The sequence below is a fragment of the Buteo buteo genome, chromosome 25, assembly GCF_964188355.1.
Source record: "Buteo buteo chromosome 25, bButBut1.hap1.1, whole genome shotgun sequence".
Classification (NCBI taxonomy): Eukaryota; Metazoa; Chordata; class Aves; order Accipitriformes; family Accipitridae; genus Buteo; species Buteo buteo.
The window spans coordinates 12,975,850-13,098,634 of record NC_134195.1 but is presented as its reverse complement, the minus strand read 5'-3'; the positions used below and the strand labels follow the sequence as shown (position 1 = coordinate 13,098,634).

Genomic DNA, 122,785 nt, shown 5'->3' with positions numbered 1-122,785 from the left:
ACAGATTTTAAAAGCAGCAATATTTGAATGAGATGTTGGCTAACTTGGAATTCTTCTCCTTGCCAAACGGGTGCACCAAATAGAGATATTTTTAAATTTTAATGAATTTCTGAAGGGGCATGGCAGCCAGGGCCCGTCCCACCCCCCAGGAGCCGGGGGCACCGGGGCGGCCCCAGCCCCGGGCATCGGGCACCGCCATGGGGACGGGACAGGCCGAGGCCGGGCTGGGGCCTGCGTGTAGGCCCGGCTCGGAGGGGCCCATGGCCGGGCAGGGCAGGGCTGTGGGGAGCCGGAGTGTTGCTGGGGCAGGGGCTGACGGCCCCTGACATGGGGTCCTGGGCCCGGGGCAGGGTGGGGGGAGCCCCGGGGGGCTGGCGGGGACAGTCAGCGTTGGTAGCGCCTTGATGAACATTCCCTAGACTGACTGTGCTCCATTTTGGGTTCAGCATCTGTTTGGCTACATCTATGCTGATACATGAGAGGGTCAGAGATCATCCTAAAGTCACTCGATCGTTTTTTGCTGGTTTTTTTTCAGTTTAAAGTGTTTAAAATAACATGAGGTCCACATTGATACCCACCAGAGTGGTGTTTCTCTAAGGAGATGCTTAGTGTATACGCTACATACCCAAAGGTGTGCATGATAGCATGAATGTCTGAGGGTGAAATTCAGCGTTGGTAAGTGTGAAGTCATGCACATGGGGAAATCCAGTCATAGCTTTGTGTCAAAATGATGTTGCTCAGCAGTAAGCACTATGAATCATAGTACATAATTCCATGCATCAACTCAGCATTGTAGAAATCCACACTTTGTTTACTTTGTGCACTTCTGGTCTCTTCATCACAGATAGGATACACAAGAGCAGGAAAAGGTCAAGAGAAGGGCATGTGGGATGATCTACGGTATGAATTTAAAACCTTAAGAGTTCAATAGTTTAGGACTCTTCAGCTTAGAAAAGAGACAAAGTAAAGTAGGTAGGAAAGAGGTCTACAAAATCCTCAATGGAGTGCAGAAGCTGATTGGGATGAGTTTCACTGCCTTTGCCCAGGCAAGAACTGGGGAATAACATATTAAGCTAATGAGATCCAGACTCAAAACCAGGAAAAGTTAGTATCTCTTCTCATAACACATAGTATAATTGGGGAACACCTTGCCAAGGATGTTGTGGATGCACATAGCACATGGGTCCACAGAGAGACTGAAAAAGCACTTGGAAAAAGAAATCCATTGTAGGTTACTAAATAGGCAAAGCGCAACAGACTCAGGAAAACCCCTAAGATTAAAATTGTCAGAGCTTGGAGGCGTATTAAGGGGAAGTGACTTTATGTGATTGCCCTGTTCTTCCTTTTCTTTAAATGCCAGTGCTTGAGGCAGGACACCGTAAGCTAGGCAGCCCCTTGCCCACTTGAGCCAGTCTCACGCTCTCACATGAGGCCTGCCAGAGCTGCCCTGGAGCCCACCCTCTCCCACCCTGCCGGCTGGGGTGCTGCCAGTGGGGATCCAGTGGGGAGCTTTGCCTGCTGCTGTCCCAGAAGAGGCTACCCCAGAGTCAGGGGGGAGCTGAGGGGACCTTGGGGGGAGCCTCGGGCACAAGCTTGGCCCTCTGTTATGTAGCCCTGTTGACAAGTCACAGAATCACAGGGTGGTTGAGGTTGGAAGAGACCTCTGGAGGTCACCTTGGCTGACCCCCCCCTCATCAAGCAGTCCCTCACGTTCAGGTAAAGATGAACTCGTGTATCGCCGCCCTTCAACAAACCCCTCTGGCTGCTGGTAACAGTTAACCCATTTTGCTTCGCAGCATATCATTAATTCCATTTCTAACATCTTTTCTCACCTCTGTTCTCATTTTTTCCAACACCCTACCCTCTTGAAGGCTGCTGCCGTTGGAGCTGACTAGCAGGAGACCTCATTGTCCTCTTGAAGCAGGGCCACTCGCGGTTGCTGGCTCTCTTTCAACTTCTCACACAGCAGCCTGGTCTACTCTTAAAAGCTGTCATCACTGCATTACTGAAGAGTATGATTCCCTGGCCTGAACTGTCTCAAACACACTGGCAAATACACTCCAGTGCTTCCCTTTCCTGAAAGAGCATGTAACAAAGTCTTTTTTAATGACCTGACAAGTTCCTCTAGAGAAGCTGATTTAAGATATTCGGACAGTATCTTGTCCTGGCAAAATCCATTAGGAGAATCAGTTTTATTGGCAAAACTTTTAGATGCATCTAAAGCTGTAGTTCTTTTAAGTGCTCAAAATAAAAATTTTTATATAAAATGACTCTCACCAGAATGATTAGGATATAAGCCTTGGGTATTGTACTTAGTAATTAAATCCATCCTGGAAAAAAGAGGGACTCATTATTAGAATAAATCTTGTACTGTCTTTCCTCATTTATGCTGCAGTTCATAGTCTTAAAAGGAGTCACTGAGAACAAAATTTCAATCATACTATTCATCTTGATATATTTGGATTACTTTGATTCTGGATTAAATTTTTGCAAGTAAGTGTTCTCTTGTCAAATCTATAAAGTGTAATTATGGAGCGCATAATAGAATAGAGCATAATGCTTAGTTGAAATATCTTTTTTAAAGCTTTGGTTTTTATTTGACAAAAAGACCCTGCCTGTCTGAAGTCTGGACTCCTACTGAACTCCTTGTCTTTCACTACTTGGTTGCAAGTCTTATGACTTCTAGTATTTTTCCTTAAAGTCTAAACAGCTGGAGTATGTTATCAAATGAGGAGACTCTCAGGCCTCTTTAATTATAAAGCAAGAAGTTCAGAGCTGCCAGGCAGAATACCTTTCTAGCTTTTAGCATAAATAAATACCTCAAACGCCTGCTTGACTGTCTTGACTCATGCTGATGTCCTGCAGACAGTCTTTTTCTTTTCCTTCTGCAGAAATTTTCAGCACTGGGACACTGATGGTTCTCCTTCCCCAGTTTCCACACCACTGCCCACATGACGCGGCTCTGGCATGCCACAATTACTCAGATGCAGAAAGTAATGTGCGCGTGTTGTCCTGCTGGTAGCTACCTAGGCTAATTGTCCTTTGAAGCTTTTCTCAATATCTTCCACACCCTTAACTGCTGTTGTTGGATACAGTGAGGTACAAGAAAAATGTGGAAGAGTTTAGTTGAGTGCCTTAAATCTGAGGAAATGTAAAGGTTTGGCTCCTCTGCTTAGCCAGGCTTTTCAAAGAAGAAAGGACAACAGACTTAAGGGAGGTATAAACAGATTCAAGCTAGAGATGGGAGAGGGTTGAAGAAGCAACCTCTGTGGCAGCTGTGGGGAGAAATACAGTAAGTGAGAGTTTGGAGAAAGATCCAGAAAGTTAGTCTCTGCACGAGGCCATCTGCAGTTAGAGAGTGTCTGTAAATAGTTTTCTTCATAAACACCCAGTTTCATTTTAGAAACACAGAGCCTTTTCAGCGTGAAAGCTGGAAGCAGCAGCAAATCTCCAGATCTCTGCTGTAAGGAAAGGAATGCGATTAACAGACAAATAAACCACTACCTAGATACAGAGCAAACATCTCACAGAGGGACTTAGATCTCTGGAAATGTGGTCTTGCACAAAAGGTGCAACTTATCTGATCAAAAGTAGATATTAAGTGTTGCTCTAGGCAACTTATTGCTTGGCAACATTCATGTTGACTGTCTCCTCTGTTTCCAAAACCTACATGATAGCTGCTTTGGCTATTGGTTGCATTCAGACATCCAGATGTTGGTAGATGTCTGTGTTACCATGGACCCACACCACAAAAGCAATGTTGGTATCCTGGGACTGTTACCACCTTCTTCTTGACAGCTGTCTTCAGATTTTGCCATCTTAATGCTTGTAACAGCAGTTTGTTCATCTAACGGAAAGCCATGTAGGCTCATGACCTGGGAAATAATATTCCTGGGGACCTCAGAAAACAGATAGGCTGCAGGTCTTTCTCACCTCTCCAAACTCCTATGGCTTCAGAAAATAAAGGAAAACATGTAAGTTAAATGGCTGGAGGCCTCTTCCCATCATTTACCTCTACAAAGAGTCTGTCCACCTTCTCAATTAGAAACTCTCTATGTAGGTGCAATGGCTTTTTCTCATTCAAAAAGTTTCAGCTGTGCAACACTGATGGTTTGGTGTCCCCAGCTCCTCATTATTGTCCACAGGCTGACATTTTTCCTTTCCCTATTTCACCTTGCATTCCATAGTATATGCAGAATGCATCAGTATCTCACCCCATTCTGATGAATAATGCAAACTACTCTGTACACTTTCACCTAAAATGTCCATATATTTGAGCTTTTTTAACAAGGCAAGTGTTCCCACATATTGCTGCTAAAAGTAAACTTTGAAAGGAGTACAAAAATAAGACAAAATACAACAGATAGCTTTTCTTCAATTGATAAATCTGATCAGACTGAGACGGTAGAAAACAAAAATAAAGCCTTTAGTCTGATGGTATTGAAGTTTTTATTTTCATATTCAACGAAGGTATTTGGGTCACAGGGTGGAATTATTCCTGTTCTTACAACCATGCAAATTTGCTGGATGGGCCTTAAGCTCTGTTACAAACATATCTTAGCACCTGTTAATGTGTTTATGATTCTTTATAGCTCCAATGTCAATGCAGCTCTTTCAAGATATTGCTAGACCTACTGACATTAACTTTGATTGTCCCTATATGTACACAGATGCATGCATACCCAGTTATATTAAGTAATCCTTATACTTAAAACTAGGACTCCGAATGTCTGTGGTGCGTCGTCTTTAGTCCTTAAAAGTTACAGTGCTCTATAGCTACTTGAAAGTTGAAGCCTGCGAGCAAATACGTAGAAAAATTATGGGATGCACTGCCCTCTTGTGGAGATTTAAATAATGAACAGAAGAGCTCCACTGATGTTCTTGACCTTGGAGCGGCGGAAGTCATTCTCTGGAAGAGCTGGGGTCCCAGCTGAGCCAAAAAACCTTATCTTCTCTGCTCTCATCTTCATTTTCTCTAACTTTATACCGTTGTGTCTGCACTAATCATTATACTGTACAAGTAGAAGGAAGACTTGTTTTTCATACTTAGGCAAATATTATTTGTATCTTACATTATATACGTGTACACGTGTTTTATATAAATACACACACGTACATAGCATGTGCGTGTTGTGTGGATAATATACACATTATGTAAATACACACACATTTTTTGAAGATATTTTATGAACTTGTTTATGTGTTTTTCAAATATAAACAATTCAGGAACAGTGGTCTGTATAGTCCGATAACACTATTTTTCTCTATAGATTATGTAAGTGTTAACAGGAGTGAGACCAGGGCAATGCTGAGATTAGAGGTGGAACTACCTGTGCAGCACAAGCCAGCCATGTGACTTTGATAGAGGCTCGCGGATTCGATATAATCCACTGCCCCTCAAAAACACAAACACCCAGATAACTAGTGGTGTTGTCAGCAAACACTTACCCTCCTGTCCCAGTCATTACAGGGTTATTAAGCACTGACAGGTCTTCTCTTCTGAGGCTGATTGTTGGCAAGCTGCAGATTGGAAGTTGCTTTCAGCAGGAGACACTGGGCTGTGGCAACAGCTGAGAAAGACAGCAATGGAACCATATGTAACTGTGATGCTGCTTCTGTATCATGTAAATTAGGATGTGCTTGCAGCACATTTCATCCCAGAAAGGGCTATAGCACACATTTGATATCAGGTGGAAACTAGCAGGAAGGAAGAATTCCTTTCTTTTTTCTGCCCTCTGTTGCTGCTGTGGACCTGGCAGCTCATCCTTTTGGACAATGCTGGGACAAAAACCTGTCATTCTGTGCTCCTCTCACTAGGACTTAGTTGTGTTCACAGTGAGATTTTTTTTTTTCAAGGCTCTAGGCTTCTCCACCTTGCAATACCTTCTCTGTGGCAGAGGCCAAAAGCAAATCCCTGACATCCCTTCTTTAATTATTCTTGGAAGGAAACTCTTTGCACTAATTAAATATGCTGGCCAAGGATGCTTCACCGGGGCTTGGATAATGATTTCTCTGTTGCTAAAAGATGTTTTGTGAATGGCCACGTTCTCCTCCCGGGCCTTGCTACATCCATGTTTAATGTAGCTGCTTCTCCTTGTGCCATGAGATGGACATGGATGGAGCTGCCCGAGAGGCAGGCTGATATTCCTCTGGTACTAGATAAACTGCACTCCCTCAGCAGTTGTGAATTTTCCTTACAGGCAAGGTATAATTTCATTTGATAGCTATGTGGGATAAACATCTTCAAATTAAGTATATGTAAAAACATTTACAGCGACTTTACATACGATGCAGCCCACATATTTAACTTAAAACGACTTCCTGTGGTTTCCCCAAATACCTCTATACGGTTGTAAGACCGCTCTACTACACATAGAAAGGAAATTCTGGGAAGTGATCATGCAGACACACTGAGCTATCGCAGGCCTTCCAAGTTGGGTAGAAGGGGAGGAAGGAGCATTTAGATCTGAGCTGAAGAAAACTGAATTGATAGGAGTTCTTAAAAATGGGCTATGAGAACACAGAGCTAAACAACAAGACTGGTGAAAGAAATCTAGGGTACCCACTCTGAAAGCACTCCCTGAGTCTGGAAAAATGGTTCTTGAAAGTCTTATTTTCCAGAAAAACTTCAGCAGTACTGTGCAAGAAGCAATGACAAAATAATTTGAGAGCCAACATGTACCTCTGTTTTATACACCTTGAAATTTATTAAAACATCTGGAATACCCCTTTATAACCCACAATCTAGTTGAACATGTAAAGCAATCTTAAAAGGTCAAGGAGATAGAGCGTTACATGAAGCAGGTAACTCTTTGCTCAAAAGACTGCTAGTGAAATACCAGTTGTACATAAAAGAGAAAAATAAAACATAGCACAGGTAATGTTAAATGAGACAATGATGTTTTTAAACATCATTTTAAACAGGGTTCCTGATGATCAGCTGGTGAAATAGAATCCATGTGTAAACCACTAATGCTCTTTTCCCTATAGTAATAAAACCAAGAGATATTAATTACTTCATGAACTGTGCAGACACGTTGGACTATGGCAAGGGTTTCAATGGCAGAAAGAGGCGCCTTGAAAAATGTAAGTCTGAGCTCTTGGAATTAATGACATCATCCTAGAAAAGCCAAGCTGTCTTGTGAAAAGTGAAACGTTCATTCCTTTCATAGCAATGTCACTGGAATTCACTAATTTCTTTGCAATGGAAATGCATTGTTCCCCGAAGAATTTGATCTTGCGCTTGCACAGGTGACTCAGCCAAATAGTACATGCAGGTTGAAATACATACACTCATTGTGATATACATAAAAGTAGGCACAAGAATTTGATTATCATAGTGTTCTTTACAAGTTTGAAGGCATTACTGTGATGGCCATAGCATAATTACATAGGCAGAAAAGCAGAGAAGTCCAGAACGAAAATATTGAGGAAAGATCTCTGCAGTTCAGAGCTGTAACTGCTATTTTGCTTTTGTTCAAAATACCTCGGATATTTGAAAAAGTCAACAGTTTCACAACCAACCTTGGACAAGCTAATCTTTGACTAGCACAGTCAGCCAAGACAGAAACTTTTCTGATAACTGCTGGTGTCATTGATCTTCACCTCGGTCAGCTTGCTGCAGCCTCACACTTGTTCTGTCTGACTCTTGCAAGGCTGCTATGGAGCAGTTAATAATGATTACTAGTCAAACCTCTCCTGACTGTGGTAGCTTATGTGATGTGGTTTAGCTTTTCTCATAGGGTTCTTTGGATTGGCATTTAGACCAGCATAAATAAGATAAAGGAAAATGAAAACATGTATTTCAACAGCTTCATGGCTTTGTCTTTTAAATAAACTGAATCACTCTTTGTCACGTAAGTTTATCAGAATAACAGATTTAGTAATTACCACTCCTTAAAAATAATAATCAAAAAGCCACATCTCATTTTCTTCACATAAAGAATACTTTTAGTGACCTCCATTTTTGGACATTGTCTGAAATTTCATGGAAAAAAATCTATAGAAATACCACATATTTCTTCTATTTATTTATTTATTTTACCTTGAAGAAGTCTGTTGTGCAAATCAGAGGAGTAGTATACAAGCAGAATTCAGCCAAGGGAGGTAAGTCATGCTTGTCTTACTCTGAAGTTAATGGGACGCCACATGTAAGAAGGCTCTACAGATGACTAGAGACAGATCTGTGTTCCGTTATTGTCTGTCAAAACAAGCTGGCTGGAACAGAAGGTTTCTTTCTTGTCAGATCTGCTCTTCATACATATACACACATTGGGTTGGAGTCACAACTTCATTGCTTTGTTTCTATGCCAGTGAAACTATACTGGAAGACTGAATAAAATGAGACTAAGAAGAAAATCAGGCCCGTTGGTTTGAGATGGAAAACTCTGCATTATCATCTTACTCCTCTGGAGTATCTGAATTTAGTTTATCAAGCTTGCTTACATCCCACACAAAGCAAGGCATGGTATAGAAAGATGACTCTGGGTAAGAAGTGTGTCCCAAATTCTAGGAGCATCCATACAATTGCAGTTTACTTTTCTTTGGTTGGTATTGCAGTCATGTTGAAGATGTACATGTATCAGGATTTACAACTGTGTCAAACTTGCAGGCATTAGAGGTAGGGATGCAATATTCTTCCAAGAGGAATAACTCCGTGTCTTTGTCTTATGTGTGCCAGGAAACATATGTTTCTGTTGGTTGTCCTTTTATTCAGTCAAAAATTATATTAGTATCATATGAGAGATACTCTGGTTTCCATTTCTGTAGTATCTTTCAAACCTCCTTGTTTGCCAGGAGCAGTGTCAGTGCACAGCCCTGAAAAAAGAGCAGTGAATTTGTTCTGACAAGCTCTATGACAAGCACAGACTCCTCCTCGCTCTGTTTCACACAGGCCCTTTTTTCCTAGTTGGCTCTCCAGCTATCCCAGAACTATTTTCAGCAGTATGGATTTGCAGAGGACAGCTGTCTACATTCACAGTAGTATTTTATCTAAGCATTTTATTTCCATTTTCAATTCAGTATAATTTCCCTAGGTTCTTAGTATTTTTTAATTATTTGAGCAAAAATGTCTTCAAATTCTCAATTCTGCTCTCAGGTCACTGAAACCCATAAAAAAATCTAGCTTCAAAACTTAAATTCTGATACTTAGGATGGTGTAAAACCTGTTAGGTTATGGTGCCAAAAGGCTGATTGATCCCTGTGCACTGACAGAAGCAGGAGGCTCAGGGGTGGGGAGAGCCCCCGGAGCCCCACAGGGGCAACAGAGCCCCTTCCCCAGCCCTTCCTGGTGCCACCAGAGCCCTCTCCAAGCTCTCCTCCTGGAGGGGTCCACACTGCAGATAAGTAGGTGTCTGTGTGTGTCTATTTTCCACTAACAGACCTTCATCCTGATCAGCCAGCGAGGGGAACAGCAAGAGACCTTCGGCACCGTTTGTGTCTGCGTGAGCGCTGAGCGTGCCTGCCCGTGTTGCTCGCCATGTGTCCACATACGCGTGTTGCACCGTGTGTGCACACGTGCCGTTGCATCGTGCCTGCTGGCAATACACGCTCGGCCCCACTGCGGGCAGCACCTGGGGGCACGGAGCTGCGTCAGGCTGCCCTCGATGGGGCTGCCAGGTTCGGCAACCCCTAACACAACCCACCCGACATGCGGTCCGCGAGATAGATGTCCGGAGAGCCGACTGTTCAATGCAAACTGCTATTTTAATGACTGGATATATCTTTCAATGCGAGAGCACCTATTTCACTTTCTTCCTAGCCAACTGAGAGAACACATAGCGTGACACTAGTTGCAAGTTATTGGGAATAAATTTGAGGTTTTATGTTGAACTTTTTCTACTTGCTTAGAAGGCCAATATCTAGGATTTGCATCAAGTCAGGTGACGGTAACAGCTCCTTCTGACCGAAAACCAGAGACTGATACGGCCTCTTTTCCAAATATTTCATTCAAGAACGACTGGCGCAGGGCAGGCGCGGTGTTAAACGTGGCTCCCAGCACGGACACCTGCCGGCGGTGCCCAGTCCCCCTCATTCAAGCCCGCCCTCAGGCTGATTTCTGGTACAGCTGCACCTCCCCAGACGCCAGCCGAGGCCCGCTCCTCACCCGCCGGGCCCGTTAGCGGCGGAGGCCCGCTCCCGCCAGGCCGCCTGGGCCCACAGGCCGAGGCGAGGCCCCAGGGCCCGGCCTACCGAACCCGAACCCGAACCCGCTCCCCTCCCCGGCCCCCAGCACTTCCCGCCCGCCTCAGCCCCGCGGGGCCTCCGCGGCTCGCTGGGACGGGCCCGGCCCGGCTCCGCCCCGCGGCCCCGGCGCCCTATAAGGCCGCCGCCACCGCCGGGCCGCCCCCGATCTGCGCCGGAGCGGGAGGCCGAGGGCCATGGTGTTGAACCCGGTGCTGGGGAAGCTGGTCAGCAAGAGGGTGGTGCTGGCCAGCGCCTCGCCGCGCCGGCAGGAGATCCTCACCAACGTGGTGAGTGCGGGCGGGCCGCTCGCCTCGCCTCGCCCGGGCAAGGGGGAGAAGGGCCGGCGGCGGGCAGGGGCCGCCAAGCGCCGGGCCGGGCCCTGCGGGTTCCCGCCGCCTCCCGCCCGTCCGCTCCCCGGGGGCGGGTGGCAGAGGGCGGGCAGAAGCCCCGCACGGGCCTCCGGCAGCGGCCCGGCTCGCTGCGCTTGCGGGCGATGGCGGCAGCGGCCTGCGGGGCCGGGGCCGTTCGGAGCTTCCCGCCCGGCTGCGGCCGCGTTTCTGCCCCCCAGCCCGAGCTGCACGGCGGCTTACCTAGGAGTAGTATTTTTATTTTTTTTTTTTCTGATCCCAGCGCTTCTTGGGTCAGGTTTCCTCTGTAAGCAAGTACGCGTGCGCCGGTTTTGTGTATGATTAATACGAGAGTGGATTAAAGTATTCTGCTGACAGGGAGGTGGCGTGATCACACGACTTAGGCTGAAAAATGCCGGCATGGTTACTTCTGGCACGTTACAGAAACGTTTGGACGGTCTTACCATGGAGTGAAGTAATTGAAAATGTACTTCCATTGCCCTTACTCCAGATACTTGCTACCAAAACTTATGAAAATTTGTACTTGGGCTTCTGAAACGTCTGAAAACTTGATGGGATTACTGTTATGAGTGGGGAGGGGCAGGGGGAATAGGGTAGCTGTCTCCTTTCTGTAAAGCACTTGTGGAGTGCAAAGGGAGCTGTAACCCATCGTTCAGACCGCTCAGCCCCTGTGGAGGAACATGTTGACCGCACTGGGCAGGCTGCAGGAGGCTTTTGAATGGCACTTGAGTATCAGAATGCATCTAATTTAGATTGCTGAGTGGGACTGTTCTTCGTGGGAGATGCTGAACTTAAATGGGAAAAAGTATATTCTCTTCAAAATGGAGAGATGGGAGAAGCACCAAGGTTCAAGCATGCACTAAGTTATTAGGAACATAATGTGTCTGCTGGGTGTAGTAGCTTTACAGGTATAACCTGCAGGCAAGAAGTAGGAAAAATACGTTTTTTTGATAAAACCATACAGCAAGTGCCTCTTCTTGTTTTCTGTTTATCACATGTATAATGACTCATAAAGTGTGGGTAGTAAAGCCATGTAAGAATGTGTACTACATAGTAAAGTACTGTGGATGAATTCAATAAGAAAGAAACCAGTAGTAGAATAGTCTGTTTATGAAGTGCATAAGTTTTATACTGTTAGATTTTTATAGGAGTAAATGGTGAAATTACTAATGCGACTAGGTTCTAATAAGTAATAAGGGTAAAATCAAGTAAGCACACCAGTTTAAGAGTTCTTTCTCATTGTTTGTTTTGTTTGGACTGCTTGCACATGATATGTATAGACCAAACACTGTAATGGAAGCACTGGTTTTAACCCTATGCATTTGGGAGGGAGGGGTGTTAAAGTGGAAAGAGCAAAAATCAAAATTTGTCGCTTGCTTAATATGTCTTGGGAGCAACCTTTAATAACAAGATCAGATTGACTGCATTGCTTTCCTTTGTTACAGGGCCTGCGGTTTGAGGTGGTTCCATCCTGGTTTAAGGAGACACTTGAAAAGTCATCTTTCGCAGCCCCTTATGAGTATGCTGTGGAAACAGCAAAACAGAAAGCTCTTGAAGTAGCAAACAGAATGCATGTAGTAAGTTACCAGCTATTTCAGCAATGAGATTTTTGTCTTTAAGTGGTGCGTGTTACTGTGACTTAATTTGCTTGTACTTCCTAGGTGCTCTCGTGAGTGCATTTTCCTCACTGAAGGCAAATGGATGTTTTTCTGTCCTTTGTGAAAGATAGTTTCCTGAAATTAATTTACCTAATCAAAAGAAGGTCTTGTGCCTGCAGTTCGGGCTTTCCACAAACAGAAGTGACTTGCATCTCTTATCAGCAGCACACCTACTGTTGCTTGGGTTATATACTTGGTAGTTCCTTCCAACAGTCAGGGGTGTGGCTGGACAGTTGTTAATTCTGGGTATTTGTTGACTGTGGAGGCAGACTCTGGAAAAACACACTGATGTGAATCCAGTGCTTTGTTGTAGCTTTCATTGAGCAGTCGTAACAGGAGAACAGCTCAGAATTTGTGAGTATAGAGGTGCTAGAGGAAAGCAGAAGACAAATCTGTTTTAAAGCATTCTGGACAAAGAAACAGGCAATTTCATTTTAACAAGGGAGAAGCTGATGTGATTTCAGGTTCAGTAGTCAGGGCATCCATTTTGTATTCTAAATATTGCCAAAACCAGTGATACAACTTAAACTATCAGTGGCATATTTGACTTCTGCCCTTGGCTGTGATCACTGTGTGTGAGCACATAAGGCTGTTCTCTGCCAGAACCTATTTTGAAGTCTAGCTGATTATATCCCACAAAAGGTACCATAATTTCTTAATAATGCAGCTCTGAAAGAGAGGAGTGTGTTTGAACCTATACTGATGGCAGAAAAGGAATGTTGAACACTTTAAACCAACAATGTTGCCAGATATCACTGTTCTTCAAAGCAAATATTGCATGATCTCCAGTGTAAATCGTTATCCAGGTTTCCGTCAACTTTTTCAGAGAATGGTACAACATTAGGACAGTTGATTTTAAACCCAACTTCACTAAGTGACTTACACTGGGCTTTCATTGCAAAACACTATGCAGGTGATAATGCTAGTTCAGTGGAGTTCAGAATGCTGCTTCATACAGCAATTTTGTTAATGATGTCTGGAACTAGTTCTCCTATCTAAAGCGCATCAACAGCCTTTCTGTAGAAGAATTACCTCCCTACCAACTTTTTAATATAATGATCACAGTTACAGACACGCTTCCTGTCTTGCTGTGTTAAATACCTATGTATCTTGTAACATGCAAGTAAATCAAAACTCAGCTATAAGGACCGATTACAGTTTAAAGCCAAGAAAAGGCTACAAGGAATCTATATACCCCTATCTCTCAGTTCCCCAAAATGGATGGTATGTGTTGCCTTATGAGATTGATAAGCAAAGTGTTAAAAGTTTGTTTTTCAGCAAAACTTGGCTTGGAAAAATGATCCTAGAGGGCTGTACTCCCTGGCTTCCATACACTGGGCACTTTAAAGGAATTCTGTCTGCCACCTTGAAGACTTTTGAGAATGCAGTTAGTTCTTTCCTGGATGCATTTGTTTATCAGTGACATATTTGAGCAGAATTGACCTCAGAATGGTCTGCTCAAGCCTCCTCACTTTTATGGCGATATAAATGTTTTGTAAACAGTGCAAAAGGGGAAACATTGTCTTGTTTTCAGGTCAGTGTAGAGCCCTACCTGTAAACCACTGAACTTAGTTTTCTTACCTTAAGTTTTAAAAATTTTTTTCTTTCTACCTCTTTTGAGAAATATCTTCTTTCTTTATGCCTTTGCAGAAACACCTGAGAACACCTGATGTTGTCATAGGAGCAGACACTATTGTGGTAAGAAGTCTTCTGTGGTTTAGCATTGTTTTAATTTATGACAAATGTAGAAAATACTTGTATCTTTAGGGTTAAAGTTTGAAAGCTGTCTTCACTGAGAAGTTACACCCACAGTATGATCTGTCTTTAGGGTTTTGTGGGTGTGGGTTTTAGGGGTTTTTTCCCAACAAGGCAATTTTTGGTATCTTGAGTGTTGGAAGCCTTGCTGCTAGTTTTGTGGAGACACTAGTGTTGCATAAGTATTGCCTTGGATCCTCTAGTATGTAATGGAAATTCTGTTCTCAGGCAACTGTTGACTGTCAAGAAGTCCAGATCATGTGAACTGTTCAATATTGTGCCTTTTAGTGGGCATCACTTCATACCTGTCATCTCCACAGAGACAGTGAATGGTTAAGGACAGAAGAAGGTGAATTACCCTTTTGTTTGAGTGCTGCAGCCACTGGAGGGTAGAGTGTTCCACTCATTATGTGCTTGACACTAAATTACCTGTTCTACCAAAGTATCTATGCTTCTTCCTTTATTCAGTAGACTCGTGTTTGAAGCCCTGGCTGAAATCATGGCTTAAATGTAATTTCTGACCTCAGTTTCTCAAGAGGAAGAAAAAACAGCATACTCACTCTGTCTTTCTGTTTTAGACTGTGGATGAGCAGATCCTGGAGAAACCAGTTGATAAGCAGGATGCATATAGGATGCTGTCAAGGTCTGTAGTTTTAAGATTCCAAATGTGTATATTAAGCTGTTTTAAAAGGAGCTGTACAGATTCCTTGATGTATATGAAGAATTCAGTAGACAGAAATTTTTCAATCATTTTTAAATAGCGTAAGCCAGTTCTGCCACTGAAGAAGTTAGACCTGCTTTTACGTTAACCAGAGCTGCTTGGTTTTGCCCCTTCACCTTAAGAAGCTGAGAGATTTAATGAACCATTTTTTTTTCTCACTTGGGTTAGTTTTCAGAATCAATTATTACAAGGCTGTATCTATGCTTCAGCTGATACAGGATGGGGAGATACAGAGAGAAATCATGATGGGAAGGAGGATAGAACCATCATAGAAGTGGTTTGAGGCTTGACATTTAATGGATAAATATTCCCTGTACAAAACAGTGCATGGTGATATGCGTTCATGGACAATTGCTTTAAATTCTATAGTTTAACTGAGGAAGAAAAACCTACTTCCATCAGAGTTCTCCATGGATAGTGGCCTGGTTTTGAGGCTTCTGTTTTTTTCCTAAAGGATACTTTTCCCTACAAGCATAATGTTGTTTTATAGCACTCTCTTTTTTTAAGAAACAACAACTAAATAACTTAGTCACCTCCTTTCTGAAGGATCACATGTGATGAATCCTCTAGTCATCCTTCTGTTTTATGGGGGAAATACAGAAAAGGTGCACTACTTGTTTCACTGGTTTACATTGTAATTCAGGTGTCTCCTAAAGAGAATACAAGTGGCTTGGTAGTTTTTGGAGTTTTGCTCTGTAAGTCTTTTAGGTTTATTTTTTTTCATTGATGACTTAGGCTGAATTTTTGATCCTTTGTAGCATGTTACTAACTTAAAAGTAGTAATCTTTAAAAAAGAAAAAAAAAAAAAAAAAAGATAGCAGCATATGTTAGTAGGAGATTCCTAAAGTCTGTCTGGCAAGAGATTTCTCACAACTGTTTTTGTTTGAAATCAAGACAAGTTTGGTTAGTTCAAATATAGGTGTTTGGTTGTTTTTTTGTTTTGTTTTGGTTTTTTTACAGTGCTTAGTCTACTTCTAATACATGCAAATATTTTGGCTTTTTTTTTTTTTTTTAAGTTCAGTAGGTCAGTCTCTTTCTTAATCATGGATATGAAATGCACTTAAATTTAGGTTTTTAGAACTCCTCTCAGTTTTGTTCCATATGAACAGAAAAAAATGCAGACAAGATACATATCTGCATATATCCAAGGTGTCAGATTAAAATTTTCACTCACTGTTTCATTTTCCAATTGATCATATGGAATGTTGTGGGGGATAGTAAGAGTGTGAGATGCTTCTGATTGCATCAAATAATAGCCTGGCTAATCTCTAGGAGACTGTTCCTTAATTAGTCTCAAGTTCTTATGCTATTTATTATACTTGCATTGTTTACACATTAGATTAATTTTGAGGGCCTTAGGTTTATTAATCGGCCACAGTGTGGTGCTCTGGAGCCACTCCAAGGGAGAGGACATGGGTCTGGGGTAAGAGGGAATATATAGGCTCTCTTCCTCTACACTCTGCATCTCTTACTCTGGTTTGCCATGGGGTCCCTGGGTGCCAGTCTGGATTAAATGTGTACAGAAGCTCTAGTTGCCTATCACTTGTTCAGTCTAAGTTGCATCACCTAGCTATTTATTGCCAGCTTTCAGTGAAGATGCCTGTAATAGTAGTGTTTATGCTGATTGTTTTTTTTCTTATGCATTTGAAATAGTCACTTCTTATGTACAGTAAATAAGCTAATACCATGGACTACTTTTCCAAATTGTGGATGTTGGTACAAGTGAGATTTTGGAGACTTGAAATGACTGAATCTCTTGATAGTGTTTTTGTTTTGACAATGTCTTTCCACCTATATTGAAATAAAAAAATAAATTAAAATGGTTTTATTTAGGATACATGTCAGAGCTATCATGTGATGTATTAATATAGTGGTCTGTTTCTCAGGCTGTAGTAACATAATCACATAGGACATTTTCGCACATAACGTATTTCATAAAACTGATGCTTAATCCATGTTTCCTCCCTGACAGGTTGAGCGGCAAAGAGCACAGTGTTTTCACAGGAGTGGCTATTATACATTGCAGTAGTAAAGGTACATGTGTCATTTTATTAAAACTCAGTATTTTCATTAAAATTATTCTTATAAGGACTTGTACAAGTGAAGAAATGAGATGGGAATTTTTCATATACAGTCTGAACTGGCTTCCTAGTCAAGATGAGAATTACCTTATCAATATATAAATTAAAAACTCCCCTTCTTACTGTATTAAGTTTTCACACAGGAAGGAAGATGACAAAATACAATAGACTTTAGAAATACTGTCTCTGGAAGCTATGGGACTAATTAAAAGACTGGTGTAAGTTGTGGGAGTATTCTAAATGAAATTCAAGTAAGGCACTACAAACTGTGGGACAGAGCAGAATCTGATCCATGTTAACTTTACTCCTGTGTTCAGTTTATACACTAGCTGATGAATACAAGCAGTTGCTGTATCTGTAGTTACTTCATTTTTCAGTAAATAAGGGAAGCTTTAGAGCCCATTTTTAGGGGATGAGTCAAGTAATGGCTTAATGCCCCAGACTGTTAATGAACTGTAGGAAGCAGTACATCAATGTTCTTTATCAGATAATTTATATAGTAAGCAAGTGGTTTTTATGAGAACTGTACTATTAATATAATTTGAGGAATGTTTAGTTTGGGGGATATCCTCTGGTAATTATGCCAATATTCTTTTAGTGGAACTTTTGCGAGGATCATTTCTCTGAAATTTCACTAGACATAGTCTTTCTGTAGACAAATTATTTAGAGCTTTTAACATTTACTGGAATGATTGCTCTTAACTCTTGTACAGAAATTAAGTCAGTGATCCAGTACCCTTACTAATATGCTAGTGCAGTAGAAAGAGCTGCTGGAAAAGAAATAAAACATGTTATCGACGGGTTCCTGTGAGCAGTCCAGCAGGAATAATAATGTCTTTAAGTGTTTGCTCTAGGAAGAAAGTGGAAGTGCATACAACTGTAGTACTGATGCTGTGACAGCATGTCTCATTTGAAGTTTACAAATTTAATCCACATTGTACTCAGATGAATAAAAATACCGTAAGTCTGCATATTCCCCAAGTGATGCAATCAATGGAAGAGTTTCCTAGAATACATTTTATGTTTTAGTTCATAATTACAATGCTGTTGTTAAGTACCACATATATGTTACAGATGGAATTTTCATCTTGAGCTGATTGGGGTTTTTTATCTATACTGAAAGACGTAGTAATCTATCTTTATGTGCAACAATTTTTTTGTTTCATTTGGGTCATTAAATGTGTTTTCAACACTAACACCATTAGCAGTTGGTTAGTATTCTTCCCTTGGTCTGTACTGCGGATCTTTCTTAGTCCTCCTCAAGAATTTCCACTGCTATCAAAACAGCAGTAACAGGAGATGCTGACCTTGGTACTTATGGAAGACAGTAGAGAGAACTAATCTGTAACGTGCACACTCATTTGTGCGAGGCCATTTCCTTTTGAACACGTTTTGGAAAAGCCTCCGTCTGCAATGATACCGGTTTCACAGTGTACCACATGCAACAGGGTCCATACCCAGGTGTGCAGTACCTTTTTGCACCTCTGGCCTTCTATCAACTGCTTCTAGTTACAGAAGTCTAAAATAATTGTGTTATTTCTTGCGAGATGATAGGAAAATGACACTGATGGTTACTGATGGGACTGCTGGATGTCTGACTCTGCAGTGTAGATGCAGCTGCACATTCACATTCAAGCATTTGTAACAGCTACATTTTTAACTATGATGTGTTGTTAAGAGTTCTTTCACAACAGTCATAAAGTTAGAAGGATGTTTGCAGCCTTTTTTGTACTCAGTGCTGGATGTGTATGCTAGCAGTCCATAAATAGCTCTGCATAAGCATTGTTCATTTAAGAGTGCATCCCACACAGGGAGAGCAACCTGTTAGCTCCAAGACAGGACTGCAGAGGTTGCAAATGCAAGCTTTTACTTTTTTGGGGAAGTTACAAGTCCACTGTCCCTAAAGAGCATTATTTGTCATTTCATACATCTGTGTAGTATCTTTAATTTTTCCCAAGCGAAAACATCAAATGAATATGAAATGAAACTGAGATGTTATGCTCTCTAAACTACAATTTCTAATAAGACCTCTTCCTTTCTGTAGATAATCAGCTAGAGACAGAAGTCACCGATTTCTATGAAGAGACTAAAGTAAAATTTTCTGACCTGTCTGAAGAGCTCTTATGGGAGTACATTCATAGTGGGGAGCCAATGTAAGTAAGACCTTGAAGCTATCACACAGTACTTGAGAATAGGCCTTAGGGTACATTAGTAGCCACCAGCATAAAACATTTTCTCCTGTGTTCTGTGAAATTTTGCTGTGGATATATGATAAATGATAGCATGGGTGATGCAAGGTGGGTATTCTGTTCTTGTCTAGAGCTATCATTCCTCCAGGGAAAGTGAGCTACCTTTTTATTGCCATAAAAAATTTGAAAAGTGAAGGCTGTTGAAATACTCTAGATTAGAGCAAGCACTCATGCAATATACAATTACCTCTCTGTTAACAGAGGCATTCAGGGAGCTTGGATACCTGAGACAATGGATAGTTCTCATTATAAAACAGGTGATTGGAGTGAGTATTGGCTAGTCAGGGTGTTGGAGAACTTTATTGAAAGAAGCTAGAACTTGGTTTATTTAGTTTATCAAAATCACACTGTGCTGATGCAAAAAACACCAATGTAATTTTCACTTATTCTTGTGGCCACCTTATATGTGTTCCTATGCCGTAATTGTCTCCTAGCATGTGTTTTTCCACTGCCTTTGTAATATACTAGTTACTTAAAGATAACATTGATTCCACAGCAGAAATAGGATGAGAACAGACTGCCTAACTACTCCTAAGATGAAGTTGCCTAGATTGCTAAAAAAAAAAAGAAAAAAAGTACTTATTTGGAGACAACAAGGGGAATATTTGTGACTTTACAGAATTTGCCTTTCCTTTGTGTTAGCTGAAGCTTAGTGAAGGCAAATCAGGCCTTAGTTAACACTATGGATTGCTTATCTGGTGGTCTGAGGTGAACTTTTGGCTCTGTAACTTCAATTCTGACTGTGTAAGAGTATCAGTCATGGTGGTTTTAAAACTCATTTGTGCTATAAAACTGTACAGTCATGTTTTACTGGGGGAAGAGGAACCACTGTAGACTTTGGATTTAACTGCTTATGTGTAAATGAGGCATTCTTTCTGAAGATGTAAGGTTCCCAGCTCATTAAAGAGGCTGAAGCTAAATTGGATTATGGAAAGAAGAATGTTTTGGTAAGAATACAGTTTGTAACAGAAATTCCTAGTTAGGTTTTTGAAAGGTGATCTTTACTATGCAGCTGATCATGAAGTTGCAGTTTGAAGGAGAAATGACCATGGATTTTTAGGAAGAATGTCAGCTTGAAAAATATTTTGGAATATTCTGATTATTTCATCTGGAAGAAAATAAGCTTTAGCAGTGCTGTGCTGCAGCAAAATGACTCATGAGCAGCACTGGGTAATTCTGTTCATTCTGCTAAACAGGGTGTGTGACAGCAAGGGTTTCTCAGGAGCCAAAGGTTCAGAGAATATATTTCATTACTCTCTGGAGCAGAAGCCAGTCAATCTTCATTCATATAATCAAGAGGATAGGAAGAATTTCCTCTGGCCTTGTGAAGGAACTATAAATTTTGCAAAACAGTAAGAAGTCTCTCATGGGGTTGGTTTTTGGTTTTTTTTTTGGTTGGTTGTTTTGGTTTTTTGTCCCCTCCTCCAAGGCCACCACTACTGGTTACGTATTTGTATGCATACAGGTTTTCCTAAACGCTACTGCAGTTCAAATGACCATTAGTTTATTTTTTAAATGGTGACTTAATTTTGTGAAACCATACAAGACTTCATGATCACATGAAAAATTAGAAGGAAATTGACTCTTTTGTGCTGTTGAGGATTGGATTGAGTTCTTACAGTAAGGACAAAATTGGCATATAGTATTTTAGAAGTCAGTCACTGGTGGCACAGGGATTTATTCTAAAAGTATATAGCTGATTTAAAGTATGAATAAGGGAGAAGGGAAGGGCACTATCTCAAGGTAGACTGTGATAAGGCTATAAAAACCCTCAAAAATTTTGGCTGCAGAAAGATGGCCTTTCCCTTTCTGTTTTATTCCTGTTCCTCTTTCCAGCCAAGGATTTTCTGCCTGCTGACAGGGTCTCTTTTCTGGCCCTCTGTAGAAAGAGGGCTGGACCATGGTAATCATAACTGGTTTGGGCTTGTGTAATGAGTAGACTTACTTTCTGCCAGTCTCTTTGACCCAGCTTTTTATCTTGTAATCTTTCCCTTGTGAACAACTTCCTCTGTCTCTCCTCACAACTTCCAGTCTGCAGATGCTGTGTGGTTTTTGGTAGCTCTGCCCTGAATGGTGGCAATGAAACCAAAGGACCCTACTGCACTCTGGGAAAGAGGTGATTACAGAAGCTGAAGCTCTACAGTTTCAGACTTAACTATGAAGTAATGTAGAATGTAAATGTCTAACTCTCTTCCTTTCTATGATTTGTCTTAAGAGTTATTTCCTTCAAAGCTATAGCAAATGTATCTTTTAGATTTGGTGAATAATTACAGTCTCACAGCACAAATTAGCTCATGGATAGCTTGAGGTTATCAGCTCTTAGAGCATAAGAGCAAAAATCTTCCAGGTGCAGGATTACAGAAGTAAGGGGAGCTGTGCTGTTCTTATACTAGAATTAACTTATTTTTAATCTATTATGTTGCTACAGTTGACTCCTATGTATGAAATAGTTGTTCTGCATTCACCAGAACTTACTAGTAAATCTTTTTCTTGTACCTGCCTATCTCTGCTCCTTTGCAAGTTCCTTTGCAAACGGAAATGCATCTCTGGTTCCATGATGTGTGTATGCTGACTGGGCGTGTAGCTGTTGCCTCTCCCAAGAGATAGGTGACCAAATTCTGCTTCTCCTTACCTCTCATGCCAGTCTCTCTGCTCTACAAAACCACTAACTTTATATTTAAAGGAACTAAAGGTGGGACTTGTCTAATTTGTATTGATATGTGAAGTGAAGATAACTAAGCTTGGATATCCAATCAACTAATAGTTGATAGAGATGCAAAAAATTAGTGTACAGCTTCTAATGTATTTTAAATGTTTGCTTCAATAAAGATGAATTTTGTCAGTGATGTACCTATATCTCTCTGACTATTAGTGAAGCCCAGTCACTATCTCAGATGGGCTCTGTCTAATGTGGCTGAAAGTTGTATTTCTGCTAATGTGACTATATGGGCCAAGACACATGTATAACTGTCATAGATGTGTTCTTGCCTTTGGAAACCCACCTAAAACCCAACCAAGCATCTCCCTTCATCTGTAGGAGCAGTAGCGCTTGTTAGTGGAACAATGGTTTATTTGATCTTTGGCTCTGTGTTGGACAATACAGATATTGTATACATGGATATACGATTTTGTGGCATGACTAAAGTTAGAGTTCTACAGCTAATAAAGGAAATGTGCTTTAATGTTGCATTTTCAAGAGTTACCTCCATTTCACCTCTTTCTTAACATTTTTTCCCTATTATATTGTGTGGGGGTTGGTTTGTTGTTTGGGGGAGGGGAGTGTTAGAAAAAATCAGTGGATGCTGCACATATTCCTGCTGTATTGTGTGTGGGTTGGTTGGTTGTGGGGTTTTTGTTGTTGTTTTTGGTTTTGTTTTTAAATCAATGTATGTTGCACACATTCCTGCTGAAATCATGTATTCTCTACAACAGTTACTGAAAAATGTTTTCGTTGCAGCAGTGATCTTACTGTTTGTCAAAAAGTCTTTAAAGTGAGTTGTATTTTTTTATTATGTTGCAAATTAACTGATGCTCTGCATAGTGTTGTAAATGAAGCCTTAAAGTTAGTGCTATGCTAATAGAAGTATCCAATTACAAAAGCCAGTCAGATTAGCCAGAGTTAGTTATGAGAGCTGCATAAATACTGACATATTCTGGGTTTTAGCATGGAAGACACTTCTTGAAAAATCAATGAAACTGTTACTAACTACATAGCCTCATGCTTTTGGACTGTACCCATAGTAGAGAATCCTACTTAGGATCCAATGCCAGAATATAAAGTTCTGTATAAAAATAAACAAGATGTGGCCAATTGTGTTAATGTCCTTGCTGGGTGTATGATACCACTGCTCTTGATGGTCAGAATGTTTTTTTTGCCTCCCTGTCAGCATACACCAGAATGACTTCATCCTACTGGACTGCCACTTCATTTAAAAATTAAAAGACTTTTTAGTCAATAGAATATTCCTAATTTAGATAGTGTAAGTCTTAAGTACGTTATAAAAGAAAAAATAATTTAAACAATGACAGCTATACAATGGTGTTTAAAATGCAAGATTAAAGGAAAAGCCCCATTCCCTAGTTTATAGCAGTTAAAAAATCCCATTTGTTGGGATACTGATGCCTCTGTTTCTCTTAAGAGACTGTCAGAAAGGGAATCCAGAAATAAGTTATAAAAATGTAAAGAGCTGGTTCTGATCAAATCTAAGAAGAAAAACCTACAGTCTTCTATGTATAGTAACCTTCTTTCACAAGTGGTTTGCATAATTCCATACTGTCTTAAGTTAATAGATCTGAGATTGACTGATCTTTGGTTTCAAAGCTTGCTGACTTAGGCTTTCAGATTCTGGTGTTATCATGTAGTAAGCATACTTCTAACTGCCTTGTTCCTTAAATGTCAACAGTAATATTGTTGGGTCTATTGCACCTTATCTGCCTGTATACGTTTCCATTCCACACAGTGAATTTGCATAGTTACACCTAAAGACAAATTAGATTTCCAAGGTTACTTCCTGTGAAAATACATTCTTGTGCCAAATTACTAGTATTACCATGACATCTAAGAGCACAGTGCTATGAACCACAACTCTACCTTTATCTCAGAGGGTTATACAACAACTGGATAGCGCTGAATGGGATAGTAGTGGATTTTGTATTTGAATAGGTTGCTCCTCCCCAAGAAAGTCCTATCTTCCTGATCCTCATTTCAGATATTCCTGTGACTGAGATCTGCAAGACACATACTACAGTCATTTGAGTTCTAAGATGTCTTCTTCAGTGTGAGCTCCTTTTGGAGCTAACGTATTGCTAAAGGCCCTTCAGCCTCTTGTGCAATACAGTGAGGGTCAGTATGCAGCTGGGTGATGACCCAGTGGCAATGTAGGTCCCAGTGACACTTGCTGCTACCTTTTTGGTAGCCAGGACTTGGAGAATGCTGGGTGACCTACAGCAACACAATCTGACTGCAGTCAGCTGATGTACCTCCTGCTTGGGTGACTATGGCACTTGGACTGTCTGAAACATAAAGACCTTAGGCTACTCACCCTTAGTAGAAATACTGATACTTATATTTATCTTGTGATTTATAAATTGGAAGTGCTGAGCCAAACTAGTAGATCTAATCCACCTCTTAACTTGAGGACGCTAGTCTTTATTCCAGACTCTGCAGTACTGGTGGATTATTTGTGTTCTGTACTACTTTTAACCTTAGTTAGATATATGTTGTTTTTGCTTTCTCTCCCCCAGGGACAAGGCTGGTGGATATGGAATCCAGGCCCTTGGTGGAATGTTAGTTGAGTATGTCCATGGAGACTTCTTGAATGTGGTGGGATTTCCTCTGAATCACTTCTGCAAAAAGCTAGCAGAATTGTACTATCCACCCTCTAAACATAATGTACAACATAAAAAGTATGACTCTATCCCTTCCGTGGACACTTTTGAGAACCTAAGTGATGGAGAAAGTGAATCTTCAAATTTCGCAGAGCACAAAGGTGCTAGTAAGTTGGACAGCAGTGGGATGTGTTCCTCAGGAGCTATTTACAATTCCGAAAACAGTTCTAGTGTCACAACTGCTTTTATGGTACCTCTGGAAAATCAGAATGGAGTGTCGGAAAGTGCAGCAAAACTTCCATCTAAAATACTAGAGCTGATGGATGGTTTTAGAGCTTCAAAGGTAAGGGGAAAAAATAAAACTACTCATTACATTGCTGACTGATACATTGTTTCATTGAATTTCAATATATAGCAGGTAATGTTAAATACTTGAGCTGAAGTAAGAATGTATTAATAATTAATATAAAAGGACCACTGAAGTACCAGAGAATGTAAGACAGCTGAAACTTCTGGTACAGTACGAACATTGGGGTTTTTTGGTGTTTGCTTTTATCTGTTCTACGAAATTTCAGTTACCCATTTGATAACAATTTTTGTCTCGAGAGGAAAAAAAGGTTGATTTTTTTTTTTAACTGATCACAAGAGCACAGTCAAGCAGGAAGTTATTTTTATATACTCTGTGAAGAAAGCATTTAATGTGGTTAACTTCTCTGAATTAAAACTGTGTCAAGAATTGTATATATTATATTTCCTTTCTAACTTTTAATGCTTAGCATTAGAATTCTGTGGAAGAGCTTAATTTTTTTTATTCCCTGTTAAGGAGATTTATTTTTTATACCCTGTTTCATGTTCCAGGTAAGTTTAGCTGATAATCTCCATGCATTATCTGATGGAGGCACACACATAACAGCTTACGAACAGAAGGTCACATGCTCTGTGTAGCAGCCAAGTGTGATGGGAAATGAGTAGCTGGACATTTTAAGTGCTGCCAAGTTTTCTACTCGCAGCTCCAGTGTAGTGAAGACAATAGTGAAGAAAGTGAAGGAGAAATATACACCAGTCGTTCTAACAGATAGCTGATCTCCAAGTCATTCATGTTTTAGGAAGAGGTGAAAAAAACTTGGAACTAATACAACAAATTTGAGGGGCGGTGGAGGGAAACATGCAAGACAGTGGACAATGGTTTTGCTGAAACAGTGGAAAGTTATACTCTGATCTGAAGGAAAACCATAGCATGGTCACTGTAGATCTGTGGGTATGCTGCCTGCAGGCATGCAAAGCAGCATTGAGAGATTTGGAATAAAGCAGCCTTGAGATTGCTGTGATTGTGAACTTTCTTGTGTAGCCATAGGGACTGAGTTTTGATGTATTTGAATGGGTGAGATGATGCTTAGCATTTCTTCAATTTAAGTAAAAAAAAAAAAGGGGGGGGAATCATCAGCATTTTGTTGCACATTATGTACGCTGTTTACAGTGATGTGATGCCAAATTTGGTTTTGTGCAGTGAAAGACAGTGGAGGCTGTAAATAGAAGCAGAAGCTTTCCTTCCCCACTAATCCAGTGTAAAGTCATATTATGAAGTGCTGAGTTTCATGTTGAGCTAGTGAGAAATTTTTTTTCCTCAGGGCTTGGATCTTTGTAAAATTAATTACCAGTTGCAATGAATGCTTCCTGTGATCTCACAAAACTCATCTCTCCACTTACAGAATAGGGATAAGAGCACAAAAGCATTTAGTTTCATGAAAGCTCTCAAGTTCTGTTTCATTTTGATCCTTGAGTGTTGTTTCAAGGACTTCATAAAGCAGAGTGAAATCTCCTGCTGGTGAAGATGTTGCCGCCTATTTTACTCTGAACAGCTGTTGTTACAGAACAGGAGGGGATCAGGGTTAAATCACACTTTCTCAAACTTAGTACGTTCTGAATTTGCATAATCTGATCTGTAGTCAGACCTTTGGGATTTTTTCTATTGATTCACATACCCGCCCCACGCCACCCACCTTGAACTGAGAATTACAGAATGGTAGGAGTGATTTGGATCAGCCAAATTTTTGACCCTATCTTCTCACCTTCTCTTTCCTGTTCTTATAGTTTCCAGGTGGTATCAGTCCAAAGATTGGGCAGGTCTTGGAAACCAAATGGTTGTAAACTAGATGCAATTGGCTCAGTATTGTGAAAGCCTGGATTATAATAAATCCCAGCTATACATTCTTATTAGAGTAACAGAGGAAACTATAAAAAGAGGATGAAGATGATAAAATACTTAGACACACAGTAGCAGGCCTTCCTCTCAAAGCTGATCTCTTTTTCTCCATTTGATTTTTATTAAACAGAATGTCAGTCCATTTTTTTTCCTTGACTGCCTTTGATTTTTGAGTACATTATAGTGGCCTGCAGTTGCAAAGAAATGGGTTCTGTGACTGCTGTGTGTGCTTCCACTCCTGTGCTCTACATTAAGTTCCTTGGTTTTAGGCGTTTTAACTATTTCAGAATACTGAAACTGCAGAATTGCAAATTAATTTCAAATGGAAGTGTATATATTATCATATCTCATTAACTTTACTCTCTGGTTTGGTTAGCGTATCTCTACAAGTTCAGTTAAGTTTTTCAACTTAGCTGCATTGCCCATGGGTTTTTCTTCACCATCAGGCACTAGCTGTTCTCTGTTCCCCATTCCATATGTACATGTGCTATTAAGGTGTGCATGTAGTATAGTTGTGCTCTGAAGTTTTATTGTGGGTTTTTTCCTTAATTTTTGTTAAACAAAGACCAGTATTACAGCAACTGAAGGTGTTACACTGCCTTAGTGGAGCTTTCCAGTTCCTTACGGTTTGGGTAACTCCAGTTTAATTTGATCTTTTGGCAGTGTTGAGGTGCTTAAGACTGTTTGACCTTGTGGAACAATCTTATAGATGGGAATATGCTAAATATCTGAATAAAGACGTGGTCTTCGTACAAAATCTGTTGGCTGTGTTCCAGAATATTTTGAGTTCCTTCCCTCCTAAACAACTCTGTTCAAAATTCTGTTACTTGGCTAAGATAGTGGAACCCTCTGAAAGGGAAGGAAATGTATCATAGCAATTTTTAGGAGTTTTGTTAAACTGTGTTGCACTTCTTAAAGAACAGTAGTTGTGTAGAATAATTGTAGGCAAAAGGTACAGTTCTCTTGTTTCTTGATTGCAGTCTTTTAAACACAGCATGCTAACAATTTTCTTGCTACATGTAGGCTCTGTTTGTAGCCTCTAAGCTGAAGATATTTGATCACCTGAAAGATAAAGGTCCACTGAAGGCTGTGGATATTGCAGATGAGGTTGGAACCTCTGTGTGTGGAACAGAAAGACTCCTTGATGCATGTGCTGGTCTTGGATTACTGGAGAAAACAGCACAAGGTGACTAATTCTCCTTTCCCTGACTGCATATAGTACTGAAAGACATGCAGGACTGAAAGAGGTGCATTGTAGGTCACAGGGTCTGACTTGATACTGTGGGCAACTTGGATTTGGGGGAAGGGTGAATGGATTGTTGCTTCTTTGCTTTCATTATTAGTAGCTGGAATTGTTTTATTTGGGGGCAGGCTTTATCTATTCAGGTCTCCTTTGAGGAATCCTTAGATTGCTTTTGCTCTCTGGACGTAGTACTGACCAAATTTCTAAGAAAAAGTTGCGTGGGCAGTCCCAGGGAGCAGTGGAATAATTCAGATGTATCATCTGCACTTGGGTCACAGCAACCCCATGCAACACTACAGGCTTGGGGAAGAGGGGCTGGAAAGCTACCCGGGGGAAAAAGACCTGGGGGTGGGTGCTGGTTGACAGCCGGCTGAATATGAGCCAGCAGTGTGTCCGGGTGGCGAAGAAGGCCAATGGCATCCTGGCCTCTATCAGAAATAGCGTGGCCAGCAGGAGCAAGGAGGTGATTGTTCCCTTGTACTGGGCACTGGTGAGGCTGCACCTCGAGTCCTGTGTTCAGTGTTGGGCCCCTCACTACAGGAAAGACATGGAGGGGCTGGAGCGTGTCCAGAGAAGGGCAACCGAGCTGGTGAGGGGCCTGGAGCACAAGTCTGATGAGGAGCGGCTGAGGGAACTGGGGCTGTTTGGTCTGGAGAAGAGGAGGCTGAGGGGAGACCTTATCGCTCTCTACAACTGCCTGAAAGGGGGTTGTAGCGAGGTGTGGGTCAGTTTCTTCTCCCAAGTAACAAGAGATAGGACAAGAGGAAACATCCTCAGGTTGTGCCAGGGGCGGTTTAGATTGGATATTAGGAAAAATTTCTTCACCGAAAGGGTTGTCAGGCATTGGAACAGGCTGCCCAGGCAAGTGGTGGAGTCGCTACCCCTGGGAATGTTTAAAAGATGTGTAGATGTGGTGCTTAGGGACAGGGTTTAGTGGTAGACTTGGCAGTGTTCAGTTTACGGTTGACTCGATGATCTTAAAAGTAATTTCCGACGTAAATGATTCTATGATTCTATCTAAAATAAGGACCAAATTGCATTCCCTGCTGCAGTAACACAGAGTCACAATCTTCAGCAGAGAATCAGGGTTTTAATGAGGAGACCTCTGGAATGTGTCCCTCTTCATGGACAACAGCTTAAATTGTAGTGCCCCTAACTGGAATGGTGCTTGAAGGTGTATGTAGGTAAGGGAGTCAGTATTAGGATTAACTTTTTCAGTCTGCACTATGCAGTTATAAGTTTCCATATGCATCATTTACATAGTAAGACTTGAAATGGCCAAGTGCCAAGAAAAGGGAATAAAGGAGGCTTTCAGCTTTGTTAGAGGACAAGACCAAGGGGAGAGCCCTAAAGGCAAAACATACTGGAGAAAGCTTGAATTTAAGGGAAGGAGAAGTTGTAATCCAAAGAAAAATGCGGTCAAGAATGAGGAAATTCCAATACCCTCCCTTGAATATTACATGTCTAACTGAGGTACTCTGGTTAAAAAAAAAATAAAATAAAAAATTGGTGCCTATCTATATCTTTCAGCATCTAAATTCTTTTTATAAACAAAGTACTTGCTCCTTTAAGAATGAGAAGACTTTTAGAATTATTTCATAGAAATCTTTGCACAAAAAACCCATGATCATAAAATCAGGATTTGCTAGCTATTTAACAGTGATGCAGGAAAAGCATGCCTTCAGATTTTGCATGACGGTTGTAAGTAGTGAAACAAAGCTGGTTATAATTTTCTTCCCATAAGGTTACAGTAATACAGATTCAGCAAATACCTACTTGACTTCAGATGGTGAATATTCACTTCATGGCTACATTATCCACTCTAATGACCACCTTTGGCCTCTCTTCACAAACTTGGAGTCTGCTGTCAAAGAAGGCAGCAGGCAGAACCATCGAGCCTTTGGAAAGAAAGCAGAGGATTTATTTAAGGTAATACAAACTCTTACTATCTTATAAGATACATTATAAACTCTTAGTATCAAAACTAGCTGTGAGGAGCCCAGAACTGATCTAGGGGCAAATGGAGACTAAGCGGTCTAAGAAAGTTGGTCAGTCTCAGAAATGGTAGAAACGCAATGCACCTTGCTAGTCCCAGACTTCTCTGTTCCCTCCAACTTAAGGCTCTGAAGTGCTGGAGCAATCACAGAATATACCGGGAATTTCGAGTGCTGACAAAAATTCTCTGGCTAAAGTGTTGTCCGTCCAGCTAACACACACTCAGAATAACCTCTGGGCCTGTTTAATTTGCATTTATGTGTCCTTTTTATAACACCAGGTAGTACTTTATCATACATGCATTCCTTCCACATTGGATGCCAACCACTTGGTACTGATGTGCATCCAGTTCAGTCTGTGCTGACTGTGTAATCAAAGCTGTTTTCAAAGTTGCTTTGTGTTGATGCAGTGGAGAAGGGATCTAAATCTCTTTTATGAAGGTTTGTAGTTTTGTATATGTTTCAAGCTGGTATATATTGCTGGTAAGAATTGTAATCCTTTCTTCCATTTCCATCTCTCTAGCTTTCCTCTTCCAATGCTAGCCCAGGTGGATCTGTTCAGACTGGAGAATCACTTAGGGTTATAACTAGCCTAACTTGTCAGTTATTCGCCTGGTGAAGCAGGTTGAGGAGCATCAATATTTGTGCCTATTTAGGAGAGGGCTAATAGAGTGAGCAGGAGAATACGTCAGGACTCATCTCTGACAGCAGTGCTGGCTTGAAGTGTACTTCAGACTACATCCTGAGGTTCTCAATTTGTACTTAACTTCTAGATGGTGATGAAGCCAGTCTCCTAAAAAGAGATGTCTACATCCCTCCTATACAGTTGGTGGGAGGAAATAAGGGCTTTTGGAGGCTTAAGAAGATCCCGTTAGCCTAATGTTAGTACTGAGATTACTGGTGGACAGAACCTCCTTTAGGAATCCTTCAAAGGCTCTTTTAAAGGGTATTTAGACTTTGCTTTAGGATAGCTGTTGCAGTAGCTGCTTAAATTTATGTTCAGATTAAGTGTTTTAATGTAGGTGAACTGGATCTCGTCCTTTGTTAAACATCTGGATTACCAACTTGAGTTTGCTTGGGTGATGTTTGTGGCAGGAGTTGCTACCAGTTCAGGCCTGGGCTCCATATGTGTACAAGATGGTATGTCTAAGCAGGATATATGGGCTGCCTGTGGCACTATGCATACCACAGCCTGGAGATATTTCCACTTCATGGTAGCTGTAAAGCCAGACATAACTGATGAAATCTGTATGAAAGTGAGATATATAAAGGGATTCATGCTTATGTGTCATTTCAAAGGTAAAAGTGTGAGGTTCTGGTATTGAATGCTTGCTTCTCCCCCATCAAAAAACACACTATGAGCTTGAATGTTTCTGGTTTAAGTTATGGTCCAATCATCTAGTTATTTTCCTGTCATGGGAGAATAAATGTCAGAATTAAACAAAAGCAATTTGAGAGTATATCAGGAAGGAGAAGGAACACTTTAGGAGACTGAAAGAAAAAACTCAGTCTGTCCTTTCAAACAATTTAAAGTCTGAAGACATCTTGCTGTGGAGCAAATGCGTTAGTAAATGTGTATCAAAGGCATAGTATTTCTTTAAAACGCGCTTTTCAGATTACCCCTTCTTCCTGCTATGCTGCCCCAGCTTCAGTGAGCAGAAGTGTTAATTTAACAGCCCTTGGGACATCACCAAGACCACGTTCAAACCACCCAAGTGTATGTCCTTTGTGATGCACTGCAAAAGATGTCTGTGTGATGAGAATTTTTGAGGGGGTGCAAAAATCTGCTTACCACTACAGTGAAACAGAAAAGGACTTGGATAAGCAACTAGTCAATGGCACTTTTAACTGATCTTTTAATTTTAGCATTCTAATGTTAATGGTGTGCACCTACTGCATTGGTTGTACATAGTTTTAGTTAAGTAATGAAAATAAACTTCAGTTACTGTGCTTTTTTCCCTTCTTAGGACTATTATCACAGCCAGGAGGTGAAGCAACGTTTTATGGCTGCCATGCACAGCATTGCCCACCTGACAGCAAGAGATGTGGCTACAGCATTTGATCTTTCACGGTTTAGATCTGCTTGTGATTTAGGAGGTATTGCCTGTAATTGAACTTGTATACAAATTAAAGGGAAAAACTTGATTTCAGTTCCATATTTTATTACTTAAAACATATGTATATTTTTTAGTAGAACTGCAGTAGTATTATCTACTGCTATTTTTCTGGTATTGCAATGTCAGAATAAAAGGACTGAGTGCAGTTAACTGAAAGCAGAGTTACTTAAATGGTAATTGAGTACTTTGAAATAAGTGAATGTTTGTCACCATCAGTTTCATACTGACACAGCTCAACACAGAAGACAAGATGGTTTGTGGCATAGCTAATGGAATATTGGGCTGGGAGCTCCATTTTCAACTGTGCTGTTGCTGTCCTTTGGCATGTCCAAGATTTTCAAAAGTAATGAAGGATTTATTTCTGAATCCTTCTATATTGGGGTGTTAAACTTGAAAAGCTGCACTGCTGGAACAGAAAATTCTTTGATTCTTTTAGAATTGGTTTGTTCTGTGTGTTGTTTTAATTACTAATATCTAAGTTAGCCACCAAAATGTTAAAGACCAATGATACGCCTGAAGAAACTCTTCTTGTTAGTGTCCTTTTTTGCCCTATGCTTGGAGTTGCACAGAAGGACTGTCATTACACAGGGAGAGCTCCACTGAAGAAAGAACACTTTCCTTAATGCCTGGGGAGGTAGACAGCATGTCAGAGAAATTAACACAATACTGGTGCAACCTTTGTCACTTGTGCAGAGACTCCAAGACTTTACTACCCCTATCCTTCACCATGCTGGAGAATATTTGTCAAACTTAGCATATCAGTGCTTTGTAAGTGGTAAATAGTTCTAGTGCTCTTCATCCACAAATTACAAGTCCTTGCCCTTTCATTAATGTTCTTCTACCCCCAAAAAAAACCTGAGGTACTGGTATCAAAGGTCATACTAGGAATTCTGTGACAGTAAGGAGTCATGCCTGCATTTCCCAAGCTTTAGAGCATCGCTGTATCCACCAGGAAGTGCTATTGCCCATGTTAAATGGTGGAGCTGACTGTCTACCTCTAATTCTGATTTGATGTCTCTATTTTCATGTTATGTACAGGCTTGTCTTTAAAAATGTCTGCAAATGCTGGGAGAAAAGACTTGATTTGACTTTTTTAAACTTCCAACAGGTTGCACTGGTGCTCTGGCTCATGAATTAGTACAAATATACCCAAATCTCAAGGTCACAGTATTTGACCTTCCAGAAGTCATTGCAAACACCTCTCACTTTCAGCCTTCAGGACAACACACAGCTCAAGTGACATTTGTGTCAGGTAAATGTAACACATGATCTTTTGTCTTATTTGTGTTACCCTGGAGCACAGAGCAGGCTCTTGCTGTGGAAAATGGTGTGCTACCCTGCTCCAACCCCAAATGTGGTACAAGGCAACATAGGCTCACCCATGCTGAATGGGGACATTGTACTTCTCAAGCCTGTGAGGATAAAAACAAACTGGCTATCATTAGAGAATATGGATAAATAAGGAAGTATGGATTAGTCATTTTTGAGTACCACTGGGAGTAGAGACTGCATGTCCTTGTCTCAGGCTTTTGTTTTCTAGGCAAGATGGACATGGTGGCTACAAAGGACTTTGTCTCCCTTGCTTTAGGCTTTCTCCCCATTTTTATATGTTACAGAATTGTTACCTGTGATCTGCTCTTCTCTTTAACTACGTTTTCCTTATCTGCAAATCAGTGCATACCTATACCTGTTCATTCTTGCTTCTTTATCTCTGCTGAAGCTCCTAGTTCCTCCGCAATATTTTAATTTCATTTTGTAGGAATGTACTCTGTGGTTTCTGTAGGAATGTACTAACTCTGCTTTCCAACAGGTGACTTCTTCAAGGATAATCTTCCAGAGGCAGATCTTTACATTCTTTCCCGTATTCTTCATGACTGGCCTGATGAAAAGATACATGTGCTGTTAAGCAAGGTATCAGCTGTTTGCAAACCAGGTAAGATTTTTCATCTTGATGGCTTAGAGGTGCATGTTAATGCATAAACATAATGAGTAATCATAAGAAGTTCATATTAAAAAAGGTATATTTTTCTCTCCGATCATAGTAGCCTTTGCTTGAATGTCTATGCTTGCATTATGGTAATACCTACTAAGAAAAAAAGGAAACAAAGCTGCTAATAAAAGTATATAAAATAAGCCCTTACTATAGTTGTAGGCTTCAAAGACAACTACGTCATCTCCCCTATCTCTGCCATGCCCAGTCTTTCTTAGTAAGCCCTGTATCATCAAATAACTAAGCATGTGCTTATTTCTATACGTACAAGTAGTCTAAAGTTCCTTTAGGTTAATCAAGAAGCAGTTTGTTTTGTTATTGTTTTGCTATCTCAGTAGTGCCCAGATTAGGGTAAACTGGAGTTCAGCACTGCTTTATGCACAGGTTTAATGAGAAATACGTAGCTGCTTCTGCTTTCTCCTGCATTTGAATCATAGACTCATAGAATATCTTGAGTTGGAAGGGACCCATAAGGATCCTCAAGTCCAACTCCCTGCTCCTCACAGGACTACCTAAAACTAAACTGTATGACTAAGACCATCTTCTAGATGCTCCTGGAGCTCTGATGGGCTTGGTGCCATGACCACTTCCCAGGGAGCCTGTTCCAGTGACCGACCACCCTCTCAGTGAAGCAACTTTTCCTAATGTCCAATCTGAACTTCCCCCAGAGCAGCTTTATTCCATTTCCTTGTGTCCTATCACTGGTCACCAGAGAGAAATCAGCACCTCTCCCTCTAATAGTTTGATGTTCTTATATTGAGGCCCCCCAAACTGCACGCAGTACTCGAGGTGGGGCTGCACCAGTGCAGTGTAGGGTGGGACAATCACCTCCCTCGACCAGCTAGCTATGCTGTGCTTGATGCACCCCAGGACACGGTTGGCCCTTTTGGCTGCCAGAGAACACTATTGATTCATATTTGGACAGTATTAAAGATAAAAGGAGAAGACAAAAAGCAGAAAAGCCTGACTGCTAAGATCAACTGATTCCTTAATCCAACAGGATTAACTGTAGCTATAAAGTTTCTTTCATAGGAGAGCATTCAAAATTAGATCTAGGCCATAAAGCATAATCCTGTTTATGAAAGAAAATTGTGGGTGACTGTCTTAATCTTCTTATGCAAAGATAGGGGCATGATAGATGCTTACAGGAGTTGCTTGTTTCAAATGGAAACAAGACTGAGTTTAAGAGCATAGTCAGGAAGTGATCAGGAAGTGATCTGAACTTCAGTGAAGTGGAGACAGTGCTCTAAACTCCCCCTTCCTTTTAACAATTAAATGGTTGCATCCAGGAAGAGATTACTAAAAGTGAAGTTCTATCACTGATTTCCACTGAAGACCATTAAAACACTAGTCTGAGGGACCTCTATAACTGTCTCTGACCAAAACACTAAAAACTTGAAGCTAGAAATACTTTACTGAACCACTCTTGGTTGTTTTGGAAATGCAGGAAGTGCCTTGCTAGTGGCAGAAATTGTGCTTGACGAACAGAAGACGCACCCTCCTAGAGCTGTACTACAGTCCCTCAGTATGACTGAAGGCAAGCAGAGAAGTGGCTCAGAGTATAAACAACTACTGGAGAAATACGGATTCACAAATGTACAAATTAAGATCACAGGAAACTTATTAGATGCTGTTTTGTGCATCAAGAAGAATCCTTCACCGTAGCATGCCCAGAAGCAAACTGGGATGCTGAGTTTTTACAACACTCTTACAATTTACCCATCATCATCCAGCACATATTGTCAGTTTAGAATCATTTTGACCCTTTATCTGAAGCATAGTTGTTACAGGCCTTGAATAAAAGTTGGACTGCAGCTTCTGCAGGAGTGAGTTCTATGCATTTAAAAAGGGTCTGGGGCAGGCCAACTCCTATGTGTTAAATACCTTCATGTCCAGTTCTTTCAGCTAGTTTGCAGTCCATATTAAGCTTAGATTTGACGTAGCTGTATAGCGTAGCAAGTTAAAACTACAAGCTTTTCTGAGCCACATTAATACCTTAGTTTTCTTGGACCTTAAAGAGAATTCTCCCTCTGCAGTGTATTCAGTGGTTACTGCTCATTTTTATCAGAAATGAAAAAAATAAAAATTAATACTGTACCATCTGTCTGAATTTGGGGATGGTGGTCCTCTTTTTCACTTTTCTGTGGGCCTTTACTCAAAAACATCTCAAAGATACCCTTTAAGCACTTTTTCTGCAGGCAAAAATGAAAATAGGACAAAGCTCAAACATGTTCCTACAGCAGCCACAGTCACAGAGACACTTCAGCAGCCTCTGGCTTCCAGCCACAGTATGCACCCACACAGGCTGCAGCCGAGAGCTGTTCCTATTGATTCCTATCAGTTTAGGATTTTTCTGAATATGGTTAAATGGCCATATATGCTTTCTGTCTCATTACTTGAGATGAGTTTTAGAATTTATGTACAGGTTCTCTTATGAAAATTAAAAATAGAAGTTTCTTCATGTTCCAGTCTGTAATTGGAGAAGTATGTACTGTATCCCATCTCTTCAAGTAATTTGTCACTAATGTCACCTCTGCTAATGTTTATTTTTTCCTGCTACTTCACTGATATTTATTTTTTCTATTTAAAGTGTACTTTGTAGTGGAAGCCTTCCTGGAGATTAAAGTTGCACTTTCGAACTAGCTTTCTCCTCTATCAGTTGTGAGTTTCTTGCCTGTCATACTTCTACAGCAATAATCCCAATAAGCCAGTATGAAAGAGGCCATGCCTGTGCTGAATCACCAACCTCAGCAAATGAAAGAGAGTTGATGAGCGAGGTCAAGAGTTGCATCTGCTTGGTAGACTCTGTCTTATGTTACTTAATCAGAAGTTACTTTGCTCTTTGAGCACTGTGTAAAACAAAAGCGCCACAGTGATTCATCATGAGAAACATGCTTACTACAGAGCATTTCAGCTGCAGAAAATCAGGGAAATGTCAGACTTTTACCACATTAGGGGTTTTTATTTCTCAGCAGAAGGTTTTTGTGAGTGGAAATGTGACTGATCTCATGTGTACAGACATGTAAAGAGATAAGGCAAAATATTCAACAACTGAATAAATTTAAAATGTTTCTTTTCCATATTGACATGAAGCTTGCCGTTATGCCTAACAGGTTTGTATTTTGAGAGAGACTGATTCCAGCAATCAGATGTTCTCATCTGATAGTTATTCATAACGTTCATAATGCTATTCTTTAAGCTGCTATAAGCTGTTTGAGTCAGAAAATTTCAATCCTAAAGTTGGCACACCTCTAACTGTCACAGACTTTAAAACTGTGCCTCTAAGTACTATGTATCTGACTGTAAAATTTGAATAGAATGTGCTTGGCTACCACACAACCTCAGCGTACTCTGTGATTAAAGAACAGCGCTCTATACACGCTAAGCATTAGACCCTTGGGCATGGTGTCTGTGGTAACGCACCGCAGCTTTGCACTCTCAGGATAATTAAGCATTGGAGCAGGTTGCCCAGAGAGGTTGTGGAACCTTTGTTCTTGGAGGTTTCAAGATTTGAGAACAAAGCCCTGAACAAGCTGAGCAGACTGTAGAGCTGCCCTGCTTTGAGCAGGAGGTTGGACTAGACATGTCCTGTGGTCCACTTCAGCCTAAGCTGTTCTATAATCATTTGATGTAGCCCAGTCACCTGAGAAATGATAAACTTGTCTTCTCTCATTAATGGCCAAATTGAGTTTTTCAGTTGCTCTGGAGAAAGCTGGTATCTTTTCCTGCCTGGTAGAAGGTATGGATTTAATGGTGTTACACTGAAAAGACTTCCTAAGCAACAGGCATAACAGGAAAATTTGGGCCTGTTCACTAATCAAGACATGAAGAATGAGGAGGCTAAGCTTTAAAATCCAAATGAACTTCTGCCAATAAAGCCTGTAGGTTTTGTGTTGCTCCTTGGGAAGTGACATTCAGCTATGCCTTCTTGAGGATGCTGTCTTTTACCCACATTCTGCCTTAACAATGGTTTAGAGGAAATGTGGTGCACAGAAAACAATTTTTTTGAGGTGGAGAATCGTGGAGTGTTAACAGAATGATAGATGAATAATAAAACCAAGAACTTCAGCACTTGCTTACTGAATGCTGAGGTAAGAATCCTTGAGGAAGATAGAAAGAGAAGTTTGTAAGAAAGAGACACAACTTGGTTGGCTGTTCTAGCTCAACCATTTTTATATCATTTTTCGACGTTGTTACAGCTACTAACAGTACTTGTCCCTGGAAAAGTAATGAGATGGAAGTGAAGGGTAGTAACGTCATCTGAGCCACCCAGCACAAAAGCTTAGGAAGAGCTATTTAATGGCTAAGTCCCTTTGTGTGGGCTCTCAGTTCAGTTTTGGATGTGTTAGCTGACTCCTGGATGGTTGAAGTATTTAATGTGGGGTTTTGTTTTATTTTTTTCTAAAGTTTTTGGAGGCCTGGCACTTTAATTCGGCCCCCCCCCCCCCCCCCCCCCATCTTTTGGCTGGAAAGATCTTATGTCCTTGCTAAACAATGATAATCTGGATTGAATGACTTTCTAATTCAGAAAGGACTGTTATGACCATTAATTTTTATCTCCTATAAAACCATAGCCAAAATTTCTTCATGAAAGTATGCTTCCTGAAGGGTTTGAAAGTTAGCTCTGTTTCAGTCCCTCTCGAGAAGAAATTTCAATTACATTAGTAAATCTTCATTAACTGTAGAGAGAATTTTTTTTTCTTTTTCCCTGCACTAACTTAATTTACTGTGTCTAATTTTGATGATGTCCTTCCCACATTGGTTGTGCTTTCTGGGTATGTTTTTCCAGATTACCCTGATGTTATCTGGATGTCCCCAGTAACTTTTGTGGCAAATTATAATGACCATTCTATTTGTGTCCTCCTTTCAGAGTATACAAAATCTGGACACCGTCTTCCAAAACTGTAATATAGTGGTGACTTAGAAATGATAGTCCTGCATTACTCTACCTAGCAATGTTTGCTGTGTAACCAGAAACAGTGATTCCCGGGTCTCTCCACTGAAGGCAAAGGAGAATCACACGGGAAGGCAGGGAGGGAATAGAAACCACTGACTCATAACAAATGGGCTTTATCGCCCTGACTTTAGATACCAAAATACTAGGTATTGCAAATCGTCGAGTCACCTTGAGCTTTCCAGTCAGTAGAAAACCAGACATTTTCACAGAATGATTCGTCTCACCTCTCTGTGAAAGGAAATAGCCTGGTTTTCCTAAGAAAAGTAATTATACATTTCATAGTGGATAGAGCATATTTAAGAGGGCTAGCTGAAATACAGCTATCTAATCTATGGATGACTGAATTAGGGCAGAATAGTCCCACTGGACAGATAATGTAGGTTCAGGCTCACCTCAGACATGCTTGGCTAATCCTTTTTCTTTGTGAAGCAAACCCGTGTCATGGTTCATCACAGGGTAGGTGGCTTGAACTTGCATTTAGTAAGGTAGCTGATGATATGAGGAAGAAACAGGGAATTTATTAATAAGCTGTCAGGACTTTCATGACTCCTGATAGTTAACACCGAGGTCTCAGTCAGCAATTGTATCCACAGATCTCAGTCTCTTCTCTAAGAAACTGCAGCGTTAGGTTTAATTAATTTGTTATCAATTGTTAAATGTCTGAGGTGTATGGGTAAGAATGGCTCTGAGGAGATTATCTTAAGGGTCAGAAGGATATGAATGTTATGCAGCACTTACCAGTACTAAAATGACAGTAAGATGCTGCTATTTTGGTCTGAGTTGGTGGCCTCCTACCCCCACTGTGCCAAGAGAAACCACCATATAAGATGCAAGGCCAAAAGGCAATGAGTAAAACAATGCTTGTTTTGTCAGTAGCCCTCTCTTGTCTTCCCTTTCCTCTCATGGGTCTGAAGGTGGATGAAGAGGCTGTGTATAAACAGGATCATTTAAGTTCTGCTCGCATCCCTAGGTCAGTCCCATCACAAAGGCCTCGGTTCCTACAGGAATAATGTGCAACATTGACTTCTCTGCTTCTATAATGCTCACTATCCACCCTTTTGTCTGCTTGGCACAATTTCAATATGAATGTGAAGCAGCAATATATCCCAAAGAGACGTTAACTACTATTCCTGTCTTACTGTTTTCCATAACTCTGGTGCCAAGTTTACAGATGTCATCCTCTCTTCCCCTGAAAACAGAGACATGACTCGACTTGTGTTTGATCCTTCCGTAGTGTGGAAGGGAATTTCCTGGGTTTTGTGACAGGGGTGGATTATGCATTTAATAGTGGATTAATCATTTAATAGCAGAGCAAATCCATAAATGATAAATGAAATCACCTGTGTCTTGTAGTTTGCACCCTTATATATGGTAGCAGAGATTCTCTTGCCTGATAATGGATTAGTACTCTTGCATGCGTTTGTTTTTAAATTAGGCTGTGGGATATTGCTGGCTGAAATGGTATTGGATGATGAGAAGAAGAACAGGAGCACAGCTCTGCTGCAGTCTTTGAACATGCTTGTGCAGACAGAGGGAAAGGAGAGAAGTGGCTCTGAATATCAAGCCTTACTGGAACAACATGGATTCACAAATGTCAAAATCAGATTGAGAGGAAATTTATTAGATGCCATTCTCTGTGTTAAGACCTAGAAAAAAATGGATTTAAAATCTGGATGTCTCTAGCCATGTTGTGTAATTATGCAAATACATGCTCAGTTTCCCATCAATATCATAAACAAGGAATGTTATATCAGCTTTCTGAAGTCACTTTTAAAAAGGGGGAGAGATTGGTGGCATTTATTTTGAACTTGATTAAAATGATGCCAGAACATTCTGGCATCATTTGACGGCAGTGGTGCTGTGGCTGCACAACACTTGTAGTACCCTTGGAAACACGTCTCCAACCACGAGTGGTGTCAGCAGCCCTACGGCAGTATTCATGTGGCTGAGAAATCAGTTTCTTCGTACTTGGTGCAATTAGAATAGTCCAGTTTTTAGACCAGCACACATTGCTTTGCCCGTTTCAGGAGGTTAATGCAGGTATTGTTTCAATACTCCATCCATGTTAATATCATTTTATGTTACACTCTCTACTGTAAATAAAGAAACATTCTCTAATGAAGTCTAGAAACTGCTAGTGCAATGGGGTAGTCAAGATTGGAAACAGAAGAACTGGAACAGCAGCTTCTCAGCGGAGTCAAGACAGACTCCTCTGCCTTCTGTGAGGTTCCTCGGAAAAGGCAGTTGCATAAAAGCACAAGTTTCATTTGTGATTGTAACTGGAGATGAAATGTGGGGGCACCACATTTGGTTCAAGAACATCCTCCTCCTCCTTTTTAGCACTACTTAATTTGTGAGCTCTTACGAAAGTGGATAGCAGAATATGAGATTAGATAAAGAACAGAAAAGAAAAAAAAGTGCAGAAACAGAAGAAAAAGCATGGTGCTAAAAAGGATTTCCCCCAGTCAGATGTGTCTGAGTTCCCAAGGTGAACAGGACAGGACAACTATTGCCTGCACAGTTTCATGTCACAAAAGTTATGTTATGTTTTACCTTCATTTTTCAAACCAACAACGCTTCAGAGTATGAAGGTCTTTTTTAATCAATGTATTTTATGGGGAAAAAAATTGCAGCCTTGCACGCACTGTGTTGCACTATCAGAGTATTAACGTTCAGGTACGAGCTTTTTTAAAAGAAAAATACCATGCTAAACTGTATGTGCCTGCCTAAGAATATGCACTACAGCCTTTCAATAAATACATCCAAAATACGGTCCTGTAACACTGCACGTGCCTAACCCTGTGCGGGCACAGGAGTCACTTCACTGTATCTGTATGTTGATGTAGAATGTAAAATAGCATGCAATTTACTTCCTGTCTTTTGATATGCAAAACCAAGGTGTAGTGATGTGTAATACATAGTCTACCGTACTACAGCAGAGACAACGGCTATGCCTGGCACATCCTGTTCTCACAACATGCCCTCTGAGCAAGATGCTCTCATTTTGAAATCCTGCAAGGTACATACATGTGTAAGCAGTGGTTTCAGACACCTCAGCTACTGCAACTTTGTGGTTCACCAGTCATCTGTTTAAAAAAAAAAAAAAGTTTGGCTTTATTTACTTTTGTAGGAAACACCCATTAAAAGTAAAAGCGGTAACAAAAGGTGCGTGTGAACTAACGCCCTCCAGCTAGACCAATTTCAGGACTTACATTTAGAAAGCATAGGTACGATTTCAGACAGAAGTTTGGCCGCTAGGTGTAAAATTTCACTTCCAGCTTACAACAAAAGTAGCAGAAATGAGACTGGCGGAAGCCAGGCCTGTCTGGTGAGGGGCAGAGGCCCTGCCCTGAGTGAGTGCCCGCTCAGGCAACCCGCAGGAGAGCTCTTCAGGGCACCCAACCCCGGGCGCCCCAAGAAGGAGCCGGGACGGCGCTTCCCCGTTGCCTCTCTCGGAAACCGCGATGCCGATCTTCGGCGTTTCATCGTCTCGGATCCGTTCGGTGACGCCGGGACATTAAAGCCCGGCGCCGCGGTGAGGAGGAGCAGGCGGGAACGGAACCTGAGGGGAACACGGAGGTGCCTTCCGCCGGCCTCACACGGAGCAAAAACCTGCCGGCGCCCCAAATCCGCTCCCCTCCACCCGGCGGCCGCCGCTGCGGCCCAGTCCCCCCCCCTCAGAAGCGGTGCCTGCCGCCCCGCGGGGCCCGGCCCCGGGCGGAGACGAGGCCTCCCGCTCTCCTCAGGCGGCGGCGACGCGGCGCTGCGCTACTGGCGCCGCAGGGGCGGGGGGAGCCGCCCCGCCCTCACCGCCGGCCGGCCCGAGCGGCGAGGCCCCGCCCCCGGGGCGGCGCGGCCAATGGGGCGCCGCGGGGCGGGGCCGTCGGGGCCCGGCATTTAGCTCATGCGCGGCGCCGGTCCCGCCCTTTCGGCTTGAGCGGCAGCGGTGTCTCTTTCCCGGCGGCTCCCGGCGCGGCGCGAACATGGCGGACCAGGCCATCTCCTTCCTCAAGGACTTTTTGGCGGGCGGCGTCGCCGCGGCCATCAGCAAGACGGCGGTGGCGCCCATCGAGCGGGTCAAGCTCTTGCTCCAGGTCAGCGGCGAGGCCGAGCCCGGTGGGGAGCGGGGGGCGGCCCCCCGCCTTCCCCCGCGGAGCGCCCGCCGAGGCCCCGGCCGGGCCGGGCCGGGCGCTGAGGGGAGGCGGGCGGGCGGGGGAACAAAGGGCTCGCGCCAGGCGGCGGCCCGCCGGCGGCGGCTGCCGGGGGGGAGGGGGGGTGTCACGTGGGCGGCGGGCGCCCGCGAAGCCGGTTCCGCTATGCGGGGGGAAGGGGGTGGGGGGGGGGCGGCGGCTCCCGGTGTCACTTCCTCCCGGCCCGCCGTTGGCGCCGAGCGCGCAGAGGGCGAAGGGGGCGGTCGGCCGCGCGGCGCCATCTTGGTGACCTTCACGTGACGGCGCGGCCCGGCAGCGCATTGGCCCCGTTCGGCGGGGCCGGGCCCGCCGGCGGCGCGCGGGGCCTTGGCGTGACACACACCCACACCCACACCCCCCGCGGGCGGGGCGGGGCGGGGCGGCGACCCAAGGTGACCCGCGTGACCTTGGCCGAGGTCGCCGGCGGGAGCGGACCCGGCCTCGCCGTGGAGGACGGAGGGGGGGGGCGGCCGCCGCCGGTGGCTCGGCCTGTCCCGTCCTACCCCCGTCCCGGTCCCGGCGCCGGCTGGGCAGTGCTCTCGCCCTCAGGCAGCTCGCCCAGGCGTCGCCTCCGCCCGCGGGCCCGCCGCGGCCGGTACGGGCCGTCGGCTGCAGTTGGCTCCAGTCTTCTCGTCCTCGTCTTCTCCCTGCCCTTGTTCCCTGACGGCTGGGCTCTTCTGGCGAGTTCTGAAGAAGCTGGGAAGCGATTCTAAGGCTTTTTTTGCTTCTTAGGATTGTACAACGCCTCCCATATTCCTGGTTCTTTTCTTAACAAGCATCCTCCGGTTTTGTGTGTCTGTGTGTGTGTGTAAAACCAATGGGTTTAATTCTTGAGAATGAGCTCGGGTGAATCCTCGAGTTCTTCGGCCTTCACCAAAATAGGAGTAAATGACAGTTCTTAACAGTCTTAAGATTTAGACTGACCCAGCAGCTTTTGCTTGGAAGCTTGCTACTACCGCTGATTTATCGTGGTTAACAGAGACTTAATCTCTGGGCACAACTGCCATCAGGTATTCAGGCTTAACACCTCTTTGTTTTATAGTAGAAGCAGTCTTAAGCCTAGCTGTAGTGCAGGCCCGTCAAGGCATACAGTCAAAACACGTATTTTTATTTGCAGGTACAACATGCAAGTAAACAAATTGCTGCTGATAAGCAGTACAAGGGTATCATCGATTGTGTAGTGCGTATTCCAAAGGAACAAGGAGTGCTGTCTTTCTGGAGAGGAAACTTGGCAAACGTCATCAGATACTTCCCAACTCAAGCTCTCAACTTTGCCTTCAAGGATAAGTATAAGCAGGTGTTCTTGGGAGGTGTAGACAAGCACACTCAATTCTGGAGGTATTTTGCTGGTAACCTGGCTTCTGGTGGTGCAGCTGGAGCCACTTCCCTCTGCTTTGTCTACCCCTTGGATTTTGCAAGAACCCGTTTGGCTGCTGATGTTGGAAAAGCTGGCGCAGACAGAGAATTCTCTGGTCTAGGGGACTGTCTAGTCAAAATTACCAAGTCTGATGGTCTGCGTGGCTTGTATCAAGGGTTCAATGTCTCTGTCCAAGGCATCATCATCTATAGAGCTGCCTACTTTGGGATCTATGATACAGCAAAAGGTAACATTTCAGGGGATCTGATAATCCTATTTTCAGAATTGTATTGTCTGTTTATGTCCGTTCTTGGATCTTGCTCTGTGTCTGTCTGTAGTAGCTATGTAAGCGTGGAGGGGGATATCGGTGCCAACATCAGTGACACTGCAGTGTTCAAGGCAAAACTGGGGCATGCGTTGAAGGCAGCAGGCTGCTTTGAAGTACTCCTGATTTTGTACTTAAAGGAGTTTCTCTAATGCCAGCAAAGCATGTTGGTAACCATACACGATGGTAATAAGTTCTTTTTTGTTCCGTGCGTTACTGTAGTTATATTGGACCAATTCAGGTGTGTTTAGCCGAGTGGGATTGAGCGGTGCTTTTACAAAGCACTTGCTTGTTAAGATTGACATTTGGGCATAGAGTGCAGGGTAATTCACAGGAACAGTGACTTAGTTCAGTGACATTTATTTCTAAAAAGAGTAAGTAATAGTTAGATTTCTTCTTGTGCCAGTCTGAAAAGAATCCTGGTGCTTCAGTGTTATCTGTTTTGATTACCCAGGAGGAAATCCTCTGAATTTCCTTCAGTGTTTTTTATATTGCTTCAGCAAGTTTAAAGTTTGAGTGTCTTGTTGCAGTTTCAAAGTAAGGCTTTACAATGTTTCATAATAGTTTGTCCAGTAAAGTAGCTGTCATCCATTGAGTGAACTGGAAGAGGATGTACCAGATAAAAAGCTAATTACTTTTTTTTATTGCAGGCATGCTCCCAGATCCCAGAAATACTCATATTGTTATCAGTTGGATGATTGCCCAGACGGTGACTGCTGTGGCTGGTGTGGTATCCTATCCTTTTGATACAGTGCGGCGTAGAATGATGATGCAGTCAGGGCGCAAAGGAGGTAGGCTGTTAATTTGTGTAGTTCTTCAAGCAGCATTAACAAGATGGGGTTCTTTTTTCCTAATAGTCATCCCTCAGCACTTACAGTTCCTTGTTCTATAAATCTGGTATAAGTTAGGTTACATTTAAATGATATGAGGAAATGCAGTAGGGCTCAACTTGTGGTGTTTGTCCGGAATTATGCTGAGGACTTTATAGAATATGAAATGGGCAAACAGACTGCCTGTTTGCAATGACAGATTAAATGAAGGCAATTAGGGGACAGTATAATTGCCAAAAAGAAGGCTTAACATTTTTACTTTGTGACTTAGGTTTTAGTAACTAGGCAAGCAGGTAGGAAACTTTTCTACTGCCTGAACTTGAACTAAGTATTGTGTTACAGTCTTAAAATGTGGTTTGGGACATCACAAAGTAGCTAGAGAAGTGAAACAGGGCAGTTGTTTTTAAAAACATCTTAGATACAATTATAGGAGTTAAAAATGACTCTGTGCTCTTTTTCTACAGCTGATATCATGTACTCTGGAACAATTGACTGCTGGCGGAAGATTGCAAGGGATGAGGGAGGAAAGGCGTTCTTCAAGGGTGCATGGTCTAATGTTCTCAGAGGCATGGGGGGTGCTTTTGTGCTTGTGCTGTATGATGAATTCAAGAAAGTCATTTAAACAGCCTAACTAGAATTGGAAATCAAGTTGAGCAGATCATGTAGAATAACTACCATTATGGACCATTGACCTTCAAGAAATTCCTGTGAGTCTTATTTATCGGAGCCAGATGATATTTGTAGATGGGGCTAGAAACTGACATAGAGGACTGATCCATTTCTCAGTAACATGCATGAAGACACTGGATCTGGCAATTCAGTGTGGTGATTTAATTATTTTTTTTTTTTCAGCAATGTGGAGTGAGTGGTATTGGTTCTGGGTCCAAAGTGGCTGGGTCCAATTTAGGCAGAAAAAATAGTTTGCCTGTGGATCAGTCCCCGGTTTCAAGTCCTATCTTCTAGGACCATAAAATTGTATTTGAAAGTACTTGCTAACAAATCATGTTCTTTTCCACTTGTACTGAAGCACTATGTACCATTTTGCACAGCTGAACATCTAGCAATTTTGTTTTTAAATTGGGGCATTCTGCTGTAAAACAATAAACATACTTACTCTGTCTGTGTTGAAATTATTACATAAAAGCTTTGGGAAAGCCTCTTTTGTTTGAAAACTTGTTTCAGATAATGGTTCCTCTGATACACTGCACTGTAACAGAATAAGCTTGATTTTTTAAAAAAAAAAAAATAATTGAATGTGAGAACTTCAGTGGGGTGGGGTGGGGGAGCATGGATTATACTAATAGAAACTACTCCCATTCTTTGTGCCTGATAGTGTATGACGGGCTGCTGCAATTGGCTTTTTGCATGATTCTTAGAAATTGATTTACAACTTTTCATATGATTTAAAATGGGGTGTTTTCTGTTGTAGTGCTAGGAGAATCCAAAGTCCCAAGGACAGTCAAAAAGTAATACTCTTGCCCTTGGTAAAACAGCTTAAAATGAAATTATGTTTTTTTAAATCAATATAGAAAGCAACATGGCATTCATGCAAAAACCCAGGAACCTAGTAAATGCCTTCAACTTCTGAGTAACCTATGTATTGTATTGTTGCCGCTATTTGGAAATGCTGATTGTGCCATTCAAGATACTGTTTGGCCTGATCTGTAGCAGTGGTCAGTACCTCTGTGGAAGGTGAATTTAATCTGAAATGAGGTTCATTCTGAGAGGTGACGTTGATGATGGGGGGTGTGAGAGGGAATAACTGTGCTTCTGTGTAGCTGTAAAATATAGAACAAGATAGGTCAGCCTTCAATATTAACTGATTGATGTCTAGTTCCAGGGATTGTCAGAAGACCAAAATCAGACTGAATAATTTCTTGTACTGCTATTTGAGATAATGTAATACCTATGTGCCGTTCTTCATATGTACATAATCTTACTTTTGTACTTTGTAATCTGCAAAGACGTGGTAGGGGGACCAGTAAAGGAAAACAAGGTGTTCATCTTCCAGTTGTGTTTTTAGGAACTCCCTGTATCTTGAGAAAGAAACTGTGTCACTGTATGAATCATTGAAGGCTGACTGAGCTGTCTTGAGTTCTTTGTGTGCCTTCTGAGGTTGCTGTTCAAGATGAAGTATTTAAATTAACTGCTTGGCTTTGGCTGATTATTACCTTCCTCTCAAACATAATTTACCTTTTTCCTTTCACTGTTGCACAAGCACTGCTTTCGACATCTGTATGTGAATGTAAGGATGTTACACAGCTACTTTGTACACAGGCTAATAGCAAACTTTACGTACCCTCTGCAAGTGTTTTTTATCCTGTTTGGTAATGCTAGCTCCCTTGTGGTGGGGACAGGTCATTTGATGTTTCAGCTTGCTGTTTCAGTTGTATTTATATTGATTTGGGGGGGCAGGGGAAGAGGTTTTGTCTATATAAATACATGGCTTAGGTTTATTTTCTGTATCGGTGGCTTGAAAGGTAGAGATGATGATAAGATACCTCACTGTGAGTGTATGGTGGCCCAAGCTTTGAGAGGAAGAACCAAACATGACAATTACTTAAGCAACCCCTGAAAGAGGGAGGACATTTTTCACCTCCACTCCAGAACTAGGTTTTAACCAGAAATAGGAAAATAAATCAATGCAAGTGTAGGTGGTTTAAGTGGAACTGCAATTTACCTATGCTGTGTGTTCAGCATGTACTACTTGGTGTTCAGTTTATTTTTTTTTTAGTATATGGCTTCCCTTAGTCATGCAGCAGCAATTTTCAGTGTGTGATTATGCAGTGTGGGAACGTAAGAGGCAAACAATAAATGAGACTTTTAAAAAAAGCATTTGTTCTCTGCCTTATTGGAACACTTGTTGAAATGTATTTATTTTGAAAAATATTTTTAACAGGAAAAGATCTGGAATTTGTTTAAGAAAATACTGGCATGTAAAGCCTATATTATTTTTAAAAGGCATTGGAAATAGGGCTTGCATCCTTTGAAGGGAAGAAATAAAATGCATTGGTGTGAGGAAATCTTTACATTTAAAATCCAGTTATTAAATCTTACTACAGATTTTATTCCAATTCTCTCAACACTTACACTGGATTTTTTGAAGATTTAAATACTATCTATGTGAGTTAATATTAATATTGTAGAGGTTCACATTTGCATTGGAAATACTGAGCTCATGAAAGGGTTGACTGGCAGCCCAGCATTAATAGTTAATTTTAGCAAGTGTCGTTTTATTTCCCATTTTCTGTTTTGCATGAAGTTCATTGAATATACTGTGACACTTCGGTATTGCTGGTTGCAAGGTTGAAGGGCAATTTTAAACACACTTTAAAGAGCTAGTTTCTGCTTCAGAAAATACTCTGGGTATATAAAAATGATAAGCTGGGAAAATTTACTTCTGTGGCATTCTTAAGCAGTCCTATCATCCTCTAGGAAATCATATTCAGAGGAAAGAAGCATCATAGCGATGAAGATGGGAAATAAGTTTCTTTTGTGTTGTGGATGAGAGGCCTTGTCTTATTGTGAAGAAAATCTCAGCGAGGTTTAAGCAAGTCTTCACAGCGGACGTTTGCAGAAAAGCTTAGCTGCCAGGCATTGTGTTCTTGAACAAAGGGAGAACAAATTTTACTGATTTTTCTCCACTTTTTTCCACTGCTCCATTTTAGATGGATTTTTATGGGACAGACTTTTATAGGTGATTGTAGTAATTTCTGGTCTGGTTTGAAGTACTCGTCAGGGGAATCCATGATTTTCTTTCATGTTGGGGAATCCAAGTGTTTTCTTTTTGGAAAGTTAGGTCATCTCTTCAACCATAGTTATTTCCTCGGTACAATGTGTTTTTGGTAGATTTACGTATTTTGTCTAAAGAGAAAGAAAATTCTGTAACATGCAATAATCTCCAGAGTCACTGTTGATCAGAGAACATTTCTAAATATTAGATACACTAGTACCAAAGTCTTGCAATTTTAATATGTAAGTAATGCTTGCAAAGCAGGAGGAAACAGTTAACTATTGTTTGACTTTTAACATCTGTGGTCAGTACTAGCTATTTGTCAGCAGAAAGAAAAAGAATAAAAGTTGATTTAAATGATAGACAACCTTAACTGAGACAATAGAAGAAATTTATTCAGTGAGTATTGTCTGAGTTTTGCATACGTAGGCATTAACTAGACTTACAGAGAAAACATTTTGGTTGCTATCATACAGTTTGATGGTGGTTAACCTGGAGAGTTCTATGATGGTGGAAGTTTCTAGGTAAGATCATAGTACTGATACAGCGCTTGGGGCTTAAAATATTGAGGGGAGGTAAATTTGATTTTTAAAAAAGGAGGGATTGTAAGGGGAGGGTCAGGGAGAAGGAGGGGGAAAAAAAAAAAAAGGCAAGCTTGCTGTAATAGGGTATGTCACAGAACATCAAACCCAGATGTCTTGGTAGGGAATTCTGTCTAGGAAATCTCTGGGATTGGCAAGCACTGCAGGGCTTTGTGGTCATGGTGTTTTGTGCTACTCGGCCATTCTCCAAGGAAAACTATGCATCTGCACACAGAGTGTGTCTTGCAAGTTCTTGGGAGGTATTTAATTCAGGAAAATTAAAACAAAGTATTAAAGTATAGTTCTGGGTGAGGAAAGCGTTTGGGGTGAGAATGACCAAAAAGTGAAGGAAGTTGAGTAAAATAAAATGGATTAGAGGAATGCAAGGTGTGTGATATACTGAGTGAATTGATTGGTAGGATCTTAGCCACAGCAAATAAGAAAACTGGCAGTTCTTTTATCATGAGTGTTAAGGATACAAGTGCAAACTCAGTGCAGAAAGGTTAGGGTTGTAAATCATGAGGTTTTTCAGTGATCTAAGGAAAAGTTGTATTGTGAAACAGGACAAATAATGAGAAAACATGAAAGGTCATCAAGTAAGTAGGGACAAAATGAGGAAACGCAAGCTTTAAAAAGGTGTGATTAGCAAAGGACATTACAGGTTTCAAAATAACTCCCAAAAATATTAGCACTAAATGCCAGGAAGAGATAGTCAGGTGCAATTCTCCCAGAGGAGAGCTCTCCTGAGATAACCTATTTGTGCTTTATTACCTGCTTTGAAGAATTACAGCATTCAATCAGTGTTAAAGATACCCGAGTGTGGAGAGAAGAGGTAAAATAGAACTAAGCTTTAAGATAAGATTAAAATAGGCAAAGAGTCACCTAGAAACTGTTTAGACACGTCAGAGACTTACAAATTGTCTTGACAGTGCGTGTTGGCAGGTATGAGGCAACCTGAGCTGAGGGCTTCGCCTGAACTCTGACAGTGAGTGCTGATAAGTTGCTGCTTGCGTGGAAGTGCCTGTGCCACCGTCTACAAAACCACATCCACAAAGGCTTCTGGGTTGTAGCGGGGTGATGTGAGTGGTTCTGGTAGTATATGCGCAGGAATTTGGAAGCTGCCCAAGTTTTGTAAAAGCAAGCAATCTGGAGTCTGCAGTTTTTGAAGGACTGCTTGCTACTTTACTAGCAATTGCTATTTAATAAAACGATGGACTGTGGACTGCTGCTGCTCCGTACCTTAGCTCTGGCAGCCTGATATAAGAGAGCTATCAGGTATTTATGAGTTAAGGTATATGAGGAAACTCATCCAAGTTACATCGCTACCTGCCTTCTATTAAAGCCAAAGTGGTAGGACCGAAGAGAAGTAAGTTAGGACAATGTGCTGGTATGAACTATATAAACTAAAGAGTTTTAGTAATAGCTTTAAGGATACTTTGTAAAGGATTGAAGGAAAATTTCTGTGTCACTTTTGAAAGCCTCATTGAAAAGGGTACTGTTGCCCACTGAAACATTGTAGGCAATAAACAACTAGCCTGATATATTGGTTTAAAGTACATCTTTACTTCAGCCAGCTGATAGAAAGCATTCCCTTGCTATGTAGACACTGTACAAACCCCCATTCAAATGGACAAATGAGAAGAGAAGCATGAACGGTTTGAAGCCTGGTTGTCATGATATGTGAAGAAAGACTGGAAGAGTTAGCTGCTGTTGACAGTGTGCAAGTGCGTAAGATACTGTAGACAGGAAAGGAATAAGGATAAGAAGTAATGGGTTTTAAGTGCAGCAAAACAGGCTATTAATAAAGCTTTCTAAAAGTAAGGCTAATTAAACGTTGGAATAGGCTGCAGAGGGATGCTACAGAATATCGGTCAAACACAATTTGCACACAACATTGAAACTGTCATAGCTAATCCTATGCTGAAGCAAAGAGGAAGGCTAGTTAAGCTGCTGAGACTTTCCAGCCCTGTTGATTTTCATGATTCAATGCAACAGGATTTTTACATGGGTACAGGTCAGACTTGTATATATTCACATTGTATTACGATCATTGATATTTGAAAATGCTAATGGAAAATGCTTCCTCACTTAAGTTATTTTCAAAGTGTGAACAGCAACCTAGACAAACTGCTACATGCGGAAATTACCAGTCTCAGTAAAAGTGATACCTCTGGTCTTAAAATATGGCTGCAAATATGTACAGGATAATCCCTAATCTCAGCACTAGCATAGAGCATTTCTAGTTTCAAAACAGCATACTTAGCATGAAAGCGAATTAGTTTTTAATGGACCAAATTTAATGCTCATCTTTATATGCCAATTATTCTAGTCTTTGGCCTATCGTAGTTTATAGTTAACAAATTTGACTGAATTGAAAAGAAAGCATACCTGGATATCTTCGTCAGTTGATGCATCAAATTTTTCTCTTGGTTGTGGTACAGGAGAAAATATGCTCTTGAAACTGCAATACCTTTGGGTAGAAAATGGGATTGCAAAGAAATTAAAAATCCTGGTAATATAACTTAACACAAACATTTTGTGTTGTACTTAAGGACATTTTTTACATTCAAGATTGAATAGCTGTTGCTCTACAAATCACTAAGTGAGAAGTAAATTATATTGAGTGTAGACTGAAGGGTACCTATTAGTACACTTATCACTGGGGTAACTAAAATTTATTTTGTGACCAGAGTCACAGTAAATACTTTATTAAACAATGACTTTCAATAAATCACATGACATAACTTTCTTCCACAAGTAAGTGAGAAGTTTTATCAGAATAATAACATCTTCGTTTGTCCCTCTTCTCTCTTGTCTGGTACTGTCTGAAGCCAATGGCTTCAAAGCGATGTGGTTGTTAAATGTTTAAAAGTGAGAACAGAAATGTTTTTGCAGGATCTGGTGGAATCCATCACTTACTAACTTAAATATCCTTTCCCCCTTTTTCACTTGGAGTGATTTTCCATGCCAAAGTGCCAACCATGACAATACTGGTAATAATACTTCATTACATTAATAATCAGATTATTTAAGTTTGTAGGTAGGAAGGTGGGAAATAGGAAGAATGTGTTTCATAGAAATAATACTGTATCAATAGTTTCTACATCAATAAGGTTGATTTACCTTTTGAAAAGAAAATATTGGAGCAGTGTCACTGAGATTGTTCCAAGTGCTATCAGAAATAAAATCACAAAAATAAAGTAATCTTTCCCTTGACCTGAAACATCCAAGAGAGAGAAATATCTTAGCATGCCAGAAAGCTACCTTTGTGACTGTCAGTAATGAATGCAAATTTCGCCTGATTATCTGAAGACTGCAACTTGACTTCTTACAGAACCTTGTAAAAAAGTTCAGGTACACGTGACGCATTTTAAACCATTTCAAACATTTAAAATGTAGAGAAATAAAAAAAAAAAAATCCAGAAAAGTAGAAAAAGAAACAGAGTCAGAGAATGAATAACAGAGCAAAGGTGGTGGAACTGTAACAAGAGCATTGAGGAAAGGGTAAAAAGGAAGATGCAGAAGGAAGGGGATGATATTCATGGCAAAAACTTAAAGAACTGAAAGGCAGCCTCAGCACTTCGGACCGAAGACAAGACTGGGTCTATCTCAGCCTGTTCCTGTAGCCCTGGCATCTGAGTGACTGCTGCCTTCACAATCCCACCTAATCAAAGCCTCCCTTTGGTATCAGCCTCCCTTGCCATAGTATTGGAGCTTCTCCTCCACATGAATAATTTCCACCCAGTTCCTTCCATGTCTTTAGGTAAGAATGAAGATTTTAGTTGTATCTGTGAGTGTGAGGGAGCAAGGGAGGCAAACATGGTAATACTAAAAAAAAAAAAATCTGTATTAAAATAATATTTCACAGTCTTACCAAACTCGATGGGTTCACTCCATTCCCCCCAGTTTGAGCTTACGGAACAGGATTTTCCACTTGCTCTGATTTTCAGAATGTATTTTTTTTTCTCATTGTAATTTTGGAATTCGTAGCTGTCAATTCTTACCTAAAATCAAAGCAATCAGACTGTGCATTTCACCCCATAGGAAAATACTAATAAAATTGGGGGTTTAATTTCCTGATACAGTTTCTATAAAAAACTAATTTGTATGATTTTGTAGGTATGTAGTAGTTAAATGTTCTTCTCCCCAGATTTAAAACCATGATAAATTAGTTCATCCTGCCACCAAATTTTTCTGGATTTTGAACTTCATTGGGTCTTTAATTTATTTTATTATGCTTTAAGGACACTTTTTTCCCTGTCCTTGTTTATGGATCCTAAAAATACCCAGAAGGACAGAAAGCTGAAACTGGGGAAGTACCCTGTAAACTCACCTTACAACCTTTACAGGGATTAACCATGCAAATATTCCCTGGACGGTGTCTGTCTTCGCTAAACAGACTTAATGTCGGTGAGACAATCCAATAACAGAACTGTATCATCTGGCCTCATGACACTTTATACAAAGTCTGGAATCTGCCAGGCCTAAGATGCTTCCAGGGCTGAGGGGATCCCTCATTTGTCAGGGGAAGACTGGCAGCGTCTATTAACTTCCACAGGTTTTGAAGATCTCGGCGTTCCCTCTGTCTGGCTATCCTGAACTACAGTGGTGTTTTTCCACCAACAGATACGAGAAAGGGAATGCTTCCAATTTTTATTAAGCAAAATGTCACATCTGTCTTAAGCAAAATCTGTTTGTGCGATAAATGGAAAGTATGAAGTTTTGTGAAATGCATGGAAAATCCTGCTTAGTCTAAGCTACCTCATCCAAAAGGGATGTATTAAGTTTAGACACAAAGATACCACAGGAACATGTTTTTCTAAATTCTCATTGCTATATTGATACAAAAACTATAGTTCTAGAAGTAAGTATATTTTATATAATGGTATTTATATGCTTAAGTGGGCAAAAGCACAAATTTGTATATGACAAGAATACTTACTTCTTCAGAATGATCATCCTCTTTCGCTTCTTTGGGGTCATCCTGCAAACCAAAGAAAAATCTTCATTTTTATTACTTTCTTGTCACACAGTCAAATACTTCTCCCTCTTTTGTTCTCATTTTCTTCCTTATAAAAATTGTAAGTAATTTTAAACTGAAAAATCAATTGGATATTGTGCTCCAGTAATGTCCCAGAATATAGCACTTTATTCAGAGTTTTGGCTTCCTCCATTTCATTTCAGAAAAGGAAGGAAACATGAATTATTTATCAGTGGCTGTGAGAAGGTGTATTTGGCTCTAAGGGCGTATTTACACTGTACATTCTCATCCAGCAGAAGTATATCCAAATTACGCAAGCAATCAAATTATCCTCCAAACACAGCAGATCTGGAAGCTGTGATTTCACAATGGTTTGATAACATGGAGCAGAAAATTGATCTGAACAGCAAATTTACCCTCCTTCCAGTCAAAGTCTCTGTTAGATGTCTGAGTGATCCATACTCAGGGTCTTTCCACAAAGTACTCTGAAGAGCTACTTACACATCCTATACAATCAAAATTTAATTAACTAGAATCAAACATTGACCTGGATCAAAGAACCTGAAAATTTTGAAAAAAGGATACGTTCAAAAATGAGTGAACAAAATCAACAGCAGCGATTTTAGCAAGGATCCCAGAAAACATTGAAAAGCTGAGGTCCTGGAAACATCTATCACATGTAATGTCAGAAGGGTAGCTGGCATTATGGAAAAGTCAGAAAGATGTTATTGGAAAGAATGTCTCATTTCAGAAAATACACCCGCTGTGTATGTTGCGTTATAAAGTAGACCAGTATTTCCCCATTACTCATCATCAGCTGAGCTCTTTCAACTTTTAGGACATGATGGAAGTCACCAGCCTGTGCTGTGAATCGGGAGGGTGCAAATGAGTTTAAACTTCAGGTGTGCAGTGCCATTTTAGCTGCCTTACCGCTGATGGTCCCTCCTAAAAAGTGTGAGTTATATCTGCTAACTCCATGTAGGTACCTCTGGGACCTTCACTACCTGTAGCACCTTACGGGGAATGAGACACCTACTGCTCAGCTGCACAAAGCCCTGGATGTGCATTGACTGTTACAAGATATCCGTGCTCCTTTGCAGATGCCTACATTAAGGTGTCTCAGTCTGCGAGATGAATTTCACACCCAAATGTAGGAATCTGCTGAACTCCACTCATTCCATCTGCGGTGTGGGAAAGAAGAAGTAATGTGTATTTCTTTAAAAGAAACGTTTTGATAATATTGCTTTAGTCATATGTTGTAATCTATATCTTCAGGTAAAACATTCTAAGTATTTCACACAAGATCTTGCTGTCAAATCATTCTAGCCAGCTGGAAAGCGATGTGTACTGCAATTGCTCCTTGAAATAGCTGCCAAGGCAGATACTATTAATGCACGCAAGAATCCAAACAGCCTGCAAGCTGCAGGCCTTGTTTTGAATGAATTAATGAGTTTTAATGCTGCATTGCTTTATTGTGGTTGTATATTTATGTTTAACCCTTAGCTGATCTTTCGTATAATGGTCTTGTGTTACAAATGCCTGAGGAATTGCCGCTGCGGTAAGCTTCTGAGCTGTGGCTGGGGACTGGGTTCGGTAGGGAGCACTAATCTGTCACGGCACAGACATCATCCACGTGTGGAAATTATGTAAAGGTAAAGCAGGTATCCCAGGGATGGGGAGGAAGAGTACTATTTCTTGCCTCCTTGTCAAACTCCTGGGCTCAAAGAGTTTTGCTGCCCTTTGTCCTTGGGGATGTTAAAATCGGGTCTTTTAGGCACTGGGATTTGTGGAGGAGGATTTGACGCCTCAGCCTCTCTGCTCCGTTGTACGTGGTGGAAATGGGACATACCTCAGCTGAGGTAAAGCTCATACTCTGTGCTGTCCTGCACTTTTCCTGCGGTCACTCTGGTAAGTTGGCAGTGCTCTGCCTACAGCGGAGGAGAAATCCCAGCTCACTTTTGGTACATACATGTTTACGTCTGAGAGAGACATTTTAGATTCCTCTCCTCCAGCCAACGGGAAGAAAGAAGCACTTTAGGGACACGATTTGTCTGTCACCTGCCTTGGAAGGAGGTGGTAACACCACACCTGACTGCAGAGATGTCTCCCCTGGGCCTGTGCAAACTTTCCCCTGAGCTGCTGGTATCTAATTTTTCAGAAGAGCGGCTTCTGTTTCAGCGCTGGGTTCAAACCGGAGGTTTTGGCGGACGCTGTGTGGACCGGCGGGGGTCCACAGGTTGGCTCAGCCAGGCTCCGGGGAAGGACGGCGCCGGAGGGAAGGGCTGCCAAAGGGCGGCAGAGGTGGTGGAGGAGAGGTGTGGGGGCTGAGGGGGGCAAAACAGTCCTACGTGTTGAAAAGGAGGGGCTGAAGCCACCTGTAAAAATTGTATTTTTCCCTTCCTGGGAAGCAGGAGGAGGGCGAGGGGCCCTGGCCTGGGCTGGAGGCTGGCACTAAGGCAGCGCCCTGGTTGCGGATCGCAGGCTGCCATCACCCAGTCGTCTCCCATGAGACGTGCTCATGCAAGGAAAGCATCTCGGGAGCTCTCCCAGCCTTTGGACAGAGACTCTTCGTGACATTTCCCTGCTCTCGTCTGCTTTTCCGCTTTGCGCCTCTGATCAGGTTGAAGTAAGGTCGTGAGCGGTGGGATGCGAGACCAGCAGAGCTGGAGCAGGAGGACAGCACGGCTTATGAAAGAGAAGTTAATAAATAAAGGAAACAGAAGTTTGCACATTATAGATATAGGTACGGTGCCAAAATACAAACCAAAAAATTGTTTTTACCTTATTTCGTATGCTTACTTGATACTGAAAACAGTTTGTGTCTTTCATATGACTTGTAAAGGGTGGTTGCCATGTAATTATGCAACCCACTGAATCTCTAGTGCAATTGACAGTGACATTTAATGGAGGAGTAAGTATTTCTGGAAGAAATGAAATAATTAATGGTCAGTAATCAGCTACAACTCATGTGTTCATAGCAAAATACATGTGAAGTTGAGGCAACTGATGTACAACTGTGTGCTAAGGTTGTTAACAAATGTTATCTGGCAAAGAGGAGTAAAATACAGTAGCAAAAGTTGGGAATGTATCACTTTAGTTGTTGGACATCTGAAGTAACCGAAGCTCATGTAAAAAATGTATGAAGGATTTTCTGTAATTCAGTAGTACAATCAGCAGAGTGCCATTTTCTTCTACATCTAAATTTCACATTGACAATGCAAGTCTCCATAGGAATAAACATGGAAGTTTTTGTTTGTGTGGTGTTATTCATGTAGAAGATCCAGTCATCTGAATTTGAGTGCCTACAATAGAGTTGACTAGGGGTGACCTAAGTGTCTACCACTCTAGTCAGCGAAGACCTCATCAGTAGTGCCCAGGATGTCTGCAAAGCTCTTTGGTGCACCGCGGAGCAGGCGTACTCGTCTGAACCGCTGTGGGCTTTACAGCCTGCACCAGCTGCAGGCAGGAGTCAGCCTCACGCCGCGGACACCGGCAGGACCCTGGTCTCTCACAGGTCCTGGGCCACGTCTGTGTGAGAGACTGGAAGAGTTAATGTCTCAAACCTTGTGGTGGGGCAAGTTCTGCTTAAAGACAAACCCTGCACAGCAAGGAACCCCGGTGAAAAGCCCATCAGCTCAGACATCAGCAACAGGAGGGGAGGGCGTGCTGGAGGGTGCGCAGCTCCCTGTTCTGATAAGCTCTTCTGATACAAAGATCAAACAACGGCCAGGTCTGCAGGGAAGGAGAAGTGACTCCACAAATGACCCCCAAGCCCAAAGGCTCACAGCCTGCTCATTAACCTGACGGAGGGGCAAGGATGATAAAAGGACACAGACTGAAGCCCCGGGTGCACAAGCCCACCGGGACTGGACCCCTCGGCTGACTGGACCAACGCTAGACCCAGGACTGGTGAAATCTTTCTCTCTTCCTTTTTCTCTCTCTGTCTTCTTCTCTCTTTCCTTTTCCTTTTCCATAATCCCTACACCTCATCCGTTTCAAGACATAAACCGTTGACCAAGTCTGAGACTAAAAGTGGATCCAGCAGCCCCTGGTCCCTTCTCTGAGGAGGAGTCTGGAAAGCAAGGGGGTCTGCTCTGAACCTCGGGACTCAACGGGAGGGATCTCCTTATTCCCTGAATTGATGTATGTGGTTACACAGATTACAGAAGTAGTCTTATGCCAATTCCTGTTGTGAGAAACCCTGCCACCTACTACCACACCTCCCCAGTTCCGTTTGCTTCTGTCATGAATAAAATCTTTAACTGATCTTTTGGTGTCGTTTCACCTTAATTTAGCCTGAGGGAATTTCGAATTAAACATGACTCCTTGGTCTGTCCAGTCTGGGTCGTGACAATCTGCAAGCCTTGTGGATGCCTGAAGTGTCTGAGGGTGTCTCAAATGGCACTAGAGGCATATTTTTAGGCAACTGAATCCTGTCCCAGATCTCTGTTGGAGCTTAAACACCTAGCTCACACATAGGTACCCACATATTTAACTAATGCAGGCTTAATTTGTAAGCTGAGTTTTGGTTTTAGGAGCTCTTGTGGCTCTCAGAGAGGCGTGGAATTAAGGGATGGCAAAATGAGCCCATCAGAAAGGGGGCCTTGAAAGTCTAACCGTTGCCTTTCATCATCTGGATTCCATGGATATGTTCACACCACTTCTCTGAGCAGTTATTTCAAGCTGCCTCTGCCTTTGCTTGTTTTAGTTAGCTGACAGAATATAGTTCCAAAAATTATCGGGACCGAAGTCTGTCCTGCAGTGCAGGATCCTGCAATGGCTACAGGCTTTGTTTTATTCTTCTTTTCTCTTTGAGGAAAATTCCTTGCTTCTTTATTTTATAAAATAAAAATGTTCACTTACCAGTTTTATACAGTTGAATGTACTCATCATAGAGCTGGATCAGGGCGTCTTTGCTAGACCCGTTCACCAGGAAGTAAGCTTCTTCAGGCTCTATCCTCACATTTTGGAATCTACATCCTGTGTTTCTGCCTTTTTCATCTTTAATGTAGAGCTCACATTCCATTGCATCGTGATATATGTTTCTAGCAAGGCAATTTAGTTAAATGTGGTCAGTGTGATGTGTCGAATGAGAATTCAGACTTCCCTGGACTCAAGTGGACCTACTTACCTCGGGTTCTGCCAGTAGAGAAAATATTGGGTATCTCCTGGAGCATCCCTGCCTGGCTGCCAAGTGCAGTTCATGAGGGAGATGTTATAAATCACACAGGAGAAGTTTTCAATGGCTGACCCATTCATGCCTGCAAACACAGGAATATCCGTGATGAGGAAAAATTGTGTGACTGCTCCAAGCTGGAGGATCTTGGCACATGCTGAGATATGTTAGACACCTGCAACTCCAGCTGGTTATTGCTGGGTTAGGAATGACAGCTGAGAGAAAGCAAGACTCTCACCCTATTTTGACTGCCTCTGAACAGTGAAACCTGAGAGTGAGCAGAACATTCACGCAGCTAAAGGAAGGCTCATTGCCTTATAACACCATCCTTGGTGCTACAGAGAGAAGAATTTGTCCTTTTGCAATTAATGCCCAGGAATCTACTCCTGAAGTGTTGACACACAGCATTTTAAAAGCTGAGACTTTTAAAAGCAAGGTTGGGCTTTTTTCTGCCCTCCAGTCAAACAGGCTCCTAGCTATATCTTTCCACCCTGATGGGGGCAAAAGTGACTTGATCTCTTCCTTTTCTGGAGCACACTGAAGTGGGAACCTTGTTTCTTTGGAAGCTCCCTCGGGGCTGGGCTGTGCAGGCATGCTCAGCCTCCTTCTCCTTCAGCCGATTTTCAGTGCCCCAACTTCGGCAAAAGGATGAAGGCTTCCTTCTCTGTTGCCTCCAGCCCCCTCCAGCACCCAGTATTGAGGGCACGCCAGGGCCAGATTTGGAGATTGCTACCTTCAGTTTGCCCCTGGCTGCTTAGCATCGGCATTTCTTTTCCTCTCCTCCTCCCATTTTATGGGTTCCACTGATCTCCAGACTGTGCCTTTAGCTAGTGCTGTGGTCTGGCTCTTGACAAACTCAACAAGAGCCCAGCAGAAAAGCATTTAATAAAGAAATGGGCGCTAACATCTTAATTTGTGACAGCCAGAACAGTTATTTGAATCCACCCTTAAACCACTGTAATTTAGTGGCATTTTGGAGCCCTAGTATGAAAGAGAATAATGCAATTACTGATACATTTGTAGTAATGCAGGTCTTGCAGAATTGTGGAAACATTCATTGCAGAGCAAATAACTTTAGCAGATCTACAAAAAAAAATATTTTTAATAGAAAATAAAGTGGTTACCTACTGTGTAAGGGATTGTTTTCTAAGGAAAATTGATTGTTTACCTTTAAAAGATTGCAAATGGAGAAAACCTTACCCAGACCATAGACATTACCTCCAGGTATAAAGGTGCAGTGTTCTGAGATGTTTGTGCCTGGCACTTCAATGATAAAGGATACCCCTTTGTGCAGGGGCATGTAGAGTTGCACTGGAAAACTGCATAGTGGACTATTCACCTGAAAGAGAAGATGTTAATGTTTTATTTCTCTGGTTTTCCTCTGCTGGTGTTAGATGATGCTGGCCATGGAAGTGCAACTTAGAAACTCAATTTGTAGGGCCAAAATCTTGCATGTATATGTATGTGTTTTAGACTCAAGAGCTAACTCTCTCCTTTACCATTTAAGGGTGGTGTAGAATGGAGCTGAGTGATCAAAGGCATGACCACACAAAAAGATTTGCAACTCAGGAGTTGGATGCTACACTAGTGTGCAACTATTAGAGAAGGCTAATAGTACCTCAGTGGCATAACAGAAGATAGTTAATAAATAGGGGAACCACGACAGAATTTAATCAAAGGATTAAGCAAAAGAGAAGTCCTCGTCTGACCTCCCCAGGGGTCAAAAAGGTGTCTATGGTGTTATAATCTTCAATAAAGATGTGATGTGGTTTTGTAATAAGTATTTCTATTTAAGACATCTGCTTTGCTAGGATAAATAAGCCATCTCTATCTCTCTTTCTGTCAAGCTTCCTACTTTTCTCTTTGGCTAATGTGGGCTTATAACATAACCTGTGCTACAGGCATGATCCATTTTACTGGGAAACAAGTGAAGAACTTGAGATAATGAAAATCAGTGGCAGTGTTTAGGGAATTATTTTTTTTATTTGAAGGGTCTCTTGCTCTGTCTCTCTAAATTCTCTAGGAGTCTCACAGCCCCCTTTTTCAGCAGCTACATCCCTGTTCATGAATCAGTGTAGGTACAGTGCAGGCTATTGCCTCCTTTCCACTTTGGTGCTGGAACTTCAGTTCCATGGTATGCATGGGATGCTCCTCCTGCAGCAAATGCACCCTGGCATTCGTGACAGCTTTCCACAGCCCCTGGCAGATCAAGCTGTAGACTGCAAACAATCACTGATCAGATTTTACCTGCAACTGATTCATTTTTTTCAACGTAAGTGAAGTCGATAAAAGGTAAAGAAAAAGGCACATTTATTTTCAATTCAAATATTTTGTCAATGAATAGCATGTTTACCGCTTCCCGTGAAGCTCTCATGACGCTGTTCCTGATGGTACATTTGTACTTAGAGAAATTCTTGCTGCTCTCCCAGGACAGTTCCATTTTTCTCCAATTCATTTTCACGTTTGTAATAGGTGATTCTTGTGCCTCTGCTGAAAGCGTTACAGAATAAGCTCAGTAAGGATATGCTACTGTTTTTGTTGAATGCAGAGGATAGTATCTGTCAGGCTTAAGATGACAATTGCCAGATTAATTGCAAATATCTCTGATAAATGAAGAATTAAACACTGTTTCTCAGATTGTATCTACAAAAATATACTTACACCCCATACACTGGATGTCAGCATGCAAAGGATGAAATAGCACCACACACCACCAAATCACACAAAGAAGTCCAAGAGTATCAAACATCTTTTCTTCTCTGGAAAGAGACAATGAAGCCTTCAGGGAAAAAAAAAAAATAAAAAAAAGAAAAAAGAAAAATTATGCTAAAGTGTACTTTGGTTTCTGCAAAGCTTCATTTTTTTCATGGGAATAGTCAAAGATGCTGTCTAATTCATCCCTAGCAAATATTATTTAGAAAAGCCAAGCAGAGGGTGTGCTTCAAGAAGTCTGGCTGGCACCTCTTCTTTGAAAGAACTGAATAGGCTCACTCTTGTCTATTACAGTGCAGCAGTTTGAGATAGAGAGGCCACAGACTCTCATTAAGATACCTGCACTCACTTTATTTGATGCAGAGACCATGACTTAGGATTACTGTTGTCCCTCATAACTATCCTAATCATACCATCAGAAAGTCAGGTTTTCTTGCTTTCTGATCCTATGAACATCACTGCGGATTTCCCTACTCAGTGCTCCAGCTTCTGCTGCAAAGCGAGCTTTTAGACTGGCTTTCAACCATTTGTTGAAGGCACCCATTGAGAAATGGATGGTTTGGCTTTCGGTTGTGTCAGGGTGTGGATGACTTACTTCGTGAGTTCTCTGTTAAAGCCAGCATCACCACCAAGCTTGTTCAGAGCCTGTACCTGCTCCTGCCAGCATGTCTTAAGAGTGCATGGAAAACATCGATGAGATCTGAACTGTTCTGGTTTCAGCTGGGATAGTGTTAATTTTCTTTCTAGTAGCTGGTATAGGGATATGTTTTGGATTCAGTATGAGAAGAATGTTGATAACACACTGATGTTTTCAGCTGTTGCTAAGTAGTGTTTAGACTAAGTCAAAGATTTTTCAGCTTCTCCTGCCCAGCCAGCAAGAAGGCTGGAAGGGCACAAGAAGTTGGGAGGGGACACAGCCAGGGCAGCTGACCCAAACTGGCCAAAGGGGTTTTCCATACCATGTGATGTCATGCCCAGTATATAAACTGGGAGGAGTGGGGGTGGGAGGTATCGCTACTCAGGAACTAACTGGGCATTGGTCAGCGAGTGGTAGGCAATTGCATTGTGCATCACTTGTTTTGTATATTCCAATTCTTTTATTAGTATTGTCATTTTATTATTGTTATTATTACCACTATTAGTTTCTTCCTTTCTGTTCTATTAAACTATTCTTATCTCAACCCACGAGTTTTACCTTTTTCCTTCTGATTCTCTCCCCCATCCCACTGGGCGGGGGGAGGCAAGCGAGCTGCTGCATGGTGCTTAGTTGCTGGCTGGGGTTAAACCACGATGACTGTCTAAGTAAAACAGGAAGAGAAAGGTCTCAATCTCCATCAGGTTTTAGCAGGAATTAAATGTTGACCTGCTTACCTTTTTTTGACTATGGCAAATCTACAGTCTTGCTTCAAAGTCTTTTGGGGTTGATTTCAAGACTTCATGTAGTAAGGGCTTAATAGCCTTAAAATAATGTTTAGAGCAATGCCCTGAATCACTTCTCAGTCTTTTCCTGGAGGCAAAGATCAAAGCTGACAGCAGACATACAGTTGATTTTGTGTATGTTATCTATCAATTTCAGTGCTCTTTTCTATCACTTCTTTTCTTTTCTGACCACAGATCAGCAAAGAACAGCTTTCCATTCAGAAAAGTACCTTAGGAACTGGAATTCTGATGGGCCTTTCCAAAGGCCATTTGGCACTGGATAGCCCTGGATTCAGCTGCTTTTCCATTGTCCTGAATATCCCAAATAGCAGCATTTATCATAAACTTGATGACACTTCTGTCAGTTCCTGACTAACGAGAATGAATTTTTCATTTTTATATGTGGTCCCTCACTTCTTACCTCTTTTCGTGGAAAACTGAATATAGTAAAGAGTCCCAGTTGTTAGGTGTAGTTTACTGTATCTCACTATTAAATTAAATAGTTTTTTCTACACTTCCTTTGTTATTATTTGTTTTGGGTCCAGTTATTGTTGAATCTTACTGTGGATGTTATTAAACTTTGAAGATCTCTGCTTTGTAATCAAAAGACAATGCTAGCTCGTAGAACTATGTTCATAATAATTTTAAACTAATGTAACTACAGTGATACACAATTGAACTTGGGCTATAAAATATACTTGAGAGGCTAGGAAAAAATGCTGAACCTGCTTAGAGCTATTTTAGAGAATAGAGAATTTTAGAGAGAGAATTTTAGAGAAACTTGTGACTATCAAGTCTTCATGTACGGTTCATTTGAATGAATATTTACATAATTACAAACAGCATACACCTTCATTGTTGGTGTTTCTGGTTGTCTGCACCTACAACTTTGTTTCTGTAAGTTGTCAGTGTTTTCTAGAACCTACTTCTGTCTTTGTGTGTCTTTCAGTCCAATTTCCCGAAATGAGATGGTATGTGCTAGTGATCCTTTTCAATGAAGAATGCTACAAAAGACATTTTCCAGTGTTTCTTTCCCCTCTTGACTTGCCTCCATAATGTCTTGATAATGGAACAGACTTATTAGCATACCTGCACATATCCTGTGTGGGATGAATTTTGGTATTAAGACATCTAAAAGTATCTACAAGTAAGTATTTACATAAGCACAAGTTGTTTAAGCTCCCGTTCTAGTCAATAGAGATCTGTGTGAACTCCATTCACTGCTTCTGCTACACATAAATAATTTCTCACTATTTGCTTTAAAGCCTTGGACTATTGCTATATAGAAGTCTTATTAACTTTTTTAGTATCTTCTGTTTCCCTCTGCTGAGTTTCTTTGATTTGGAAGTCTTTCTCTTAAAGGCATTTTTTTAAGCAGCAACCAAATCTTACACTTGGTTAAGTTTCTTTTGCCTACTTTTTTCTTTTCTTGTCTCCGGCAGAGCGTGTGAGTATTGCCCCTGGTGAAGCAGTGGTAGACCACGTGTAGGAGGCTGTGCGTCCCCTTCCAGGCTGTGTGAGTGCAGGAGAGGGTTGGCATTGCTGCTTGGTTCAACAAGGTAGTTCATGGCTGTACTTTCTTGTGTTGTCCTTCTCTAGCTTAAGAAACACTTGGTTCTGGCTGGGCTGGAGTTAACTTTCCCCAGAGCAGCCCATATAGTGCTGTGCTTTGTATTTGTAGCTAGAACGGTGTTGATAACCCAGCGGTGTTTGGGCTGTTGCTAAGCGGTGCTCGCACAGCATCAAGGCTGTCTCTCCAACCCCGTCCCACCCACCCCACCAGCGAGCAGGCTGGGGGGGCACAAGGAGTTGGAGGGGACACAGCCGGGACAGCTGACCCCGACTGACCCAGGGGATAGTCCAGACCATAGGACGTCATGATCAGCAGATAAAGCTGGGGGAAAGCAGGAGGGGTGTGGGAGGAGGCATTCATTATCAAGGCATTTGTCTTCTGAAGCAACCGCTGTGTGTCCTGAGGCCCCCTTCTCCCAGAGTGGCTGGATGCCACCTGCCCATGGGAAGTAGAGAACAGGGAAGAATGGGATTGAGAGGGTGGCTCGGTGGGCACCTGGTGGCCAGCCAAGGTCTAACCACCACAGTATTTTTTCCCTGTTTGCTATCGCAAATGGCTCTCCACTTGTTAAACTAGATTGACTCTGTTCTTAGAGGTTTACAGCCCTCACCTCAGAAGAGTCTACTTTAAATTTTTGCTTGTTGCAGCATCAGAAAACGAGAAGGCAGATGTTACAGATCACTGTAGGAAATTTAAATTCTAAGGAAGCATGAGCCCTGCAAAGTACGACTCCACATTCATTCCTGTGGTGTGGAGGTCTGAGCAGACCCAGTCAAACAGTGGCATCAGTTCTTGTCAAACATATCTGTATCTTAGGTACCACTTTCCTTTTCTCATAGGAAGTTAAAGCTCTTTGTAAGAGATTTCTCTATTCCCAACATTTGTTTTTCTGTTTTTTTTCTACATGAGGAAGCAATACTGGTTAATGTTTTTTTATTTGTTTTAGTATTTCCTAGTAGCGTAACTTCCTAGTAGCAATTCTTTTGATTGCAGGTATTTCTAAGGTTAATTCTAAGACTGTGAGGTAAATTCTTACAAATGCAGGAAAAAGAGAAACATGATAATGTTTTGTTACATGTCTGTCCTTCTATATTAATTTTCATGGTCCTTTCAGAGTGCTGATTCCAGACTGACTCCATTTGTGGTGAAAGCAAAAACCTAGCCAGACCCTCCAAGGAAGCTGGAGTCTTGAATATTTCTGGGAGGCGCCTCACATTTCGTGGAAATTGGCTTCATGTGACCCATCCATCGTGGTCTCCAGGACACCATGTCGGGGTTACAACAGAGACAGACTCTTCACTGTAGCCTGATTCTTCTCTGCTTATCTCTTGCAGCATCAATTTTTTCTTTGTAAATCATCATGCTACAGCAAGGATGTGGCCACAGCTGCTGGGAGGTGATACTGAAGAATCTTAAGTACAAACAGTATGGAGGACTGGTTGTAAAATGCTATGTGAGATATTGCTCTCAACAGTTATTTCCACTTTCCCATGCTCTCAGTGATCTCTCCAGTAATGCACATAGGAACCTTGAGATCTCCTGTCCTTCTAGTCTGCCCCTTTTCATATAACCATATTTTTCTCCTTTTTGTGCCATCTGTTCAGTCACTCTTAATGTTTTCCCCTTTCTTTCCTCATCCTATGTTCCTTTTCAGGCATTTGTTTTCCTATTCTCTGGCAACTGTGTGCTCACCTTTCCTTTATAGTCTTTGCTTTATTCTTCTTGTCATCTCCCTCTGTCTGCTCTCGTGACTCCTCTGCTTTCAAAATCTCCCTCAGGTTTCCTACACATAACAGCAGCCCCCATACTGCAAGCAGTCTTCACGTTTTCTCTTGGAAACCCTTGTCTGGAGCACTGCCGAAGGAGTCGTCTGCAGCCCTGCCAGTTTAGAGGAGAGTTCTTGCTGGCACCATTGCCTCCAGGCTCTGGACGTGTCATGGGGGAATAGCAGGGCCTGTAAGCGTTGGCTTTGCTCATAAGAAATGATGATTTCCATTGACCACAGCACTAAGGGGGTTTGCTTCCCAAAGGATTCGTGTTTCACAGTTGACTAACTTTTAAAACAAATTACACATGAAAGGGTTAGTGTTGGGTTGTGCCTGTTCTCTCTATCGCCCCAGCTGAATGTACCAACACATAGCCAGGTTCCCTGGCTTTTCTCTGGCCTGCAGGCAGGATAAGAGATATAGGAGCTGACCGACCCATACCTTCTGCCCGGTGGCCAAGCAAGTGGCTCCAGCACCACATCTGTAGGAGCTTTCTGCCTCCAGGACCTCCACCCTCTCCCAGACTGGTCTTTTGCAGACAGGTGTGGTAAAACTCCTCTGGTCTGAACAGACCTCTGTTTTGAAGGTGTCAGAAGGAACAGGTATTTATGTCAAGCCAGTTGGGAGTGTTATTTGGAGGATCAGACCAGAAGAAACATATAAATTCTTGTGTAAGTGGTATTTCCTCACATTTCATTAATATAGGAGGTAATGTAGAATCCATTAGGATGAAAACACCTATCCTTAACTCTATGCTTCTTTCTGCTTTTCTTCTTTCCTCTTTCTCCCCTGTCCAACCTCACAAGTGTCTTGACCTCTCAGCATGTGACTACACTGCTACATAGGGGAGGGTCCCAGAGGGGACTCAAGCACCCAGTTTCCACACTTCTCAGTTCTTAGCTCAGTCCCTAGCTATCTTCTCCAAGACAGGTTTGCTATAAACCTAATCTACCTAAGCTATATGAATATGAGCCAGCCAGGGATCCTTGGCCTTGGAGTTTTCTTTTATTTAGAGGTATGTGCATAGCCTGTATGTTGGATTTTTTTCAGTAGCAAAATCTTATCAAGGAAACATTGCTAAACTTACTATCTAATGTTACCAGATGTATGATGTGTCTTACTCAGCGGTAGTGATCATATCCCTGGTAAGTTGGATGCTAGCAAACATGAATCTGTCTGGTCTTGCGTAGCAAGAAATGGTCAAACTCAGTCTGCTCTAGAAGGATCTTAGTATCAATGTGTCAGAAGGAAAACACAGTCACATTTAAAAGCTGTGGTATGTCTATAGTAGTTTTTACAGAAAGTATCCATTAAATACTGACTTAAGCACCTTCAATTCTTACCTTCTTAGTCTGTACAGTGTATTGTCTTTGCTCTTAAGCTGTGAGTGCAGGATGATACCATAAAATGTCACCTAAGACCAGGGTTCCTTGGTTCTAATTCCCATCTTTGCCAGTGACTTTATTCCTTGAGTGGCTCTGGGAAAGTTACTCCTGCTCATGACACACTTCCAGGAATGAAAATATGAATTTTACTCATAGGGTGATGTGAGGATAAACTGATGCTTATATATTGCGGACATATGGGGAGTACCATACACTTGCTAAGCATACGAGGAGGCATAGAAATAGGAATAAAAACCTTACAATGTGTACCAGACAATGAAATATCACTCTCAAATTGCTGTCTAAATGCAACTTTCCCAGGTTTAGTTCAGTCTTTAGATCAGCATTTTGATTTCTGTAGATGACAGAAAGCTGGGAGAAGTGGTTGATATACCACTGTTCTGCTTCAGAGGGACCTGGACAGGCTGGAGAAATGGGCTGACAAGGACCTCATGAAATTCAGCAAAGGGAAGTGCTGAGTCCTGCACCTGGGGAGCAACAACCCCTGGCACCAGCACAGGCTGAGGACGACCTGCTGGAAAGCAGCTTTGCAGAGAAAGCCCTGAGGGTTCTGGTGGACAAGCAGCTGATGATGAGCCACCAGTGTGTCCTTGCAGAAAAGAAGGCCCAAGGCACCCTGGGCTGCACTGAGCAGAACATTGCCAGCAGGTTGAGGTTGGTGATCCTTCCCCTCTGCTCAGCACCGGTGAAGCCAGACCTGGAGTGCTGGGTCTAGTTCTGAGACTCCCAGTACAAGAAAGACAGAGAGCTACTGGAGAGAGTCCAGCGAGGAAACAAAAAGATGATAAGGGCTCTGACATATGAGAAGAGGCTGAGGAAGCTGAGACTGTTCAGCCTGGAGAGGTGAAGGCTCAGGAAGATCTCATCCATGTGTATAAACACCCCACTGTGGGGAGTAGGGAAGACAGAGCCAGACTCTGCTCAGTGGTGCCCAGTGACCTGACAAGGCACAGAGGCAAAAACTGAAACAATGGAAATTCAATTTAAACCCAGAAGACACTTTTTTACTGTGAGGGTATTCAACCACTAGAACAGGTTTTCCGGGGAGGTTGTGGAGTCTCCAACGTTGCAGATACTGACTGGGCAAAACCCTGAGCCACCTGCAGTAGGTGACCCTGCTCTGAGCAAGTGGTGGGACAGGACAATCTCAGGAAATGCCTTCCAGCCTCAACCATCCCAAGATTCTGTGATTTACTTTTTTTTCAAGAAATAGAAATTGACGCATTTCTAGTTAGATTAATTTATAGAAAGGGTACAGAAAACAGCATTTCTTTCAGTTATTGCAAAATAGATGTCAGATAACAAATGTCAAATAGCGCAACAGACATCGTAGACATTTCGTAGCCTTCCTTCAATCTTTCAGAAAGCTTTAGAAATTTTATATATACACAGATTTACATTTTTAATCAAATAGGCTAAAGCATCACCAAAATTTTGCCTCTACTTTCTTAAGCAGAAAGCTAATCCAGATTTTGTACCTGTGCTAGTATAACTATACCTAACTTAATCCTTGGTAAACATTTGTATTCTGCACAAAATCTGCGGCACAAGAAAAAATAATAGACATACCTCTTCTTGAAAACCCTCTCTTCCTTTATCTTGTTTGATTTTGGATCACAGCAGCAAGGACACTTGAACCTATAGTTGTGGTCATGCAAGCATCAGTAAGTGTTTTGCTTTGCCAGTTAAAGTTTTTTACTGCATGCAGCTGTTAAGTGGCAAATGCTGCAAGTCAGAAAGTGACTCAGTTTATCATTTCCCTTACTGCTTCTGAACTTCCTTAAATTTCCTAATTTGCAGATGTTAATGATTTCACACGAACTGATCACGCAACTAACTCTTCCTTCCTCTTACATTGGATGAACTAACCATTAATAGTCACAATATGCAAACTTATTACATAAAAATGCATAAATACTCAGTACTTATAGTACCTGAATATGCTCATAGAAATACCTCTCCTACAAATAAATACATTTTCATAAATAATATGTTCGGGAAACAACAGCAGTGTTGTGTGCCTAGTCCATGTTTAAAGTGCTTATGACATGGCCACTTATTTCTGTCACGACCTGACTGGCTGTATATGTTGTTTATGACCCCTTCACCAGCCCAAGTTCTCCTTTGAGGAAGATCAATCCTTAGTATGCATTTTCAGATGGCCAAGAAAATTCTGTCTTGCATATTTGTAGGCAAAGAAGTGGCAAGGAAAATATCAGATCCAAATTTCTGAGCTTTCTCACTGCCTGATTTTGGGTTGGTTTTGTTCAGTTCATCTTAGGCTACAATATCATGGGTTAGATGCAAAAGTCTCCAAATTTTCAAATTAAAAGAAAATATCCAAAGCATTTGCTGAATTCAGTAATGTCAAGTTCGCAAAAGACTTTGCAGTAATATAAATATGAGACTCTAAGCCACAATGTTTGTTTTAACTTCCAGCAACTTTAGATGTGGCTCTGTGTCACGCTGAGTGTTAGCCACTTCCCAGTTTGTTTTACAAGATATCTGGTGTGCAGATATGTAATCTTCATGTAATAGATTCTTTTTTATTTCTTGCTGTTCTCAAACACTTGTACGAAGAGTGATTTGAATTACCCCTACCTTCCATTCCCAACACAGGCACAATAGCAGGAAGGTGAAGAATTCCCCAGGCTTCTTAGAAGCGAGTCAGTATCATTAGTAGTTAGTCTGTTAGAGGAAGAACTATTCTTAACCCTGCTTTCCTTGAACCAAAATATCTCTTTTTTTTTTTTTTCTAGTCAGATCCACCAATAGCAAATTACTTCACAGACGTTTCAAATGTTAAATATCTTTGCTTTTCAGTCCACACTGCTCAGTCTTTCCCACCTTTACCCAGTGAGTCCCACCAGAAGGGTATGTTAATAATATTTTCCATTTTAAAACCTTGAGGTTATGGATGAAGAAACCTATAGATAAGTTAAATGAGTAATACAGAAGGCAGACCGCATGTGAGGCAGTGGCTCAGGTGCAGAATTTGGCCTCTAGAACCACATACCTAGCACTGACTCAGTCCTTGCTAGCTTTTTCAGTACCTTGGGAACAGCACTGGCATGTTTCAAAACTTCCACTCCCTAAAGGATTTAATTTGCTTATTTTATGTAGCTTGAAAAGAACACAGTTAGTACGTGTGCCGGTGTAGTCTGAACTTGCCTATTCATCAAATATGCTCTACTGGGTACCACCAGCCACCTCAGTGACCACTACCACCTTGTGTAAATTTTCTATAGCACCAACCTCCTGTGCCACGCCTATTTGTGAGGCAAAGTGTGTGTCAGTATGCCTGATTAATTTTGATGAAGGGATTTGCATCTGGTTGTGGTGGTGTGTTTGGTCAGGTTCTGGGTAACCTGAGGCTGGTCTTACAGTGTCATCTGACCAGTACCTTCAGACTGCCCAAACAGTGGCTGAATTCGTTTTAAATGACCCATTTAAAACTCCAGCCTGGACTAATTCAGCAGGGCTCTGTGTGCACCAAGAGGAGCAGCCACCCTTCCCCTCTTCTTGGGGTCTGGGTGCCTGTGCTCCCTGACTGGGTGCTGTGGATGGGCCCTGGTCAGGGGGGGCACGGTCCTGCTGGCCCCATGGCTACCCTCAGCTCCTGGGCAAGCCCAGGACTCTGACTTTCCTGGGGACCAGTTTCTTTCGGGACATATGAAATCTTTTGTGCTCCCATTCAAACAGCCCCCACCTTCTCCTGGGAGCCGTCGTCTCAACAGCTTGTGAACTGCCACAGTCTGCAGCCTGGTGTTTATGATAAGCCAGCAATGATTACGGTTTTGTTTAATATACAGTTCTGCGTTTTATTCTAGTTCAGTACCGGCAACGTGAGCGGCTGAGACTCCCCCTAGAGTAGTCAGGGGTGGGCAGAGACCTCTCCAGTTCTCCCAAGGCAGCCCTTCCAGTACCAGTGCTCTTGGTCCACAGGTGTAGAGTGGTCTGCTGGGATCTCTTGCAAGGTGGAGTTCCATGCTGATGTAGATGTTGCTAGCCAATTTATGAATCGCTTATCATAAATGAAAGACAGAAAATTCACTCTACATGATCTGAAAAATCTGTTAATAACAATGTCTCGGTTTAGAATTAACATTTGCAGAATTAGGAGGGGATCTGACAAAAACACCAGGCTAACAAAAGCTTCAGAAATGTTATCAACCTTCCATAAGAAAGCAGTAGACGGAACAATTGTGTTCATACCCTTCTAGAAGTTGCCAAATGTTGTATGCACCTGTTTTGTAACAGACTAACAAGGGCTGCTGTAATGCACAGTTCTGGGAAATGCACAGCACAATTTTTCAAAACACTGTTTTTGAAAAAGTTATTTTAAAATAATGTTATATTTTTTACCTTCTCCTCTTCCAGACAATGTAAATTCAAGTGAGTAGTGGATGATTTCAAGGTTCCTTTTGGACTATTCCTTCAACCTGTCTGGATCCCTCTGCATGGCAGCCTTCTTCCTGAGCAAATCAGCAGGTGACCCCAATTTGGTGTCATCTGCAAACATGATGACAATGCACTCCATCATCTCCTCCAGGTCATTGACAAAAACATTAAACCAGATAGGTCCCAGGATAGACCCCTGTGGTACCCCACTTGTCACACCCTTGGTAGAATCATACTGACTGTTCCCAGTGATCATCTTCTCCTTAGTGTGCTCCAGGAGGACTCACGCCATGAGTTTCCTATGTTGATAGGCCTGCAGTTCTCTGGGTTGAACTTTTGGCCTTTTTTTGAACATGGGTGTAACACCTTTCCTCAATAAGTTGAAGTATGTTATCACTTTCCAGGAAAAAACAGGAAGCAAATGAAGAGTTTGTTTAGAATCTATTTAATGAGACCATAATGCCATCTCCTGAGTCTCTCGATATTGTCTTTATTACACTTTCCTATTCCCTTCCCTACAGAGAGCCAATGAACGGTTCATAGCTCATGGCTAGGTTTTGGTGGATTAGAGCCAAACTATGCTTCACTCTGGCAATTTTGCCCAAGAGAAAAGATACTGTGAAGGGTTGTATAAACTAGTATAGTCTAGTAAAACCCCATCACTCTCTTAGCAAGTGATTGTGAGCATTTCAACTCTGGCCACTGCTGCACACTGAGAGAAATACAAAGAAGGTTTTCATGCATGTCCAGCATGAACTCGGCCTCATTAAGAAATTGGCCTTGTTGTTCTGATCTGCTGCAAAAAGATTCCCAGGTGAGTCTTTGACCAAAAGGCAATCATTAACTTTGTCAAAGGCAGTAGATGTGCCAAGAGCTGTTTGCATCCAGCTACAGTAGAAGCTGGGCAGTGTGGGGGATCGCCCCTGGTTGCACTGGTAACTGGAAGGCTCCCCAGCACTGGAACGTGTCCCAGAACAACTGTTCCCAGCACTGATTTGGCCAGTATTTGCAAGCAATGTCCTGAACAACTCCTGGACATAGTCCAGAGGTTAGCTCAGGTCAGGGCTAATTTCTAAGGGCAGTTTGCATGTGTCCACCTTATTTAAAGATTTAATAAAATGTATCTGGGCTCTTACATGGCAATTGGCCTCAGTGCAAGAAAGTAGTGCTGGGAGTATTTATTCTAGTGATCGAATGTCTAGTATCATTATAAAACTAGTTTAATAATCAAATAGCTATGTTCAAATGTCTAGTCTAGAAATCTCAGCCTTTGAGTCTCAAAGTGAAAAACAAATTTATACCAAAGCATAAGCATGAGGTGTCAGTGATTCCTCACCTAATTATGAAAAACATTGTGAGACCCCCAAAACCTGAATCTCAGAGACCAAAAGGAGCAGCAAGATATATGAGTTATCAAAATTAGTGGGGCTACTCAGAGGATAAAATTCTTTTTCTTGTGAATGAAAGTGCTCAAAGTCTAATACTGTTAAGGGAGGAAATCACTGAGCATTTTCTGTTTGAGTCTTAAGACCACCTTAGAAGCCATGGTGAGCTTCCAGCATTATATCCTCACATAGGAACAAGTAGATGGTTCACCGACCAACCATCCAAACTGGGGAGTCAGATGACGACTCTTTTGGCATAACTCCAGATCAAGGCTGAACCTTGCATGGAATTAGGCTTTAACCAAAAAAGGAAGTTTTGTCTGTGCTCTGCTATTACCTGCTCAAATTCTGATGCCTTTGCTGGAATATGCTTCTTTCCCAAAGAAAGGAGCCCAGAAATCAAATTATACCAGTAAAATTGTTACTGTGCTCCTGATCTTTGTCCAGGGTATCAGGAGACACCCCAGGAGATAAGGGTATTTGCCTCTTGTCTTCTGTGCTGACCTCATGGTCTCTGCTGACCACTTAGTTCTTACAAGGGCTTACATTGTCTGCCTGTTGCTATACTTCATGAGGGATACAGAAATTATCTTTTTGCCAAGTACCAATAATACTTTCATTCTGTGGAAATGTCACCTAATATTCTTTCCTTCTCAAAGCTTTCATGTGTGGAGCCACTATGGCAGTACGTGATAAATAAATGGCTATGCCCACTCCAGTATCTTCCCACAAAGTTAAATCAAACATTAAAATGTATTCTTTGGGTCCCATTCATAATACAAACAGATCAAATAGTAGGGGTTTTTGCCTCTTTAAAAAGAAAAATCTCTTTGATCCTGGCTTAACAAAGTAAAAGGGTGAGGGAGGCTGCACAAAATAAGAAGGCATCTGTCAAAAAGTTTGAGCCCTTGCCACAGAAGGAAAACAGGAAAGTGTGAATTCTGACAGGATAAATACAAAAGCACAGTAATTCAGGCCAAAAACATTTTTTATGGAACAACCTGTAAAAGGAATAAAAGAAATCTAATAATAAATCATTTCCCAAAAAGGAATCTTATCAGGACCCCCTGAGCAAATAGATGATGGAGGTATATTAAAAGATTTGTTAAAGGAAGTAAAGTGACAACGGAAAGTATCAGTAAGTATTTGGTACTACAAATGCCCTCAGAGATGTTATGCTGGGACTTTTCTTCAAGAGGAATGCGAGGGAAGATCATGCTCAAAATGAAGTGCCAAAGGGGTTAGAGAAAAAAAATGAGCATTTCATTGTTAGACCAGGAGAAACATCTAAGCTGTCCTGAGATAAGAAGCGGATTCTCATGTGGATACATAGTTACAGGTAGTTTAGGATAATAGAAACCAAAGATGACTGTAAGGAGGTTCAATAGCCTGATTATAGTGAGTGACTGAATGATAAACTGGCAGATGAAATGCCAATTTCATGTACAATGTACAAAAATGTAAAGTTGCACACATGATGAAGAAAAATTCTAACATGCTGAAGTGCTGGATTGGCTGGCTGGACATTTTACTCTGATACAGTATGGCCTTTATGCCCCTGTATATTGCTGTTGCTATATGATAAATTCCCAAACATTTTTCTGTTCGGTCTAAAAATGCTTGACTTGGGAGGCTCAAAATACTTTCCGAATACATTTGTCTGCATCATCTGAGCATGACAGAACTTTACCTGTGCTCTGCAACAGGGAAGGCACCACCAGCAGGACAGAATCTCTTCTGAAACCCCTTACGCTGATAAATTGCATGAGCATGTAGGGATCCAGCAATGCAAGAGTGTAAAGAAACCCAGCAACTTAGCACTGGAAAGAGTAACCACTTGCGAATTAATAAAAGTATTAGCAGAACCTGGCCCAGTGTTATTAGGAAGAGAGGAGAAAACTGAGAGCTGCAATTATAACAGTTTTCTAAAGCTTACTTAGAGAGGCTGCAATGGTCGGCTAAATCTAACATTTAGTGGGGAAATCTCTCAAGCCTGCCATATTTAGATACTACTGCTCTCAGCAGAGAAAACGAGCAATAGGGCTTTTACAGTACTCTACCCAACAACATAAAGCACAGCCTTTCCTGCAGAACACAATCTCAAATTTGAAATAGGGCAAAGTATGCCTCCCAGGCTTCTAGGAAGACGGCTTAACAAAGCCTACGTCAGGAACAATATTCCAGAAGATATCCCCATTCACATCTCTTTAGAAGGCCTACCCTCCAGTATATCAGGCAGTGTCCCCAGTCTGCTGTCATCCAGTTTGCTAAGGATGCGTTTCATCCCATTGTCCAAGTCACTGTTAGCAGTGAACACTAACATGCACTCAAAATTTTAAAAAACTAAGAAGTTAAAGAGGAATGAAAGACATAAAAAGGCAAGTGAGCAGTAGGAACAAGAAGAGCTAGGTACCTACAGAAGTAAATTCTGGGCTGATATCAAGTTTATGGTGGCTGATCTCTTAACTTGTGACACAATTAGGCTCTAGGATTAGTTAGGGTTGTAGACATACTCCTGTCCTTCGAGAGTCCTGTTCATTACGGGCCACCACTCAACGTGTCAGCTTGTTTTCAATCCCATTTTCATTTTTTTAGTTGCCAGTGAGTACTGTAAGAGATCTGAGGAGACTTCAGGTAAGAACAGGCCCATTCTTGACAGTAGAACAATGGCATTCAGGCACCAGAAATTTTTTGTAAAAAATTTTATTAATCTCAATAAATTCATTCTTATTACTTTTAGTATGAGATAAATCCATGCTTTTTCCTTAAAAAAAATTAAAATGTAACTAAAAATTCTTGACTGAAATATTTCAATCATATTATTAAAATCGAAGATATTCAATAAAGACAAGTTCCCCAAACAGTTAAAATCAGCCAAAATTAAGAGCAAATACAATGGCATTTCAAAAAATTACATGTAAAGTATCATTTTCTTTTGGCTGCACTGCTGTTTTTGTCAAGAAAAGGAAGAAAGTGAAAAAAGCCTCTCTATTATTCCAGATTTCCACAGGAATATGCTTCTGCCTGAGCTAAGAAATGCACTTTCACATTCCTCAGTTTTTCTTGGTTATTTCACTACATCAGTAATTAATATTATCTCTTCATTTTCAGATGTTATTGACTGAATTTTGCTCTCCATCATCTGAAAGGAAAATAAAAACTTCCATTAGTTTTATACATAAGGTTAGGTTAGCCTCTAGTTATGCACAATTCGGAGAGTATTTCAAATTTTGTTGCATATTTTACAGAAATATTTCACTTCTTTGTTTCTTAGCTGATAAGTTTTCCTTATCTGGCCATAACAGTGAAATTTCAGCAACTTTGTAGTGCTGACACGTGATTTTTGACTGGCACAGAGGTGGGCAGGGAGAACGTGTGCTTTTCTCCAACGTACCATCCAGATTACCACAAACCTTCTCAAACAAATTAATACAAAAAGATTAACTTTGCTAAGGTGTGAAAGTAGTAGAGTACACATTGGCCTGAAGTTTAGCTAACTGAACAGACCATGAGAAACTACTGGACATAACATGAGAAACTGCTGGACAAGAAATGGGCGCAAGTAAGCTGCTGGTTGGTATGCTGCTCTGACCACCACAATCTGTGCCTGTCCTGATTTCGACTGGGATAGAGTTTATCCTGTGTTTTTGAGTTCAGTATGAGAAGAATGTTAATAACACACTGATGTTTTCAGTTGCTGCCCAGTAGTGTTTATACTAAAAGTCAAGGATTTTTCAGCTTCTCCTGCCCAGCCAGCAAGAAGGCTGGAGGGGCACAAGAAGTTGGCACAGGACACAGCCAGGGCAGCTGACCCAAACAGGCCAAAGGGGTTTTCCATACCATGGGATGTCATGCCCAGTATATAAACTGGGGGGAGTGGGGGTGGGGGTGATCACCACAGGGGGAGTAACTGGGTGTCGGTCAGTGGGTGGTGAGCAACTGCATTGTGCATCACTTGTATATTCCGATCCTTTTATTATTGTTCCGATCCTTATTGTTACTGTTGTCATTTTATTAGTGTTATCGTTATTAGTTTTTTCCTTTCTGTTCTATTAAACTGTTCTTATCTCAGTCCACAAGTTTTACTTTGTTTCCTGATTCTCTCCCCCATCCCACTGGGTGGGGGGGAAGTGAGTGAGTGGCTGCATGGTGCTTAGTTGCTGGCTGGGGTTAAACCACGATGACGGTACATTACAAAATCCTGTTTTGAATCCTATCTTCCTTTCTATCCTGTCTAACTTGGTAGCAAACTTCACTGAAGCTGGACTAGTGTGTGAATAGAAGACCTGCGCCTGGAGAGACCCAAAGTGAGAGCTGGTGACCTGGTGGGGGGACCCACAGTCTGGACACAGAGATCAGATGTGAGAAACTTGTGAATTTATGGTTATTGTGAATGCAGAGAGTGAGGGTGTATGCATGTCTCACTGGCAAATTCCAGCCCTGCTCAGACAGAGAGGAGCAGCAGGACTGGGCTGTCTGTGACCCTATTTATATGACTGCTGTCGGTGTTGACGTGGTGCCAGCAAAAGTACCTGTGCTGGTCTGTGTGGCTGGCTGCATTAGTGTCCTCTGTGTGCGAGTGCCTCGTGCTGGGAAAACGCACAGCCTTTGCTGCTGTCTGGACCTACCAGTGGGAGCATCAGCCCTGTTAAATGGGAGAAACACCCTCCTGCATCTGGATTAGCACTGCATTTGATTTCCCTTAACAAACTTGCCTGCTGATTTTCTCTTGTAATTCCTCAAAATATGACAAAGAGTTATCCTCTGTGTTAAGCTCCTTGTCATTTAAAAAATACCCGCAATAGAGTCTTGTATGTATTTCATGCATTTAATATAAAATAAAAAGAGAACATACCTTTGGATTTGTATCAGGCAGTCCACGAAATACTTGTTTTGGCTCTGGGATTTGTGGAAATGCTGCTTTCCAACAGCCAGTCCTGGAGATCAAAAGGGATGAAATAGAAAAGTGTGAGTGAAAAGGTTTTATCTTTACTACAGAGACACCTTTACGTTATTTGTGTAAGAACTGCAGATATTTCATACACTCACACAAAATAAAATAAACACATAAGTTGTTTACCTTTTGCAGAACAAAATTGTGCCAATTACCACTAAGAATGTTGCAATAGCTACCACAAGTAAAATCCATACTGAAGAAGAAATAATTTCTTCATTTCCTGAAAGAGAAACAGTCATAAATTATTATTATTAATGAAGAGGAACAGATGCACAGCTGTGTCAGACATCTACTCTGGTGACTGACTGGTGAATGTCAGCCAGAAAGTTTTCACTTGATATAAAAAATCAGTTCTTTAATTTAACACCTTAGCAGTAATGTCTGCTGGGAGGGATTAACATTGAGCCTGTTTGTCCATCCCCTGTAGTAAGCAGGTATGCACTTCAGCTGCAAATGTGTAACTTTTTATATTTATTTCCAATATTAGAGTGTTAAGAGATTTATTAAGTCTCTTCCTCCTCTTTTCTGTAGCATGCAGTGAAACAAAATATTTGCCAACCCTTTATAGATCTTTGTGTCCTTAGGTGTGCGGCAATGTGTGAGGTAGACAGGACATCGCTGGGGGAAGAGTAGCCCAAGGCATGGATTTGTTTTTACCAAACTCAACCGGTGCACTCCACTCTCCCCAGGCTGGGCTCACGAAGCAGGCACTGCCAGCAGCTCTCATTTTCAAGAGGTACTTCTTTCTTGTATTGGATCTTTGAAATGTGTGACTATTTGCCCATTCCTAAAAACAAAGCAAAACTGAGATGTTTTTCTTTGTTTCATATCTAGGTGTTGATAATGTAGAAGTTCCTTTTACCAGCGAAACTTTTACAAGGCTAGGAGAACATTGCTTGTTAAAGTAGACTGCTGTTACAAGGCAAAAAACCCGCATATGCATGTTCATTATGTATATAATACGTACGTATCTGTGTATCTCCTTTAAAAATAACCTGTCACTCAATAAACCTTTTGTTTAGAAGCTATTTGTGTTTTAAACTATATCCTGTAATTTCTTACAATGTAGTCTGATCTATTGTTAACTTCCCTTGGCACATTGACAGAGGTAGAAAAATAGAACTGTCTCATTTTGAGTGGTTTGAGGAATAAACTGCTTGCATTCACCTCGCCTTCCTCAGTCTTTGCATTATGACTTTTCAGGAAAAGCATAACTTTTTCAGCCAAACTTGTAAAATAAGTAGAAGACTGCAGTACTTAGTGTTTCTAGAATTTACTGAAACTCACTTGCTCTTGGAGACTTTCAGGGTAGAGGTGGGATGTGCAAGCTGCACTGGTTAGAAGGAGGTGCAGCATACCTGGAGGACAGCCTCTATCCCAAAGGGCTTTAGTGGTCTTTGTTTTTCATAAACAAAATTAAATTCCTAGGAGGTGTTTTCTCTGTGTCTCTTTTCTCTGCTGTCACTGATGTGTAACTTCAAATTCTGTTCCAAATATTTGAGGGGGAGAATGGACAAAATAATGTAAAATGGAAGGATTTTCAAAATACTTACAGGATAGTAATACAGTTCTGCCCCTGAATGTATAATAAATGACATATGTCATGATGATTTAGCAGTTTAACACATTCATGAAATTTATAAATAAGGATCCCATAAAGCACAGGACATTGAACACATACTGATTTAAAGGCCTTTGCATATAATTTACTTTTTACAAATGACTATGAAACTAACATGTATTGCTGATGAGTAGAACAAGCAGACTTACTTGTATAGAAGTATATTTGGTTTTCCCTTCAGGATTATCCTGTAAATTGAGAAAAAACCCTTCATTTTTATGATTGCTTGTTTTGTGTTTAAATAATAAGTAATTTTTATCTACTGTCCCCCTTTTCTGCATTACTCTTTCTTATCTATTTGACAGTTTGTTCAGAAGATCTAACACTTAGTGTCTAATATCTACAATGCCAAGTTTATTTAGTAACTAATTCTTCTATGGAAAAGTATTTGTTTTCCTTACCACCAGAGTTGAGAAATAAATTTTATTTCATATTGGTGATTAAATTGTAACACAAGCAAACCAGACCTGAATGAAAACTGTAACTTTATTCTTACAACCACTAGGAAAAAAGATAAAAATCTGTGAAATAAACTTTTTAGTTTACCTCTAGTGTTTATATTTTACAATAAATGTCACTATATTTAATTGCAAATACTATATAAATATTGTTTCCTTTTCCCTCAGATGAAAATATTCAGGACTGACGTGGATTCACAGATATTTTAGGCTGCCATCCAACTGCATTTTTGATAGACAGAATAAAATTCACTCATCTCTTCTGAATAGCCATGACTACCATGTAATGTAGTGACCACACACAACTAATGACTGCAGAGTGTATCATCTCCATTAGCCTGCCAGAGTTATGTATTTTTAAAATTATTTTGCGTTCTGTAATACTCCATTTTAAAACAAAATGAAATTAATCCAAACTTGTTTCATCAAACAACTGCATGCATGCTCATGTGGCACCTGAACATGAGTTTGCAAGGCATGCTGCTATACGGGACAGCTTCCAGAATCTATAAACAAGCTAGCTTAAGCACAGAGATCAATCTAGGAGAAAGTGCAACAATATAGTTTCCCTTTTTTTTGCGTTTATACTAAAATAATATATAAGAAATGAAAACAATGAGGTCATAGAAGACTTCAGAAAGTAGAGTTCCAGAAGGACAGCTGGTCTTTTGCAAATTTTGGAAGAAAAGATGTATGAAAGGGCACTGCGTTTAAAAAAATGAAGGAGGAAATGGGTATGATATTTAAAAGAGAGACTCCCTCCTGCAAGGGATGGCGGCACTAGCCTACTGGCCTGACCCATTGGAGGTCTGTTGCTTGCCAGGGGCCAGGATCCAGGATCCTGTGGAAGGACTGCCAGACTTGTCTGGCTATCGAACTATTACCCCTTCCTGCTCTTCTGTGTGGGCACCAATGATATGGCCAGGGGTAGGTTGGATGGTTTCAAGGGTGATTGCAGAGCACTGGGGAGATGGTGAAGGGCAGGAAGCCCAGATGGTGTCTCCTTAGGCCTTCCAGTGAGAGGGAAAGGCTTGAACAGAACTGGATTCATCCAGCAGGTCTGGAGTCTGGTGGCACAGGCAGGGCTTTAGCTTCTACAACCTTGGGACCCTTTTTGAGAAACAGGGGCTACTGAGCAGGCATAGCATGCATCTCACCAAGTGGGCTGAGAGTGTCCTTGCAAACAGGCTTGCTAAACTCGTCCTTGGGCTCTACGTAAAGGAGTACTTTGAGTACATAGAGCTCTGTCTTGGGACAAATGATGAACCAGTAAGAGAGTTTGTGAGTAGGCATCAGAGGACAGACCAACACAGGTGGCAATGTAGTAGGTGTTTTTTCCAGACCTACCGATCAAGAAAAGGAAGCAGATGAGCCCTTTTCAGTCAGTTTGAGAAATGCTCACAGCCACAGGCCTTGGTACTCGAGGGAAACTGCCCTGGAGGGCAAAAAGTTGTTGGCTGATCTACAAGGACAGCCTCCTCAGAGCACAAGAATGGTCCATTCTGGTGTCCAGAAAATCGAGCAAGTGTGCCAGGTGAGCATGGCAGGACATGAAGCTTGAATGGGAGCTCAGAGATGAAAAGGAAGTGTGCAGAATGTAGAAGGGATTTGGGAGGAATCCAGAGACATCATCTGCACATGCAGGAATGGAGCCAGGAAAGCCAAAGCTCAGCTGGAGTTGAGACCAGTGAGGGAGGTGAACACAAGAAAGGTTTTTATGAGTGCACTGGCAGCAAAAGTGAGATTAAGGAGAATGTAGGCCTGTTGCTCACTGAGTTGGCGGAAACTAATGACAAGGGCCATGGGAAAGGCTGAGGTATTTGGTGCCTTTTTAGCTCCATTTTCACTGGCAAGGTTTGCCTTCAGGTCTCCCAGATATCCTGATCTATAAAGCCTTAACTTAAAACATAGCTGAAGAAGAAACCAAGAGTCTCAGCAAATTCAGTTTATCAGTGTCAGACATGCAAAAATGGGATTGAAATTATGTTACTCATGGAGTTACCCTTTTTTTTGTTTGCTCCTAAGGCAAGTAATTTCCGTGTGAATTGAATATTCCTTATAAACAGAATATTAGGCATATTAAAAGATGTTAAGAAGTATGTATTGCTTTACTGCAATGTACTTTTATTCCAACATCACACAGATTTTTCTGCAGGCTTTCTTTGCTGCAACGGCCAAGGGATTCGGAGAAGTATTTCAGTTTCACAGCAGCTAGTTGGGCTTGCAAGAAAACTCATCTATGAAATAGCAAGCCCGATCCAGACTAAGAAGTTCCAAATAGCAGAAATCTAGGGAATGCCTTCCATCAGCCACTAAGTGGCCAAATCTGGTTGTAGTACAGGCAGGTTTTTCCTTTGTAGTCACTGTCTGCCACCCTGTGGTCATGTAGCGCAGTTCTGCCACAGTTACAGTGGTTTAGGTCTACTCTTGCAACAGAACACAGCAATCTCACTCCTTCCTTATTGCTGCAAAAAGACTCGTAAAGCCAAGGTCTGAATTTGACCTTCAGTAGCTTAAATCATTCCCTCAGTAACCTGTGCTTATCCACACTGCCTCTCTGCTTTCTCTCACATTTATTTTCCTTTTATTTAACATTATACAGCTTCAACTTTTGGACCAACTGGTGTGTTGCTTATATATATATGGAAAAGCTATTTATATTTCATATGTACAGAAATTTCATTCACCTCCATCAACTCATATTTGTTAAGTGGATGCACATTTCTCTAGTCAGCCCAGCTCTGCCCTTTCACAGAGATGCAGTCACCACTGGAAGGACTCCAGTCCAGGACGGCTCCAACAGGTCTTAGTGAAAGAAGTGCCTTTTCTGAGTTTTGGCACAGCCAGAGCTGTGATATGTTCAAGTCTTGATTAACCATACTTCTCCTCTTAGTCCCACACAGTCACAGTCATGCAGTGTATTTCCAGCAACATCTCACTCAGGGAACAGGGATTTAAAAAAAATGGGGCAGTATGGCATAACACGGTGCTGAAAGGCAAAACCACAAAGGAGTACAGTGCTACGTATGAGGAAGGCCACACTATATGAGAGACTGATTTTTCTTTTCACCCATATATATTGCTAAATGCAAACATATGTATTAATGGTAGAGGTAGGTAAAGAAATTCCTCTTACCTTATACTTTATGTTGATTTCATATTTAAAACAGTTGTCTTTGTTAGAATGACTTATTTGGGGTTGTTGCCATTGAATTATGCAATCATTTTTAATTTCATCACAGTTGACAGTGATATTTGATGGAGGCATGAGCTTTTCTGAAATGATATATCCAGGAATTCAAATAATTAAAATCTCTTGATCTCTTTTTATTTTGATAAAAGAGTGCAATTGTAAGCAACACTTCTATGAAGAAAGATAATAATTTGTATCTATTTGTCTTAGGAACTCTGTTAGAAATAATTGAAAGACAGAAGTTCTTTAAATCTTGTCCCCAGTATCAGAAAAAACAGGGACTAAGGCAGGGAACATTACTTAGGAGCATACAAAGATACAAACCCCCTCTGTTTACTTTTCTAGGTGAATAAGGTAGAGTCTTGTCTTCTTTTTATAAGGATATTTTTTACTGCAGAATGAGGAGCTGATGCTACACCCTAATGTAAGAAAGTCAAAGGTCACTTCTTTCTTCAAGCCTCCTCACACAATGCTGCTGTGACATGAAGGTGTTGCTTGCTTGGTGTTGTGAACTATGCAGTTTATTCCCCCTCCTTCTAAAAAATTAGCCATACAAATTTAAGAAAGACACTTCAGTTTTAAGAATCTAGCCAACTTCTTCATATATCTCCCCTAATTTCACAGATGTGAGCAAAAATGTGAGGACTTTTATATCTTGATCATTGCTGAGGACTTGATTATTGTAACAGCAGAAGACAGCCACTCATGACAGAAAGGGTGCTAAAAGGCTGATAGAGGAAAGCTTAGTTTCAGCTAGACTACTACTTTACATCAATCTTTAGAGACAGGCCTGGCCTATTTGTGATGGGCTATTTTGTCAAAGAACAGTTGTGTTTCATCTGCCATGAGTGATATTACAGCTTAATTCCTTCTCCTTATAGATGAAGCCTCATTTGTCCATTTTTTGGAGACAATACCAAAAACAGTGGGACTTTGCCAAAAAGGCTTTGCCACAGTAAAAGTAATTGCACAGGATGCTTCTGAGTAGAGCACCTCAGGGGTGCTTTTGTACACATACTGATGTCTTTAATCAAGGGTACGGTGTCAGTGTATGCCATCCCCACTGGCAATGAGAACCACAAACCAGTGCTCAGATAACCTTCTCCTGAAAAGTCTCCTCTGTTGAAAGGTCTTTGGCCACCATCGAAAGGACAGCAGGGGGAAGCACAATCATCTGTTAAAGTCCTTTGGACCTTGTTGGAGAAAAAACTGAAAACAGCAAGGGTAGATTGCTAACAAATCTGAGACAGGCTGCAGCTGTGGAGCTTTCTTGCTTATTTTCCCTCATTGCTCTTTTGCTTGAGGAACAGATTTTCTTGAAGAGGCCACAGTCTCTTACTTTCAACTCTAGGTGAGACAGGGTACTTGCTTCCTTCTCAGGGATAAATGCTCTATTACCTGCATGCAATAATGAAAATAACGCAGAAAGAAATTATTTACTTACCAATTTCATACAGTTGAATGTACTCATCATAGAACTGGATCAGGGCATCTTTGCTAGACCCATTCACCAGGAAGTAAGCTTTTTCAGGCTTTATCCTCACATTTTGGAACATACATCCTGTGTTTCTGCCATTTTCATCTTTAATGTAGAGCTCACATTCCATTGCATCTTCATATCTGTTTATAGCAAGGTAGTTTAGTTAAATGGGGTCAGTGTGATGTGTCGAATGAGAATTCAGACTTCCCTGGACTCAAGTGGACCTACTTACCTCGGGTTCTGCCAGTAGAGAAAATATTGGGTATCTTCTGGAGCATCCCTGCCTGGCTGCCAAGTGCAGTTCATGAGGGAGATGTTATAAATCACACAGGAGAAGTTTTCAATGGCTGACCCATTCATGCCTGCAAACACAGGAATATCCGTGATGAGGAAAAATTGTGTGACTGCTCCAAGCTGGAGGATCTTGGCACATGCTGAGATATGTTAGACACCTGCAACTCCAGCTGGTTATTGTTTGGGTTAGGAATGACTTGCTTCATTTTAAGTAGTTACACTGGAAGATATTTGCACTGACAGATTCAATGAAGAGTTTGTCATGGATAAATCCTCCAAAGATATGATTATAGCTGCACCCTGATAGAATAAGTCTCAGGGGAGCCTACACTGCTCTAGTACACTCTGACACCTAAAGTGGCTACCCCTGTGATTTGAATTATTCCTATTCAAAAGGAGACACTGGTGCCACAATGCCACAAAGTGAAACATGTGCCTGTCATCCTTCAGTACCCTGCCGTAGCATTTCTATCTGAAGGATGCTCTTCAGCATCCTGTCAAATGAATGGAGAGAATGAGGAGCTTCCCTGTGGACTCCAGAGAGGGAAAGAAACCCAAGTGCAGAGCTGTGAAGCTTTTCAAGACTTCAGGGGGATGTGTATGTAAACTTGTGAGGTGTTTGTGCTCTGCAGCGATACCTTCTTCCACCTGAGATTAACATGAGGAATCTTCTCCTGATCACGAACATAGCAATTTACTCCTTTACCCCCACACCCAACAAAACCTAATAAGGAGACTAAGCATACCTTTTAAAAGGAAGGATGATTTATCCATCCTTTTATAAGGAATCAGCAAATACTTTGAGCTTGATGAGGCAGGAAATAATACCATTTTGTATATGCCAACTCCATGTTGCTTAAATGAGCAGATCTTGTACCTCATTCTCTTAACAGTCTCATATATATTACCTCTCTCATACAAAGAGGAGTAAATTCTGTCAGACCTTTCATTATTGCGGATGAAACTCTGCAAAGTGTAAAATGACTGCCTGGGGAAGGAGCTGGCTTGAGATTCATCTCCACTAATATTAGCTTTCTAAAAACTAACACCTAATTTGGGCAAGTCATACAGGTGCCTTGTCTATGCAGTAGTGAAGGAAGACAGAGACAGTGGCTTATAAGAGGTATGTACTTGGCAGATGGACTGTTAGATGGCTATGGGACTGGCTGGATGGGTGCATCTAAAGCCTTACAGTTGCCAATGGCTCAATGTCCAAGTGGAAACCAGTAACAAGTAGTGTCCCTCAAGGGTTTGTACTGGAACCAGTACTGTTTGACATCTTCATTAATGACATAGAGACTGGGATTGAGTGCACTCTCAGTAAGTTCGCAGATGACACCAAGCTGAGTGGGGCAGTTGATTTGCTAGAAGGAAGGGATGTCATCCAGAGGCACCTGGCCAGGCTTGAGAAGTGGGGCTGTGCAAACCTCGTGGAGTTCAAGAAGGCCAAGTGTAAGGTCCTGGCCCTGGGTTGAGGCAATCCCCAGTATCGATACAGACTGGGGGATGAATGGGTTGAGAGCAGCCCTGCAGAGAAGAACTTGGGGATATTGGTGGGTGAAAAATCAGACATGAGCTGGCAATGTGTGCTTGCAGCCCAGAAAGCCAATCATATCCTGGGCTGCATAAAAAACAGCATGGCCAGCAGGTCGCAGAAGGTGATTCTCATCCTCTATTCCGCTCTTGTGAGGTCCCATCTGGAGTACTGCATCCAGCTCTGGGGTCCCCAGCACAAGAAAGATACAGATCTGTCAGAGTGGGTCCAGAGGAGGGCCACAAGAATGATCAGAGGGCTGGAACCCCTCTCCTCTGAAGAAAGGCTGTGAGAGTTGCGGTTGTTCAGCCTGAAGAAGAGCAGGCTCTGAGGAGACTCTATTGTGGCTTTTCAATACATAGAAGGAGCTTGTAAGAAAGATGGAGAGAGACTTTTTACTAGGGCCTTTAGTGACAGAACAGGGGGCAATGGTTTAAACTGAGAGTGTAGATTTAGATTGGACATAAGGAAGACATTTTTTACAATGAGGGTGGTAGGATGCTGGAACTGGAACCGGAGAAGCTGTGGATGATCTGTCACTGGCAGTGTTCAAGGCCAGGTTGAATGGGGCTTTAAGCAACCTGGTCTAGTGAAAGATGTCCCTGCTCATGGCAAGGAGGTTGAACTAGATGATATTTAAAAGTTGCCTTCCAACCCAAACCATTCTATGATTGTATGAACTTGCTTGGCCCTCAAGAGCCACTCCAGAAATATTGTGTCTTCACAGGCTTCTGTGTCACACCAGTCAGCCCTGAGCAAGCACATCACTGCACCTCCAAAGTCCCTGAATGCTTATGTGCTGTTTTTAGGTAAGTCAGTTAAGGACCCATGTATCTAATTCAGTCTGTCCTTTGTACTTAAAAATTCTCATCCACACAGCATGAGATGCCTCTCACCAAAGTTCCTCTGAAAACAGGAAAAAAACTAATCTTACACATCAGACCCATCAAGGCCCTGACTCCAGAAGAGTCCTCTGATGGCAAGAATTTCACAAGAATAGCCAGAGAGGGCAAATAAGCCTCAGTACCAAGACAGGTCTCAACAAAAACTAGAAAGGACTGCTAAAACACAGACTCTCTTGTTCCTACCAAGGATACTTTTTTCAGTTACTTAAGGATATGAAAGAAAAAGAAGAAAGTGTAATGATTTATCTCTCTTAAAACTTTACATGGCAAATTTACCACTATAGTCTTGGTAAAATCTCCTGCAGTCAGTGAACACCAGTCCTCAGTGAAATTCATGCTGCTCAGTCAACTCAGTTCCATTTTCCACTGCTTCAGCATCAAATTTCTAATGGGTGATTCTGGCATCTCCACTGCAAGTGTCACATAATAGGACCAGTAAGGTGCAAGACTGATTCCCAGAGTTTTGGTGCAGAGGTTACTACCTAGCACATCTAGGACTGAAGGCAACTTAAGCGCAACTACCTATAATGAGAAGCATGTTACACTCCACCTTGGAGGATTGCCCCATGGAAGTGTTCTACTCACAGTCTGTGCAGTGCCAGCCAACACACAACTGGGTGATCAGCAACATCCACTGGGTCATGAAGATGAGTGTAAGAGGAGCGGTCATCTCTTTCTTCATCCTCGGAGACAGAGAACAGTGAAACTTGCTCAAGGTGAAAGATGCCATTGTGAACCACTCTCCCCTAAATTTGTATAGTTTGACCTGCTCATATGCCTGCTGCTATACTTCTCAAGCAGTCAATGTTCAAATAAAGAGTAACAAAGTGTAAGAAGTCGCCCCTTTCTGTAACAAAACAATTTGTGTAATGATTCGTAAAGCTTCTGATCTCAGGAGCACTGCGTAAACATTACATACACACATATTTTTGGTGACTGCTGTCTTAAGGTCTAGAGATTATTTATTTATTTGCTATATACAAACATTAGGATGAATAGATGTGAAGCAGGTGGGTAAACAGTTGCAAACAGAAAATATCAAAATGGGTCACAGCAGTATCAATCATCTTGAGTTATCCAATGGTGAGTAGGGCAAGTTTGATGAGGGTGTTAGTTCATGTACTGTCAAGGATGTTTTTGAGTATATACTTAAAAGTGGATCTTGGAGAGGTGTCTAACTTCTACAAATTCAGTACCAAACACAGTAAGACAATAAAAATTGTGGCTAGGATGTTTCTTAGCAGGCAGTAGGCACTTTATTTGCAAAAAACTTCATAAAATTTAGCTCCATGTATTCCTCTGACAGCTTTTTAGATTTTGCCTGGGACATCACCCCTCCAGCCCTGGACTTCCTAGAGTGTCTGTGAATACCCCAGCAAGCAAAATAGTCAGAAAGATAAAGATGGACCCACCTCCTATTTCAATATGTCTTTATCTCGTTTATCTTTCTGTCATAGTCTTCAGGCTCAGAGAAGATGGAGACTCGTATTTTAAATGGTTGTATAGCTAAAAATAGGGCTGTCTGCCTTGCTGCTTGTATTTTGGGGAACTGTTGTGCCATCGGAAGTGTTGCAAGATATGATGTTCATCACTTCCCTCCCAATTCTTGACAAATACGTTATTGCAGAACTCATGATTTCACGTAACGTGAACAAGCAGTTAGCTGGTTAAATTTTCCTTTCTGTTTTACAGAACCCACTGGTGCTTGGGAATCCAGTGAGTATCTCTCAATGCAAACCACCTCTGGGGGGTGGGGGGGCTCCCCATGGTGGGTCAGGGCAGGGCAAGGCCCGTCCCACCCCCCAGGAGCCGGGGGCACCGGGGCGGCCCCAGCCCCGGGCATCTGGCACCGCCATGGGGACGGGACAGGCCGAGGCCGGGCTGGGGCCTGCGTGTAGGCCCGGCTCGGAGGGGCCCATGGCCGGGCAGGGCAGGGCTGTGGGGAGCCGGAGTGTTGCTGGGGCAGGGGCTGACGGCCCCTGACATGGGGTCCTGGGCCCGGGGCAGGGTGGGGGGAGCCCCGGAGGGCTGGCAGGGATGGTCTACGGGGGCACTCAAGGAGATGACAATGCAAATTGCGAAAGTTCCTTAAGCCTGTGAAAAAAAGAGGATTTAGTGTCTTGGATATGAAGTCTTCAGATAAGATATAACTTATCACCCAGTTGTGATCGAGGTTTGTACTCAGTCTATTTCTCCCCGTGTCAAAAAAACAAACCACAAGCCACTGCAAAAACAGACAAGAAATTGGAAGTAGTAATCATCTGACTACAAAAATCTACTCCAGGGCCTGCTGCTGAGTATTTACTCCCTTCTCAGGTCACAGCTGTACGATTTCTAAAGGAGATGGTTATTATAAACAGTATAAAACATCAAAAGCTCCCTTATACCTTGAAAGGCTTTGCTTCACAGAATACAATGTAATTTACTTAATATGAATATTTATGATCCATGTAAAGTAATTTCTTTTCTTCACATGTTGAAATTGAAGTATCACTAGAAAACATGACATTTTTCAAACAGCAAGATATGTCAACATTTTCCTCTTAAAAAGAGGCAGATCTGTTCTGCTGGAGTTAAAAACTTGTAGGAGACAGAACTCTCCATGTGCTTCTCTACCACTCCCATTTCTTGCCTATCATATTTGGAAAAAGTCAACTGCTGCCCAGCACCCTTCCAGGATGCTCCAGGATTCACTTTTATCAAAATCCCAAGATCATTTTTATCCTACTGCTTCTTTATTGACATATGAAGTGATATAACCATATCAGCAGTAGTTTATATATCAGCTATTCATACATAACTAAGATAGTTATTTCCAAAAGAAAAAGCCAAAGACAGTGCAGTGCTGACTGTCTTTGAGGACAAAGAGAACTTACTTTCTAGAGACCCAGAAATGCCTAGACTTATGAGTATTTCTGCTTTCTAGATTCCTCTGAGTGTGAGATTGATGACTGATAAGTTATAAGTGGACTGTCATTTTTCAGGTTCATTCTCTTACGTTGCTTGTAAACATGAATGACTGAGTTGTCACTGAGACCAGCCAATACCCCAATGTGGATATCTGACCTGCTTTCCTCTCTGCAGTTCGTATAGTATGAAGGTAACAGCAACTTTTTGACTGCAAAAGTATTTTCTGCAAAAATGAGAATTGAACCAGCTCCACTTCTGCTCACATGCAGTACTAGAAGCATAAAGCAAGGCATGAACAGAAAAGCAATGTATTAAATGACACCTTATGGTTGCTTTCATGCATTTGATCATGTCTGTCAGTAACTCGATATTGCTTGAGGAGATGAGCAACTCACCTTGAGCAACCAGAACTTAAAAAACTTCAGTCATCCCTAGAAACAGTAATCATGAAAGAAACAACAGAGTCTGGCCTGGTCTTTTGTGGTTTCAGAGGGAAAGGTTTGAGGCAATGGTGGCTTTATAAGGACCAATTCATGGGAGTTCACTTTTTTCATATGCTAGGAGAGAATAAAAATGTGACAAAGTTTTTCTGGAGCATAGTTATGATGCAAATAGTGGGAATGAGGAGCAAATAAGAGAAGGTGGATGTTCTAACAAAAAGCAGATTTAGACATAGAAGAAGCTCTTTTTGATAAGAATCACTATGACTACCCCTATCACATTAAAGGTGTCAACAGACAAAGCAACTGAAAGTTTAGACTTCAGGTCTTTCTGAAAGATAGTCATTCAGAGGAAAAAGTAGTCCATTGTCACAAGTTTCACTGTACTTCCAAATTAAAGACATTCCACACGTATCTATATAGGTATTTTTCTGAACACTTATGGTGCTGTAAAGATGGAAGAAAGGACTTGTGACCACAAAGAATGGAAAAAACCCACACTTTATTGTGTCCTCATCTTTGGATGAAAGCACTCAACTTTGTGGTGGTAACAGACTGGCTTTCATGGAGAAGGGAGGGTAGGAAGTGCCCAGGGTAATAAAATGAGAGCTGTAGGAAATGTCATGGAGAGTCAAATGGGGTTCTGGAAAACAAAGGAAGACAGAGTTTCCGTGCCTCTGTCTTTCCCTCTCCTTTCCCCCAGGCTTTCACCTCCCTTGGTCTCCATCCTCCAACAGGTCAGTTCCCAGACCATTAAGCAGTCTCCCACCCACTCCATCAGCAGACACATCCAAACCAGGAGTTCTGCTCACCCTATGGCACCTCACACTGCAGGAGCGGAGAAGGGAGGGAGTTGAGGTGAGCCACGCAGCCCAGAGATTGGGCTGCAGAGGAGGAAGGCTAGGATCAATTGCACCAAAAGTTGCATTTACTGATCCTGCACCACTTTAGGGATGGTGTTTAAGAGCAGCTGTTGCTGTGAGGCGGTTGTAGCTCCACACTTCTATGGAGATTTCTTGGCAGAAGCAGTTGGACCACAAGACTGCACCCACTGATGGCTGTGGCTGGATTGCTGGGCAGTGTCTGTATCTGAGACACCCTTTCATCGCACTGTTTAGCATTGATACAGTGGGACATTGACTGCCCTGGGCAACCGTGTGCTTTTTCTGGTCCTGGGAAGTGCTGTCAACCTCCAGCCTCTGAGTCATCCCAGTTACACATCTTGCAATGAGTGGACAAGGGCAAACACATCTGGCCAGTGCTGGGTTCTCCTTCTCCAGTTGAACTCTCAACTAGGTGGCTACCTGTGCACCCCAGACAAAGCCCCACGCTCCCACTCTGAAGACCTCCTGAGCCTGTAGAGCAGGCAGCAGAGGAGCAGTGTGCTCTCTGCTGCTCTCTCAGATTATGCACCTCTGTAACAAAATGAGGAAGTCTGGGTTTTGAGGTTTTGGGGTTTGGGTACTTTTTGTTTTTAAAATGGAATATACTGCAGCAGAACAATCCAAACAGCCCACAAAGGCAGTGGTGTTACCACAAACCAAGGACAAACTATCCTACCTGGGGGATTTCTTTGCTTGCCTATATTTGGGGCAAGTCTTCACTTAAGGCTTTCAAAAATGCAAACAAATTAAAAAAATTAAAAAACCCCCAAGCAAAGCTGGTGCTATTGATGGTGCTACCAAAGTATGTTACCTTTCAGAGGTCAGAAAACCAGTATTGAGTGCTGTTGTGGTTTAAGCCCAGCTGGTAACAAAGCACCATGAAGCTGCTCACTCAGTCCTCTCCCCTGGCCCTGGTAGGATGAGGAGAAAATATGAAGAAAGACTCGTGAGTCGAGACAAGGACAGGGAGGGATCGCTCACCAATTATGGTCATGGGCAAAAGACAGGCTCAATTTGGGGAAGAAATAAAATCAATTTAACTTACTACCAATCAAATCAGAACAAGGATACTGAGAAGTAAACCCAGATCTTAGAATACCTTCCCCCATCCCTCCCTCCCACCTGGCTCAACCCCCCTCCTGGTTCTCTCTCCCTCCTCCCCCCGGCAATGGCGGTTGGGGTCAGCTTGCCACCCCTTGTCTCTGCCGCTCCTTCCTCCTCAGGGGAGGAGGACTCTGCACTCGGGCCCTGCTCTGGCTCTCACATCCCACCCCTCTCTCCATCGCAGGTTTCCCCTCTGAACTCCGCTCTCCCAGTGGCGCTACCGCCGTCGCTGAGGGGCTCGGCCTGGGCCAGAGGCGGGTCCGGCTTGGAGCCGGGGAAGCTTCCAGCAGTTTCGCACAGGAGCCAGCCCTCACCCAATACCAAAAACCCTGCCACACAAACCCATAACAGGTGTCCTCAGTATGACCAGGAACTGGAAGAGAAATGAGAAGAAGAAAAGAAAGAGAAAGAAGAGGAGAGAGAAGAGAGATCTGGGCAGGGACACTAGGGCTGTTTACAAACTTTTGGCTCTTACAGAGAGTAGAGTCACTGAAGGAACAGGATTAAAACCAACCTTTCTTAAAAGTTCCAAAAGCTTGAAGAATAATTTATTGCTCCAACAACAATAGGAGTGCTCACAAGAATTGCCTAGACATTTTGCTATGCTGGTGTTTTACAGCTTTTGTGTAGACTGCAAAAATACAAATGGGAGACAAGGCCCTCTCTCTGGTCCTTGCAGCAAGAACTTTCTAGTTTTTAGCAAATGTCTTTCTCCACAGAACAGAGGAACAGCCATAAGAGACCAGAATAAAGGACTTCTATGTGTGTGAACATGAGCCACTTGGTTAGAAGGTTATATAGCCTGACCATCCTTTCCCAGTGAGTGTTACATTGGGTCTTTGCCCAGGGGTGGGTAAGGGATACCTTAATCCCACTCCGACTTCTACCTCCATTGTTTCATGGATAGGATTTCTGGTGCTCGTGTCAGGGTACTGATAGTGAAAAAGTTTTCTGAATGGCTTTGCAGTCTCAGCAGCTTTTGTAGTGAAAGCAGTGGGGATGTAAGGAGCGCACCAACGGCCGTGACCGACTGTGAGTGAAGCAGGATGGAGAGGATCCAGTAGACCTTATCTGTTTAATTCCCCTTAGATTAAAGTAAGCTTTGGCTTTAGTTGGCCACTTATGATGCAAGTGCTCTTATCTTTAGGCAGTTATAACTTAAACAGAAGTCTCCTACTCTGGTTCTGTTTTAAAAAGTTAAAAGCAATTGTTAATGAAAGCTTATTTAGAAACACAGAATCATAGAAAAACTTGGTTTCAAAGGTGGCCTCTTGGAGGTAAGCTGGTCTAGTGGAATTTTATCACCCTGAGAGAACTTTATCTACCATGAGAGGATTTCTACCACCTGAAGTGACTTTAACCATCCTGAGACCTGCTGGCAGGGTACAAGCAAGCCAGGAAAATTACAGAGGTCACCAGGAACAATATTTTGATACAGATGCTGGACAAGATGACTGCAGGAGGCACTCAGCCAGATCTGCAATTCATCAAAGAAGAACTGATCACAGGTGTGACAGTCATCAACAATCTTTACTGCAGGGATCATGATGTGGTGGACTTAAAGATCCTGAGAGAAAGGAGGAAGGCAAATAGCATGCTATATATGTTGAATGTCATGAAATCAGATTTCAGCTTGCTCAGGGCAGAATAGGATCTGAGATGTAGTGCTCTGCCCATCTCTCAGCTCTTGACTGAGAGACTGGCAGTAATTCAGAGACTTTCACTATGAATGTGCTGGACTCCTGCCAGCAGCTTGGGTTTAGCCTCCAGCACATCCTTCCCGTTCTTTCCTGTGTCTTGGATACCATGACATGTAACACAGCTTATCTTTTGCAGTCCCAAGTAACGTCTCTAAACAGCTCATAACATCTTTCACCTTTGCCCTGACACACAGTCTACTATGCCAGAGGTGTCCTCGCATACCTCACAGATCCAAGTGTCTGAGCCTTCTGCCACTACTTGTTTCCTCCTGACCTTCTGGATCTAGCAGAAGGGCAGAGCTCAAAGGGTTGTAGTGAATGGGGCTATATCTGGCTGGCAACCAGTCACCAGCGGTGTTCCTCAGGGCTGAATTCTAGGGCCAGTTCTGTTCAATATATTTACCAACAATCTGGATGCGGTAGTGAATGCACCATTAATAAGTTTGCTGATGATACCAAACTGGGAGGTGTTGTTGACTCTCTTGAGGGACAAGAGGCCTTGCAGAGGGATCTAGATAGGTTGGAGCATTGGGCAATCATCAATGGCATGAAATTTAACAAGTCCAAATGCTGGTTTCTGCACCTAGGATGTACTAACACCAGGCACAAGTAGAAACTGGGAGAGGAGTGGCTGGAGAGCAGCCCTGCAGAAAGGGATCTGGGGGTGCTGGTTGGCAGCAGGCTCAGTACAAGTCAGCCGTGTGCTGGGGCAGCCAAGAGGGAAAAACACACCCTGGGTGGCAGCAAACACAGCATGACCAGCCGTTCAAAAGAGGGGATTTTCCTGCTGTATTCAGCCTTGGTGCGGCCTCACCCTGAGTACTGTGTGCGGTTCTGGGCCCCACAATTTAAGAAGGATGTTAAAAGTCCTTGAATGCATCCAGAGGAGGCAACAAAGCTGGTGAAAGGGCTGGAAGGCATGTCCTATGAGGAGTGGCTGAGGACTCTGGGTTTGTCTGATTTGGAGAAAAGGAGGCTGAGGGGTGACCTCATTGCTCTCTACAGTTTTCTGAGGAGGGGAACTGGAGAGGGAGGTGCTGAGCTCTTCTCTCTGGGATCCAGTGATAGGACATGTGGGAATGGTTCAAAGCTGCACCAGGGGAGGTTTAGACTGGACATTTGGAAGCATTTCTTTACCGAGAGGGTGGTCAAACACTGGAACAAGCTTCCTAGAGAGGTGTTCAATGCCCCAAGCCTGTCAGTGTTCAAGAGGCATTTGGACAATGCCTTAACAACAGGCTTTAACTTTTGTTCAGCCCTGAATTGGTCAGGCAGTTGGACCAGATGATCATTGTAAGTCCCTTCCAACTGAAATATTCTATTCTATTCTATTCTATTCTATTCTATTCTATTCTATTCTATTCTAATTTCCTCTGCTGCAGGACCTCCCTTGGTGCCTGTCTGCTGGATCTTGGTTTGCGGTATGGGATAGCTCAAGGCATGCCTCCCTCCAGCCAGGGCTCTGCTCTGGACAGAAGTGAAACTCCCATAAGAAGCTATGGCTTGATGAGGACAACTAACTGCAGCTTTTCAGTTTAAGGGCCACCATACTGAGTTTTTTCCACCTAGCACAGTCTTTTCTTCACCTTGGAAACACCTCTTCTGTTTTGCAGGGACTCAGTTTACCAGAACGTTCAAATCACTCAAGACATTCCCCTGTGCAAGAGTCTGTCCTTTGTTTTCTTCTGGCACACATGCAGAAACAAAGATCTTACCTATTTCAGAAGAAGTCATTTTAGCAGCCTCAGGTAAAGCTTTGGAAAAGCTAGTCAGGAACAGAATTGCCTAGTAGGCACAAGAGATCTTTAGTGTTTATTCTGTAGAGACACTCTTCAAGTAATGCTGATGTGAGGAAAAACCAGATCATTTGTAACAGCAGTATTGGTGGACTTAGCTGTTGTAACCATGTAGCCCTGTAATACGGTATTGTCATTGCTAGTAACAGGCCATAAGTTTGTAATGAGTTTGCAAGGCCTCAGGGCTGAAGTTTGTCAGGCTTGCTCTGCTTGAACTTTTCTTGACCTGTTTGTATTTTTGTTTGACCAGGTGTCCATGGCTAATTTGTTTTACTTAAAGGTTTTACAACTCTTAACACACAGATGCAGTGTAGGTCTGGATGACAGCAGAGGCCTTTAGAAGTGGAGACACAGGATAGGGCGTAGAGGTGTAGAGGCATGGGGCTGGATAAGGGATGGGACACAGGCATGGCACTGGGGACTTCATGGCTATCAATGGCCTCTAAGCCCTGTTTTTCCCAATTTAAATAATCCATCCACAGAAGCACAATGTGTGATTAGCCTCCAAATTGATGGTTTTGTTTCATATCTCCTTACTAATTGGAGGATTCAGGATGCGCCGCTTCTGTTTTGTCCAGGTGTTATAAAACCACACAACCAGCCTGTACCATTTGCAGCTAGCAAGTGGCAGGCTTCTGCTGGAGAGTTCAAAAGTTCAATTACCAACATTTCCCACCCCACATACGTACACATAATTATCTGCTACCCGTTAGCAATCATATTTTAAGCTATTTTTTCATCTACCATGGATATGAAGTGATGAAAAGTGGGAGGAAATTTTTGGTTTTGTAAATGGCTGTGAGCAACATCTAGGGCATGCTATGCTGAAGGATGTAGTGACATAGTTTGAAGGCGAAAATTATCTCCTGGACTCTTTAACAATACTCACTTTGTATGAGAAAGTAATAATTTTTAAGACACTTAATCTTGGCCAGTTTTCAGTGGGTTTTCATACAGATGACAAATTTTTATTCCTGATCACAATCTCAATGTGGCTGTATCTTTTCCAAGGCACTGGACCACTGGAGATCCTGAATTAACCTCTCAAGTTTTGTTGTTCTTATTTTATTCTTTTGCATGGTGTTGAAAAGCAGTATAATAACTTCCAAAGCACTACTGAAATATTTTTGCAAAACATTGCAAGAATACTTATCATAAGAAGAAACAAAAATAGTCCAAACAAATTATTTATGGAAAATGCAATCAAATACAAAGAGGCTTTTAAAGATAGGTTCTTGGGGAATTGTCTCTACAGACAAAAGTATTCTCTCTGCTTGCAAGAGGGAAAGAATATGAAAAACCTGTAAATTACTGCCAACAAGATACATACATTTGAAAAAATACAAGTTGCTCATTTCACTTCTATGCCATTATGTCTCTTCACCCAACCAGGTTGAAGAGACAGATGAATCATTCTACAAGCAGCTGGCGGTAGTCCCAGAATCGTGTGTCCTTGTTCTCGTGGGGGACTTTAACTTTCCAGACGTCTGCTGGAAATACAACACAGCAGTCGGTAAACAATCTAGGAGGTTCCTGGAGTGTGTGGAAGATAACTGCCTGACACAGCTGGTGAGCGAGCCAACCAGGGGAGGAGCCTTGCTAGACCTACTGTTTACAAACAGGGAAGGACCAGAGGGAGAATGTGGAGAACTAGAGGCCTGTCAGCCTGACCTTGGTACTGGGGAAGATTATGGAATGGTTTGTCTTGAGAGCACTCACATGGCAAGTCCAGGACAAGCAGGGGATTGGGCCCAGTCAGCATGGGTTTATGAAAGACAGGTCCTGCTTGACCAACCTGATCTCCTTCTATGACCAGGTGACCCGCCTAGTGGATGAGGGAAAGGCTGTGGATGTTGTCTACCTCGACTTCAGTAAGGCCTTTGACACTGTCTCTCACGGCATGCTCCTTGAGAAGCTGGCGTCTCATGGCTTGGACAAGTGTACTCTTTGCTGGGTGAAAAACTGGCTGGCTGGATGAGCCCAGAGGGTTGTGGTGAATGGAGTTAACTCCAGTTGGTGGCCGGTCACAAGTGGTGTTCCCCAGGGCTCAGTGCTGGGGCCAGTTCTCTTTAATATTATTATCAATGATCTGGATGAGGGGATCGAGTGCACCCTCAGTAAGTTTGCGGATGACACCAAGTTGGGAGGGAGGGTTGATCTGCTCGAGGGCAGGAAGGCTCTACAGAGGGACCTGGACAGGCTGGATCGATGGGCCGAGGCCAAGTGTATGAGGTTCAACAAGGCCAAGTGCCGGGTCCTGCACTTGGGTCACAACAACCCCACGCAGCGCTACAGGCTTGGGGAAGAGGGGCTGGAAAGCTGCCCGGCGGAGAAAGACCTGGGGGTGCTGGTCGACAGCCGGCTGAATATGAGCCAGCAGTGTGCCCAGGTGGCCAAGAAGGCCAACGGCATCCTGGCCTGTATCAGAAATGGTGTGGCCAGCAGGAGCAGGGAGGTGATCGTCCCCCTGTACTGGGCACTGGTGAGGCCGCACCTCGAGTCCTGTGTTCAGTTTTGGGCCCCTCACTGCAGGAAAGACATGGAGGTGCTGGAGCGTGTCCAGAGAAGGGCAACCGAGCTGGTGAGGGGCCTGGAGCACAAGTCTGATGAGGAGCGGCTGAGGGAACTGGGGCTGTTTGGTCTGGAGAAGAGGAGGCTGAGGGGAGACCTTATCGCTCTCTACAACTACCTGAAAGGAGATTGTGGTGAGGTGGTTGCTGGTCTCTCCTGTCAGGTGACTGGAGATAAGACAAGAGGAAATGGCCTCAAGTTGCGGCAGGGGAGGTTTAGGTTGGATATCAGGAAAAATTTCTTTACTGAAAGGGTTGTTGGGTATTGGAACAGGCTGCCCAGGGAAGTGGTTGAGTCATCATCGCTGCAGGTATTCAAAAAGCAAGTAGTTGGGGTACTCCATAACATGGTTTAGTGGGCATGGATGATGGTTGGACTTGGTGATGTTGAAGGTCTTTTCCAACCTAAATGATTCTATGATTCAATAACAGTTATTTCTTCAGTTTCGTGCTTTATTAGTTGATTCTTACATTCTGTCTATTAAAGGAAGAGTAAAACATTTCATTAGTGTTTCATGCATGAGATCAGCCACAAGTTTACAATTTATGAATCTCCTTCATTCGGAGAGTTGTTATTTATTATATAGAAGCTGTAGTGGGACTCTGTCAATGAAAGGACTGAAGTAGACATGTCTAGGTCTTCCCTCCATGATGAGCTCCCCAAAGAGGAACAAAATACTTTTCAACTCAAAAGTTTTCTGAAACTCATCTTTTTAAACATTGAAAAGTTAACATGACAAAGGAACAGAAAGTAAAAGGATTTATAAAGGCTGACCAGGGATCCAGTGTGTCCTTGCAGACACATTCTTGCTTCCAGACCTGGCTGTGGCCAACTTAAAGACTTTGCAACTTGCATATTGCAGCAAACTTTGCAACATGCTCTCTAGATGGGCAGTTCCCCTCTGTTACTTGCAATATCTATCTGCCTGTTCCTTCTTCTCATGAGTCTCTCCAGCCCTCCACATAAGCTAGAACCTCTCAGCTCTCTGCTATACTTTCTTGCTTACCATACCCTAGAAACTTTTCCTCCTTCAGCATCATTGCCAAATACTAACATGGGTCTCAACATCTGCTATGGCACAACTATTTTTGGCCAGCAGTAGTTTTCGTTGTCCCTTGTTTCCCATAGCTGATCAACAGTCTGATTCTGCATTATTATTGTGCTGAGAAGCTTAAGCTCAGTGCTATTCTAGTGATTGAATATGGCTTACAGGGAGAGCAGTGTGAAATAGTGTATTTTCTCCAATGCTCCAGGTAGAGAGATGACAATTGTTTCAGAATGGAAAACTAGAAAAATTATTTGCATATGGACCTTCTCTTTCATTACCCCAAGAACAAGAAAAAGAAAGAAAATTTATACTTGCTTCTGTGGATCCTTCTGACACTTAGGTCATACCTTTGAGACTGCAGTGGATCCTTATTTACAAAAAATTTCAGACAAATGGAAAGAAAACATACCTGGAAATCCACTGGAGAGAGCTCACAGAATGGGTCTTTTGGCTGTGGTACTGTAGCAGATGTTTTTTTCAAATAAATGCTTCTACAGTGACAAAAAGTGTTGGTGAACGAAAGACTTAGTATGCAAACATATGAACACTTACTATATAATAATGCTCCTGAGGTATTATTTTATTCCTCTAAGACAAAAGTAGTGAAAGGGTAACTAAAAATTACATATTACATAGGCTGAATACAATGGTATAATTTCATTGTTCAGAATTTGGATGATAATTTATTTTATGACTTATTCAAGAATCATAGGAAGTTGCCTTTTTAAGTGTCTGAAAGGGAAATAACCTCAAAACAAGGAAACAATTTCATGTACCACCCATCGACATTGCAGGGTCTGATGACAGGAAAGTGGCACTGATGTAAGGCCTTGTCCCAGTATTGGAAAGCGTTGTGTTATATGGAACAAGTGGATCAGAAGTTTGGGAATCAGCAACATAGAGCCCACTTGAGGAACATCCAGCAGGTCATGATTCCTGGTATAGTTCAGTGTTGATTTTCCCCCTCCCTCCTCTCCTTTAAAAGGAGGCCAAAAATTTTCTTTTGGGGAAAGAGGTGTTATTTCAACTACAGAATAAAAATTTTGCACAAGAAATAAGGCTTACCCTGCGAAGATAAAAAGTGTGAGAGTTGCTGCCAGCACTGGTATCAAAATTAACATATATGATGAAGTAGATGTTAGTTGTTCTTCTCCTGAAAGACAAGCATTCATCCAAGTGTTGATTACTGTCACAGAACAGGAATGACTGCACAGCTATCTGCAATCTGCTTTGCGTAATAGTGTCAAGCACCAGTATGAAATGGCTTCTTTTTTAGCTTAGCATCTCATTGCCCTGTAACATGTGAAGAAATGGGATGGCTGACAGTACGTGGACTGTCTGCGGTAACTTCAGACCTTACCAAGCATTTTGTGAGGGACTGACGCCTACCGAATACTTCAAAATCCAAGGTGGCAGAGAGTAACAGGGGAAAAGAGAAGTTTATAAAGAAATGGAAGAAGGAAAAGAGCTGGCAACAGACCTCAAAAAGGTCTGCTTTATTCACTGTCTCCTTTCAAGAAGCACCCACTGTCACACCAGAATGCTTGAAGACCTTCCTCATATTAAGAGATATGACAATTCTTCGCTCATAGTAGCAAATTAATGTGCAAATATCAATGTGTTTCCATCTGTACGTATGAAATAATAAATGAGGCAGACAAGTAATGGAGGGAAAAGCAGGTCAAGGAAGTGATTTTCATTCTTACCAAACTCTACAGGTGTACTCCACTCTCCCCAGCTTTGGCTCACTAAACACTCATTGTCAGTTGCTCTGATTTTGACGCTGTACCTCTTATTTGTGCTGAAGCTTTCAAATATGTAGGAGTTTCCTGTGATGTTTCTTCCCTATATACAAAAAAAACTAGACTGAGAACTTTTTATTCACTAGATGTACAGATGTTAAGAATATGTCAGGTTCATTTAATGATGCAAACAATTACAAAAGAAAATTTTACATATACTTCTGTGAACACACTAGAGTGAAATAACAAATAGAAAATTATCCCTCAATAAATTAGCTTGTTCCATCCTAATTCCTTTTGTTTGAGCATTTTTGTCTTCAGTGATGTGAAGATGAAATTTGCAGTATGCTTCCCTGGCTCCTTAGCCTCTGCTAAACAATGGGACTTGAAAAAAAAAAAGTACATTTTAAATGCCTTCTTTTAAAGACTGAAGTTAAGCTGTTCTTCCACTGAAAGATTTTTCCCCACCACTGGTGCTCCGAAATACTGTACCCTTTACATTTGATTGCAGAACTGAGTATCAGAGAACTAAACAAAAAAAGGCTCACGTTGCCCACCAATTAAAATTTTATGTTTTACCTGTACAAAACAAAGTATCTAAAAAGATACTAGTGAACTTGGACAACGTTTCTTCCATTAAAACTTCTGTCAGTGTAGCTTTTGCATTCTTAAACATTTAATTTAGCTGCAATATGTCTCCATGTCTCACAAATATTTCCTTAAATATTTCAAAATTTGGTTTTAATGGATGTAATATTACTTTCCATATTCATCTAAGTCTTCAAAATACTTGCACTTACTGAAATGTATAATAACAACCATATACAGTCACAACCTGGAAAACCTGGATATTCTGTTCCAATAACCTGACAGAATATTTCTTTCTATTCAAAGTCATAGATAGCTCTTTCCACTTTAAGTTAAAAAAAAAAAACAAAACAAAACACAAAACTTAATAAAACCCCATAATGAACAGATGATATATTACTGCCCCTTACATCTGATTGTGACAGCTGTGGTGCAACCATCTTGATTGTCATGCTGCAGATCTACCTTAGGTAAATCTAAACTCCTTCTGCAACACCATGCTGGTGTCAGTAAATAGAGGCAACAGGAAAAGAAGGCAAGGCTGGATACACAAAGGTGGTCCAGGTGGAGATGCTTAAGAGCTCTTGCAGCACATCCTAACTTACAGGTGTGCCTTTGTAATAAAGGATGTGTTACTTCTTTGGGCCTAATTTAGTAATATCATAAACCTGACTGAGCAGTAATGATGACTACAAGAAGCAGGAACAAATGCAAAGTGGGTTTGTGAAAGACGTGATAAAAAGTGATTGATGGGATAGGAGACTGCAGAGAGGAAAACCACAGAACAGAAGGTCCTGACCTAACTTCATCAGAAAACAGCAGTAGAGCTGGAAGACTGCACTGGGACCCAAACTACCTTACAGAGACACATAAAATTGGTTGTATCTACTTTAACAGTAGCTTTGCATTTTTGTAGTGTGTTTAGAGTTCATTTGATGTATCCTATAACTGTTCATAAAGAAGTCACCAGGTAATATTGTCCATCCGCCTACATGTGCTAGAATAGAAATTTGCCCTCAGTGTGGGGAATCCCTTGCCCAGTTTTTTTAAGGACCAGCTGTACAGTGGACTGAAAGCATTGTCTCGATTTGCTGCCCCTATTTGTGAGTGATAGCAGTCCTCAGCTCATGTGCAAGAAGGGTGCTACATATCAAAAAAGAGAGATTAGTTAAGTAGGGAAAGATAACAAGGTATTGGTTGTATGATAGGATGTGTGGAAATACAAACATACAGAATATTATTAAGTCATAATTATTCTTACCTTGTTTTCTATGACAACTTCATATTTGAAACAACTAGGTTTTTTCACATGACTTGTGCGAGGTGGTTGCCACCGAATTTCACAATGATGAGAAGCTTCTGTACAGTTCACAGTGACATTTAATGGAGGGGTGAGTTTTTCTACAATAATATAATCAGAAATATTATTGATTAATAATCAGGTCTCTTCATCCTGCCTTTTTAAAATATAGGTCAAGCAGCTGGTCTAAAAAGATGTAATGCAGCTTTGTCAGAATTATGCAGCTTTGTCAGAATTATTATATTCACCCCATATTCTGAAGCAGGACTCCCTGATTTAACACTCCAGTTGAGGAGCCTGGAGTATCATCAGCAGCAGTAGGTAAAATTAAAAAACACAAACCATTTGTTAGATTTTACTGAAATCAGCATATAATCTGTGCAGGTTTGTTTTGGTTTTTTTTTATACTGTGTTCATATTAAACAGAAGTAATTTATTATTTTTTTTTTTTATTAACAACATTCTTCCATTAAAAAAATGAAAGTTTTTGCTCACAGAATTACAAGATAATGATATAAGACCAACATGTAGATAGTCCTGCTCAGGCATCCTTAGCTAGTTAATCCCAAAAGATGATACCTTTCTTTCAGAGAATAAATATTTGACTGAAATATTCACAATTCTCTGATCTATGCATTCATTCATTTTTGTTCATTCTTATACTTTTGACTTTTCAGCCATTGAGGCTGCGGAAAAGCAAAAAGAAACCTGTTCTAAGGAGCAGTATTTTAAAAATGTATGCTTTTTGCCAGGGATGATTTCTTCATTCCATTAGTATAAAACTGGAAATAAACAAAAAAAAAAAACAACAAACCAAACAAAAACAAAACCTTACCAATTTTGTACAGACTAATAAAGTCCTCATGTAGCTGAATGTTTTGTCCATTGCTAGATGCATTTACCAGGAAATGAGCTACTTTGTTTTCTATTTTCACATTTTGGAATCTACATCCTGTGCGTCTTCCATAATTATCTCTGATGTAATTCTGGCATTCTGTGAAATCTTCTTTCCTTTACATGACATATTGCATCAGTTAAATACTGGCAATGTCACACGTCAGACCAGAAATCAAAATTCCCTAGATTCAAGCAGACCTACTTACCATGAGTTCTTCCAGTACAGGAAATACTGGGTATCTCCTGAAGCAGTGCTGCCCACATCCCAAGTGCAGTTCATGAAGGAAACATTAAAAATGACACAGACAAAATTTTCAATGGCTGTCCCATTCATGCCTGCAAACACAGGAAGAATATCCCATGTCCACTCTGCAGAAAGACAGTGTAACTGCTCAAATCATGCAGATGTCTGCAATCTCATTTAGTAATTTTTAGCCACCTGATTAGTAAATCCAACTGCATATTGTTTGGGTCTTGCAGTTGCGTGCTTACTTTAAGATAATAATGATTTTATTTGCATTGAGCCATGAGGATTATCTACCATTGTTACAGATGCTGAAGATGTGACTAGGATTTAATCAATTCTCTAATCAACTCAGGCACAGGGATGTAGTGGAAGCTAATATCACACAGTCACTGCTGTGTCCTTTGTTTAGATCCCCTGTTTAAGGTCCAGTCTCCAGTGGAATATAATTCTACAACCATGAGCAAGGCAGGTTCTCTCTCCTGTGTTTGTCTTAAGTGCTCTGACCCTTGGTTGACTTATAAAGGACTAAGGATTTAAAATAAGCTGTCCACCACTTTCTTCTGTGTAACAGCTGGGTGATTACAACCTAACCCTGAGACTGCTTTCTGAAGTTAGTCCCTGCAGGTGTCACGATTTTGAAGAGAGAATGACATGTTTTTCGATCTTGAATTGAAAACAGTTGCTAATCTGTTCTGGCATTTTGGATTCAAGGATAGGGGGAATTTTGTTTGCACTGAACTTGATAGAAGCAGGCCTGATTGTCCATGTCATTAATGTAAAACCAAGACAAAACTGAAGCAGAAGTTGATAGCTTGCTCAAGTTAGAACACTATTCAGGCTGTGTATTCACATGAGGAATGAATTCCCGGTGTTGTTTCTTCCCTATCAAAAGGTGAGATCTCCCACAGGAAGTAATAATCATGCAGTACCTCTGCTTAACTACTATCATCATGAATTGAAGGACTGGGTCACAGCTTTCCATGACAGGGGTTCATTGAGCTTAAGCACCACCACTGCTTATTTACATGTACCTCCCCAGTTAGCCTTAAAGCTCCCTACATGTTTAACACAGGTTCCCAAACATGGCTCAGAAGCCACCATATTATGAAAACAAGTGACTGCCTCCTGTCCAAGCTTCACTGCAGTCCAAGCTCTTCATGTTACCACAGGAATCTGATCATGTAGCTGACAGCACTGATTCCAAAAGAAATTCTGTTATTGAGCAGACCAAAACTTTTAACATCTGCCCTGGTTTCAGTTGGGATAGAGTTAATTTTCTTCCTAGTAGCTGGTATAGTACTATGTTTTGGATTTAGGGTGAGAAGAATGTTGATAACACACTGATGTTTTAGTAGTTGCTGAGCAGTGCTTACACTAAGTCAAGGATTTTTCAGCTTCTCATGCTGCCCTGCCAGTGAGGAGGCTGGGGGTGCACAAGGAGCTGGGAGGGGACAGAGCCAGGACAGCTGATCCCAACTGACCCAAGGGATATTCCAGACCATATGACGTCATGCTCAGCACATAAACTAGGATGAAAGCTGGCTGGATGGCCGCTGCTCAGGAACAGGCTGGGCATCAGTCTGTTGGTGGTGAGCAATTGTTTTTCATTTGCACCACTTGTTTTTCTTGGGTTTTATTTCTCTCTCTTTTGTTATTTTCCTTGTCATTACATTTTATTATTGTTATTGTTATTATTTTATTTCAATTATTAAACTGTTCTTATCTCAACCCACAAGTTTTCTCACTTTTACCTTTCCAATCCTCTCCCCCATCCCACCAGGAGGGAAGTGAGCGAGCAGCTGTGTGGTGCTTAGTTGGCGGCTGGGGTTAAACCATGACAACATAATTGGATGCTTAGGAAGAAAGTGTAACGAGAGAGAAAACACTGAGCAAGCCAAACACTGAGCAAGCCTTTACCTATGTGCTCTCTCAGCTGTCAGCAAGCAGTGCCCTATGGACTTCCAAAGTTAAAGGCTTCCTCATAGATCGCTGTGCTTAGCAGTCTGAGAAAGCCTGATCCCCCATTAATTTCCTTCATCCCTTTTGAATCCTTTTTTTTTTTTTTTTTTTTTTTTGGTCTCTACCACATCTCTTGCCAGTAGGAGGAGCAAAGGGAGAATTCTAAAGGTGTATTTTCCTTCTGGCTCCTGTCCTCTCTTCAGCTGTAATGTGAGAAATGGCAATTCTCCAGAAGAGAAGGAGCTCAAACACGCTCTTGTACCTAATATTTTTCATTGCTTGCTCCAGGCAGCTACTGTGCTGTATGAAGCCTTTTGGGACCACTCCACAAAAGGAAGATTCTTTCATTTGAGTGTACTACAAGTGTAGGCACATAATAAAGGTGGCTAGGATCATAGTTTCCAGAGGGAAAGGCTGTTATGTAGGAGATCTGACCTAATATGATGCTGTATGGCTTAGCTACAAACAGAGCTGGACAAATTAAACCCCATCCCTCAGAACACCTCAGTGGAAGTGTTCACTTCACACCCATCACACCGGGAGTTAGCATGCACTATGGGAAATGTTGTCAGGAACAGGACTTTGCAAAGGAGTCCCAAGAGTAGCAACTGTCTGATTCTTAAAACTTTTGAAATAAAGAGGAATTGTTCAAGAGACAACAAATTTGTCAGAGTACTCCTGGATTTCTGGAAAACTTCCTCTTTTCCAAGCAAAAGGTTGAAACTATTTCAAGAGCTTGGTTCAGCGGCATTTCTTTTAACAGCAGTGTTGGCCTTAGCATCCCCTGTCCTTCCCCATCCTCCATGGCTCCTTCCTGATTCCATCCTGCCTCCCTGGCTGTGCTAGTGCCATTCCTTGTGGGGCCTCGTGGTGAGTAGTTCTGAAGAAGTGATCATCACTAAAAATAATAATGCTCCTCCCACCACAGCAGCAGTTTTTGTTTCTTCTTGTTTTTTTCATCTGGCTCATCATCCCTTACCAGAAACAATGGAACAAGCTCATCTGAGATGACATTATGGGTTAGCGACAAAGATCCAGAGGAAAGCTGTCTAATTTATTTCTGCTGCTGCAAGAAATGTTGACCCCTATCTAGTCACTAGAGGCATCTAAGCTCTCAGTATAGAGTTGCTTATATCCAACTTACCTATAAGTTTATAGATAGATAGATAGATAGATATAAAACAAACCCCTCCTGAGATTCCCGTGATTATGGTACTATACTGAGGTGATGGAGAGCTTTGCTCAGTTCTCTGCTGTGCCACAGATTCACTTTATGACCCTGGGTCAATCAAATCTGTGTACTTCACTTCTTCATTTACAAAAGAAATAGAGAAGTTTTCTTCCCATCAAGAGATTGTGAGGTAAATGCAGCAGTCTGAAGCATGATCACAGGTGCTGTGCAAGTGTTGTGCTTTAACCCCAGCCAGCAACTAAGCACCACGCAGCCGCTCACTTACTCCCCCCCACCCAGTGGGATGGGGGAGAAAATCGGGAAAAGAAGGAAAACTCGTGGGCTGAGATAAGGATGGTTTAACAGAACAGAAAAGAAGAAACTAATAATGATAACACTAATAAAATGACAACAGCAATAATAAAAGGATCGGACTGTACAAATGACGCACAGTGCAATTGCTCACCACCTGCCGATCGACACCCAGCTAGTCCCCGAGTGGTGATCCCCCACCCCCACTCCCCCCAGCTTATATACTGGGTATGACGTCACATGGTATGGAATACCCTATTGGCCAGTTTGGGTCAGCTGCCCTGGCTGTGTCCTGTGCCAACTTCTTGTTCCCCTCCAGCTTTCTCGCTGGCTGGACATGAGAAGCTGAAAAATCCTTGACTTAGTCTAAACATGACTTAGGAACAAGTGAAAACATCAGTGTTATCAACATTCTTCTGATACTGAACTCAAAACATAGCACCGTACCAGCTACTAGGAAGACAATTAACTTTATCCCAGCTGAAACCAGGACAGTAAGGGTCTTAGAGGGATGGGCTTTGTGAAGTCTTTGGCAATACTGCAAATCAAAAGAAAAAAGGATTATTCTGATTTCAGGTCAGATCACAACCTCATTCATGAGTGGCCCAAAAAGCAGTTGAGTTGGCTGGCGACATGAGAAATAGGGTGAAAGGAACTCCCCAAATGGCACTGTGGTCAAGGAAAAGGCAAATGTTTTTTAAACTAATTCGCTTAAGTTCTGCAGCCATAACATTCCTCTGCCTACAAAACAGCCATGATCAACTGCACAGTGTCACTTTCATACCAACATCAAACACGTGGTGGGAAGATCACTCAGATATGTGTGAGTCCCTCTATTGCTTTTGCTGACAGGACTTTTGTTCCAGGTTTTGAGGGGATTTCTTTTTCATTTTTTATTTACTCACCTTTCTGTGGATATGCCAAAGAAAATCTAGCAAAGTAGGCAAGTATGACTACTCTTCCTTTAAGGTTTATTTTTGAGCCTATTGTATTCATTCACAGTGTAAGTGTTACAGTTCCATTTTTTAGCAACACATTAAGTCTTCATGAGACACTTGTCGCATTGTCTCCCATTATTTCAAAGAGGAACTGAAATTTTGCTCTGTCCAGCTTATACTTGAGGACTAGCTGAATTTTCTAGTGACTTCTTGCTTAACCACTCCTCTTCTAATAACCCCATATTTGTCACTTCTTTATCATTATTTCCTTAAAAAAGACGCAGGACCATACTCTCATGATCCTTTTCTGTGAGCTGTGACACAAAGAATGGTTTAGTTTCTCTGTAGTGCACTCTTCCTTCTGCACTGCTTCCTGTATTCTTTGATAATGAAAATGAAAAACAGATGCAAGTATACTAATGTCCTCACAAGCATCCCTTGTTCCATACATTAATAACTTATTTTCCCATATTTTAATATCTTAAGCTATATTTGAAATCTTTGTTGACATTCTTTATGTCTTTTCATAAAAAACATGAGGTACTTAATTGAGACAGCCGTGATGATTGTGATTGCACCCAACTGCATAATAACCCACTGGTTTAAGCACACACAGTGCTTTTATTTATTTATTTATTTACTTTTCTTGAGTTGACTAGATTACCTCCATCTCTTGGGCAGATGTTAGAAACTGTGTAGGAGTAGTAGCTGCAGAAAAATATCAGAGAAAAGAAAATTTGGCTCTGCATTCCTTTGTGGTAATCCGGATTAACAAGGAAGGACAGGACCTCACCTCTGGGCTTTGAGACCAAGAGAATTTTGAGTTTCATTCAATAGATCTTGAATAGAAAATGCATAAACTGCTCCTGACTCTTGGACACAATGAATCAGATAATTTGTAAAGGATCGGAAATAAAATACTTGCTATTGGAAACGAATAAAAGGAAATTAAATTGCTTTAACCTTTTAACTGTGAAGATGCTGTCAAATTGTGAGGTGGAGTTTGTCTTACCTAAACTCACCCAAGTACTGTATAGGTATGCTCACAGGGGAACCAGTAATTCTACACTGCCTTAATAGTGGCTGGAAAGAAACAGCTACTCAAGACACAGTTTATTCAACATGGTCTAGGATGAGACGAATAAAAGCTTCACTATGTTTATTTCCTGCCAGTCACTAAAAAGATAGCCCAGGGTGACCAGCCCAGAGGGATCCTTCTAAGACTAAGCTATCTGCTTTGGTCAGGTGAATCCCGGAGGATTCATTCCTTTCCCCTCTTACATCAGCTGGAATCCACATGTAAGTACTAAACAGAAATGCTGCCACTATTCTTTTCTCACTGAAAACTGCGAATTTATTTTTGAAAATGCCTTTTCCTCCTCTTTCTTATACCTGTGCTAGTATCATATGCTAGGTCCACAGGGACCATGACAGGCTTGCGAGGTGGGCCCATGTGAACCTCATGAAGTTCCACAAGGCCGAGTGCCAGGTCCTGCACATGGGTTGGGGCAATCCCAAGCACAAACACAGGCTGGGCGTTGAGTGGATTGGGAGCAGCCCTGCGGGGAAGGACTTGGAGGTATTAGTGGATGAAAAACTGAATGTGAGCCATCACATTCTGGGCTGCATCAAAAGAAGCAGTTGGGAGGTGATTCTCCCCGTCTACTCCGCTCTGGTGAGACCCCACCTGCAGTACTGTGTTCAGCTCTGGGGTCCCCAGTGTAAGAAAGACATGGACCTGCTCGAGCAGGTCCAGAGGAGGGCCTTGAAGATGGTCAGGGAGCTGGAACACCTCTCCTGTGGGGACAGCCTGAGAGAGTTGGGCTTGTTTAGCCTGGAGAAGAGAAGGCTCTGGGAAGACCTTATAGTGGCCTTGCAGTACTTAAAAGGGGCCTGCAGGAAGGATGGGGAGGGACACTTTATCAGGGAGGGTAGTGGTAGGGCAAGGGGTAACGGTTTTAAACTGAAAGATGGTAGATTTAGATTAGATATTAGGAAGAAATTCTTTACAGTGTGGGTGGTGAGACACTGGAACAGGTTGCCCAGAGAAGTTTTGGATGCCCCATCCCTGGAAGTGTTCAAGGCCTCATGGCAGGGGGGCTGGAACTAGATGATATTTAAAAGTTCCCTTCCAACCCAAGCCATTCTATGATTCTATGTACTTTATCATGTCTTGATATTGCTATGATTTTTATAACCAATGGAAATGAAGGTTTGTAATTAAAAAAAAAAAACACCACTTTTTTTTTATATCACTATTTTTTGTTAAGGGAAATATCTTATCTGTGCTGGGTATAGCACTTAAGACTAGACTGCTGAGTTTTATTTCCCAGCTTTGCCTCTGAAACACTTGGAAAGCTATTTTTGTTGGGGGGGAATATATGAAATGGAATTACTGCTTACATGTTGGATGTGATATGGGGATAAAATTATGCCTACATTCCTGCAACATTTTCAGAGAACTGTGTATATCTGAAATCTTCTGCTTAGTATTAAAATTGTAACAAGAAAAAAGACACTGACATACTTCCATTCTACTGGTGCCTAAATGCAGTACCTCTAAAAGGGTTTCACTCTGCATAGTGATTTTGTTCTATGGATGTAAAGAGCTAAAATCTGAACATTTCCAGTTTGACTGTGTTTTCAAGAGAAAGTGACATAGGCACTCTTCAATGCTGTAACTCAGGTTTCAACAAGCAAGATACTGCTATGTGGATGAGACCAGTAATACTGGAAACTGCTAATTTTAGAATATATTTATATCATTATTTTCAGACTATAGAAAAAATACACCATCAAAATTTTGGCTAAGACATTCGTCAGACAAAAGTAGTGTCTATCCACCCCTCACAGTTATTTTAAGAACATTAAAACTAGCACAAATAACAAAATGCAGTATTTCTTTGCCTAGCTTCTTTGGAATAAAAGTAAACAACAGACAAAGACAAAAGTAAACCTACCTCCTCCTTGAAAATCCATTTCCTTGTGGCAGTTACAGTAATGGGGCGCAAAAAGGATGGAAGCTGTGAATTTGCCTTGGTGGCCTATCTTTGTGTGCTTCAACAATGTGATTTCATTATTAAGTCCTTCACAACTGCTCATGTCACAGGGAGTAAAAATCCCGCCTACGTCTTACTCATTTCCCTTATGTTGTAATGTAACAGGAAAAAGCATGGTTACAGCCATTGTTTTTCTACAGGGAGACAAATAGGTCAGAATAGAGGGACATGCTCTTTAACACATACTTTTCATACAGGCTTCTGTACAGGGAACAGCCTCAGAGGCAGGTGAATGTATGAGTCTTCCTTCTGGCTCAGGTATAGGTCAGGTACCATCGTTTCAAGCCACGCCACTGTTTTCTGCTTATTGCTTAGGGTCACTGCCCTGCACAGGAGAATAAGCCTGGTGCTCTGGGCTTCGTAACAGCCATTCCCAGCTTTACACTAGCCAGCCTCATTTCCTGCAGATGGGTAACAAAGCAGTAACACCAGCCTCCACAACTTTTCCACTTGACGTGTGCACATTTTTCTGGGCTGGGTGAATTCAACACACAGAGCAGGAAAAGTGCAAATGCCCTGAGCCTATGAAATCAACGCTATGTCAGTTGCCTGTGCTCGTGCCCTGGTCCCATGAAGGTGTGCAATCCCCTTTGCCCTCTGGCTTCAGAAGCTGAATGTCTTCTTTCCAACTGCATTCAGCAAAGACTGCACACACACAGTGTGGTGCTCACACAGTCGGTTGTGCAGTGTCCAGGCACGGACATCCACAACTGCCCTTGTCAGCAGGCTCCAAAATGAGTAAGCCCAAGGCTTTTTTTGCCATCTTGACTGCTTTTGACACTGCAGAGTGGGGCTGGGTCCTGAAAGATGTTTGTCCAGCAAAGCAACTTTCTGTGGACTGAGAAGCATAGCACCTGCCTTTCCATGTAGCCCATAGCACAGTCTGATTACAGAGCCCTCTGCCTTTCTCACCTTTAAATAATTTGAACAGGAAAATGAAGTTATTAAAGTAGACAACAGCATTTAAATCGGATTACTTATAATGTTCACTGAGTGTGCTAGTCTTACTATGTGTATCTGTTGTATGTCACTGGAGGACTGGTAAATCAGATCAAATCTGTCCTGCTTCTGTCTGTCTGTATCTTGTACAGCTTCAGTTCCATCAGCCTTTGTTCTTGTTGCTTTTCTGGGCAGAGGAGGAATCGGGGGGGTTATTGAGATGTTTCCTCTTCTTCAGGTCTCAATTCCTCAATTTTATTCACAGAATAGACAGTAGGATGCTAACACGTTCCCTGCTAAGACACTTCATTTCAGGACCTGCAGAAGTAAGGCCTTTTGTTCTCTTTCTCATTTTCTGTTGTAGACACTTCTATAAAATTGGATTGAATTATGGTTTTGGGATAGATTTTTATCAGTGAACCTGAAACCTCATTTTCTATAAGGTATGTACAACCTGCCCAGGTAGATGACAATAATGCTGTGTAGGTTGGAAGCTAAACAACTGATTCTCAAATGCATCCATAAGTTGCACAGAATGAAACAGGTCTTCCATGGAAAGGATGTAAGTATGGAATCACACTGACATCAAAGCTCTTCAGTATAGAAGGAAATACTAGTTGTTGTCTAGTGGACACAATCTGCAACGCTGTTAATAGTATTTTCTAGTTTAATAGATGAGAATTTCTCAGAACATTTAACATTGTTAGAGGAATGAATTATCCAGGAAAACAACTGTAATAGTCCAGTGATTTCTTGGATTTTTTTTGGTTACTTTCTTTAGTCCATTGGCAGGATTGCTGCTTTCCAAAGTGTCAGTTAATTCTACACTCACTTTTGAACTATTGACAAAGCCAATTGACACTGTGTCCTTGAACCTGTTAAGGGCAGATTGCCTACGAAAAAAACCCCAGGAAGTTAAAGAAATGGAAGGATTTAGAAAGCTCAGAGCAGGAAAGAGTCCAAATCCCATCAGTGGTGTATACAAACTCCTAGACAATCGGACACTTGATATGTACTCTCTACATGCCAACCGGGAGGAAAAAATACAGGAACTGATCCAGAACCCTAGGCATCACTAGGTAATCTATCAGTGAACACATGAGCCTTCAGGTGAAGCCACTCATGAAAACAACAGTGGGATCATGCATAATAAAACTAGGGATGTTTTCTTTGTCCTTGTGTTTTGTTCAGACCTTAGTATTTAATTTAGCTCCAAGATGTGGTACCTGGTGAACTTGCACGAGTTTCAATCACTACGTCTTCCCTGAAACAATGTATGAAACATTTGCAACTAAAACCTAAAAATCATGACCTAACCTCAGGAAACAAGTGAAACTGCCAAAATATAAACAAAAGAGCTTCTATGATGAGAGTTCCAGGTAAGTTCTAGGTAAGGTACACACTGCCAAATCTTTCAGATCAACTGGCAGGTCTTACAGAAAACACAGAAAGGTAACCATCAAGTTGTGAGGTGTGTTTTTATATTATTATGTTCAGGTAGAACAAAAGTTAATTTGTGATCTTGGGACTAGTGTGCGTTCTCCGTTTGGCCACCAAGGAAATCTTGTTACTTATGACATCTTGCAATGACTAGAGAAAATTCAGTCAAACCAACCCTACCTCTGTAGCACCTGTGGCAAGATGCCAAGTTGCCACCAGATGAGCTGTAACACTTTGTAAGACAAGTGCTCATGTGACAATCCAACATGCAAGTTACTCATGCTCTGTTTACTGATGAGATAAAGAAAAAATCCCAAACATCAAGTGGTAGTCTACTGCTGCAAGGCAAAGCACAAATTTTTTTACCTTTCTTTTTTGTATCATTTCTGCATCCTGAGCATGTGCGTGGGAAGGTCACGCTTTGGCAAGTACGTGCCTGGAATGGCTTCCCTCAAAACTTCTGCAAGGGTCCGCAGAACAACACTCCTTCCCAATGGATGCAGCTACTACAGGTAGGTTTCATGTTTCTAGTGTTTCTCCCACAAGCTGAGGAAAGGCTTAGGATACACTCGCCTGTGATTTCCACCTTGAGCTCAGCACGCAGAATTGGTTGTGCCTGTCTGTCTTTTAGAGAACTTCTGTGAATGCTGGGCTATTTGTTTACTTCAGGGAAGAACTAGTTTTCAAGCTCTTTTTAGGCTTGCGATTCATTTCCGAATGAAATAGTGGAAATCTCTCCTTGGTAAGCTTTCAAGGGGAGAAAAAGTTTTAAAATGTGCTCTTCCACTGCCCATTGATTGTAAAGTTGCCCTGGCTGAGATACTTTCCCTGCAATAATGAATGGCAAAAAAGGTGAAAGTTCACTGCAAAGCTGCACTTTGAAGGGGCATCTTGGTTGGCAAAACAGATCAAAAGGTTTAGAATAGAAACTGAGAGAAATAAAGGAAACAGAGCAAATTGTATAAACAGTAGCTACTCTAATGCAGTCACAGAGGAATGAGACTTGACCTAAATTGTAAGTATTTTCCTTTCTTTTTTTACTGATTAGCTTCCTGTATAAGAAATAGAAAATGCAGATGGATGGTGTTCATGCACGTATTGTGGTTAACAGCAGATAAAGTAATGCAGTATCAGCAAGGGCAGTCATCAGTTACTTCTTAGTTAAGAGAAAGTGTTGCACTTTGTTAATTCCCTTTCTTCTAAAGAGTACCACTTTGCATAAAAGTTGTTCTGACTGCTGCTCTGTAGAGGAACTGAAAGAGTCCTGCTAGAGGTTAAAGACAGTGCTGAGACATTTGTGTCTACTCGGCTTCTGCAATTATTGAAACTGGACCCTGCAGATTCTCAGAACAGAATTATTCATGGAACCCTGAGTCCCAGCACTGGAGAAGCTTGACCTTGACATAACTGTTACAGTGAATTGGGGTAAAGGAAACTGGACTGGTACAAAAGCCTTAATTTATTGTCAAGTGAATTTCCATAATTATGAAAATTTTTCATATAGATTGGAAAAGTTAAAACCTTCAACATTTATACAGAGTAAACAATATGCTATCAGTTTCCGTATAGGCAATATAACGAACTATATGGAATGTATGACTTCATGAAAATTCACAAAATGCCTAAGACCACTCTGCAGTGGATTTGGGGTACTACATAGGCATCCCAGTCTTGTCATTCAGAGTCTCATGATCAGTATTTGAAGTAGACATGGATGTTTTCACCAAAGCAGTCAACTTGAAGATGAAGTTCCCCTTAGTAGCTGTGCAGTCTGAAGGACAATTTGGTTTGCTTAATGAAAGGGAGGGGAGCTGCATGCCAGAGTAGTCTGAAAGCATCCTTTACCTTTAGACCAGCACATTTTACCACAGACTTTTTGCATCAATCCAGATTCTTAAAACCAGTCTAATTGTACAAACTTTATATGACTAGCTTTGTCACTTTTAATTTAAAACACAGGAATTCAAAGATTTGCATTTAGTCTTCATAGCTAATGCTAAGAAAGAACACTGCTGTTGTAGTCAAGAAGAATCTGATAATCAAAAGAGAGGCTTTCATTAATTTTTATTTTTGTTTCTCTGGGTTAATCTATTTTAAATTTATCACCTTTTATGGGAGGTATCAGAAGCAGAAAGCAAGCGATATTAGCAACTTGGTTATGGTTTTTGATTTTTTTTAAAATTATTTTTTATTAATTCCACCAAGAAATATACATTTCTGTATAGTAGAATTGCCCAAGCCCCAAGCTGGCTTCAGGGCCAGTGACATTTTCTGTAGCAGCTATGCTTCAAATCTTACAAGCAGAGTTTATATCCTTCCAAGAAACAGGGCTATGAATCTATTGGCTGAATTTAGTTCAAATCTGCAAACACCATCAGGTCTCCTCAGACTACAGAATTAGCTGATTTTGTCCAATCCCCTCCTTTTCCTTTATTTGTGGCATACAGTCAAAGCTATTTGTTTTTGTGATGAATAAGACACTCTGAGACTGTAGCAAGGAGTTTTGTTTAAACATTTTACTCCTTCTGTTTTGTGTTTTAGAAGAAAAGGAGAAATTGCAGGCAACTGCAGCTGGTAATATGCTGACCTCACATGGTAAGAGAAGTGTAAGCAGAAGTTTGCTGGATATAAATTTGTCCATAACAGTGCAGAGCTCCAGACACCTAGCATCTCTAGGTATAGGGCTATCCAGTAGTTACACTAGATAACCCTACACTACTTGGAAGCTGAAATATAGCTCAACTCCTCACTGTGTAGTGGTGACTGGTCCCAACGTTTGTTTTGACTTCAGTTTACAAGATGTAATTTTTCACCCTATTTCCTTTACTTTTGTGATTTAGCTTGCTTGTCTCTGATCCTAGGCTTCCACCATGTGGCCACTTTGAGAATCTTCCCAAGTAACAGAAAGCAAGCCTGATTGCTGAGCCTGGAAAGCAGCAAGGTACTTACTGCCTGCAAACAAGACGAAGGCCACGTGTAGCTTTCAGAGGGCTTAATTTTGCTTCTTGATTGCACTGTCATCCCTTATTCAGACACTCTGACCTTTGGTTTGTGTCTGTTTTGTTCTGCTTTACTTCTTCCTCCCCAAATACTGACAAAACATACCCTAATTTCAGAAGGAAAAGGTGCAAATTGTTCTGTAAGTAGTAGCGTTGGGCCATTCCATGCATTAAACTCTAAGACATAGGTTTACCTATGCTGGGCATTGCTGCCCACACATTCCAGACTCAGAGTTTCAAATCATCCTTATGTAAACTCCTTCTGTAAGGCCTTTGATAGAGCTCCCCATGACAGCCTCTCGACTGGGGACATAGCAGTTTGACAGATGGACTGTTAGATGGCTATGGGACTGGCTGGATGGGTGCATCCAAAGCCTTACAGTTGCCAATGGCTCAATGTCCAAGTGGAAACCAGTAACAAGTAGTGTCCCTCAAGGGTTTGTACTGGAACCAGTACTATTTGACATCTTCATTAATGACATAGAGACTGGGATTGAGTGCATCCTCAGTAAGTTCGCAGATGACACCAAGCTGAGTGGGGCAGTTGATTTGCTGGAAGGAAGGGATCCATCCAGAGGGACCTGGCCAGGCTTGAGGAGTGGGGCTGTGCAAACCTCGTGGAGTTCAAGAAGGCCAAGTGTAAGGTCCTGGCCCTGGGTTGAAGCAATCCCCAGTATCGATACAGACTGGGGGATGAATGGGTTGAGAGCAACCCCTGTTTAAACTAAAAGAGGGCAGATTTATATTGGATTTAAGGAACAAATTTTTCACAATGGGGGTGGTGAGGCACTGGCACAGGTTGCCCAGAGAAGCTGTGGATGCCCCATCCCTGGCAGTGTTCAAGGCCAGGTTGGATGGGGCTTGGAGCAACCTGGTCTGGTGGAAGGGGTCCCTGCTTGTGCCGGGGGGGGGTAAGACTTGATGATCTTTAAAGTTCCCTTCCAATGCAAACCATTCTGTGATTCTATAAAATATGATTGTAGTAAACACTCTCCGACACTCATGCTTCTGAGCTATTATTTCAGACTGGGAACCAAAGCAGACAAATATGCAAACCTCTGATGCTATAGATTTGCAGCTGTCAGGGTAGGAATGACGAAACTTTGCACCAAATAAAGGGTCTTGTACAGGCCTAAGTTTTACGTATGTAGTAATAGTATTTAAAAAGAAACCACATAGTTAATATATTCATTGCAGAATGGACTTGGATTCTTTGTTGGAGCTCTTCATCAGGAAATAACCTATGTTGGAGTCCATCACAATTTGAAATCTATATCCAGTCTCCAACAAAATAGAATGTTTATTGTGGTGTTAGCATGTCACCTTACCCTTTTTCTCCATGTACAAATTATTGTTTAAAAAGTGCAAAAATGCAGATAGTTTAGATAAAGTTTTTTAGCTAGATTTAGCTTAGACATTATTAACTCCTGGTTGTAGCTTTTTTTTTTTTTTCCCCAGAATTAAAGCTCTTAAACCTTTTTACCAAAACATAATTTCTGTTAAGAGAGTTTATATACTGACAAGGAGCAGATCAATGCTGAATTTGCAGGCAGCCTGACTGACCAGACCAAATTATGCTTTTGTTCACAGTCATTTTATACATTATAGCTCCACACAGTGAATGTTAAACAAGACTTCAAGGATGGCATTCATTTCTGAAGTGTAGATTAAAACTGCATATTGTAGTCATCTACACTTTAGTTACATGACTATGTGCTCACTTTAGTCTGTGAAGAGAAATGGATACTTTCTGGGTGAAAATGAACAGGGTGAGGGGAATGGTTTTTTGTCAGAGTGTATTTCTTTTCGTTGACAATAATGACAGCTGAACCTGATTTGTGCCAATATAAATAGCTCCACTGAAATGACATTTCTTCATTTCAGAATTCCTTTGCCTTTTAAGTTGCAATGGCAATCATCTGATTATTCCCAGAAAGGTGATATGCACCAGTCTGAGATTGTGGTTATACAACAGTAACATAAGTACTTTCATTTCTTTCCCATGCACTCACTATTATACTCTGACTCACAGAGAATTGTGCTCAGGTTCTTCAGTCATTTCCAGCCTAGGCTATGCTGAGCACTGTGTGACAAAATATTAAGGAAGGAAATTAATGGTGTTCTTCCTCTTCCTTTCTGTATTTCTTCGTAAACTTTGCCTTATCATGTTCTAATCATTACTTTCTAGTGAAGTTTTGCACTAGAGCAATTTTCTTCTTAGAAGTACCTCATTAGTTGATCTGTTTTTCAAGTTTGTGAGGTACACTACCTACCTGAGCTAGTTCTGCTTTTTTTCTTTCAAGTCTTTTTAACACCTATTTACCCTCTGTTTTTCAAGTTGGTGTGTTTTTTCCTTTCAGATATTCAGAAAGATAGAGTACTTTTTAAACGCTAACTGTTGAATAGTTGTTAGTACCCTTTCCAGCCATATGGGGGTTGTGTCTCTGTTACAGCAACTCTGGTTTTAGCTGTAAAGCAGCACACACACTGAGCTGTTGACCCTGTGAGATTGCCTCAGCCTCTCTGATACGCACTTTGCTGTATCAGCAATGGGCTACTATTTCAAGAAGCCGTAAATGGGTGCAGTGCAGGTAGTAGGCTAGTGAAGGAGACCTTGCTTGTTTACATGGCACTTCAGTTTGGGGAGCTCTGCTGGTAACCTAGTGTATGAGCATCTCTAATACGACGACTGGGGATGGTGCTATCTATGCTCAGCAGTGGCAGAATACCTGTGGTGCTCTTCAAGACATAGTTGCTCGGCGACTCTCCTGTGCTTCAAACTCTGACAACCCCCTCTTACCACACAGCCTTTGTTTTAGTGATAACGCTTATTTAGTCCAAATCTCATGCAAAGACCAACTGAAAAGGCCTTGATAGTCTTTGTCAAATGCAGACACCCAGAACACTTCTGGCAGTAGTCTCTACAGGAGGTGTGTCTAAATATAATACTCGTATAGAAAAGTTGTAAGGATAAGCAATGACCAAAGTCACAGGACAAATGACAACAAATCTTCTCCAAAGATGAGGTTACAACCTTACAATAGTAATGTGTTCTGCATTATCATTAATAAATCCATAAAGCCTCCCATAATATCCTCAGTGTTAAACATTCCCAGGCTATTTTTGAATAGAAAAGATCCCAGGAGTCGCTGCAGTCCATCTTCATCATACTGACATGTCTTTTTCAGATTTAGATGCCTTCTCTACTGACCTGTTGATCACAGTTTTTTCTTGATTTGGCTAATCTTCTTTGTGTTCAAACAGGACATGTCAAAAACCCAGCCATGTGGTCATAGGTCTGATCTAACAGGAGATGATCAATGATAGTCTTCCACCCAGCAGAATGGAAGAAAGCACCTCTCCAGCAATTTCACCTGCAGGTATTGGTAACTCCAGGTGAGATAAGGTAAAAGTATGTACATCAGCTTCAAACATTATCTGCTTCTGTAGCACTATATCTTCTAAATCAGTTAAAAGTCATATTTTTGGTGCAATATTGTGGTGGGTTAGCTTTGGCTAACAGGCAAACTCCCACTCCGTTTCTTGCTCACTCCCCCTCCTTAGTGGGACAGGGGGAGAAAATAGGAAAAAACAGGAATGAGAGCTCATGGGTTG

General features: G+C 41.7%; 5 protein-coding genes and 2 long non-coding RNA genes across 11 annotated transcripts; 3 read left to right on the top strand and 4 right to left on the bottom strand.

Moving 5' to 3' along the window:
- Nucleotides 1–10,315: 10,315 nt before the first annotated feature.
- ASMTL (acetylserotonin O-methyltransferase like) lies at nt 10,316–41,815 on the top strand. Of its 2 annotated transcripts, none has more exons than XM_075057210.1 (13): nt 10,316–10,472; nt 11,999–12,130; nt 13,862–13,909; nt 14,545–14,609; nt 16,660–16,721; nt 18,813–18,921; nt 24,262–24,688; nt 27,572–27,734; nt 29,536–29,720; nt 31,753–31,882; nt 33,011–33,154; nt 33,713–33,835; nt 40,285–41,815. In XM_075057210.1, the coding sequence occupies exons 1-13, from the start codon at nt 10,380–10,382 to the stop codon at nt 40,497–40,499; spliced, it is 1,896 nt and encodes a 631-aa protein (XP_074913311.1). In that variant the 5' UTR covers nt 10,316–10,379; the 3' UTR covers nt 40,500–41,815. The 2 variants fall into 2 exon arrangements, with proteins under 2 accessions (XP_074913311.1, XP_074913310.1); XM_075057209.1 differs by lacking the exon at nt 40,285–41,815 and adding an exon at nt 35,340–36,534.
- LOC142044592 (uncharacterized) lies at nt 39,241–42,579 on the bottom strand. The gene is made up of 3 exons (XR_012654371.1): nt 42,062–42,579; nt 41,877–41,935; nt 39,241–39,338 (listed from the first exon to the last, which is right to left on the bottom strand). It is a non-coding gene; the product is annotated as an uncharacterized LOC142044592 (long non-coding RNA).
- Nucleotides 42,580–42,767: 188 nt separating this feature from the next.
- On the top strand, nt 42,768–46,669 carry SLC25A6 (solute carrier family 25 member 6). Its single transcript, XM_075057588.1, has 4 exons — nt 42,768–42,943; nt 44,157–44,643; nt 45,372–45,512; nt 46,016–46,669. The coding sequence occupies exons 1-4, from the start codon at nt 42,833–42,835 to the stop codon at nt 46,171–46,173; spliced, it is 897 nt and encodes a 298-aa protein (XP_074913689.1). The 5' UTR covers nt 42,768–42,832; the 3' UTR covers nt 46,174–46,669.
- A 1,794-nt stretch (nt 46,670–48,463) lies between these two features.
- Nucleotides 48,464–70,608, bottom strand: LOC142044765 (granulocyte-macrophage colony-stimulating factor receptor subunit alpha-like). 3 transcript variants are annotated; one of them, XM_075057582.1, is made up of 12 exons: nt 70,468–70,608; nt 62,684–62,801; nt 62,376–62,512; nt 61,241–61,361; nt 59,978–60,107; nt 59,710–59,891; nt 57,628–57,767; nt 54,808–54,849; nt 53,740–53,869; nt 52,989–53,082; nt 52,254–52,335; nt 48,464–49,415 (listed from the first exon to the last, which is right to left on the bottom strand). In XM_075057582.1, the coding sequence occupies exons 2-12, from the start codon at nt 62,769–62,771 to the stop codon at nt 49,347–49,349; spliced, it is 1,215 nt and encodes a 404-aa protein (XP_074913683.1). In that variant the 5' UTR covers nt 62,772–62,801; nt 70,468–70,608; the 3' UTR covers nt 48,464–49,346. The 3 variants fall into 3 exon arrangements, with proteins under 3 accessions (XP_074913683.1, XP_074913684.1, XP_074913685.1); XM_075057583.1 differs by lacking the exon at nt 70,468–70,608 and having other exon boundaries at nt 62,684–62,977; XM_075057584.1 differs by lacking the exon at nt 70,468–70,608 and having other exon boundaries at nt 62,376–62,509; nt 62,684–62,771.
- Nucleotides 70,609–77,441: 6,833 nt separating this feature from the next.
- On the bottom strand, nt 77,442–90,656 carry LOC142044766 (granulocyte-macrophage colony-stimulating factor receptor subunit alpha-like). Of its 2 annotated transcripts, XM_075057585.1 has the most exons (10): nt 90,539–90,656; nt 89,712–89,809; nt 86,626–86,755; nt 86,358–86,533; nt 84,857–84,996; nt 81,412–81,450; nt 80,299–80,428; nt 79,765–79,861; nt 79,540–79,621; nt 77,442–77,826 (listed from the first exon to the last, which is right to left on the bottom strand). In XM_075057585.1, the coding sequence occupies exons 2-10, from the start codon at nt 89,806–89,808 to the stop codon at nt 77,752–77,754; spliced, it is 966 nt and encodes a 321-aa protein (XP_074913686.1). In that variant the 5' UTR covers nt 89,809; nt 90,539–90,656; the 3' UTR covers nt 77,442–77,751. The 2 variants fall into 2 exon arrangements, with proteins under 2 accessions (XP_074913686.1, XP_074913688.1); XM_075057587.1 differs by lacking the exon at nt 81,412–81,450.
- Nucleotides 78,947–81,145, top strand: LOC142044768 (uncharacterized). The gene is made up of 3 exons (XR_012654420.1): nt 78,947–79,045; nt 80,226–80,377; nt 80,476–81,145. It is a non-coding gene; the product is annotated as an uncharacterized LOC142044768 (long non-coding RNA).
- Nucleotides 90,657–98,936: 8,280 nt separating the features above from the next.
- LOC142044723 (granulocyte-macrophage colony-stimulating factor receptor subunit alpha-like) lies at nt 98,937–113,811 on the bottom strand. The gene is made up of 8 exons (XM_075057439.1): nt 113,694–113,811; nt 106,313–106,442; nt 106,045–106,220; nt 105,171–105,310; nt 103,286–103,424; nt 102,645–102,732; nt 101,989–102,070; nt 98,937–101,008 (listed from the first exon to the last, which is right to left on the bottom strand). The coding sequence occupies exons 1-8, from the start codon at nt 113,710–113,712 to the stop codon at nt 100,946–100,948; spliced, it is 837 nt and encodes a 278-aa protein (XP_074913540.1). The 5' UTR covers nt 113,713–113,811; the 3' UTR covers nt 98,937–100,945.
- Between the last annotated feature and the right edge of the window lie 8,974 nt (nt 113,812–122,785).

Coding starts and splice junctions, on each gene's coding strand:
- LOC142044765 (XM_075057582.1), bottom strand. CDS start 62,771: ATGTTTGATACTCTTGGACTTCTTTGTGTGATTTGGTGGTGTGTGGTG. Junction 57,768..59,709: donor CATTCAACTGTATAAAACTG/GTAAGTGAACAT, acceptor CATTTCTTCCAG/AAATACTTACTCCTCCATTA. Junction 49,416..52,253: donor CAACTGACGAAGATATCCAG/GTATGCTTTCTT, acceptor CTTTCTCTTTAG/ACAAAATACGTAAATCTACC.
- LOC142044766 (XM_075057585.1), bottom strand. CDS start 89,808: ATGAAGAAAGAGATGACCGCTCCTCTTACACTCATCTTCATGACCCAG. Junction 81,451..84,856: donor AAATCAACATAAAGTATAAG/GTAAGAGGAATT, acceptor CTCAATTTACAG/GATAATCCTGAAGGGAAAAC. Junction 77,827..79,539: donor TGCCTGATACAAATCCAAAG/GTATGTTCTCTT, acceptor TTTTCCTTTCAG/ATGATGGAGAGCAAAATTCA.
- SLC25A6 (XM_075057588.1), top strand. CDS start 42,833: ATGGCGGACCAGGCCATCTCCTTCCTCAAGGACTTTTTGGCGGGCGGC. Junction 42,944..44,156: donor GGGTCAAGCTCTTGCTCCAG/GTCAGCGGCGAG, acceptor TTTTATTTGCAG/GTACAACATGCAAGTAAACA. Junction 44,644..45,371: donor GATCTATGATACAGCAAAAG/GTAACATTTCAG, acceptor TTTTTATTGCAG/GCATGCTCCCAGATCCCAGA.
- ASMTL (XM_075057209.1), top strand. CDS start 10,380: ATGGTGTTGAACCCGGTGCTGGGGAAGCTGGTCAGCAAGAGGGTGGTG. Junction 10,473..11,998: donor AGGAGATCCTCACCAACGTG/GTGAGTGCGGGC, acceptor CCTTTGTTACAG/GGCCTGCGGTTTGAGGTGGT. Junction 18,922..24,261: donor ATTCATAGTGGGGAGCCAAT/GTAAGTAAGACC, acceptor TCTCTCCCCCAG/GGACAAGGCTGGTGGATATG.
- LOC142044723 (XM_075057439.1), bottom strand. Junction 105,311..106,044: donor TATTAGTCTGTACAAAATTG/GTAAGGTTTTGT, acceptor ATATTATTGTAG/AAAAACTCACCCCTCCATTA. Junction 103,425..105,170: donor AAGTTGTCATAGAAAACAAG/GTAAGAATAATT, acceptor TTTTGTATATAG/GGAAGAAACATCACAGGAAA.